The sequence below is a fragment of the Oncorhynchus kisutch genome, linkage group LG30 (assembly GCF_002021735.2).
Source record: "Oncorhynchus kisutch isolate 150728-3 linkage group LG30, Okis_V2, whole genome shotgun sequence".
NCBI lineage: Eukaryota > Metazoa > Chordata > Actinopteri > Salmoniformes > Salmonidae > Oncorhynchus > Oncorhynchus kisutch.
Window position 1 is genome coordinate 40,977,687 of NC_034203.2, and position 123,628 is coordinate 41,101,314.

At 43.9% G+C, this 123,628-nt stretch overlaps 4 protein-coding genes across 10 annotated transcripts; 3 read left to right on the top strand and 1 right to left on the bottom strand.

Annotated features, from left to right (window-relative positions):
- The first annotated feature begins 25,206 nt into the window (after positions 1-25,206).
- LOC109874791 (bone morphogenetic protein 2) lies at positions 25,207-27,895 on the top strand. Its single transcript, XM_074933804.1, is given in 5 exon segments — positions 25,207-25,739; positions 25,974-26,110; positions 26,231-26,353; positions 26,439-26,654; positions 26,878-27,895. Coding segments are annotated over 5 exon segments (1,239 nt in total). The 5' UTR covers positions 25,207-25,387; the 3' UTR covers positions 27,289-27,895.
- A 7,924-nt stretch (positions 27,896-35,819) lies between these two features.
- On the bottom strand, positions 35,820-39,481 carry ccl25a (chemokine (C-C motif) ligand 25a). Its single transcript, XM_020466361.2, has 5 exons — positions 39,351-39,481; positions 38,598-38,719; positions 37,605-37,722; positions 37,271-37,367; positions 35,820-37,183 (listed from the first exon to the last, which is right to left on the bottom strand). Exons 2-5 carry the CDS (start codon positions 38,656-38,658, stop codon positions 37,151-37,153), a joined length of 309 nt encoding a protein of 102 aa, XP_020321950.1. The 5' UTR covers positions 38,659-38,719; positions 39,351-39,481; the 3' UTR covers positions 35,820-37,150.
- Positions 39,482-53,356: 13,875 nt separating this feature from the next.
- On the top strand, positions 53,357-85,666 carry LOC109874595 (ran-binding protein 3). Of its 6 annotated transcripts, none has more exons than XM_020466577.2 (16): positions 53,360-53,451; positions 64,853-64,908; positions 65,065-65,101; positions 66,205-66,288; positions 66,400-66,477; positions 67,643-67,708; positions 68,049-68,251; positions 68,557-68,646; positions 68,823-68,914; positions 69,129-69,204; positions 69,646-69,745; positions 69,892-70,016; positions 74,904-75,024; positions 76,984-77,126; positions 79,978-80,158; positions 83,786-85,666. In XM_020466577.2, exons 1-16 carry the CDS (start codon positions 53,430-53,432, stop codon positions 83,827-83,829), a joined length of 1,518 nt encoding a protein of 505 aa, XP_020322166.1. In that variant the 5' UTR covers positions 53,360-53,429; the 3' UTR covers positions 83,830-85,666. The 6 variants fall into 6 exon arrangements, with proteins under 6 accessions (XP_020322170.1, XP_031666032.1, XP_031666031.1 ...); XM_020466579.2 differs by having other exon boundaries at positions 68,064-68,251; XM_020466578.2 differs by having other exon boundaries at positions 53,361-53,451; positions 68,052-68,251.
- A 6,061-nt stretch (positions 85,667-91,727) lies between these two features.
- On the top strand, positions 91,728-117,079 carry LOC109875199 (uncharacterized). 2 transcript variants are annotated; one of them, XM_031810248.1, is made up of 12 exons: positions 91,728-92,309; positions 97,865-98,002; positions 98,378-98,515; positions 102,451-102,588; positions 105,272-105,409; positions 105,748-105,828; positions 106,078-106,719; positions 110,199-110,426; positions 112,760-112,802; positions 113,691-113,736; positions 115,097-115,316; positions 115,420-117,079. In XM_031810248.1, the coding sequence occupies exons 1-12, from the start codon at positions 91,962-91,964 to the stop codon at positions 117,028-117,030; spliced, it is 3,771 nt and encodes a 1,256-aa protein (XP_031666108.1). In that variant the 5' UTR covers positions 91,728-91,961; the 3' UTR covers positions 117,031-117,079. The 2 variants fall into 2 exon arrangements, with proteins under 2 accessions (XP_031666108.1, XP_020323020.2); XM_020467431.2 differs by lacking the exons at positions 91,728-92,309; positions 97,865-98,002; positions 98,378-98,515; positions 102,451-102,588 and adding an exon at positions 102,634-102,878.
- The last annotated feature ends 6,549 nt before the right edge of the window (positions 117,080-123,628 follow it).

Here is a 123,628-nt window from a genome sequence, read left to right on the forward strand (position 1 = left end):
GTCCAGAGAGCTTATTCACCAGCCTTCAGCTGGCTCAGTAGTCACTCAATAGTCACTCAGTCATCACTCAGTAGTCACTCAGTCATCACTCAGTAGTCACTCAGTCATCACTCAGTCATCACTCAGTAGTCACTCAGTAGTCACTCAGTAGTCACTCAGTCATCACTCAGTAGTCACTCAGTAGTCACTCAGTCGTCACTCAGTAGTCACTCAGTCATCACTCAGTAGTCACTCACTAGTCACTCAATCATCACTAAATAGTCACTCGGTAGTCACTCAATCATCACTAAATAGTCACTCGGTAGTCACTCAGTCATCACTCAGTCATCACTCAGTGGTCACTCAGTCATCACTCAGTAGTCACTCAGTAGTCACTCAGTCATCACTCAGTAGTCACTCAGTAGACACTCAGTAGTCACTCAGTAGTCACTCAGTCATCACTCAGTAGTCACTCAGTAGTCACTCAGTAGACACTCAGTAGTTACTCAGTAGTCACTCAGTCATCTCTCAGTAGTCACTCAGTAGTCACTCAGTAATCACTCAGTAGTCACTCAGTCATCACTAAATAGTCACTCAGTCATCACTTGGTAGTCACTCAATAGTCATTAAGCTGTCACTCAGTAGTCTCTCAGTAGTCACTCAGTAGTCACTCAGTCATCACTCAGTAGTCACTCAGTAGTCACTCTGTAGTCACTCTGTCAACACTCGGTAGTCACTCTGTATTCACTCTGTCATCACTCGGTAGTCACTCTGTAGTCACTCTGTAGTCACTCTGTCATCACTCAGTAGTCACTCAGAGGACCACCATGTGGGTAGTGGACAAGTGCACACTTCAGGAAAAAGTGTAGAGTATTAAAAAGCATAGCCAGCAGGGGGGATCCCACCCTCCAAGAGCCCAAACATTTAGACAAAACATAGACCTCTAGTCTTCACTCAGCGGCCACTCAGTAGTCACATGCAGTAGATGAGCTTCATGGATTCATACTGTGCACTGCAGAGGCTCAGTGATAATCCTGAATATCTCAACAGAGTTAATCCCAGGGCCAGTGGTATACTGAGCCATCCAACACGTGCAGTAGAGTTATAGAGAAGCAGGCACGCATACAGGCCAGGCCAAATTCATCATCAGTGTAATCTCATTCTCGGACACAACACTCACTTGATGAATGACTAAGAGGCTTAATTAAATTGTGTTTAACAAGATGAACACCATATGTGGGATTATTTTGAGGTAAGGAGATCTTAACTGTGAATTTCTACGATAATAACTTCTTCTTTTTTAACTAACATGTAGTTTTTAACCAATAAAAATAAAGATGGGTATAAAGTGATCATTTAAATACCCTGCCCATCTGGGGACATGGAGGACTGGCCTGGAACAGAGTCAAACCCCTGGGACGACCCTGCCCATCTGGGGACATGGAGGACTGGCCTGGAACAGAGTCAAACCCCTGGGACGACCCTGCCCATCTGGGGACATGGAGGACTGGCCTGGGACAGAGTCAAACCCCTGGGAGGACCCTGCCCATCTGGGGACATGGAGGACTGGCCTGGGACAGAGTCAACCCCTGGGAGGACCCTGCCCATCTGGGGACATGGAGGACTGGCCTGGAACAGAGTCAAACCCCTGGGACGACCCTGCCCATCTGGGGACATGGAGGACTGGCCTGGAACAGAGTCAAACCCCTGGGAGGACCCTGCCCATCTGGGGACATGGAGGACTGGCCTGGGACAGAGTCAAACCCCTGGGAGGACCCTGCCCATCTGGGGACATGGAGGACTGGCCTGGGACAGAGTCAAACCGAGTCAAACCCTTGGGAGGTCCCAACCCATCTGGGGACATGGAGGGCTACCTACAGTAGTGGATCTACTGCAGCGGATCTACTGCAACGCTACCTACTGTAGTGGATCTACTGCAATGCTACCTACTGTAGTGGATCTACTGCAATGCTACCTACTGTAGTGGATCTGCTGCAGCGCTACCTACTGTAGTGGATCTACTGCAGCGCTACCTACTGTAGTGGATCTACTGCAGCGCTACCTACTGTAGTGGATCTACTGCAGCGCTACCTACTGTAGTGGATCTACTGCAGCGCTACCTACTGCAGCGCTACCTACTGTAGTGGATCTACTGCAGCGCTACCTACTGTAGTGGATCTACTGCAGCGCTACCTACTGCAGCACTACCTACTGTAGTGGATCTATTGTAGTGCTACCTACTGTAGTGGCTCTACTGCAGCGAATCTACTGCAGCGCTACCTACTGTAGTGGATCTACTGCAGCTCCACCTACTGTAGTGGATCTACTGCAGCGCTACCTACTGTAGTGGATCTACTGCAGCGCTACCTACTGTAGTGGATCTACTGCAGTGCTACCTACTGTAGTGGATCTACTGCAGCGCTACCTACTGTAGTGGATCTACTGTAGCGCTACCTACTGTAGTGGATCTACTGCAGCGTTACCTACTGTAGTGGATCTACTGCAGCGCTACCTACTGTAGTGGATCTACTGCAGCGCTACCTACTGTAGTGGATCTACTGCAGCGCTACCTACTGTAGTGGATCTACTGTAGCACTACCTACTGTAGTGGATCTATTGTAGTGCTACCTACTGTAGCGGATCTACTGTAGCACTACCTACTGTAGTGGATCTATTGTAGTGGTACCTACTGTAGTGCATCTACTGCAGCGCTACCTACTGTAGTGGATCTACTGCAGCACTACCTACTGTAGTGGATCTACTGCAGCGTTACCTACTGTAGTGGATCTACTGCAGCATTACCTACTGCAGCGCTACCTACTGTAGTGGATCTACTGCAGCGCTACGTACTGTAGTACTGTCTGACGTACTGTCAGACAAGATAGAACTGCCAAAGGGGGCGGTGTTGCAATCTACTGCAAAGATAGCCTGCAGAGTTCTGTCCTACTATCCAGGTCTGTACCCAAACAATTTGAACTTCTACTTTTAAAAATCCACCTCTCTAAAAACAAGTCTCTCACCGTTGCCGCCTGCTATAGACCACCCTCTGCCCCCAGCTGTGCTCTGGACACCATATGTGAACTGATTGCCCCCCATCTATCTTCAGAGTTCGTGCTGCTAGGCGACCTAAACTGGAACATGCTTAACACCCCAGCCATCCTACAATCTAAACTTGATGCCCTCAATCTCACACAAATAATCAATGAACCTACCAGGTACCTCCCCAAAACCTTAAACACGGGCACCCTCATAGATATCATCCTAACCAACTTCCCCTCTAAATACACCTCTGCTGTCTTCAACCAAGATCTCAGCGATCACTGCCTCATTGCCTGCATCCGTAATGGGTCAGCGGTCAAACGACCTCCACTCATCACTGTAAAACGCTCCCTGAAACACTTCTGCGAGCAGGCCTTTCTAATCGACCTGGCCGGGGTATCCTGGAAGGATATTGATCTCATCCCGTCAGTAGAGGATGCCTGGATATTTTTTTAAAATGCCTTCCTAACCATCTTAAATAAACATGCCCCATTCAAGAAATTTAGAACCAGGAACAGATATAGCCCTTGGTTCTCCCCAGACCTGACTGCCCTTAACCAACACAAAAACATCCTATGGCGTTCTGCATTAGCATCGAACAGCCCCCGTGATATGCAGCTGTTCAGGGAAGCTAGAAATCATTATACACAGGCAGTTAGAAAAGCCAAGGCTAGCTTTTTCAAGCAGAAATTTGCTTCCTGCAACACTAACTCAAAAAAGTTCTGGGACACTGTAAAGTCCATGGAGAATAAGAACACCTCCTCCCAGCTGCCCACTGCACTGAAGATAGGAAACACTGTCACCACTGATAAATCCACCATAATTGAGAATTTCAATAAGCATTTTTCTACGGCTGGCCATGCTTTCCACCTGGCTACTCCTACCCCGGACAACAGCACTGCACCCCCAACAGCAACTCGCCCAAGCCTTCCCCATTTCTCCTTCTCCCAAATCCATTCAGCTGATGTTCTGAAAGAGCTGCAAAATCTGGACCCCTACAAATCAGCCGGGCTAGACAATCTGGACCCTTTCTTTCTAAAATTATCTGCCGAAATTGTTGCCACCCCTATTACTAGCCTGTTCAACCTCTCTTTCGTGTCGTCTGAGATTCCCAAAGATTGGAAAGCAGCTGCGGTCATCCCCCTCTTCAAAGGGGGGGACACTCTTGACCCAAACTGCTACAGACCTATATCTATCCTACCGTGCCTTTCTAAGGTCTTCGAAAGCCAAGTCAACAAACAGATTACCGACCATTTCGAATCTCACCATACCTTCTCTGCTATGCAATCTGGTTTCAGAGCTGGTCATGGGTGCGCCTCAGCCACGCTCAAGGTCCTAAACGATATCTTAACCGCCATCGATAAGAAACATTACTGTGCAGCCGTATTCATTGATCTGGCCAAGGCTTTCGACTCTGTCAATCACCATATCCTCATCGGCAGACTCGACAGCCTTGGTTTCTCAAATGATTGCCTCGCCTGGTTCACCAACTACTTCTCTGATAGAGTTCAGTGTGTCAAGTCGGAGGGTCTGCTGTCCGGACCTCTGGCAGTCTCTATGGGGGTGCCACAGGGTTCAATTCTTGGACCGACTCTCTTCTCTGTATACATCAATGAGGTCGCTCTTGCTGCTGGTGAGTCCCTGATCCACCTCTACGCAGACGACACCATTCTGTATACTTCCGGCCCTTCTTTGGACACTGTGTTAACAACCCTCCAGGCAAGCTTCAATGCCATACAACTCTCCTTCCGTGGCCTCCAATTGCTCTTAAATACAAGTAAAACTAAATGCATGCTCTTCAACCGATCGCTACCTGCACCTACCCGCCTGTCCAACATCACTACTCTGGACGGCTCTGACTTAGAATACGTGGACAACTACAAATACTTAGGTGTCTGGTTAGACTGTAAACTCTCCTTCCAGACCCATATCAAACATCTCCAATCCAAAGTTAAATCTAGAATTGGCTTCCTATTTCGCAACAAAGCATCCTTCACTCATGCTGCCAAACATACCCTTGTAAAACTGACCATCCTACCAATCCTCGACTTTGGCGATGTCATTTACAAAATAGCCTCCAATACCCTACTCAACAAATTGGATGCAGTCTATCACAGTGCAATCCGTTTTATCACCAAAGCCCCATATACTACCCACCATTGCGACCTGTACGCTCTCGTTGGCTGGCCCTCGCTTCATACTCGTCGCCAATCCCACTGGCTCCATGTCATCTACAAGACCCTGCTAGGTAAAGTCCCCCCTTATCTCAGCTCGCTGGTCACCATAGCATCTCCCACCTGTAGCACACGCTCCAGCAGGTATATCTCTCTAGTCACCCCCAAGACCAATTCTTTCTTTGGCCGCCTCTCCTTCCAGTTCTCTGCTGCCAATGACTGGAACGAACTACAAAAATCTCTGAAACTGGAAACACTTATCTCCCTCACTAGCTTTAAGCACCAACTGTCAGAGCAGCTCACAGATTACTGCACCTGTACATAGCCCACCTAAAATTTAGCCCAAACAACTACCTCTTTCCCAACTGTATTTAATTTTTATTTATTTATTTATTTTGCTCCTTTGCACCCCATTATTTTTTTATTTCTACTTTGCACATTCTTCCATTGCAAAACTACCATTCCAGTATTTTACTTGCTATATTGTATTTACTTTGCCATCATGGCCTTTTTTTGCCTTTACCTCCCTTCTCACCTCATTTGCTCACATTGTATATAGACTTGTTTATACTGCATTATTGACTGTATGTTTGTTTTTACTCCATGTGTAACTCTGTGTCGTTTTATCTGTCGAACTGCTTTGCTTTATCTTGGCCAGGTCGCAATTGTAAATGAGAACTTGTTCTCAACTTGCCTACCTGGTTAAATAAAGGTAAAATAAAATAAATAAATAAAGTGGATCTACTGCAGCGCTACCTACTGTAGTGGATCTACTGCAGCGTTACCTACTGTAGTGGATCTACTGCAGCGTTACCTACTGTAGTGGATCTACTGCAGCACTACCTACTGTAGTGGATCTACTGCAGCGTTACCTACTGTAGTGGATCTACTGCAGCGTTACCTACTGTAGTGGATCTACTGCAGCCCTACCTACTGTAGTGGATCTACTGCAGCGTTACCTACTGTAGCACTACCTACTGTAGTGGATCTACTGCAGCGCTACCTACTGTAGTGGATCTACTGCAGCGTTACCTACTGTTCCAAGGTGTTGATATGTGTGTTTCTGTTTTCCAGCGGCAGCAGTGTTGGACAAACGTGTGGATCACAGGAACCTGTTTGCACTGAGAGCCTGCTGCAAGAGACAGAGTCACTTGGTTAACAACGGCCAGGGTAAAGTAACTGTAAAGGTATCCAAGAGATTAAGAGCGATGGGACAGTAAATAAAGGGTTGCTAGTTCGAATCCCTGAGCTGACGAGGTGAAAAATCTGTCTGTGACAAATTTCTCGTGGAAGTTGCTCTGGATAAGAGCGTCTGCTAAAGATTTCAAATGTAAAATGTAAAGCAGTAATGGGGACAGCAGTAATGGGGACAACAGTAACAGTAATGGGGACAGCAGTAATGGGGACAGCAGTAATGGGGACAACAGTAACAGTAATGGGGACAGCAGTAATGGGGACAACAGTAATGGGGACAGCAGTAATGGGGACAACAGTAATGGGGACAGCAGTAATGGGGACAGCAGTAATGGGGACAACAGTAATGGGGACAGCAGTAACAGTAATGGGGACAGCAGTAATGGGGACAACAGTAATGGGGACAGCAGTAATGGGGACAGCAGTAACAGTAATGGGGACAACAGTAATGGGGACAACAGTAATGGGGACAGCAGTAACAGTAATGGGGACAACAGTAATGGGGACAGCAGTAACAGTAAAGCAGTAATGTGGACAGCAGTAATGGGGACAGCAGTAATGGGGACAGCAGTAATGGAGACAGCAGTAATGGGGATAGCAGTAATGGGGACATCGGTAATGGAGACAGCGGTAATGGGGACAGCAGTAATGGGGACAGCAGTAATGGGGACAGGAGTAATGGGGACAGGAGTAATGGGGAGAGCAGTAATGGGGACAGCAGTAATGGGGACAGGAGTAATGGGGACAGGAGTAATGGGGACAGCAGTAATGGGGACAGGAGTAATGGGGACAGGAGTAATGGGGAGAGCAGTAATGGGGACAGCAGTAATGGGGACAGCAGTAATGGGGAGAGCAGTAACACTATAGCATCAGGTGAGGGCAGCAGTGTCCCTTGAATGCCATTACCCTTGTTTTACCATATCTATTATATTCAATATTAATATATATAATTATATAATAACTACATTTGTCAGTTGAATGGTAAATGAAACGCTATATAGAATGAAACACTATATAGAATGAAAAACTACATAGAATGAAACACTATATAGAATGAAACACTACGTAGAATGAAACACTATATAGAATGAAACACTGTTCAAATGAAACACTACATAGAATGAAAAACTATATAGAATGAAACACTATATAGAATGAAACACTCCATAGAATGAAAAACTACATAGAATGAAACACTATATAGAATGAAACACTACGTAGAATGAAACACTATATAGAATGAAACACTGTTCAAATGAAACACTACATAGAATGAAAAACTATATAGAATGAAACACTATATAGAATGAAACACTATATAGAATGAAACACTACATAGAATTAAACACGATATAGAATGAAACCCTACATAGAATGAAACACTATATAGAATGAAACACTATATAGAATGAAACACTACATAGAATGAAAAACTATATAGAATGAAACACTTTATAGAATGAAAAACTATATAGAATTAAACACGATATAGAATGAAACACTATATAGAATGAAACACTATATAGAATGAAACTCTGTATAGAATGAAACGCTGTTAAAATGTAACACTATATAGAATGAAACTCTGTATAGAATGAAACGCTGTTAAAATGTAACACTATATAGAATGAAACGCTGTATAGAATGAAACACTATAACTTTATGTGTTCCAGCAGGACATCACACGAGGCTGGAAGATCACAGCAGACCAAACACTCCTCCATGCTGGAATACCTCAGGAGTAAGAAGGTATGTGAGCAGTTCCTAAAACGACCACAAGAGAGCGCTCCAAATTCATCACTGTCAGTAAAGAATAAAGCCCTACTAATTTGGGAATTTTATGAATAAATAACAAATACATTTGCTATTACATTCGGAAACATACATATTCGTTCCAGATCTATATATAAATATCAAACTAGTCCCAGAATAACGACGTCGCTTGTCTTTGTTTCTTTTTTAAAAAGTGAGGGTGTGCGAAACCTTCCATTCCAACCAGTGCCGAGACTTCTGGCCAGTTTCCATCCTGCGGGGTGAACCATAACTGTGAGCCGACCGGGTTGAGGGGGGACAGGGTGCTGCTGTTCCAGGGTCCCCTGGGGGTGGAGGTCATAGAGGAATGTCATTGTTAAAACAGACGGACACAATGTGTCTGGGTTCGAGTGCTTAATTACGTACTTCTTTGAGACGCCATACGAGACGGTCATTGATGTGGGAAGCTGTTCCTGTTCGAAAGGTTCGCCAGGTGTGTATCCTTCTCAAAACATTTGAGAAGAGTGTACAAAAACATTCAATTTGTTTAAACATGCACTGATGTCAATGGGAGATTTGAGTAAAAAGGTTCAATTCGTAAAACATTTGTGCGCACAAAAGTGTCACAATTTTCATGCATTTACCTGTAGCCTGAAGCTGAACATTTTATTATCATTTATATATTATGTGTTATACATTTGTTATAAATTGCAATTTTATTTATGTCATATAACTTATTGCAGTCTCAACAATCGTTCATTGAGTTAATGTCAATCAATCATTATTCACATCTCGAATGAATGTGCACACTGATAATTAAATGGTAGCCACAGAGGCTAAATGGCCCAATAGAAAATATTGTCTTGTCATGTGAATGACCTCAAAGTGCACGAAACAGGCCAACTGAGTATCATGATACATTATCATGTTCAGAATGTCACATAAGCAGCCATAAAGTCACTGGTCATAAGCAACCTGTCACGACTTCCACCGAAGTTGGTCCCTCTCCTTGTTCGGGCGATCCACTTTTCATTTTCCATTTGTTTTGTCTTTGTCTTACACACCTAGTTTCAAACCCCCAATTACTTGTTCATTATTTAACCCTCTCTTCCCCCATGTTTGTTTGTGAGTAATTGTTTGTATGTAATATGGTTCGTTATGTGGGCTCGCTTTATTGTATTGTATGTAGTCTATTTTTGAGTAAATTACTTTTATTTACTCATATCTGCTGTCCTGCACCTGACTCCTCTACACAAGCTATACACAGACCTCCTTACACAACCATAATGTCACTGGTCATAAGCAGCCATAATGTCACTGGTTATAATCAGCCATAATAATGTAATAATTAATAACATCCTAATTGAATACATAATTCCCCAGCACCATCATACGTAAAATGTATGCATGCATGACAGCAAGTCGCTTTGGATAAAAGCGTCTGCCAAAAGTGCAGATATGATATACTGTTATATTATAATGTATCTTTCTCAGATGGGTTCTCCTGCATGCCCACAGAGCTTGACTCTGCCCTTAGTGGAGACCCCTAACAAGGTAGACCTGGTCCAGACAGTGGAGACTTGTGAGCTGAAGGAGAGGTCCTTCAGAGTTCCTTACATAGAGTTCTACTATAAAATAGTCTACGGTGACGACGGAGTCAAAGAGGAGAAACTCATGGTGAGCTCACATTGCAGACGGTGTCCTGTGTTTCTACCTCTCTGAATCTTGGATCATTTTAATAATGATCTCCAAAAATAGCAAAGAGAAAACCCAGTAAAACCGCCACTATTTTCTCTTATCTGTTGCCTCCCTGAGAACATATTTTTTTCTCTCTACTTTGCCCTAATTTGAACCATTTGGACCATGCCCCAGGACTACCTGACATGATGACTCCTTGCTGTCCCCAGTCCACCTGGCCATGCTGCTGTTCCAGTTTCAACTGACCTGAGCCCTAGGACCATGCCCCAGGACTACCTGACATGATGACTCCTTGCTGTCCCCAGTCTACCTGGCCATGCTGCTGCTCCAGTTTCAACTTCCACCTGACTGTGCTGCTGCTCTAGTTTCAACTGTTCTGCCTTATTATTATTCGACCATGCTGGTCATTTATGAACATTGAACATCTTGACCATGTTCTGTTATAATCTCCACCCGGCACAGCCAGAAGAGGACTGGCCACCCCACATAGCCTGGTTCCTCTCTAGGTTTCTTCCTAGGTATTGGCCTTTCTAGGGAGTTTTTCCTAGCCACCGTGCTTCTACACCTGCATTGCTTGCTGTTTGGGGTTTTAGGCTGGGTTTCTGTACAGCACTTTGAGATATCAGCTGATGTACGAAGGGCTATATAAATACATTTGATTTGATTTGAATAATAAACTTTAAAGAGCTGGGCTAAAGGACTATAATTAGCTCTAGGGCTGAATTGAATCAGTAGCTCAAAAGATCAGCATTACATGTAAAGACAATGTTTCCATGTTCGGGGAGGTTTGGGGAGGATCCGTTCGGGGAGGTTTGGGGAGGATCCATTCGTGGTAAACGCTGTCTATGTCAGCTCAATTGGAAATCACCTTTAAATTTCAAGCTCTCCACAATTGCAGATCTTCGGGCGCTACGGTTCATTCCAGCCCCTAGCCTGATCTAATTCATATGACTGATAAGAAAGAAGAGGAAGTTAGAGATTCCATCTGGAAGTCAAAGCTTATAGATCCATTTCCCCTGCACATCCAATCCAATCCACTCCCCACTGTTTGGCACCACACAGACAGAGAGATACAGCAGACGTGAAACGCTGTAGGTTGACGAGGTTGGGTGTTGTTTTATCTTTATACACATAAACCAACACAGGATGAACTGAATGTTGGAATGGCTTTATCACACAGTCTATTTGGCAGGGAGATACTGTATATACTGGCCATGACTTCAGTGAGTTTGGTTGATTATGGAAATTATTGTAATCACTGTCTTTATGATGTCCGACTGGAGGGATTTAAACAGACTATGTCTTGGTTTAGGAGAAAATGAAATAAAAACATTACTCATGGTTACACATATCGGCAAGCTTACGAAGGGATGAAAGAGAACAAGAGTGTTAAACCTACAACTTGTTGAAGTAAAATGTAATATTCCTTTCTATAGATTTTACGCTGGAGGGCCCTAAAAATGGTCAAAGACTCCAACCACCCTAGTCATGGACTGTTCTCTCTGCTACCGCACAGCAAGCAGGACCAGAACGCCAAGTCTAGGTCCAAGAGGCTTCTGAACAGCTTCTACCCCCCCAAGCCAGAAGACTCCTGAACAGCTAATCAAATAGAAACCTAGACTATTTGCATTGTCCCCACCCCCTCTTTTACGCTGCTGCTACTGTCTGTTTATTATCTATGCATAGTCACTTTACCTCTACCTACATGTACATATTACCTCAACTAACCTGTTTATTATCTATGCATAGTCACTTTACCTCTACCTGCATGTACATATTTCCTCAATTACCTCAACTAACCCTGTCCCACCTCACATTGACTCAGTACTGGTACCCCCTGTATTATTTTATTAAAAAGAATAAAATAAAAAATACCGGTACCCCCTGTACATAGCCTCCACATTGACTCTGTACCGGTACCCCTGTATATAGCCTCCACATTGACTCTGTACCAGTACCCCCTGTACATAGCCTCCACATTGACTCTGTACCGGTACCCCCTGTATATAGCCTCCACATTGACTCTGTACCGGTACCCCCTGTATATAGTCTCCACATTGACTCTGTACCGGTACCCCCTGTATATAGTCTCCACATTGACTCTGTACCGGTACCCCCTGTATATAGCCTCCACATTGACTCTGTACCGGTACCCCCTGTATATAGCCTCCACATTGACTCTGTACCGGTACCCCCTGTATATAGCCTCCACATTGACTCTGTACCGGTACCCCCCTGTACATAGCCTCCACATTGACTCTGTACCAGTACCCCCTGTATATAGCCTCCACATTGACTCTGTACCGGTACCCCCTGTATGTAGCCTCCACATTGACTCTCTACCGGTACCCCCCTGTATATAGCCTCCACATTGACTCTGTACCGGTACCCCCTGTATATAGCCTCCACATTGACTCTGTACAGGTACCCCCTGTATATAGCCTCCATATTGACTCTGTACCGGTACCCCCTGTATATAGCCTCCACATTGACTCTGTACAGGTACCCCCTGTATATAGCCTCCACATTGACTCTGTACCGGTACCCCCTGTATATAGCCTCCACATTGACTCTGTACAGGTACCCCCTGTATATAGCCTCCACATTGACTCTGTACCGGTACCCCCTGTATATAGCCTCCACATTGACTCTGTACAGGTACCCCCTGTATATAGCCTTCACATTGACTCTGTACCGGTACCACCTGTATATAGCCTTAACATTGACTCTGTACCGGTACCGCCTGTATATAGCCTCCACATTAACTCTCTACCGGTACCCCCTGTATATAGCCTTCACATTGACTCTGTACCGGGACCCCCTGTATATAGCCTCAACATTGACTCTGTACCGGTACCCCCCTACATATAGCCTCCACATTGACTCTGTACCGGTACCCGCTGTATATAGCCTCCACATTGACTCTGTACCGGTACCCCCCTGTATATAGCCTCCACATTGACTCTGTACTGTAATACCCTGTATATAGCCTCCACATTGACTCTGTACCGGTACCACCTATATATAGCCTCCAGTTTGACTCTGTAACGGTACCCCCTGTATATAGCCTCCACATTGACTCTGTTCCGGTACCCCATGTATATAGCCTCCACATTGACTCTGTACCGGTACCCCTGTATATAGCCTCCAGTTTGACTCTGTACCGGTACCCCCTGTATGTAGCCTCCACATTGACTCTGTACAGGTACCCCCTGTATATAGCCTCCATATTGACTCTGTACCGGTACCCCCTGTATATAGCCTCCACATTGACTCTGTACAGGTACCCCCTGTATATAGCCTCCACATTGACTCTGTACCGGTACCCCCTGTATATAGCCTCCACATTGACTCTGTACAGGTACCCCCTGTATATAGCCTCCACATTGACTCTGTACCGGTACCCCCTGTATATAGCCTCCACATTGACTCTGTACAGGTACCCCCTGTATATAGCCTTCACATTGACTCTGTACCGGTACCACCTGTATATAGCCTTAACATTGACTCTGTACCGGTACCCCCTGTATATAGCCTCCACATTAACTCTCTACCGGTACCCCCTGTATATAGCCTTCACATTGACTCTGTACCGGGACCCCCTGTATATAGCCTCAACATTGACTCTGTACCGGTACCCCCTACATATAGCCTCCACATTGACTCTGTACCGGTACCCGCTGTATATAGCCTCCACATTGACTCTGTACCGGTACCCCCCTGTATATAGCCTCCACATTGACTCTGTACTGTAATACCCTGTATATAGCCTCCACATTGACTCTGTACCGGTACCACCTATATATAGCCTCCAGTTTGACTCTGTAACGGTACCCCCTGTATATAGCCTCCACATTGACTCTGTTCCGGTACCCCATGTATATAGCCTCCACATTGACTCTGTACCGGTACCCCTGTATATAGCCTCCAGTTTGACTCTGTACCGGTACCCCCTGTATGTAGCCTCCACATTGACTCTGTACCGGTACCCCCTGTATATAGCCTTCACATTGACTCTGTACCGGTACCACCTGTATATAGCCTTAACATTGACTCTGTACCGGTACCCCCTGTATGTAGCCTCCACATTGACTCTCTACCGATACCCCCTGTATATAGCCTCCACATTGACTCTGTACCGGGACCCCCTGTATATAGCCTCCACATTGACTCTGTACCGGTACCCCCTACATATAGCCTCCACATTGACTCTGTACCGGTACCCACTGTATATAGCCTCCACATTGACTCTGTACCGGTACCCCCTGTATATAGCCTTCACATTGACTCTGTAACGGTACCCCCTGTATTTAGCCTCCACATTGACCCTGTACCGGTATCCCTTGTATATAGCCTCCACATTGACTCTGTACTGTAATACCCTGTATATAGCCTCCACATTGACTCTGTACCGGTACCACCTATATATAGCCTCCACATTGACTCTGTACCGGTACCCCTGTATATAGCCTCCTGTTTGACTCTGTAACGGTACCCCCTGTATATAGCCTCCACATTGACTCTGTACCGGTACCCCATGTATATAGCCTCCACATTGACTCTGTACCGGTACCCCCTGTATATAGCCTCCACATTGACTCTGTACAGGTACCCCCTGTATATAGCCTTCACATTGACTCTGTACCGGTACCACCTGTATATAGCCTTAACATTGACTCTGTACCGGTACCCCCTGTATATAGCCTCCACATTGACTCTCTACCGGTACCCCCTGTATATAGCCTTCACATTGACTCTGTACCGGTACCACCTGTATATAGCCTTAACATTGACTCTGTACCGGTACCCCTGTATGTAGCCTCCACATTGACTCTCTACCGGTACCCCCTGTATATAGCCTCCACATTGACTCTGTACCGGGACCCCCTGTATATAGCCTCAACATTGACTCTGTACCGGTACCCCCTACATATAGCCTCCACATTGACTCTGTACCGGTACCCCCTGTATATAGCCTCCACATTGACTCTGTACCGGTACCCCCTGTATATAGCCTCCACATTGACTCTGTACTGTAATACCCTGTATATAGCCTCCACATTGACTCTGTACCGGTACCACCTATATATAGCCTCCACATTGACTCTGTACCGGTACCCCTGTATATAGCCTCCAGTTTGACTCTGTAACGGTACCCCCTGTATATAGCCTTCACATTGACTCTGTACCGGTACCCCATGTATATAGCCTCCACATTGACTCTGTACCGGTACCCCTGTATATAGCCTCCAGTTTGACTCTGTAACGGTACCCCCTGTATATAGCCTCCACATTGACTCTGTACCGGTACCCCCTGTATGTAGCCTCCACATTGACTCTGTACCGGTACCCCATGTATATAGCCTCCACATTGACTCTGTACCAGTACCACGTGTATATAGCCTTCACATTGACTCTGTACCGGTACCACCTGTATATAGCCTTAACATTGACTCTGTACCGGTACCCCTTGTATATAGCCTCCACATTGACTCTCTACCGGTACCCCCTGTATATAGCCTTCACATTGACTCTGTACCGGTACCACCTGTATATAGCCTTAACATTGACTCTGTACCGGTACCCCCTGTATGTAGCCTCCACATTGACTCTCTACCGATACCCCCTGTATATAGCCTCCACATTGACTCTGTACCGGGACCCCCTGTATATAGCCTCCACATTGACTCTGTACCGGTACCCCCTACATATAGCCTCCACATTGACTCTGTACCGGTACCCCTGTATATAGCCTTCACATTGACTCTGTACCGGTACCCCCTGTATTTAGCCTCCACATTGACCCTGTACCGGTATCCCCTGTATATAGCCTCCACATTGACTCTGTACTGTAATACCCTGTATATAGCCTCCACATTTGACTCTGTACCGGTACCCCCTGTATATAGCCTCCATATTGACTCTGTACCGGTACCCCATGTATATAGCCTCCACATTGACTCTGTACCAGTACCACGTGTATATAGCCTTCACATTGACTCTGTACCGGTACCACCTGTATATAGCCTTAACATTGACTCTGTACCGGTACCCCCTGTATATAGCCTCCACATTGACTCTCTACCGGTACCCCCTGTATATAGCCTTCACATTGACTCTGTACCGGTACCACCTGTATATAGCCTTAACATTGACTCTGTACCGGTACCCCCTGTATGTAGCCTCCACATTGACTCTCTACCGATACCCCCTGTATATAGCCTCCACATTGACTCTGTACCGGGACCCCCTGTATATAGCCTCCACATTGACTCTGTACCGGTACCCCCTACATATAGCCTCCACATTGACTCTGTACCGGTACCCCTGTATATAGCCTTCACATTGACTCTGTACCGGTACCCCCTGTATTTAGCCTCCACATTGACCCTGTACCGGTATCCCCTGTATATAGCCTCCACATTGACTCTGTACTGTAATACCCTGTAAATAGCCTCCACATTGACTCTGTACCGGTACCCCCTGTATATAGCCTCCATATTGACTCTGTACCGGTACCCCCTGTATATAGCCTCCACATTGACTCTGTACAGGTACCCCCTGTATATAGCCTCCACATTGACTCTGTACCGGTACCCCCTGTATATAGCCTCCACATTGACTCTGTACAGGTACCCCCTGTATATAGCCTCCACATTGACTCTTTACCGGTACCCCCTGTATATAGCCTCCACATTGACTCTGTACAGGTACCCCCTGTATATAGCCTTCACATTGACTCTGTACCGGTACCACCTGTATATAGCCTTAACATTGACTCTGTACCGGTACCCCCTGTATATAGCCTCCACATTGACTCTCTACCGGTACCCCTTGTATATAGCCTTCACATTGACTCTGTACCGGTACCACCTGTATATAGCCTTAACATTGACTCTGTACCGGTACCCCTGTATGTAGCCTCCACATTGACTCTCTACCGGTACCCCCTGTATATAGCCTCCACATTGACTCTGTACCGGTACGCCCTGTATATAACCTTCACATTGACTCTGTACCGGTACCACCTATATATAGCCTCCACATTGACTCTGTACCGGTACCCCTGTATATAGCCTCCAGTTTGACTCTGTAACGGTACCCCATGTATATAGCCTCCACATTGACTCTGTACCGGTACCCCTGTATATAGCCTCCAGTTTGACTCTTTACCGGTACCCCCTGTATGTAGCCTCCACATTGACTCTGTACCGGTACCCCATGTATATAGCCTCCACATTGACTCTCTACCGGTACCCCCTGTATATAGCCTCCACATTGACTCTCTACCGGTACCCCCTGTATATAGCCTTCACATTGACTCTGTACCGGTACCGAAGGTATATAGCCTTAACATTGACTCTGTACCGGTACCCCCTGTATGTAGCCTCCACATTGACTCTCTACCGATACCCCCTGTATATAGCCTCCACATTGACTCTGTACCGGGACCCCCTGTATATAGCCTCCACATTGACTCTGTACCGGTACCCCCTACATATAGCCTCCACATTGACTCTGTACCGGTACCCCCTGTATATAGCCTCCACATTGACTCTGTACCGGTACCCCCTGTATATAGCCTTCACATTGACTCTGTAACGGTACCCCCTGTATTTAGCCTCCACATTGACCCTGTACCGGTATCCCCTGTATATAGCCTCCACATTGACTCTGTACTGTAATACCCTGTATATAGCCTCCACATTGACTCTGTACCGGTACCACCTATATATAGCCTCCACATTGACTCTGTACCGGTACCCCTGTATATAGCCTCCTTTTTGACTCTGTAACGGTACCCCCTGTATATAGCCTCCACATTGACTCTGTACCGGTACCCCATGTATATAGCCTCCACATTGACTCTGTACCGGTACCCCCTGTATATAGCCTCCACATTGACTCTGTACAGGTACCCCCTGTATATAGCCTTCACATTGACTCTGTACCGGTACCACCTGTATATAGCCTTAACATTGACTCTGTACCGGTACCCCCTATATATAGCCTCCACATTGACTCTCTACCGGTACCCCCTGTATATAGCCTTCACATTGACTCTGTACCGGTACCACCTGTATATAGCCTTAACATTGACTCTGTACCGGTACCCCTGTATGTAGCCTCCACATTGACTCTCTACCGGTACCCCCTGTATATAGCCTCCACATTGACTCTGTACCGGGACCCCCTGTATATAGCCTCAACATTGACTCTGTACCGGTACCCCCTACATATAGCCTCCACATTGACTCTGTACCGGTACCCCCTGTATATAGCCTCCACATTGACTCTGTACCGGTACCCCCTGTATATAGCCTCCACATTGACTCTGTACTGTAATACCCTGTATATAGCCTCCACATTGACTCTGTACCGGTACCACCTATATATAGCCTCCACATTGACTCTGTACCGGTACCCCTGTATATAGCCTCCAGTTTGACTCTGTAACGGTACCCCCTGTATATAGCCTCCACATTGACTCTGTACTGGTACCCCATGTATATAGCCTCCACATTGACTCTGTACCGGTACCCCTGTATATAGCCTCCAGTTTGACTCTGTAACGGTACCCCCTGTATATAGCCTCCACATTGACTCTGTACCGGTACCCCCTGTATGTAGCCTCCACATTGACTCTGTACCGGTACCCCATGTATATAGCCTCCACATTGACTCTGTACCAGTACCACGTGTATATAGCCTTCACATTGACTCTGTACCGGTACCACCTGTATATAGCCTCCACATTGACTCTGTACCGGTACCCCCTGTATATAGCCTCCACATTGACTCTGTACCGGTACCCCCTGTATATAGCCTTCACATTGACTCTGTACCGGTACCCCCTGTATTTATCCTCCACATTGACCCTGTACCGGTATCCCCTGTATATAGCCTCCACATTGACTCTGTACTGTAATACCCTGTATATAGCCTCCACATTGACTCTGTACCGGTACCACCTATATATAGCCTCCACATTGACTCTGTACCGGTACCCCTGTATATAGCCTCCTGTTTGACTCTGTAACGGTACCCCCTGTATATAGCCTCCACATTGACTCTGTACCGGTACCCCATGTATATAGCCTCCACATTGACTCTGTACCAGTACCACGTGTATATAGCCTCCACGATGACTCTGTACCAGTACCACATGTATATAGCCTCCACAATGACTCTGTACCGGTACCCCCTGTATATAGCCTCCACATTGACTCTGTACCGGTACCCCCTGTATATAGCCTCCACATTGACTCTGTACCGGTACCCCCTGTATATAGCCTCCACATTGACTCTGTACTGGTACCCCCTGTATATAGCCTCCACATTGACTCTGTACCGGTACCCCCTGTATATAACCTCCACATTGACTATGTACCGGTACCCCCTGTACATAGCCTCCACATTGACTCTGTACCGGTACCCCCTGTATATAACCTCCACATTGACTCTGTACCGGTACCCCCTGTATGTAGCCTCCACATTGACTCTGTACCGGTACCCCCTGTATATAACCTCCACATTGACTATGTACCGGTACCCCCTGTATATAGCCTCCACATTGACTCTGTACCGGTACCCCCTGTATATAACCTCCACATTGACTCTGTACCGGTACCCCCTGTATATAACCTCCACATTGACTCTGTACCGGTACCCCCTGTATATAACCTCCACATTGACTCTGTACCGGTACCCCCTGTATGTAGCCTCCACATTGACTCTGTACCGGTACCCCCTGTATATAACCTCCACATTGACTCTGTACCAGTACCCCCTGTATATAACCTCCACATTGACTCTGTACCGGTACCCCCTGTATATAGCCTCCACATTGACTCTGTACCGGTACCCCCTGTATATAGCCTCCACATTGACTCTGTACCGGTACCCCCTGTATATAGCCTCCACATTGACTCTGTACCGGTACCCCCTGTATATAACCTCCACATTGACTCTGTACCGGTACCCCCTGTATATAGCCTCCACATTGACTCTGTACCGGTACCCCCTTGTATATAACCTCCACATTGACTCTGTACCGGTACCCCCTGTATATAGCCTCCACATTGACTCTGTACCGGTACCCCCTGTATATAGCCTCCACATTGACTCTGTACCGGTACCCCCTGTATATAGCCTCCACATTGACTCTGTACCGGTACCCCCTGTATATAGCCTCCACATTGACTCTGTACCGGTACCCCCTTGTATATAACCTCGCTACTGTTATTTTACTGCTGCTCTTGAACTATTTCATATTTACATTTTTTATCTATTTTTTACCTAACACTTATTTTTCTTAACTGCATTGTTGGTTTTTGGTTTGTAAGTAAACATTTCACTGTCACGTGTTTTATTCTGCGCATGTGACAAATACAATTTGAGGGCTCCTGAGTGGCGCAGCAGTCTAAAGGCACTGCATCTCAGTGCAAGAGATGCACTACAGTCCCTGGTTTGAATCCAGGCTGAATCACATCTGGCCGTGATTGGAAGTCCCATAGGGCGGTGCAGAATTGGCCCAGCGTCGCCCGGGTTTGAACGGGGTAGGCCGCCATTGTAAATAAGAATTTGTTCTTAGTTCTTAACTGACTTGCCTAGTTAAATAAAGGTTAAAATAACTAAAATAAATATATATATTTTTGTTAAATGTGAATGTTGAAAGAGAAGAAAAACAGCCACGTGTCGTTAGAGTATTTAACTCATCTAACTCCTGTGTCTGTCTGAGTGTTTATGCATATAAAGCTGTCTGCCACCCACTCTCACAAAGGTGTGAGGAGAGCAAACACAAATGGACCCTGCAGGTGTCAAATCACGTTTAGTAGATCTCCCTGCTGGTGGGCCGGCCTGTGGTGAGCTGATTGCTGATGGACTTTTCAATTCAATTCAAGGGGCTTTATTGGCATGGGAAACATATGTTAACATTTCCAAAGCAAGTGAAGTAGATAATAGATGGCCTTTTCTCTGTGTTGCTAATGTCTCAACAGGAAATAGATGTGGGCAGATGTTTGGGAGGCTGCACCGCAGGATACCGCTGTCTTCTCAGGTCAACTAGAACACAGCTGCTCCCTCCCACCCTTCCTTCCTTACAGTACCCCTCTCCTCCTCCTCTTCCTCCCTGCAGCACCCCAGTTTTCCTCCTCCTCTTCCTCCCTGCAGCACCCCAGCTCTCCTCCTCCTCTTCCTCCCTGCAGCACCCTAGCTCTCCTCTCCTCCTCCTCCTCTTCCTCCCTTCAGTACCCCAGTTCTCCTCTCCTCCTCCTCTTCCTCCCTGCAGTTCCCCAGCTCTCCTCCTCCTCTTCCTCCCTGCAGTTCCCCAGCTCGCCTCCTCCAGCCTCGCATCTCCTCTCTCATAACAACTGCCTGCTAGCTGTTAGCTCTAACACTTTGCTACGCCCATAAAGTTAGGCTGTTGTTGTTTAAATACCACTTGTTTGGTTTGGTTTCTTCTTCACACTCTCTCCAAGTGTCCTCAGTTTGTGATTGTTGCATATATTGTAGTGATATTGCGTAGAAACCGATATTTTTTCTGGTGAACAGGTTTGATGTGAAAGTGTATGTTTGAGAAATGTGTTTACTCTTGGATATCGTGCCGCAAAACACAGACCTAGATGTCTCTGGGATATATTTGGTTATGGATTAAATGCATGGTTTTTCACAACAGCACTTCACCTTCTTATAACCTTGTTTCACTCTGTATTGCAGGAGCCCCTCTGATTCAGAAGTATGCCATCTGTGGGCTGAGAGACCCACTAAATCTTGTGTCCCTCTGGGCTACGACAGCCACATATTCCTCAACCAGCATGGCAAGATTAGCACAGTCTTCTCCAGCTCCTCCTGTCTCTGCCAGTCCTGAACCAGTCCTCTACTAGAGAATACACACACCACCTTCCCCAGTCCTCTACTAGAGAATACATCTCACCACCATCCCCAGTCCTCTACTAGAGAATACACTCACCACCATCCCCAGTCCTCTACTAGAGAATACATCTCACCACCATCCCCAGTACTCTATATTATGTCCTCTACTAGAGAATACACTCACCACCATCCCCAGTCCTCTACTAGAGAATATACACACCACCATCCCCAGTCCTCTACTAGAGAATACACACACCACCATCCCCAGTCCTCTACTAGAGAATACACACACCACCACCCCCAGTCCTCTACTAGAGAATACACACACCACCACCCCCAGTCCTCTACTAGAGAATACACACACCACCATCCCCAGTCCTCTACTAGAGAATACACACCACCATCCCCAGTCCTCTACTAGAGAATACACACACCACCATCCCCAGTCCTCTACTAGAGAATACACACACCACCACCCCCAGTCCTCTACTAGAGAATACACACACCACCACCCCCAGTCCTCTACTAGAGAATACACACCACCATCCCCAGTCCTCTACTAGAGAATACACACACCACCATCCCCAGTCCTCTACTAGAGAATACACACACCACCATCCCCAGTCCTCTACTAGAGAATACACACCACCATCCCCAGTCCTCTACTAGAGAATACACACACCACCATCCCCAGTCCTCTACTAGAGAATACACACACCACCATCCCCAGTCCTCTACTAGAGAATACACACACCACCATCCCCAGTCCTCTACTAGAGAATACACACACCACCACCCCCAGTCCTCTACTAGAGAATACACACACCACCACCCCCAGTCCTCTACTAGAGAATACACACACCACCATCCCCAGTCCTCTACTAGAGAATACACACACCACCACCCCCAGTCCTCTACTAGAGAATACACACACCACCACCCCCAGTCCTCTACTAGAGAATACACACACCACCATCCCCAGTCCTCTACTAGAGAATACACACACCACCACCCCCAGGCCTCTACTAGAGAATTCACTCACCACCACCCCCAGTCCTCTACTAGAGAATACACTCACCACCATCCCCAGTCCTCTACTAGAGAATACACACACCACCATCCCCAGTCCTCTACTAGAGAATACACACACCACCACCCCCAGTCCTCTACTAGAGAATACACTCACCACCATCCCCAGTCCTCTACTAGAGAATACACACACCACCACCCCCAGTCCTCTACTAGAGAATACACTCACCACCATCCCCAGTCCTCTACTAGAGAATACACACACCACCATCCCCAGTCCTCTACTAGAGAATACACACACCACCATCCCCAGTCCTCTACTAGAGAATACACACACCACCACCCCCAGTCCTCTACTAGAGAATACACACACCACCACCCCCAGTCCTCTACTAGAGAATACACTCACCACCATCCCCAGTCCTCTACTAGAGAATACACACACCACCACCCCCAGTCCTCTACTAGAGAATACACACACCACCACCCCCAGTCCTCTAGAGAATACACACACCACCATCCCCTATGACTGTCTTGCAGAAGTCTGTAACATCCGGTTCAGAAATGTATTTATATGGCTGCAGTGCCACTTTGATGAGCTAAATGGAGTTTTACCATCTGGACTTATACATATACCAGTCCTGTCTGATATACATGGAGTATCTTTGTGGTTAAGATCTTCGACTTGTTTTAGGACCTTCAGCTCTACCTGTTTCTAAGCTTCAGTCTAGGCCTATGTTGATGTCAATTGTTGTTACTATACTTCCACAGCTAGCAGATGTCTCTGAATGCAACACTTTGCTGATGCTATTCTTGTGTTATATGGCAAAAATTATTTTGTAGATAAAATGTATTCCAAAACCATGAATCAACTGGATATCAGGCATCAGTGTGTCGAACTGCTTTGCTTTATCTTGGCCAGGTCGCAGTTGTAAATGAGAACTTGTTCTCAACTGGCCTACCTGGTTAAATAAAGGTGATTTTTTAATTATTATTTTAAAACCCGGAAAATCAATGAAGAATCAATGACACAAACGACTTATCTCTTCAACAAATGCTTGACTGTACTAACTTACAATTCACATTGCTCATTGTCATGCCTATGGAATCCATATTGTGCAGCATGCCAAAATGCTAATTTATAACTTTTAAAATGACAATAGTTAGGGATTAAACATAATATAACAAAATTGTAATCGAGCCATTTAAATAGTGATCTGAAGGAAACATTCGGACAATATCTGTTTGAAGGGGCACACGTGTGTAAATAGTTGCGTAAAACAACGGTTTCAGTTTGTAACATGGGCTCTCTGTTTTTCCTCAAGAAATGTTATGGCTTTAGGGATTACGTGTCATATGTAGTAAATAAGCGATAGAACATATTTTTTGAATGGCTTCTCTTTAGAGAGTGCAAGGTACGAGTGTCTTGAAAGGTATTTTGTTGTTTGCTACCACCCAAGTGGTTACAAATTCTTCATCTTAAAAGGACTGTGAATTTCTCACAATTTACTAAAAAGCCACGCGTAATGAAATGAAAGACACCTAAAATGCACAAAAGTCGTTGATGCGTAAATATTCACATTGTAGCTTCTTATAACCTAACTCTCATTCGTGATAAATTATAAATACGTTACGTAGCATTGGCTACGGTGTCCCTAAACATTGATAATACTATGTATTAATTGTGCTGTTTGTATGAAGGTGTGTTGCGTAAATAGAGCATATGTATAAAAAAGAGAGGGTTTGAAAAGTTGATAAAGGCTGAACATGTGAGACTACATGATTGCAACACAACGCATTCGATTGCCACACAAGATTGGCAATCGAAAAAAAGTGAATTCAAGATATTTTACAAGAATGCTCCAGGCCGGATATAAAAACGCGTAATTGCATGTTAGAATGAAAACAGTCCACTGTAATGTATCCCTTAAATCCACGAGAGTACACCTAAGCCTCATTTTATCCACACCAATTAAATGACACATTTGTATATTTCGAGATGGGTTCAATGATTGTAACTGGAGTATAGGGACCATAACAGTTGGGGCTGTATTTGACCAGGTGTGATGAAGCCTAGATATGATTCAAATGGGAACATCCCCAACTAGGAAGACTTCCCTTTCTGTTCATAGAAGTAGGTGTCGTTGCCAAATTACCCATTTGTCGAAATTAATGGATCCATTATAAAGCGGTTAACCTCCTACGGTGAGCAAACATCCTTGGCTGTGCTGTCCTCAGAGAGGTTTGACAATTTTCTCGATATTTTCTATACGATTGAAAGCTTTAATTTGTCCCTAAATACCATGAAAATATTTTGTAGTGATATTATATATCTAATATATTAGTCACGAGTTATTATCCAAAGGAAAAGTTGTTCAATTGCAATTTTCTCGTTAGATGTTGAGAATACCGTTTCAATTAAATCTACAATCTGTTCACACCTTGTTAACCATACCATTAGCCTTGCTTTACATTCGCTGATTGTTGATTTACATTTGCGACTAAATAGCATCTTTTATGGCTGTTGTCCGAGGGTTTAGGGACACCGTAGCCAATGCTGTAGCATTTGATATAAAACCTGAAGCTTCCAAAGCTCTCCAGTCACTCCAACTTCGGACTTCTACTGCATGCTAGAGAACAAGACATAGATGCTCCAGGGACCCACAACAAGAAGCATGTACCATTACTTTAACTCTGAGATGTTACCTGTTGCTATGATCATTGCCATTGCCACGTTAGTGAGCATGGCTACTGCAAGATCATCACTAAATTATTTGGAAAGCCACTTTTCCATGGAGAACGAGTCTGAAGAAGTGCGTTCTGCAGCTATCAAGAGGCTGCTGGAGGTGTTTGGGATGGAGGATGCTCCTCTCCTCCGGGGCGACAAGCAGCCGCCTCAGTACATGGTCGACCTGTACAACACTGTCGCAGATGTGGACGGAGTTACCAAGGACCCCTACATTCTGGAGGGGAATACAGTACGCAGCTTCTTCGACAAACGTAATATTTAGATATTTTATCCTCGACCCTGTCGATAGATCAGTTATTTTAGGTTAGACCTATACCTGTATCGCTATTGCACCCGCCAGTCCTATGATTCACCTTATGCAATGTTTACAAATAATTAGTATTTTAAGCATGATATTACGCACGTATTAGGCTCACATTTTAAGTCTTATCGGGGCACTTTTGCGTACTTATTTTGACAATAAGTATTATCCTTCCCGCACACAGTGCACAGTGAACAAATTGAGTTCCTGTTCAACTTGTCCATGGTGGCCAGTAGTGAGAAGGTTCTAACCGCGGAACTCCATCTCTTCAAGCTGCGGCCTCAGGTTTCTGCAACATTCAATAGATATCACTTCTGTCAGGTATAAAACTCAATGTGACCCATTTATATATATAGGCAGACATGCAGAGTCTCAACTGTCTTTTAACTCCTCAAAAGTAAGCTACTCAAAGCTAATGATGAATCCATTCATTCCATATAGGTCAGTGTCTACCAGCTTCTGGATAGCAGCAAAATGAACATTACTCAGGGGAAGAAGCTGGTGTCTTCCAGACTGATCCCTGTCCCCTCCACTGGCTGGGAAGTGTTCACCATTACACAAGCTGTAAGTATGTCATCCATCCATTCATCCATAAATTCATTCATCCATCCATCCACCCCTAACCCAAAATAACTCTCTCCCTATAAAGGTGCGTTCCTGGATGGCTGTTGAGGGCAATAACCTGGGTCTTCTGGTCACAGTGCAGACCCTGGGAGGAAGCCAGATGGATGAGAAGGTGGTGCGTTTTTCTTCAGGCCGTAACCACCATAAAAGCAAGCAGCCCATGCTGGTGCTGTTCACTGACGATGGCCGCCGTGCAGCCGCTCTGGATAATACAGTCAAAGGTAGCCTAACACACAATTGAGTTATTATTCATGTGTTATTACTGTATTACTGGTGTATTAACACAACATGATGGTCTCTGTCATAATACATCATCGTTTATTTGTACTTTTATCAGTATTGGTACTCTATTTTTGTCCGTTGAACCTAATAGTAAATAATCTTAATTGAGCGTGTATTCAGTTCAAACGGAACCACATTTCCCAAACCGACTCTTACATTTTCCCTATCCAGATCCCAATGAGACCCCAGCTGTCCCTGGCCTGTCCAACCTCCCCAACACCCCAGGCTTCCACCGCAGCGCCCGCTCCCTGGACTATGACGAGGACGTAGAGAAGATGACGTGTCAGCGCCTGCCACTCTACGTGGACTTCGAGGAGATCGGCTGGTCCGGGTGGATCGTGTCGCCTCGGGGGTACAATGCCTACCACTGTAAGGGCTCCTGCCCCTTCCCCCTGGGCCAGAACATGAGACCCACTAACCACGCCACCGTCCAGTCTATCATCAACGCTCTGAAGCTGACTAAAGGCATTGAAACGCCGTGCTGCGCGCCAGACAAGCTCTTCTCCATCAACCTGCTGTATTTTGATGATGATGAGAATGTGGTGCTGAAGCAGTATGATGACATGGTGGCAGGAAGCTGCGGCTGCCATTGAGCTGGACGGACGGATGGACAGACGGGGGGGGGTGACTGCGCTAAACCAAGATGGCTGACACGGAGCAGCAGTGTATCTCATTCAGGAGGGCACAACGTTGCAAACCTCACAGATAGAATTGTCTTGTATAGAGCTCACACCATTCTACATGACAGAGAATGATGTTTGTTAGATGTGATATGCGCTAAACCAAGATGGCTGACACGGAGCAGCAGTGTATCTCATTCTGGAGGGCACAACGTTGCAAACCTCACAGATAGAATTGTCTTGTATAGAGCTCACACCCTTCTACATGACAGAGAATGATGTTTGTTTAGATGTGATATATTTCTATCTGATTGTTCTGTAATCTTGCGCCCAACTGTGCTCTGTGTGGATGGATGACTGCCACAGGGCTGGTGCTGTACAACGCTGACCAAGGTGTATTGTGTCAAAGCAAAGGAGGACAAATATTAAAATCTCATTTCAGTCTAGGTGTTGGTATAAAACCGCCTCTTACACTCAGCGATGAAGATGAAGATGAAGCAGTATGCAGGCAGAGTCCTACGTGTAACATATGTAAATAGGTAGAAATTATAATATATGACAGGGCATGACTTGGATTTCCTGTGACAGATGTAAATGTGTATATTAAATGATTGATGATTGTGAACTATTATAACATTTTAATAAATTGTGTGAAAAAATAAATAAATTGTTTGACAGAATGAGTATACTGAGAAACATTAACTACTAACCACTAATATCAAGAAGGGGGGCCTTCTATATTTAGAAAACCTTCCTAGCTATATCGATGGCTTGCCTGATGAAGACAGCATACTGTTGCGGACCTATCTATCCTACATGCCGGTGTAGTCGTACAGATGATGGCCTGGCACCTTGCTGGAGAACAGAAAGCAACACACGTCAACAGCTGTCTTCATTACAGGTTAGATGAAGCCTTGAATGGAGAAAAAACAGTGACCTAAACTGGGGCAGGTCTGCTCTGTTCTGAGTGTGAATGGGACATTCCTTTATACCAAAGTCACTGTCAGACTGATTCAGTGATTAGTAATTAAAGATGTCCATCAATATACAGGAATATATAATGCTATATGCTATAATTATATAATCTATGATATACACTATATACAAATGTATGTGGACACCCCTTCAAATTAGTGAATTTGGCTATTTCAGCCACACCCATTGCTGACAGGTGTATAAAATCGAGCACACAGCCATGCAATCTCCATAGACAAACACTGGCAATAGAATGGCCTTACTGAAGAGCTCAGTTACTTTCAACATGGCACCGTCATAGGCTGCCACCTTTCCAACAAGTCAGTTCATCAAATTTCTGCCCTGCTAGAGCTGTCCCAGTCAACTGTAAGTGCTGTTATTGTGAAGTGGAAACGTCTAGGAGCAACAACGGCTCAGCTGCGAAGTGGTAGGCCACACAAGCTCACAGAACATGACCGCCAAGTGCTGAAGCGTGTAAAAATCGTCTGTCCTCGGTTGCAACACTGACTACCGAGTTCCAAGGTCAGCACAATAACTCTTCGTCAGGAGCTTCATGAAATGTGTTTCAATGGCCGAGCAGCCACACTCAAGCCTAAGATCACCATGGGCAATGCCAAGCGTCGGCTGGAGTTGTGTGAAGCGTGGCCCCATTGGACTCTGGAGCAGTGGAAATGCATTCTCTGGATTGACAAATCACGCTTCACCATCTGGCAGTCCAACGGCCGAATCTGGGTTTGGTGAATGCCAGGAGAATGCTGCCTGCCCCAATGTATAGTGCCAACTGTAACGTTTGGTGGAGAAGGAATAATTGTCTGGTGGCTGTTTTTTGTCGTTCGATAAGCAGGTGTCTAGATAGTCCATCTGTAGATGCTCTACAAATGGTCACACTATCAAAAAACTATCTGTTGATAAGCAACTGATTGCTAAGGGTAGGTTTAGAATAACGGGTAAGGGTTAAGTTTAAGTTTAGGATAAGGGTTAGAGTTAGGGTTAGGGTTAGTAGATAGTTGAAATGTTACTGATAGTCTACAGACTATCCAAATAAAGTGTTACTGATATATATATATATATATATATATATATATATATATATTATACTGTATCAGTAACATATATATATATATATATATATATATATATATCACACATTATGCTACAATATTATGCAATATTATGCTATATATATTACACATTATGCTATAATACAATTCTTATAATTAGCATTATATGCTATAATGCATCTGTATAGGTGACCGTGTGTACTGTAGCAGTGTACACATACACATCTGACCATTAGCGAGTGCACAGGAAGAATTCACTTTTCACAGACTGACTGTCCTGCTTTTCAAACTGTATGTAAACCAATTAAATAGGCAGGTAAAAGACAATTAAATAGGCAGGTAAAAGACAAGTAAATAGGCAGGTAAAAGACAATTAAATAGGCAGGTAAAAGACAATTAAATAGGCAGGTAAAAGACAATTAAATAGGCAGGTAAAAGACAATTAAATAGGCAGGTAAAATACAATTAAATAGGCAGGTAAAACCAATTAAATAGGCAGGTAAAACCAATTAAATAGGCAGGTAAAAGACAATTAAATAGGCAGGTAAAAGACAATTAAATAGGCAGGTAAAACCAATTAAATAGGCAGGTAAAACGAATTAAATAGGCAGGTTAAAGACAATTAAATAGGCAGGTAAAACCAATTAAATAGGCAGGTAAAACCAATTAAATAGGCAGGTAAAACCAATTAAATAGGCAGGTAAAAGACAATTAAATAGGCAGGTAAAACCAATTAAATAGGCAGGTGACAACAAATATACTTTTTAATATTCACTGTCAAGTTTATCATCATTCACGGAAGTAGGGAATGAAGATGAGTTGCTTTTGTTCGTCTACAGATCGATATAGGGCATTAACCTACAGTACATTGTGTTTTGTCATTTGGGTGAACCATCCCATTAACTTACATTGTGTTATTGATTGGGTACTATTGCTTCTCTACATTCATATCATCATGTGATAATGTATGTCAACAATATACATGGATCACCTGGTACTACTTACCTGCCTACTTAATTTAGGAAATATTATAACCATGTCATAAATGATCATACCATAACCATCAATGACATCAACAAGTAGGCCTAACTCATGTGAGAGCAATATAAGCACCCCGCATCTTGGACCAATGCAGTCTCAGTCCAAAATGCATTATTTCTTAATCCGACAACTCAGGTCCGCATTTTAGCAGATGCTTTTATCCAGAGCGACTTACAGGAGCAAATATGGTCAAGTGCATTGCTCAAGGGCACATTGGCAGATTTTTACACATAGTCGACTCAGGGATTCTAACCAGCAACCTTACAGTTACTGGCCCAATGCTCTTAACCGCCAGGTTACCTGCTGCCCAGGAGTAAAGAGTTGAATTCACCTGAAGTTATTTCAGTCTTTGAGGCACGATTGGAAACAATCAATCATCGAGTCAGCCAGCCAGGTCCTAAACTATGACATGACTCACAGTTAGATGCTATCAGAAACACCATGACTGGCTCTTTCTGTTACACATCATGGAGGAAGACCAAGAACCCATGAAGATGGAAAAAGATCAAAAGCGCATCCTTAATGGTACCCTATTCCCTTTATAGGGCACTACTTTTCACCAGGACCGATAGAGTTCTGGTCAAAAGTAGTGCACTATATAGGGAATAGGTTGCCATTTTGGACGAATACCTGACTTTACACATCACCGCTGGTTACAGAATAAGAGATCACAACACAGGATGGGAATGGACATGCATCAGAACTGTGAGAAAACAATCTAGTATCTTTGAGTTAATGCCGCACCATACAAGTGATAAATCTCACTTGACTTGGTTAACTATGACATCGTAAATCACTCTCACGAGGCTTCAGTATTCACCAGTATTGCAACATACATGTGATTCAATCAGTCTTGCGACGAAAATCAAATCAAATCATTTTTGTCACATTGCGCCGAATACAACAGATGTAGACCTTACAGTGAAATTCTTTACTTACAAGACTTTAACCAACAATGCAGTTTTATGAAAAATACCTAAAATAAATAAGAAATAAAAGTAACAAATAATTAAAGAGCAGCAGTAAAATAACAATAGCAAGGCTAAATACAGGGGGTACCGGTACAGAGTCAATGTGCGGGGGCACCGATTAGTCAAGGTAATTGAGGTAACGTACATGTAGGTAAAGTTATTAAAGTGACTATGCATAGATAATAACAGAGAGTTGCAGCAGCGTAATGGACCGTGCAAAAAGTCTGAGTAGCCATTTGATTAGATGTTCAGGAGTCTTATGGCTTGGGGGTAGAAGCTGTTCAGAAGCCTCTGGGACCTAGACTTGGTAATCCGGTACTGCTTGCCGTGCGGTAGCAGAGAGAACAGTCTATGACTGGGGTGGCTGGAGTCGTTGACCATTTTTAGGGCCTTTCTCTGACACCGCTTGGTATAGAGGTCCTGGATGGCAGGAAGCTTGGCCCCAGTGATGAACTGGGCCATTTGCACAACCCTCTGTAGTGTCTCGCTGTCGGAGGCCAAGCAGTTGCCATACCAGGCAGTGATGCAACCCGTCAGGATGCTCTCGATGGTGCAGCTGTAGAATCTTTTGAGGATCTGAGGACCCATGCCAAAACTTTTCAGTCTCCTGAGGGGGAATAGGTTTTGTCGTGCCCTCTTCATGATTGTCTTGGTGTGCTTGGACAATGTTAGTTTGTAGGAGATGTGGACGCCAAGGAACTTGAAGCTCTCAACCTGCTCCACTGCAGCCCCGTCGATGAGAATGGGGGCATGCTCTGTCCTCTTTTTCCTACAGTCCACAATCATCTCCTTTGTCTTGATTACGTTGAGGGAGGGGTTGTTGTCCTTGCACCACACGGTCAGGTCTCTGACCTCCTCCCTACAGGTTGTCTCATCGTTGTCGGTGATCAGGCCTACCACTGTTGTGGCATCGGCAAACTTAATGATGGTGTTGGAGTCGTGCAGGGCCGTGCAGTCATGCACGGGGGGTAGAAGGAGTACAGGAGGGGGCTGAGCACGCACCCCTGAGGGGCCCCTGTGTTGAGGATCAGCCTGGCGGATGTGTTGTTACCTACCCTTACCACCTGTGGGAGGCCTGTCAGGAAGTCCAGGATCCAGTTGCAGAGGAAGGTGTTTAGAGCGTGATCACACAGTCTTCCAGAACAGCTGGTGATCTTATGCATGTTTTAGTGTTATTTGTGTCAAAGTGAGCATAGAAATAGTTTAGCTCTTCTGGTAGGCTTGTGTCAAGAGGATAGAATTATGGTCAGATTTGCCAAATGGAGGCTGAGGGAGAGCTATGTGTGTGGAGTAAAGGTGGTCCAGTGTTTTTTTCCCCCTCTGGTTGCACATTTAACATGCTGATAGAAATTTGGTAAAACGGATTTAAGTTTCCCTGCATTAAAGTCCCCGGCTACTAGGAGCGCCTCCTCAGGGTGAGCATTTTCTTGTTTGCTTATGGCGGAATACAGCTCATTCAGTGCTGTCTTAGTTCCATCTTCTGACTGTGGTGGAATGTAAACAGCTACGAAAAATACAGATGAAAACTCTTTAGGAAGATAGTGTGGTCTACAGCTTATCATGAGACACTCTACCTCCGGTGAGCAATAGCTTGAGACTTCCTTAGATATCGTGCACCAGCTGTTATTTACAAAAATACATAGTCCGCCGCCCCTTGTCTTACCAGACGCTGCTGTTCTATCCTGCCGGTACAGCGTATAACCAGCCAACTGTATGTTGATAGTGTCGTCGTTCAGCCACGACTCCATGAAGCATAAAATATTACAGTTTTTAATGTCACGTTGGTAGTTTCACCTTATTTTTCACCTTTTTTCTCCAAAGATTGCACGTTTGCTAGCAGAATGGAAGGAAGTGGGGTTTATTCGATCGCCTACAAATTCTCAGAAGGCAGCCTGCCCTTCGGTCCCTTTTTCTCCACCTCCTCTTCACGCAAATCACGGGGATCTGGGCCAGTTCCCAAGCAAGCAGTATATCCTTCGTGTCGGGCTCATCGGAATCGTGAAAGGAAAAAATTATTTTCTGCTAGTCCGTGGTGAGTAATCTCAGTCCTGATGTCTAGAAGTTATTTTTGGTTTTAAGATATGGTAGCGGCAACATTATGTACAAAATAATTTTAAAAATAAGTTACAAACAATGCAAATAAACGAACAAAAAACACAATCAGTTGGGGACACGTAAAACGTCTGCCTTCCTCTCCGGCGCCATTTTATCCCGCTTATCCCGTTGTCCAGAACAGCTGATGCTCTCATTCATGTTTCAGTGTTACTTGCCTCAAAGCGAGCATAGAAGTAATTTAGCTCATCTGGTAGGCTCGTGTCACTGGGTAGCTCTCAGCTGTGCTTTCCTTTGTAGTCTGTAATAGTTTGCAAGCCCTGCCACATCCGACAATGCGAAAAAAATAAAAGATAAATAGCACGGCTGGTTAAGAGCCAATAAAACAGCAGCCATCCTCTCCGGCAGCCATCCTCTCCGGCAGCCATCCTAAAATAACAAATTAGCCATATCACCTGGAAGCTTCAACAAAAACATCTGTGGTAATGCTATACTGAAAGGGTTATTTCTGTATCTGGTCTATTTCTTCTTTTCATTCAGTCCACATATCTTCCTTATAGCCTTTCCTACTTGGATATCCTGGCTAAAATAACAAATCAGCCATATCACCTGGAAGCTTCAACAAAAACATCTGTGGTAATGCTATACTGAAAGGGTTATTTCTGTATCTGGTCTATTTCTTCTTTTCATTCAGTCCACATATCTTCCTTATCGTATCAATTGTGTATTTGATACCACTAAGTCATGTGATAAATGCAACACCTTAGCCGGTATTAGAGTGTTGGACTAGTAACCACATGGTTGCAAGATCAAATCCACCAAGCTGACAAGTTTAGGTAAAAAAATCTGTCGTTCTGCCCCTGAACAAGGCTGTTAACCCACTGATCCTAGGCTGTCATTATAAATAAGAATTTGTTCTTAACTGACTTGCCTAGTTAAATAATGGTACAAATAAAAAGAAAATGACTATTTCAAAGGGTTGGTGAAAGAACAAAGTGTCCAATGTGTTTTCATTGTATTGTCCTTGAACCGCGTGACAATAAAGATGTCAAAGGTTATGCAACACAAAGGCTCTTGGGTTTGACAGTAAAAGTGAAAGTGTAAAGGTCTGTAGTGACGTCTATCGACCCAGAACCATAAAAGGGACAGAGAGAAATATTTAACAGCTGTAATAAACACATCTCGATGGGAATATTAGGGACATTACTGTGCATTGTCAGAAAAGCCCCTACATGTACTCTATGTACGTATATTGGTTGTTTTGTATGCCGATAGATTCTGTTAACCTCTTACTACTTCATTTATAAAGGAACGGTTCTCTTAGTGGTGCCATAACTCATCAACCATTAACATTTATCAAGGAACGGTTCTCTCAGTGGTGCCATAACTCATCAAGCATTAACCCACTACAGTCTAAGCCGGGGGGGGGGGGGGACAGGAAACAAATATATATTTAGCCATGTATTTAACCCTTTATGTTTTGTCACCAAACAATCTCTATATACACTTCCATTCATCTTTCTAACTGGTGCTGGAGACCTACAGCCTAGTGAGGCCCCTAGTCTAGTGAGGCCCCTAGGCTGTTTATTTGACCTTTATTTTACTAGGCAAGTCAGTTAAGAAAAAAAACATATTTTCAATGACAGCCTAGGAACAGTGGGTTAACTGCCTTGTTCAGGGGCAGAACAACAGATTTGTACCTTGTCAGCTCGGGGATATGAACTTGCAACCTTTCGGTTACTAGTCCAACACTCTAATCACTAGGCCGCTCCACTCTAGTGAGGCTAGTGAGGCCCCTAGTCAAGGCCCCTAGTCTAGTGAGGCCCCTAGTCTAGTGAGGCCCCTAGTCTAGTGAGGCCCCTAGTCTAGTGAGGCCTCTAGTCTAGTGATGCCCCTAGTCAAGGCCCCTAGTCTAGTGAGGCCCCTAGTCAAGGCCCCTAGTCTAGTGATGCCCCTAGTCTAGTGATGCCCCTAGTCTAGTGATGCCCCTAGTCTAGTGAGGCCCCTAGTCTAGTGATGCCCCTAGTCAAGTGAGGCCCCTAGTCAAGGCCCCTAGTCTAGTGAGGCCCCTAGTCAAGGCCCTTAGTCTAGTGAGGCACCTTTCCACAGATGGGTCACAAGAATTTCACCACACCCGTAGAGCAAAACAGAGAACACCATCCTGTTCATGAGAGTCTCATTTTCCATAGAAGGGGTTATAATAGTTTTGTAGGCCAAACTGTTCGGACGCTACATTTTCAAGATGTCTCATCGTCTGACGAACACCTCACGAGCTCTGTCACCTTTCGAGGGGGGGGGGGATTTTGTATTATGCTAATTAGACATAGATTCTAGGGGGTTAACATTTATAAAGGAACTGTTCACTTAGTTGTGTCGTACCTCATAAACCATAAACAAAACAGAGTGAAATGCAGTACACAACTTTATTAGTATTTGTTAGTGAAAACCGATATAACAAGCGAGAAAAATATACATTTGACAAAAAAATATACAGTCTCAAAACATAAATGCAAAGAGATTTCATTCAAAAAATTGTAGGCACTTTTACTTGGTGGCGCAATGGTTGGTTGTTGTTGTTCAATACAAATCAAATCCAATTGTATTTGTCACATGCGCCGAATACAACAGGTGTAGTACGCGTTACAGTGAAATGCAATACCAGATTTTATGCAGTGGTGTAAAAAAAATACTTAAGTAGAAATACATTTTTGAGTATCTTTACATTACTTTTCATATTTTTGACAGGTTTTACTTTAACTTCACTACATTCCTGAAAAAAAAGTACTTTTTACTCCTTACATTTTCCCTGACACCCAAAAGTACATTTGAAATGCTTATTAGCAGGACAGGGAAATTGTCTAATTCACGCCCTTATCAAGAGAACATCCCTGGTCATCCCTACTGCCTCTGATCTGATGGACTCACTAAACACACATGCGTTGCTTGTAAATGATGTCTGAGTGTTGGAGTGTGCCCCTGGCTATCCATATATAAAATAAATAATTAACCTGTGCCATCCGGGTTGCTTAATATAAGGATTTTTTAAATTATTTTACTTTTACTTTTGATACTTAAATATATTTTAGTAATGACATTTACTTTTGATACTTAAGTATATTTAAAACCAAATACTTTTAGATTTTTACTCAAGTAGTATTTTACTGGCTGACTTTCACTTTTACTTGAGTCATTTTCTATTAAGGTATCTTTACTTTTACTCAACTATGGCAATTGGGTACTTTTAACATCACTGGTTTTATGCTACACACAAAAAACTGTACAAACACACACTCACACGCTCACACACACACACACACACACACACACACACACACACACACACACACACACACACACACACACACACACACACACACACACACACACACACACAAACACACACACACACACCCACACACACACACACGCACACACACACACAGGTTCCGACAGGATTGCTATACAGTAAAATGCAGCCATACAGAATGGCTGGGCTGACTTCAACAGGTACGGGTGTCTGTTAAAGGAATAGCAGAACTGCACAGTAGCAGAAAGTATGCAGCATTTCCAGTTAGATCTCTGTTAAAGCAGCAGATGTCTTCTGCAGTAGAAAAGCAAAAATGTCCCTCCAATGACCAGACATCATCGAAAATCGTACTGATTTTACAACAGGACTCGTCAGGCAGGATGGCAGAGTAAATGGTTATAGACGACACGGTCTCGAAGGCAGAGCTTCTAGCCTCCTCGCTTCTTTAGCCCCTTCATGTGCTGGAAAACAAATATATTAGTTTCAGGAAGATGAATGAAATCAATGAATAAATAAATAAATCCAGTTGTTATGTTAGAAATTCTCACCTTTTTACTCTTCTTGGTTTCAACCTTCAGCATCAGTTCATTCACCCACTTCTCTCTGGGGTCAGCACAGAACAACCTGCCTCTCTTCATGGTGAACCTGACGTGGACAGGAACAGAAATAAAAGCTCATGGTGACCTTCAAAACACGAACGCTGATGACGCTTATAGCCTTACAGTTTTGGAGTTGACCCTCATGAAGTGAGTGAACCTCCGCCGTGCATCACAGAGCTGAATGTCTCGTCCATTGAAGGTACTTTTTACCATGTTCTGTATTACTACAGTGATATAGCAGCCTTTCCACGGTTACACTCCTCTATTCTCAGTCAGGACTTACACTATAGCGTGGATGTTGCAGCCCCCGTCCGTCTCCTGCCTCCTGTAACTCGTCACCATCCTCACAGCGGTCTTCTTCACCCTCCGCACGTACTTCAGACAGCAGTCTTCATAGGAACCTGGGGGGGGGGGGGGGCATGGAGAGGATCGCAGCTCAACATCTGTACTTTATGATGAATTAAATAAGAGAAGGCCCCCAACTCTGCACAGAAATTAATCAGTGTATTCCATTGGTTCAAAATGGAATAAACTGACCCCCCCACCCTCCCCACCCCCCGCGCTCTCAACCTTAATTCTAAGAGTGAATAACTTATTTTTTGTCATTGACCGTTGCAGGTTGGAAGTGCACAGATTTGATTCAGCATCAATGAAGAAGAGCATGTAGATATGGCTTGACAGTCTTACGCTACTATCAGTAAAGCAAAGCTAGCAACACCACCGACTGAAACACTATCCGAAAATCAGTGATCAAATAAAAACAGAACAACACTCAGGGTGAGGCTGGCTTATCTCTCTGAGGACAAGGGGCCAGCTGGTAGTATCAAAGTTCTTGTGTCTGTATCTTTCCTGTATAACAGTGGATAATATGGATGTCAAATCCATGGATCCATGGATGTCCATGAACAACAACTCATACAGCCAGAAGAGGACTGGCCACCCCTCATAGCCTGGTTCCTCTCTAGGTTTCTTCCTAGGTTTTTGGCCTTTCTAGGGAGTTTTTCCTAGCCACCGTGCTTCTACACCTGCATTGCTTGCTGTTTGGGGGTTTTAGGCTAGGTTTCTGTACAGCACTTTGAGATATCAGCTGATGTACGAAGGGCTATATAAATAAATTTGATTTGATTTGATAAATTAAATTAAATCCATGAACAACAACTCATCAATTAATTCAAATATATTATACAAAAGCCCGTTTTACATCAGCAGTTGCCACATAGAGGCTTAATTAACCGACACCCAGCCCATGTTAAAATCCTATTTATACTAAACGTACCTTGGGCCAGCGTGACGCATAGACAGGCTAGGATTAGAATGAACACTACGTTGAACCGCATGGCTGGATGTGTGGTCGTGGCTCTGTGAAGAGTTCCCGGAGGTGCAGAGTGGAATCAAACCCTGCAGCAACACAGAAATAGCCATACACCTTTATCAATGTCTCTCTGCTTCCGGCAAGAAGCCTCAAGCTATCCACTTTCAAGTCGTTTTGTAGTTTTACCTAGGCTATATGACAACATTTGTATTCTATTGCTAATGGACATCAGCAATCACCTTAAGTGAACTAAATATGCACACTTTTCAGACCAGATGTATAATTCTATAGAAAATAGTAATATGTCCAAATGTATAGCGCCTATATTAACTCACAATATCTTGTTAAACTTTTTTGCAAGCTAAAAGGTGAATAATGCATATTTCACTGATGATAACGCACAAAATCTATAACATTCAAAACTATGCAAAACCATATGCTTTTCATATGACAGTGACACAAAAGGAGTAATCCTTGCATTCTAGAAGGCTATCCTGTACAAAGACAGCTATCAGTACTACTCACAGAACTATAAGGCCATCCTGTACAAAGACAGCTATCAGTACTACTCACAGAACTATAAGGCCATCCTGTACAAAGACAGCTATCAGTACTACTCACAGAACTATAAGGCCATCCTGTACAAAGACAGCTATCAGTACTACTCACAGAACTATAAGGCCATCCTGTACAAAGACAGCTATCAGTACTACTCACAGAACTCTGAAGGAGATAGGATGTCTTTAGTTTGCTGCTGTTTCCTTTGATTCTGCTGGGTGTGCAAGGGAACGTGCTCTTATGTAGTTAGCGTCACACAGACAGAGCTTAGAGATTGCATTACCTGTGACGTGTCACACCCCTGTGCATCTGAGGTACTCTGACTTTTACTTTTTTTTAAATTGAAGTTTGATTGTTATTGGGTAAGCAGAAAATTGATTGACACATGGAGCGTTGTTAAGAAAACTTGCCAAAATAGATATGGGTTCTTGATAAATCTGGGTAATCCCCATCGGAAGGACGGTTATACATTCGGTTTCACACAGTTTACTTTTCTTTAAATATCTTAGACATTGACACTGAAAGGCCCAATCGAATAGTACAGTTAATTCAGTTTCTCATGGTTGTGAAATCATTTTCATTTACCAATTGAGAGTTTGGAACTATATGGTTCTATCTGCATTATTGTCTATATGTAATTATTGACATAGACTTGTTCTGTTCAATGTTCTCTGCCTATGTAGTACACTAAATAACGACAATTCATGTTGTTAACATTGCTGTCACCGTTCAAACACGAAGAAGGTTCGGAACTTTAAAACCATTAATCTCAGAATTATCTTTTGGTCCCATGCTCTCGCAATGGCTTTAACGATTAGGGCTCACCTGTGATAAGTATCTGTTCTTATCTCTTACATAATGTGTTCTTGATTCATGGCCAAATGTGGAGGCATTATTTACTAAACGGATGAAATATTAGACTCAAACTTGGCTACTTCTTTTATTTATTTTATTATTGACGGGTCTACAAAATCTACCCAAAAGCCTCTGTTGAAACTTGCCATAAAACGAACCTGGCCCTTCGCTACTTAATTAGCTTTAGGCTAATTGTCATAGAAAAAGATGTGTGACACAGGGGAATGCTGTAGAATATGCATGTAACTCAGGGAGCAGATCAGCCATCATATTGTCTGGTGTAACCGCAGATAGTTTTTGTCAGTAACCTGGGAGACTCTTCTCTACTACTCTCTTCTATTAAATGGTAGCAACAGTGTCAAAGGTCATTGTTTTTTGCTTCTCCTTTAATTGGTTTTATTGTCAGCGGAAGTCCACGCTTTTTTTACTCCCAACAGATCATGGCTTCCTTTATCAAGCCAGGAACGCCCAGTAAAATTCCTATCTCGGGAATTGCCAAGATAGTGAGCCTGACCAAACGTCTCCATTGTAAAACAATGTTTTTTTCTGGGAAGACTGCTAGAGCCAGGCACTGGATGATTAGAACGGTCTGTAGACAGTGCTGAGACCATACAATCTGCAACCTCATACAACATGATCTCAAATCAATAATACAGACATTTTTTTCCCCACCTTTCCTTGTAAAAGAGACAAAGATCTATTTTACAAGGGAGCCCTGCATATATACAATTTACAAAACCAACATAATACAAATATATAAAATTACTATCCATAAGAACGTATAGGTTGCTATAACATGCTACACAGATTTTGGTGCATTTCCACTGAGGATTTACCCCAGTGTTTTACCCAAAATACTTTTCTGAGCCGGCACCCGAGTCTCACTGGGGTAGGGCTCTGGAGGACCTGCTCTGACTTGAAGCCAAGGCAAAGCCCTGGGTATTTTTCAGCTGTCATTTTCATAACAATGGCTTTACTGTGAACTTTAACACCTTCTCACAAAGCAACAGTTTTTAGTTTATAGTGTCACACTCCTGATGGAAACACAATACATTTGCTCTATGCAGAAATCGACTCTGCCCTTTCCTGGTTGCTAAAATTCTAATAGTTCACCTAATTTTCAGTTTATGTGACAAAACATAACAAGCAAGTATAGTGTAGAAAAAACCATTCAGAGGAGGCAGGTGGGAGGACCAATAGGAGGACGGGCTCATTGTAATAGCTGGAATGGAATAAATGGAACGGTTTCTAACATATCAAACAAATGAAAATCACCTTTGACTCCAATTACTCCATTCCAGCCTATATAAGGAGCCCCTCCTCTTGTTGCTCCTCCCACCAGCCTCCCCTGTAATCATTGTACATCTAAATGTCTGTGAAAAATATTTGTCCATAACCAAAAATGTAGTATTTCAACTGTTTGAAGCTGGTGTACAAAACCGAAAATAAAAGACCCCAAAAACAAAACTTAAGAATGGGAAGCATAGAAATAGAACAGACATACAACTGCTTAGACTTGTTTTCAATAAAAATAAAAATACAAATTTATTTAACTAGGCAAGTCAGTTTTAAGAACCAATTCTTATTTTCAATGACAGCCTAGGAACAGTGGGTTAACTGGTCTAGGAACAGTGGGTTAACTGGCCTAGGAACAGTGGGTTAACCCAAAAGCCACGTTGAGAAATAAGGTGATGAAAGAAATCAGACAGGCCAAGGCCAAGACTGTTTTATTAACATAATTGGTGAAGCAAAGGGAAATTCTAAATTGATCTGGGAGAATCTAAAAAAGTTAACAGGGAAAGACCATAGTAAAACTACAAAAAGACTAGAAATCATGGTGAATAACAATCTAACACAGGATGCAGTCGAAATAGCAATAGCCTTCAATTCCTACTTTATTGACTCTGTCAGGGTACTGACACAGAACCCCTGCACTGGTTTCTTGGGCTCAGTGCTAGTAAATGACGCTCAACCTGTCTTCATCGTAAGGGAGGTTTCTGAGTCAAAGGTGAACAAGGTGATTACCTCACTAAAGAACTCGAAAGCCAAAGATGTGTTTGGGCTGGACTCTTTCTTACAAAGAGTCACTTATTGGCCCCATTACTAAGGTCACCAACACATCTATGGGCCACGGGGTGTTTCCAAGGGTATGGAAGTGCGGCCAAAATAACGGCCATCTTTAAATCGGATGACCCTGCTGACGTGAGTAACTACAGGTCCATTAGTATACTACCTGTGGTGTCGAAGGTTGTTGAAAAGTGTGTAGCAGAACAACTGATTGCCCACCTCAAAATCAGCCCCTACACATTACACCCATGCAGTTTGGCTTCAGAGCGAAACACTCCACAGAAATGGCCAACTGCTTTCTTCTGGAAAATGTGAAGTCCAAGATGGACAAAGGGGGCGTTGTTAAGGCTGTGTTTATGGACCTAAGGAAGGCTTTTGATACTGTTAACCATGAGATTCTCATCACAAAATTGTCCAAGTTCAACTTTCCCCCAATGCCTTGAGATGGATGAAATCATACCTTGAAGGCAGAACTCAGTGTGTCAGAGTGAGCAATGAGCTGTCGCCCACTCTTAGCTATGATGTGGGCATGCCACAAGGGTTAATACTGGGGCCCCTCCTGTTCAGCCTGTACATTAATGATCTGCCTTCTGTCTGTACTGGGTCTGAAGTTCAAATGTATGCAGATGATATAGTGATATATGTGCATGCAAAGATCAAACAACAAGCCGCACAAGAACTTACTACTGTAATGGTCCAGGTTACAAAGTGGCTCAGTGACTCGTGTTTGCATCTCAATGTGAACAAAACTGTCTGCATGTTCTTCACAAAGAGGGCAACAGATGCTACTGAGCCAGATGCTTATGTGTCAGGGAAGAAGCTCCAGGTGGTATCTGATTTTAAGTACCTTGGCATCATACTTGATTCCAACCTCTCTTTTAAAAAGCAGGTGAAAAAGGTAATTAAAATAACCAAATTCAACCTAGTTAATTTCCAATTTATATGAAATTGTTTGACTACAGAGGTAGCAAAACTGTACTTCAAATCTATGATACTCCACCACTTAACGTACTGCTTGACTAGTTGGGCCCAAGCTTGCTATACAACATTAAAACCCATTCAGTCTGTCTACAAACAGGCTCTCAAAGTGCTTGATAGGAAGCCCAATAACCATCATCACTGTTACATCCTAAGAAAGCATGAGCTCCTGAGTTGGGAAAATCTTGTGCAATACACCGACACGTCTTGTATTCAAGATCCTAAATGGCCTGGCTCCCCCTCCACTCAGTATTTTTGTTAAACAGAAAACCCAAACATATGGCAGCAGATCCACAAGGTCTGCCATGAGGGGTGACTGTATAGTTCCCTTAAGGAAAAGCACCTTTAGTAAATCCGCTTTCTCTGTGAGAGCTTCCAATCCTGGAATACACTGCCATCAGACACACATAACCTATCACACTTTTACAAAATGCTTGAAGACATGTCTAAAGGTCAATCAGATTTGTGAACATAATCCCTAGCTGTGCATTGCTGTTTTCCATGTTGTCTGTAGTCTGTAGCTTGTGAGGTGTGGAAACACTTGGTTGCTTTTATGGATTTTGTCTTGTTGCTTTTTGTGCTATGTTGCTTTGTCTGCATGCTGTGTCTTGCTTGTCCTATGTTGCGCTGCGTGTGCTCACTGCTCAATGATTGTCTGTATTGTAATTGTTTTTAATAACCTGCCCAGGGACTGCTGTTGAAAATTACCCGGCACATTTACTGAAACGATGATTAATGTACATTGTCCCTGTAAAAATAAAATAAACTCACTCACTCACTCACTCACTCACTCACAGCCTTGTTCAGGGGCAGAACGACAGATTTTTACCTTGTCAGCTCACGGATTCAATCTTGCAACCTTTTGGTTACTAGTCCAACACTCTAACCACTAGGCTAGCTGCCGCCCTAATAACAATGACAGATCTATAACTCACATTTCTATGTGAATTTGTTTGTATATAAAACACTGGCGACACCCTGGTGTGGGGGTAAGTCGGGATGGAAAAGCAGGAATACACAGATATGCCAGAATGTACAAATATTGAATTACAATTTCTCTCTATAAACTCAACCTAATCTACTTTTAGAGTCATATAGGGATTTAGTGACAGGAATTACATATCGTTGTAAAGAGAGGTCTTGTGCTCACAAATAATTTTCCCTCTGAACATGTTCTGACAGTTGTGACCTTCTCATACGCTAAGCAAAGCTATAGGTAGTGCACTTCATAGTGTTTAGGTTGCCATTTGAGACACACTCAATGAGTCTAACTCTGACATTAAAGAGCCTCTGTCAGCATGGTCTTAAATCATATCTTCTTCCATGTTTGGCCTCTCATCTCCTCTTTCCAGCTGAAATACGATTCTATTGGGATTATAAACCTTTAAAAAAAACACACCGATTTATAGAAATTCGAACGTTAGACTATAAAAAAAAGGCTTTATTGTAAAGCGCTGTATAACACTCTAGGATTAATTTTGTTCGTTTAAAAAAAAAATCTGAACATAAAATAACATTTATAAATCAAACATTATCCCTCAGAAAGGATCTAGTGCAGCAAATACTTCAACAGTTTAAGCAAACTGTATGTTGCAGGGCAGTGATTACATATTATTTTCAGAATATTGCACAATTTAAAAAAAATCTTAAGCCACTTGGTGGAGTTGAATACAAATACTAAAAAAAAGACATATTTTTTCCTCAAACAATAGTTCTATACAAGTTCTATACAAACATTTGTAAAATATAGAAAATGATTCATTTGAAAATCTCCAATTAAAACAACCATTCTTTAAGATTTTTCAGCACACTTTCCATTAGACAAAAATCTGGCAGATTTGAGGTTTTGCGAAGTTGGCAAAAAATGTCATTTTTCTTATTCATTCAAGTGGTATACACAGTAGTAATTTTGTTTTCCCTCAGTTGCTTATGACTCTAAAACCTAATTAAAATAAACATATTTGAAACAAAATTAATATCCTGTCAGGGAGATGGAGTTGACAGTTTATGGATGTGACCAGGGTGATTTCAATATTGATTGTTTAAATCTATCAAAAGTTGTCACGACTTCTGCCGAAGTCGAAGCATCTCCTTGTTCGGGCGGTGCTCGGCGGTCGACGTCACCGGTCTTCTAGCCATTATTGATCCATTTTTCATTGGTTTTGTCTCGTCTTCCTACACACCTGGTTTCAATCCCATCAATTACCTGTTGTGTGTTTAACCCTCTGTTTCACCTCATGTCTTTGTCAGAGATTGTTATTCAGTGTTGTGTTGGTTTTTGTATTGGTGCGCGACGGGTCCTCGTACCCACTATTTATTGTTGCATTTAGTGTTTGGCGTATGTTTCGTTTATTTGTTATTAAATACTCCATTACACTCAGTTTGATTCTCCTGCGCCTGACTTCCCTGCCACCTATACACACGACTCTGACAAAAGTAGAGAACTTTTCAGACCATGAGTTGTCATAACACTACATGTTATGAGGACATTAATATTAATTTAAGATTTCAGACAAAACTGACGGAGTTCACCAAATTTACAGCCATTTTTTTTTATGGGAACCACAGTTTTGAGATAAATATTCTTTGAGTCAGCGAGGCCTATTGCAAGAAACTAAATAAGATCCCTTTTCAGTTAATATTAATTATTGCCAGGTTTTAGAATTATAAAACCTTTTGGGGAGAGTTTGAAATTGGGATCCTTTGCTCCAGACATTTCTGGGCATAAAGCCGACATGGAAATGAATAATGTTGAAAATATTTCACAAATTCCAAAAGAGGGGCAACACCCTTGTCTCGCTAAACGTAATTTTTAAGATCAAATATTTCAACCAAAAAAAATAAGTTTCCTTGCCAGACAAGGATTGTTTTGACTTTAATGAATCCCTGACCTATATTGATGGGAAAGTGTCAGCCCTGAGTGGACATGTCATCGGATAGCTCATGTTCAGTGATGCTCAAGTCACTTTCACAACCAACACTATCACAATCGTGTCCCAAATAAGGCACCCCATTCCATATGGGCCCTGGCCAAAGTAGTGAGCTACAAAAGGAATAGGGCGCATCCCATAACAGCCAAATGAGGCATGTCAACAGCCTGCCCTTTCTGTTTCCTTTGCCCTCAGGGTTATTTTTCTTGTCAGTGTTTTTTTGGTGTTATGGTCCTGCAAGTGAGGATACTATTACAACACTGTGGTCTCACTTTGTTGAACAAAACCTTCATACCAGAGTCAATGTGGAGGCTATATACAGGGGGTACCGGTACAGAGTCAATGTGGAGGCTATATACAGGCTATATTTCTGTTTCCACCCAGCATGGCAGGAGAGGAGATTGAGAGTGAGTTGTTCAAATGTCAAGGAGATGTTATAAACATTTTCTTGCAAAAACAATAGTTCACATAAAATAAGATAAATCTGATTTGTTGTTGATTTACTCACATTGTTTTGGTCATTTTCAAAAAGTTTGACGCGACCCTCGCTGTCTTTTCCTTGTGAAATACAACAGTTTGCTTGTTTCATAATCACCTGCCATAGTTAAAACAAAGTTGGCTAGAGTTGTCCCATTTCCTGGTAATGGTTTCATAGCTACTGAGCCTGACAGATTAATGGCACTGAACTCTGAACAATAGCTGAGAAATACCTTGTCATAAAGTCTTAGAAAAAGATAATGGCACCACTGCCAAGAGATCCTGGGCGTGCATCCCAAATAGCACCCTATACCCTATGTAGTGCACTACTACTATACTACACTATATAGGGAATAGGGTGCTATTTGGGACACAACCCAGGGATTCAGGTTGCATGAAAGAGACTATGTCTCTCTCCAACTTTGATAGTTTGTCATGTTGCATGCGTTTCGGGAAAAGCAATATCCAAAGCCATTAATCAGTGTTGCTGAATGAAAACTTTACTTTGGCACAAAGAGAAGCCTCGGTATAGGTTCACATACTGACCTGTATATTAAGGAACTGTCTAACACTCTTCCTGACATCAGTGAAGCATCAAGTATGGCCTTGAATTCACAAGAATGTCTTGATGGACACTCCAAAGACATTGTGCAAAACAGAGTGAAATATGGACAAGTCACTAATATGAAGCTATTATTAATTAGAGCTTTAACCAGCCATTTATAAATAAGATGTACCAAACATGGGAAAAACAAACATTTTGACGGTTATTGATGTACTATTTGGATTCTCCCACTGAAAATGTCAAGACAGGCATGACCGATAACAGGAATACTTCCCCATCTCTACAGAACGTTATTTTTCATGTTTGAGTCGTGCATCACACAATGTCAACAAACATTGTAAACCGCAACAACAAAAAAACAGGAAGGTAAGCCTACTGTTTCCTGTTAGAGTATTTTCACGATTTGACTAGAGTTAATGCTATATAACAGTATATAACAACCACTGTGTTTACTGTGTGAGTAAGATATATGTATATATCAAATCACATTTTTATTGTTCACATAAACATGTTTAGCAGATGTTATTGCGGGTGTAGCAAAATGCAAAGTTTCCTAAGAACTAGAAGCAAGGCAGCCCTCTCTGTCGGCACCATCTCAATGTTTCTATAGTATATATGAGTTGGGGGAGGGGCATGCATATGGCTCTTAGATGTGCGTCTCTTGTCAGGTTTAGACTTACCATTGTTTATGGAGCAGCACACTTGAAAAGCTTCCATCTTCCTCCTCTTCTGTCTGTGATGAATGTGGAGTAGGCCTAGAGCAGTTAAGCATGGGAGTGGGTGGGGGGACATGTATGGGCTTGGTAGTGCCTCAGGAAAATGTTGACCTCAGATTTTGTCTTGATGTGTGAAAGACAAGAGCTCTCATGTGGTTATCTATAGCAGGGTTTCCCTAACTCTGTCCTGGGGCTCCCCCTGGGTGCATGTTTTGGTTTTTGCCCACTAGCACTACACAGCTGATTCAAATAAACCAACTCAACATCAAGCTTTGATTACTTGAATCGCAAGATTCAGTTGCAAGATCAAATCCCCCGAGCTGACGAGGTAAAAATCTGTCGTCCTGCCCCTGAACAAGGCAGTTAACCTACTGTTCCTAGGCTGTCATTGAAAATAAGAATTTGTTCTTAACTAACTTGCCTAGTTAAATAAAGGTAAAATAAATGTAAAAATCTATATGACTAGAAATGTGGTTGTCTATATGACTAGAAATACTAGAGCTCTTATGTGGTTATCTATATGACTAGAAATACAAGAGCTCTTATGTGGTTGTCTATATGGCTAGAAATACAAGAGCTCTTATGTGGTTGTCTATATGACTAGAAATAAAAGAGCTCTTATGTGGTTGTCTATATGACTAGAAATACAAGAGCTCTTATGGGGTTATCTATAGCCAGATTAGGATGAGGTATTTCCTTCAAATACATTTTCAATTGTGTCATAGCATGTTGAATTCCCTTGTACGCTACCCCATCTAGTGGTGGATCTGCAAGCAAGTTACACCTCTTAACCCAGTGCGCAGATCGAATCAATCTTCCACCTACCTATTGAGTCTTGAAACTTCTCTCTTCAAGCCCTCTTGGGCCAAGTTAAGTTATTTTTTAGATGAAGGAGTTTTTTAGATGAAGGAGAGGAGAGGAAGTTAGACCATTGTGATCATGTTGCACCATGAGCACTGGAGTACCCCCCCCCCCCCCCTTAACCAACAATGCAGAAAAACTGAGTTAAGAAAATATTTACTCAATAAACTAAAGTAACACAATAAAATAACAATAAAGAGGCTACAGTATATACAGGTGATACAGGTACCGAATCAATGTTCTGGGGAACAGCTTAGTCGAGGTAATTGAGGTAATATGTACATGTAGGTAGGGGTAAAGGGGCGAAGCAGATGGCACCATTGTCTTGTTTTTAAAATGTATGGAGAGCCAGGGTCCACACTTCAACATTCAGACATTATTTACAAAAGATGCATTTGAATTTAGTGAGTCCGCCAGAGGCAGTAGGGATGCCCATCTGTTCTCTTGATAAGTGCATGAATTTGACCATTTTCATGCCCTGCTAAGCATTCAAAATGTAACGAGTACAATCGATTGTCAGAGAAAAAGTATGGAGTAAAAAGTACAATATTTTCTACATGAATTTAGTAAAATAAAAGTAAAAGTTGTCAAAAATATAAATAGTAAAGTAAAGTACAGATACGCCACAAATGACTTAAATAGTACTTTAATGTATTTTTACTTAAGTACTTCACACCACTGCCCCTAAGCGCAACCCAGATGGGATGGCGTATCGCTGCAGAATGCTGTGGTAGCCATGCTGGTTAAGTGTGCCTTAAATTCTAAATAATCACAATCAATATCACAACCAAAGCACCCCCACACCATCACACCTCCTCCTCCATGCTTCACGTTGGGAACCACACATGCGGAGAGTATCCTACTCTGTGTCTCACAAAGAAACGGCGGTTGGAACCAAAATTCTCAAATTTGGACTCATCAGACCAAAGGACAGAATTCTACTGGTCTAATGTCAATTGCTTATGTTTCTTGGCCCAAGCAACTATTCTTCTTATTGGTTTACTTTAGTAGTGGTTAATTTGCAGCAATTCAACCATGAAGGCCTGATTCACGCAGTCTCCTCTGAACAGTTGATGTTGAGATGTGTCTGTTACTTGAGCTCTGTGAAGCATTTATTTGACCAGATAACTCTAATGAACTTATCCTCTGCAGCAAGGCAACTCTGGGTCTTCCTTTCCTGTGGCGGTCTTCATGAGAGCCAGTTTCATCATAGCACTTGATGGTTTTTGCGACTGCACTTAAAGAAACTTTCAAAGTTCTTAAGATTTTATGGATTGACTGACCTTGTCTTATTTTTACCCTATTTGGTAAAATACCAAGTCCATAATAATGCAACAACAGCTCAAATAAGCAAAGAGAAATGTCAGTCCATCACTACTTTCAGACGTGAAGGTCAGTCAATCTGGAAAATTTCAAAAACTTTGAATGTCGCAAAAACCATCAAGCACTATGATGAAACTGGCTCTCATGAGGAAAGGAAAACCCAGAGATGCCCCTGCTGCAGAGGACAAAATCATTGGAATAACTGCACTTCAAATTGCATCCCAAATAAAGTAAAATGAGTCTGTTCAAGTAACAGACACATCTCAACATCAACTGTTCAGAGGAGACTGCGTGAATCAAGCCTTCCTGGTCGAATCGCTGCAAACGAACTACTACTAAAGGACACCAATAAGAAGAAGAGACTTTCTTGGGCCAAGAAACACAAGCAAAGGACATTAGACTGGTGGAAGTCTGTCCTTTGGTCTGATGAGTCCAAATTTGAGATTTTTGGTTCCAAATGCTGTGTCTTTGTGAGACGCAGAGTAGGCGAATTGATGATCTCTGCATGTGTGGTTCTTAACATGAAGCATAGAGGAGGTGTGGGGGTGTGGGGGTGCTTTGCTGGTGACACTGTCTGTGATATATTTAGAATTCAAGGCACACTTAAACAGCATGGCTACCACAGCATTCTGCAGCAATACACCATCCCATTTGGTTTGCACTTAGTGGGACTATCATTTGTTTTTCAACAGGTCAATTACCTAACACACCTCCCGGCTGTGTAAGGGCTATTTGACCAAGGAGAGTGATGGAGTGCTACATCAGATGTCCTGGCCTCCACAATCACCTGACCTCAACCCAATTGAAATGGTTTGGAGGAGTTGGACCGCAGAATGAAGAAAAAGCAGCCAACAAGTGTTCAGCATATGTGGGAACTCACTCAAGACTGTTGGAAAAGCATTCCAGGTGTAGCTGGTTGAGAGAATGCCAAGCATGTTCAAAGCTGTCATCAAGGCAAATGGTGGCTACTTTGAAGAATCTCAAATATAAAATACATTTTGATATGTTTAACACTTTTTTTTAGTTACTATGTGATTCCATGTGTTATTTCGTAGTTTTGATGTTGTTACTATTATTCCACAATAAAGAAAATAGTTCAAATAAAGAAAAACCCTTGAATGAGTAGGTGCCCAAACTGTTGACTGGTACTGCATGTATGTGTATATATACAGTTGAAGTCGGAAGTTTACATACACTTCGGTTGGAGTCATTAAAACTCATTTTTCAACCACTCCACAAATTTCTTATTAACAAACTATAGTTTTGGCAAGTCGGTTAGGACATCTACTTTGTGCATAACACAAGTCATTTTTCCAACAATTGTTTACAGACAGATTATTTCACTTTATAATTCACTGTATCACAATTCCAGTGGATCAGAAGTTTACATACACTAAGTTGACTCTGCCTTTAAACAGCTTGGAAAATTCCAGAAAATGCTTTAGAAGCTTCTGATAGGCGAATTGACATCATTTGAGTCAATTGGAGGTGTACCCGTGGATGTATTTCAAGACCTACCTTCAAACTCAGTGCCACTTTGCTTGACATCATGACAAAATCAAAAGAAATCAGCCAAGACCTCAGCATTTATTTGTAGACCTCCACAAGTCTGGTTCATCCTTGGGAGCAATTTCCAAACAACTGAAGGTACCACGTTCATCTGTACAAACAATAGTACGCAAGTATAAATACCATGGGACCACGCAGCCGTCATACCACTCAGAAAGGAGACATGCTCTGTCTCATAGAGATGAACATACTTTGGTGGCGAAATGTGCAAATCAGAACAACAGCAAAGGACCTTGTGAAGATGCTGGAGGAAACAGGTACAAAAGTATCTATATCCACAGTAAAACGAGTACTATATCAACATAACCTGAATGGACGATCAACAAGGAAGAAGCCACTGCACCAAAAACGCCATTAAAAAAAGCCAGACTAAGGTTTGCAACTGCACATGGGGACAAAGATCGTACTTTTTGGAGAAATGTCCTCTGGTCTGATGAATCAAAAATTTCACTTTTTGGCCATAATGACCATCGTTATGTTTGGAGGGGAGGCTTGCAAGCCGAAGAACACCATCCCAACCGTGAAGCACGGGGGTGGCAGCATTATGTTGTGGGGGTGATTTGCTGCAGGAGGGACTGGTGCACTTCACAAAATAGAGTGCATCATGAGGAGGAAAATTATGTGGATATATTGAAGCAACATCTTAAGACATCAGTCAGGAAGTTAAAGCTTGGTCGCAAATGGGTCTTCCAAATGGACAATGACCCCAAGCATATTTCCAAAGTTGTGTCAAAATGGCTTAAAGACAACAAAGTCAATATATTGGAGTGGTCATCACAAAGCCCTGACCTCAATCCTTTAGAAAATATGTGGGCAGAACTGAAAAAGCATGTGTGAGCAAAGAGGCCTACATACCTGACTCAGTTACACCAGCTCTGTCAGGATGAATGGGCCACAATTCACCCAATTTATTGTGGGAAGCTTGTGGAAGGCTACCCGAAACGTTTGACCCAAGTTACAGGCAATGCTACCTAATACTAATTGAGTGTATGTAAACTTCTGACCCACTGGGAATGTGATGAAATAAATAAAAGCTGAAATAAATCACGCTCTACTATTATTCTGACATTTCAGTGGTGATCCTAATTTACCTAAAACAGGGAACTTTTACTTGGATTAAATGTCAGGAATTGTGAAAAACTGATTTTAAATGTATTTGACTAAGGTGTATGTAAACTTCAGACTTCAACTGTGTGTGTGTATATAGATGTGTGTGTGTGTATGTTACTGCCTGACTACAACAATCTTTGGTTTACGAACAATCAACCAGTCTACTAATTGAGTTCAGCCCTAGTAGACTTCCAGAAAATTTGCTTTAAAAATTAAAAATTCTCTCAGCCTCATTGCAAAATGTGTACAATAGCATAAGTTTAGTTATAAAACTGCAAATGTTTCTCTCTGCCCCATAGCAATATGCGTAGAATAGCTGGAAATTAGCTTAAAAACAGCAACATTTTCTCTCATCCTACAATTCTACACATTTTGCTATTAGGCAATCTTTTATCCCCCCCCAAAAAAAGGTCCTTTGTCAGACCTTGAGGGGGCCCCGCGAAACCATGAGATTTCTGAATTGAAACCCAAAGTTTGTTTCACTCAGTTTCTCTCCTAGAGTTGATGGCCTTAGCCTATGGGTATATATCCTATTACCTTGGTCACAAATTGATTAAGCTACTTTGGATGGTGCTCTCTCTCTCTGAAAATAACACTTTTGAATTGCTGCTATGATAGACAAAGCATACGTTAATATTTGAAGATATTGATTATGTTCTACGTTTCCATTACAAATTCTACTGGTGATCGATATTGAGTGATTTTTTGTCTATTTCTGAGAGATTTGTTTCTGTCTGCCCACACGTATTTTGCGTGGTGGATTGTGGGTGTTGAGCAAAGAAGGAAAATGGCGGACTTGGCAAATGAAGGTGAGCAGTGGCCGTGTGAGGAAACGAAACCGTTGGATTATCTACATTATGTTTTAATTATAGTTAAATTACTGTGTGCTAAAAATAGTGCTTCGTAGCCTTTCAAGAGAACAGTTGAACGAAAAAAAAATAAAAAAGTCAACTCCGGTTGCATATATACAAAAGAAAACGTTAGCTTTCAGAGCAAGCGTCTCTTTTTAGGCGGGGATGGGACGCTGGCTAACGTTAGCTAGGTAATCAGAAATTATGGTACCATTAACTACGTGTTAGTAAGGTGTTTGTGTGTTTATTTATATATAATCAATTAGTAATGTACGTTAATGCATGTTTGCTTCCTACCTAGCTATGTGGGTTGCTTATTTGTGGTTGTCACATCTGACGTTACTGTAACTAGCTAACAATTTCATCAGCTAGCCAACGTTAGCCGGCGAAATGACTCGCTACTCCTTGGCGGGTGCTATGGCTAACTTTAGCAAGACTGTTATTTGTCAAGGACAGTTAACTAACCAGTAAAACCCCGAATTCTTGAAAGGTTAGCCAACTATCTGTCAACACCCCACTTGCCAGCAATTTTAATGAATGTTGCACATTCGGAACCGGAGAGGACTAGGTAGCTAGTACAATAACTAACAAGTCTGAGCCTTATTCTTACGCCAAATCCAGTTATCTAGTTAGAAACGCATTGTGGCTTGTAAATTCACTGAGTTGTCTGTAACTGTATTTATATTAGTAGCCTATATGATGTAACTAGCTTACTAAGTTGTTTTGCTGTATCTGATTGGGAGGTAGGCTAGTGGCTATGTCGTGGTAGGAACGTTAAGGCTGCTGCACAGACGCTATGAAGACTAGTTAAAGATGCACTATGCAGAAATCGCTCCGCCATTTCCCGGTTGCAGAAATTCTAATAGTTTAATTTAAGTTTGTGACCAAACAAGCAAGTGTAGAGAATCATTGTACCATCTAGACTGCTCATAATTATTTTACATAGACAAAAAATATAGTATTTTCAAATGTTTGAAGCTGGTGTAAACCGAAAAGTAAAATATACTTAAGAACTGGAAGCTAGAACTAGAAATAATGCACATTGAAGCTTTCAATTAAAATGATGGATCTATAGCATGCATTGCTATGTGAATTTGTCTGTCGCCCAAAAAGTTACATATTGTAGCTTTAACTGAAGTGTTTTGTTCACTTTTCCGTGATGGCAGTCTCCCGAAATCAACATCCGACATTCCAATAAAAAATTAATGATACAGTGCCTTTGGAAAGTATTCAGACCCCTTGACTTTTCCCACATTGTTAGGTTACAGCCGTATTCTAAAATGTATTACATTTGATTTTTTACTCAAGATGTTTAGACATTTTTGCAAATGTAGAGGTATTTTCTTTTATACAAGTTTGGCACACCTGTATTTGGTGCGTTTCTCCCATTCTTCTCTGCAGATCCTCTTAAGTTCTGTCAGGTTGAATGGGGAGCGTTGCTTCACAGCTATTTTCAAGTCTCTCCAGAGATGTTCGATCAGGTTCAAGTCTGGCCTCTGGCTGGGCCACTCAATGACATTCAAAGACCTGTCCCGAAGCCACTCCTGCGTTGTCTTGGCTGTGGGCATATGGGTTGTTGTCCTGTTGGAAGGTGAACCTTCGCTCCAGTCTGAGATCCTGGGCACTCTGGAGCAGGTTTTCATCAGTATTTTGCTCTGTTCATCTTTGCCTTGATCCAGACTAGTCTCCCATTCCCTGCTGCTGAAACACACCCACATCATTATGCTGCCACCACCATGCTTCGCCGTAAGGATGGTGCCATGCTTCCTCCAGAATGTGACAATTGGCATTCAGGCCAGAGAGTTAAATCTTGGATTCATCAGATCAGAGAATCTTGTTGAGTCTTTAGGGGCCTTTTGGTAAACTCCAAGCGGGCTGTCATGTGCTTTTTTAATGAAGAGTGGTGTCGGTCTGACCACTCTACGATAAAGGCCTGATTGGTGGAGTGCTGCAGAGATGGTTGTCCTTCTGGAAGGTACTCCCATCTCCACAGATGGACTGTAGAACTCTGTCCGGGTGACCGTCGGGTTTCTGGTCACCTCCATGACCAAGGTCCTTCTCCCCCGATTGCTCAATTTGGCCAGGCGGCCAGCTCTAGAAAGAGTCTTGGTGGTTCCAAACTTCTTCCATTTAAGAATGATTGAGGCCACTGTGTTCTTAAAGACCTTCAATGCTGCAGAAATGTTTTTTTACCCTTCCCCAGATCTGTGCCTTGACACAACCCTGTCTCGGAGCTCTACGGACAATTCCTTCGACCTCGTGGCTTGGTTTTTGCTCTGACATGCACTGTCAACTGTGGGACCTTTTTATATAGACAGGTATGTGCCTTTCCAAATCATGTCCAATCAATTGAATTTACCAAAGGTGGTCTCCAATCAAGTTGTAGTGACATCTCAAGGATGAACTTGAGCTCAATATCGAGTCTCATAGCAACAAAAAAAAATAGCATGGGGTCTGAATACTTACGCAAATAATATATTTCTGTTTTTTCTTGTTAATACTTTTGAAAACATTTCTAAAAACCTGCTTTCACTTTGTCATTATGGGGTTATTGTGTGTTGATTTGCTGATTTGTTACAGTCCTAATCCATTTAAGAATAGGGCTGTAAACATAACAAAAAGAGGTCTGAATACTTTCCGAAGGCACTGTTCTTTTTATTTTATTTCACCTTTATTTAACCAGGTAGGCTAGTTGAGAACAAGTTCTCATTTGCAACTGCGACCTGGCCAAGATAAAGCATAGCAGTGTGAACAGACAACACAGAGTTACACATGGAGTAAACAATTAACAAGTCAATAACACAGTAGAAAAAAAAGGGGAGTCTATATACATTGTGTGCAAAAGGCATGAAGTAGGCGAATAATTACAATTTTGCAGATTAACACTGGAGTGATAAATGATCAGATGGTCATGTACAGGTAGAGATATTGGTGTGCAAAAGAGTAGAAAAGTAAATGAATAAAAACAGTATGGGGATGAGGTAGGTAAAAATGGGTGGGCTATTTACCGATAGACTATGTACAGCTGCAGCGATCGGTTAGCTGCTCAGATAGCTGATGTTTGAAGTTGGTGAGGGAGATAAAAGTCTCCAACTTCAGCGATTTTTGCAATTCGTTCCAGTCACAGGCAGCAGAGAACTGGAACGAAAGGCGGCCGAATGAGGTGTTGGCTTTAGGGATGATCAGTGAGATACACCTGCTGGAGCGCGTGCTACGGATGGGTGGTTGCCATCGTGACCAGTGAACTGAGATAAGGCGGAGCTTTACCTAGCATGGACTTGTAGATGACCTGGAGCCAGTGGGTCTGGCGAAGAATATGTAGCGAGGGCCAGCCGACTAGAGCATACAAGTCGCAGTGGTGGGTGGTATAAGGTGCTTTAGTGACAAAACGGATGGCACTGTGATAAACTGCATCCAGTTTGCTGAGTAGAGTATTGGAAGCAATTTTGTAGATGACATCGCCGAAGTCGAGGATCGGTAGGATAGTCAGTTTTACTAGGGTAAGTTTGGCGGCGTGAGTGAAGGAGGCTTTGTTGCGGAATAGAAAGCCGACTCTTGATTAGATTTTTGATTGGAGATGTTTGATATGAGTCTGGAAGGAGAGTTTACAGTCTAGCCAGACACCTAGGTACTTATAGATGTCCACATATTCAAGGTCGGAACCATCCAGGGTGGTGATGCTGGTCAGGCGTGCGGGTGCAGGTAGCGAACAGTTGAAAAGCATGCATTTGGTTTTACTAGCGTTTAAGAGCAGTTGGAGGCCACAGAAGGAGTGTTGTATGGCATTGAAGCTCGTTTGGAGGTTAGATAGCACAGTGTCCAAGGACAGGCCGGAAGTATATAGAATGGTGTCGTCTGCGTAGAGGTGGATCGGGGAATCGCCCGCAGCAAGAGCAACATCATTGATATATACAGAGAAAAGAGTCGGCCCGAGGATTGAACCCTGTGGCACCCCCATAGAGACTGCCAGAGGACCGGACAACATGCCCTCCGATTTGACACACTGAACTCTGTCTGCAAAGTAGTTGGTGAACCAGGCAAGGCAGTCATTAGAAAAACCGAGGCTACTGAGTCTGCCGATAAGAATATGGTGATTGACAGAGTCGAAAGCCTTGGCAAGGTCGATGAAGACGGCTGCACAGTACTGTCTTTTATCGATGGCGGTTATGATATCGTTTAGTACCTTGAGCGTGGCTGAGGTGCACCCGTGACCGGCTCGGAAACCAGATTGCACAGCAGAGAAGGTACGGTGGGATTCGAGATGGTCAGTGACCTGTTTGTTGACTTGGCTGTGTATGCCTTCTACAAGTTCTCATCTAACCAACAATGTGTGAGTTATTTCAAATTTCAGTGTGGCCTTTGAATAGTGTTAGTTTTGGTTTGAACCTCTCTACACCCCAAATATTTCCCCCTCTGTTCTATTGATTTCACCGTGATATCCATGGAAGTGATTAACAAAAAAAAGTGTTTGCGGTACACTTAGTGCAGAACTCTTCAAGGTGTATCTGTCTAGCTGTCTTCTACAACTTGTCCTCTAACCAGGGATGTAAAGCCTACCTGTTATTCCTTTTTCCTGTGTTTTTTTTTTTTTGTGCTGTGTTAGTTTTAACAGGATGTCCATCTCATCTCCCCCTCTTGCACAATTGATTTCAACGTGATATTGATATGCGTGATTGACGAAAGTGTTGCATTTTCTTTCAGTTTGGTGACCCCCTTATCAAAATGCAACATTCCAAAATGTAGCTGCAGGTTGGCCTCTAACCAGTGAGGTAGCTGCAGGTTGGCCTCTAACCAGTGAGGTAGCTGCAGGTTGGCCTCTAACCAGTGAGGTAGCTGCAGGTTGGCCTCTAACCAGTGAGGTAGCTGCAGGTTGGCCTCTAACCAGTGAGGTAGCTGCAGGTTGGCCTCTAACCAGTGAGGTAGCTGCAGGTTGGCCTCTAACCAGTGAGGTAGCTGCAGGTTGGCCTCTAACCAGTGAGGTAGCTGCAGGTTGGCCTCTAACCAGTGAGGTAGCTGCAGGTTGGCCTCTAACCAGTGAGGTAGCTGCAGGTTGGCCTCTAACCAGTGAGGTAGCTGCAGGTTGGCCTCTAACCAGTGAGGTAGCTGCAGGTTGGCCTCTAACCAGTGAGGTAGCTGCAGGTTGGCCTCTAACCAGTGAGGTAGCTGCAGGTTGGCCTCTAACCAGTGAGGTAGCTGCAGGTTGGCCTCTAACCAGTGAGGTAGCTGCAGGTTGGCCTCTAACCAGTGAGGTAGCTGCAGGTTGGCCTCTAACCAGTGAGGTAGCTGCAGGTTGGCCTCTAACCAGTGAGGTAGCTGCAGGTTGGCCTCTAACCAGTGAGGTAGCTGCAGGTTGGCCTCTAACCAGTGAGGTAGCTGCAGGTTGGCCTCTAACCAGTGAGGTAGCTGCAGGTTGGCCTCTAACCAGTGAGGGAGCTGCAGGTTGGCCTCTAACCAGTGAGGGAGCGATACATCTCCAGTTTCCAAGTGGCTTTTGAGTTGTGGTAGTTTCAGCAGCACATATCTCCTTCTTAATTAATTGATGAGTGATTTATTTCCACATGTCAAAACAACAGGGTTTTTGGTGCCTGTGCAGTTTTGAGGTGCTTGTTTTAAAGAAAGTAGAATGATTACTATTGTTGCACATGTACAGTGTCTTCAAAGTGTTCATACCCCTTGACTTATTCCACATTTTGTTACAGCTTGAATTCAAAATGGATAGATCCCCCCCAGCCCATCACTAATGACAAAGTGTTTTTTTTAAATATATTTTTATATATATATATATATGTTTTGAAATATGGAAATCTAATTTACATAAGTATTCACTTCACACCCCCGAGTCAATATTTTATAGTAGCACTTTTGGCGGAAATTACAGCTTTGAGTCTTCTTGGGTAATGTCTATCAGCTTCACACATCTGGATTTGGGGATTTTCTCCCATTCTTCCTTGCAGATTTTCTCAAGCTCTGTTAAGTCAGATGGGGGGGAGCAGCAGTGAACAGAAATCTTAGTCTTTTGACAGATTTTCAATGGTATTCAAGTCTGGGCTTTGTTTGGGCCACTCAAAGACTTTCACATTCTTGTTCTGAAGCCATTCCGGCATTACTTTGGCTGTATGCTTGGGGTCTTTGTCCTGTTGGAACGTAAATCTTCGCCCCAGTCTAAAGTCGATTGCACTCTGAAACAGGTTCTCAAGGATTTTCCTGTATTTGGCTCCATTCATTGTTCCTTCTATCCTTACCAGTCTCCCAGTCCCTGTAGCTGAAAAGCATCCCTATAGCATGATGCTGCTGCCACCACGCTTCACTGTAGGGATTAGAGGTCGACCGATTTATGATTTTTCAACGCCGATACCGATTATTGGAGGACCAAAAAAGCTGATGCCGATTAATCGGATGATTTTGAAAAATATTTATTTATTTGTAATAATAACAATTATAACAATACTGAATGAACACTTATTTTAACTTAATATAATACATCAATAAAATCAATTTAGCCTCCAATAAATAATGAAACATGTTACATTTGGTTTAAATAATGCAAAAAGAAAGTGTTGGAGAAGAAAGTAAAAGTGCAATATGTGCTATGTAAGAAAGGTAACGTTTCAGTTCCTTGCTCAGAACATGAGAACATGAAAGCCGGTGGTTCCTTTTAACATGAGTCTTCAATATTCCCAGGTAAGTTTTATGTTGTAGTTATAGGAATTATAGGACTATTTCCCTCTATACCGTTTGTATTTCATTAACCTTTGACTATTGGATGTTCTTATAGGCACTTTAGTATCTCCAGTGTAACAGTATAGCTTCCGTCCCTCTCCTCGCTCCTCCCTGGGCTCGAACCAGGAACACAACAACAGCCACCCTCGAAGCAGCGTTACCCATCGCTCCACAAAAGCCACGGCCCTTGCAGAGCATGGGGAATAACTACTCCAAGGCTCAGAGCGAGTAACGTTTGAAACGCTATTAGCGCGCGCTAACTAGCTAGCCATTTCACTTCGGTCACACCAACCTCATCTCGTGAGTTGATAGGCTTGAAGTCATAAACAGTGCAATGCTTGACGCACATCAAGAGCTGCTGGCAAAACGCACAAGTGCTGTTTGAATGAATGTTTACGCGCCTGCTTCTGCCTACCACACCTCAGTCAGATACTTAGATGGTTGTATACTCAGTCAGATTATATATTTAACGCAGGACACGCTAGATAATATCTAGTAATATCATCAACCATGTGTAGTTAACTAGTGATTATGATTGATTGTTTTCTGTAAGATAAGTTTAATGCTAGCTAGCAACTTACCTTGGCTTACTACATTCGCGTAACTCCTTGTGGAGTGCAACGAGAGAGAGGCAGGTCATTATTGCGTTGGACTAGTTAACTGTACGGTTGCAAGATTAGATCCCAGAGCTAACAAGGTGAGAATCTGTCGTTCTGCCCCTGAACAAGGCAGTTAACCCACCGTTCCAAGGCCGTCATTGAAAATAAGAATGTGTTCTTAACTGACTTACCTAGTTAAATAAAGGTATACAAAAAATCGGCAAAATCAGTGTACAAAAATACAGATTTACGATTGTTATGAAAACTTGAAACCGGCCCTAATTAATCGGCCATTCCGATTAATCGGTCGACCTCTAGTAGGGATGGTGTTAGATGAGTGATGAGCTGTGCCTGTGTTTTCTCCAGACACAGGGCTTTGCATTCAGGCCAAAGAGTAAAATTTGTCTCATCAGACCAAATAATAATTTGCCTTATGCTCAGTCTTTCACGTGCCTTTTTGCAAACTCCAGACGTGCTTTTATGTGCCATTTTCTCAGGAGTGTCTTCCATTGGGCCACTCTACGATAAAGCCCACATTGAAGTCCTGTAAAGACTGTTGTCCTTCTGGCAGGTTCTCCCATCTCATCTAAAGAAGTCTGTAGATCTGTCAGTGGTTATTAGGTTCTTGGTCACCTCCCTGACAAGGTCCTTCTTGCCCGGTTGATCAGTTTGGTCGGCCGGCCAGCTCTAGGCAGAGGCTGGTTAGTTCTATTTATTTATTTATTTATTTTTCAATTTCCCAATGATGGAGACCACTGTGCTCTTGGCAACTTTCAACATTCTAGAACTTGTTTGATACCCTTCCCCAGATATATGCCTCATCACAACTCTTATCTCTGAGATCTATAGGCAGTTCCTTGGACTTCATTGGTATAGTTTCTGCTCTGACATGCACTGTCAACTGTGGGACCTTTTAGATAGACAGGTGTGTTTCTTCCTAAATAACGTCCAAACAATTGAATTGGCCACAGGTGGACCCCAATCAAGTTGTAGTGACGTCTCAAGGATGATCAAAGGAAATTGGATGTACCTGAGCTCAATTTAGTGTCATAGCAAAGGGGTGTGACTACTTATGTAAATGACATATTTCTGTATTTTATTTGAAAATACATTTGCAAAAATTTCTAGACGTGTTTTCACTTTGTCATTATGGGGTGTAATCAATTTAGAATTCTTGTTGTAATGCAACTATGGAATAAGTCAAGGGGTATGAATACTTTCTGAATGCACTGTATATGTAGATAGTATTTTTATGTTTTCAATATCACAAACTGTTTCTGCATATTGGTATTGATTTGGACACTTTTAAAAACTGTGTTTTGACATTGGGGATATTTATCAAAATGTCTGGTCAACAAGAAGCATCAGCGGTATTATTTAAGGTTTAAGAATAAACATTTAATCAGGTTAAAAACTGCTTAATGAGTCCAAAAACGTGATGTCAGATTTAATTTGAATGATCTCACCAAATCTGGTTTGCCCTGCCTGGTCATGTTGTGTGTGTTACTGTCGTACACCATGACTGTTTGTCACTTATGACAACCGTTGTTTCAGTCAAGCTAAAAAATATTGTGGGAGTTGAGCTGGATCATATGTTTATTTACAAAGCAGGACAGTCCTCTCTGTCCGACCCTGGCCTGTAGACGAGCTAGTTGTCTCGTCGGCTTCAGTTAGTTCATGAGTTTTGATGGTCCAAATCCAATGCTTTTGTCCATAAATGTAGACTACTTGAGCCACTCATAGGACAGATAAGACTACAAATAGCTAGCTAAAGGATATACACTGCCTTCGGAAAGTATTCAGACCCCTTGACTTTTTCGTTACAGCCTTATTCTAAAATGGATAGAATACACACTGTACCCCATAATGACAAAGTGAAAACAGGTTTTTAGAAAATTTTGCAAACTTATTAAACACAGACATAGCTTATTTACTGTAGTATTCAGACCCTTTGCTTTGAGACTCAAAATTGAGCTCAGGTGCATCCTGTTTCCATTGATTATCCTTGATGGTTCTACAACTGGATTGGAGTCCACCTGTGGTAAATTCAATTGATTGGACATGAGCTGGAAAGGCACACACCTGTCTATATAAGGTCCCAAAGTTGACAGTGCATGTCAGCGCAAAAACTAAGCCATGAGGTTGAAGGAATTGTCCGTAGAGTTCCGAGACAGGATTTTGTCGAGGCACAGATCTGGGGATGGGTAACAAAACATTTCTGCCGCGTTAAAGGTCTCCAAGAACACAGTGGCCTCCATCAGTCTTAAATGGATCAAGTTTGGAACTACCAGACTCTTCCTAGAGCTGGCCGCCCAGCCAAACTGAGCAATCGGGGGAGAAGGGCCTTAGTCAGGGAGGTGACCAAGAACCTGATGGTCACCAGAGTTCCTCTGTGGAGATGGGAGAAACTTCTAGAAGGACAATCATCTCTACAGCACTCCACCAATCAGGCCTTTATGTTAGAGTGGCTAGACGGAAGCCACTCTTTAGTAAAAAAGCACATGACAGCCCGCTTGGAGTTTGCTAAAAGTCCCCTAAAGACTCTCAGACCATGAGAAACAAGATTCTCTGGTCTGATGAAAACAAAATTGAAATCTTTGGCCTGAATGCCAAGAGTCAATTCTGAAGGAAACCAGGCAACATCCCTACGGTGATGCATGGTGGTGGCAGCCTCATGCTGTGGGGATGTTTTTTAGCAGCAGGGACTTGGTGCAGAGATAAAAGTACAGAGATATCATCGATGAAAACCTGCTCCGGAGTGCTCAGGACCTCAGAATGGGGTTAAGGTTCACCTTCCAACAGGACAACGACCCTAAGCGCACAGCCAAGACAACACAGGAGTGGGCAAAGTCTCTGCATGTCCTTGAGTGGACTTAAACACGATTTGAACATATCTGGAGAGACCTGAAAATAACTGCAGCAACGCTCCCCATCCAACCTGACAGAGCTTGAGAGTATCTGCAGTGAAAAATGGGAAAAACTCCCCAAATACAGGTGTTCCAAGCATGTAGCGTCATACCCAAGAAGACTTGAGGCTGTAATCGCTGAATCCTTACATTAATTTTTGTATATTTTTTAAATGTAATAATTTTGTAAATATATACATTTATATATACATGTCAATTTTTTTTCCAAATGTCTCATTATGGACTATTGTGTGCAGATTGATGAGGGGAAAACGTTTAAATGTTTAGAATTATGCTGTAACAAAATGTGGATAAAGTCCAAGGGTATGAATACGTTCCGAAGGCACTGTAAATAGCTTTCGTTTAATGCACCTTTTTTTTTGTCCTTTTGAAAAAAGAAATCTTGTTTTGCTTTAGATGCATGTTTTTAATATTTCATTCATGTCTCATCTCTTCTAGGCTGTGGTTGTCTCTGGTGACTGAACTAATCAGTGTTTTGTGTGCCACTTGTTTAAAATGGACTAAAGGATTTACAATGCAAGTTGTTTATTCTCAGATTTTGCATCATGAATGTTTGGCATCTATTCAGAAGTGTCTGAACTGTGAGCGTTGCTATGCTTTGTGGGTAGAACTTGTTTAGTGGAAAGTTGGAGGAAGGAGAAAATAATGTCTAAATCCATGTGTCGGGTTCTTTTTTTGGGGGGGGGGGGGGGCAGAAATAGTCACCAGGTTTATGGTTTAGCCTCGGCTTATCTAAATACAGTATTCCTGAGTTTCCATAAGTGTCACTGAGCATCTTTTGTAGAATTAGAAACATATTCCTGTGTTTTAAACAGAGAGAATCAAGTGTGCCAGACATGGGTTGCTCCGATCTAGGCCTTCTAGCTGTTTGCAAAAAAACAACATTATGGGAGTACTTGTCAACTCAAGACTGCTGCAGGGTGTTCTTTCACGACGCTTGTTTTTATTTTTTTGAATTATCACCATGACAAGTGTTTGTTGAAACAAACGACTGATTGACAGGCTGTGGTGTCTTTAAAAAAAAAAAATTTATTAGGCCTACACTTCACACAAGTCACTGAAGCATACTCTTCTTCTGTATGATAAAGGATGCTTTCTTTCCTTTTGAAACAGAGAAACCTGCCACAGTGCCACCAATGTTTGTGTTCCAAAAAGATAAAGCACCGAAGGTAAGTCACATCGTGTTGTTTCTACCGCCTGACATTCATTGACATGAGTGAACCTTCTTTATGGAAATTCACTGTAAAGCTTCCATCATTTGATTGGGTAGTTGTTGTTTTTTTGACTGAGAAACACAGTAGATTCAGTACTGCTTTCTATTACAGCGGGCAGCTGATGGATCCAGTGGAGAAGATGGAGAAGGTAAGACTACATCCGCATATCAGATTTGGTATTTTTTTTAAATATTTTTAAATACTTTTTCTAATATTTTCCATTTAATCTTAAAATTGATGTCCGTTTTATAAATCTTGTAATTTGTTTACCAGGAGGGGTATTGTATTTCCTAAACTGGAGCCCAGCTGGGGCTTTTTAAACTGGCATGTTCTTTGTCAACCCTGAATGCTGATTGGCTGAAATCTGTGTTATATCGGAACGAATACCACGCGTATGACACAATTATTTTTACTGTTCTAATTACGTTGGTAACCAGTTTATAATAGCAATAAGGCACATCGGGGAGGTTTGTGGTGTATGACCAATATACCATGGCTAAGGACTGCATCCAGGCACTCCTTGTTGTTTTGTGCCTAAGAAGAGCACTTAGCTGTGGTATATTGGCCATATACCACACCTTCTCTGGCCTTATTGCTTCATTAAAGTGCAACTGATTGCAATAAACAACTTCGCTGATAGAAAAGTTTCTCTATTTGGCATCGATATTAGTCAAACATTTATTCTAATGTCAAAATTGAGTACCAAGTGTAAATGTGAACATTTTGTTCATAACGTCAGTCTCGTCCTAAACTGAGTTTTGTAAGTGAGTTCGTCATGACTTACTCGAGGGTTGGGTTTGGATTTCGACAATGCTCACTTGTCTGCTAACACGGGATACACAGCTGCAGTGATTTGTGCTCTATCCAATCCTACCGCAGAACACAGACTGTGAGACAGACTGACCAGCAGAGCAGTCTTTGTTGTACATAAGACAACTTCACACATTTTTTTTCTTGAGAAATACTTCACCAAACATTTAAATTGCGTGACTAAAACCTCAGAAAAAACGTGCAGATTTCTTCAGTTCATTTTGACTTTTGAGGAGTGATACTGGCTTTGTTCATATGGCGTCTCACGGGGGACAAACATCAGTAACTGCCACATCCAACCACACCCAAAAGACTGAAATCTCTTTCTTTTTTCCTTCTTAATGAGCGACAGAGAAACAAATGCGGAATCAGTGTTCAATCGCTCTTTAATCATGTGAATTGACGGCTAAGTCTCTCATTTTTTTTATTTTTAAACTTCAGATTCAGACAGAGAAGATGGCTATTGTCCTCCGGTGAAAAGAGAGAGGACTTCATCTTCAACACAGTTCCCGTCTTCACATTCTGGTAGGAGAAAACAACATCAGAGAAGCTGACTGTGTTTCAGTTGATTAATGAAGAGTAGTACAGGAATCTTGCCGTGTGTGTGTGTGTAAGGTTTCTTCTTGCTCTCTGCAGTGGCTAGTAAGAACAATGTCTTCATGCCATCAAGTTTCTGGCAGTCTCCCACTGGGAATTCCGAGGACTCGGAGCCAGGTGAGGCATAGTGTTTACGTCCTATGGTTCCTCCTCATTATAAAGGCTTCCTCTCATTTAAGTCTCCAGTATGTAACATGCGTTTTGTATGCTTGTGAACTTTAGTCCAGGCCAAAGCACCCTTTTTTTAATGCACAAATAAGTTATAGTACAACTCAATGGCAAGGAAAGTTAACAAAAAGGTCTGACCTGGATTTTTTATTTATTTTTTGCTTTGGTTTATGTGCAGTCTCTCACAAATACCTTAATTCAAGATGGGTTCACATAGACAAGAAGCATACATTATAGAAAAAAACCAAAAGTACCATGGGCTAAATTTGACAGGGAAGAATATCAGAACAGAGAAATATAAACATTGTTTTAATGTATTGTGTTAATGTATTGTTTTAATGTAGACATTGAATGAGTCTTACTCACACTACTCCAAATGAGATGCTGAAGTAAACTTTCACAGATGGTTATTTTCCTCATAATAAAAAAAAAAAAAAACGTCTATGCCACAAAACATCAAGATATGAAAGAAATAACAAAACCACAAAAATACAGAATCTCAGCTCAAAAGCTCCCAAACATATGTAGAATTAGTTTGGAGATCAAGCAAATAAGACTTAATTTAGTCCATTCTGGGGGGAAAAGGGGAAACTAAACGCCAATGTGTGTCATCTCCAAGACCTTAGTGACACACTAGCTTTGAGGTGAGTAGGGAACTTCATTTATGTAGCTTTGAAAATGACCTTCATTCAAGCAAGTTAGTCAAATGTGTCTATCTATAAATGTGTAGTGCTTCTTTTTAAAGGGATACTAAGGGGATTTTTGTCAATGAAACCATTTATCTACTTCCCCAGATGAACCCGTGGATACCATTTGGTCCCTGCGTGCAGTTTGAATGACGTTGCTAACTAGCGTTAGCGCAATGACAGAGTCTATGATAACTGCTGGTAGATACCATTCACTGCGCTAACGCTAGTTAGGATTGGCTTGCGAAACTACCTCTAACTTCCATCAAAATGGATGCAGATACAAACGGTATCTCCATGGGTTCATCTGTGTTCCATTTTATGATGGTATTAATGTACCCTCCCCCACACGCTGAAAGTTGCCATTTTTGTTTATGGTCTTGTTAACAATTGTACCTCCCTGTTTTGTGTTTTTTCCCCCTTGCCAGAAGAGAAGCCAGTTGGGTTTCGTTTAAAACCACCAACTCTTATACATGGGAAGGCACCTAGTTCAGGTGGGTATTGGTGCCTGGGTATTGGTGCCTGGGTATTGGTGCCTGGGTATTGGTGCCTGGGTATTGGTGCCTGGGTATTGGTGCCTGGGTATTGGTGCCTGGGTATTGGTGCCTGGGTATTGGTGTGTGTTGATTACAGAAAGCAACTCTAGTCAGGTTAAATGGTCAGGAAAACTCTTAAAACGTAGATGGTGTTACAGCGTGTTAATATCATTGACCGTGCATGGTAGTAGTTTTGATATAGTCCCCGCGGTCATGCATGTTGTAATATAGTACATGGTAGGTGTGATATAGTTGTGAATGGACTAGTTCTGTAAGGCATTCAGATCCAATCCATTAGCAGGTTATGTTCCAGGCGTCCCCAGTCAGAAACCCAAGGAGCAACTGCGCAGTGTCCTCCGGCCAGCCATGCTCCAGGCCCCGCCAGCCAAGACCAACTCCGAGTCCACCAATGGGGTGAAGAAGTCAACAGACGGGACGTCAGAAGGGTCGACCATCTTCCATAACAACACTGAGCAGTCAGACGGCCTCGCCAGGTCACCGGTGAGGACAAGGCGTTGTGGTCCTGTTTTTAATACGCAGAAGCTTGTGTAAAGTGACAACGGTGCAGCAACGAAATAATTTAAAGTGGAACGATAATTTGAATGCGTCTCTATGGCAGTGACTTATTTTTCCTGTAGTTGCATGACGTTGTGACCACCAAGACCTTGGGATTTAGTTCATATTATTACTGTCAAAATCATTCAGATGTTAGATTTTTTTTGTTTTTCAAAAAATGCCTTTAAAAATTTTTTTTTTTAGCAACAACAACAAATTTTAAAGTTGAATTCCATATATGTTTCATCTAGAAATGTGACAAAGAGGAGGATGGGATGAGGGACGACTGTCCTGCAGAGTCCTCTTTCGTGTTTGGACAAAATATCAAAGACAGAGCAAAGGTTCATATTTTTGTAGGATGCTGATACTCTTATTTAATTCACTAAATAGGCTGTTTTCAATATTTTTTTTCAATATTTTTTTTTATCACTTTCTCAAATGAAGTGGATTATGATCTCAGTTTCTTTGGTAACCTCTCTCTATTCCTCTGTCTGTGTCTCTCTCTCTCCGTCTCTAGTTGGAAGAGAGCTCTAAAGACGGCAAGTTGTTACCCCTGGCCTCTCAGAAGGAGGGAACTAACTATTTCTTAGAGTACATTGCCACCCCCAGGTAATGCAGAGTCCTCGAGTAGAAATATTAATATTACTGGCTTTTCAGACCTCTTCACTATTTTGAAGGTTGAACTTATAATGCTCGTAATATTATGGTTTCAGCTACCTTAGTTTTTTTTAGAAGCGGTAATTGTAAGTTGCACTGGATAACTGTCTGCTAAATTACTTGACGTACTGATAATAACTTCCTGTTCTTCATTTCAACTTTCCAGTTCAAAGAACGCCGCAAACAATACGGACAAGGGGGCCAAATTTGTCTTCGGGCAGAACATGTCAGAGAGGGTTCTGGTGAGTGGAGACTGTTTTAGCGGGTGGTGTTGTCCTTCGGGCCATGACAAACAGTAGAGCTGGTGGGGGAGATCGAAACCCAAATCGATACAGCTCCATGAGAAATGGATCAACCTGGAACTCTTATGAAAGCTTGTAGCAAATCCAATCATGCAGGACAATGTGTTTTTTAATTGGGACTAGAAAATCACACGTATATTATGAGTGACCTTATCAGGGGTGGACTTTATTGCACTGTTGAGACACTGTGGTTGACTGGCTGCCTCCTGTGGTGTTGACTGGCTGCCTCCTGTGGGGTTGACTGGCTGCCTCCTGTGGGGTTGACTGGCCGCCTCCTGTGGGGTTGACTGGCCGCCTCCTGTGGGGTTGACTGGCCGCCTCCTGTGGGGTTGACTGGCCGCCTCCTGTGGGGTTGACTGGCTACGTACTGTGTGTTTTCAGAGTCCTCCTAGAGGAGGTGATGCATCAGAAGAGGACTGTAAAGACTTACCGGCTCCCCCTGTGTCTGAACCGTCCTCAAAGGAAAACACACCAGAGAAGGGTAAGAGAGACACACACACACACACACGTCTCGCAGTATAAATCTCGAGAGAGAGAGACTGGCTTTCTCTATCTTCACTACAGACTAGTGCTGGCCCCAGTGTGTTAATTAGTTAGGTGTGAGTCATTGTGTGTGTGTGTTCCCAGGTAACAACGTGACAGAGTCACTGGAGGAGTCTGCAGCAGCGTACACCAAAGCCACAGCCAAGAAGTGTATCTTAGAGAAAGTAGACGTCAAAACTGGAGAGGAATCAGAAAGTAACGTTTTACAGGTCGGTGGCTAGTCTCTATTGCTGACTATGTTGGAATACATCAAGGTGCATAGTCTTAGGTTCTAAATAAACAGAGTAAAACTATTGGACCACTAGGGAAAACTCAAACCAAGTTTTTTCACTCACAATGGGACAAACGGCTAAACAGACAGACATATTTAAATAAGCACTTAGCATAGGATGAAGGTTTATGTAAACCTAGGACCGTCTCTCCTCCTTACACATCTGGACAGCCAATAGATCTCTGCTGCTAGACAGGACTTTAATGATGCCCGTTCTCTCTTTCTTTATCTGACCTGACCGTGGCCCAAATTCCTCACTCCTCCCCAACTCACGGCTGTCCTGTTGACTTCTACCAGACTCTTCTCCTTTCCATAGGATACCTGATGTCTAACAATAACATGTTCTGACGGAATGTAAACGTGCTACATTCCCCTTTCTCCCTTAGTGACCTGAAATACGGATATTTCAAATTTTCAAGTTTAGTAGTCAGAACCCATCAATAGTCACTAGGATCAGTTTTCAGATCATAATGTATTAGATTAGATGGACAGGGAGGCGCTGATCTAGGATAATGTATTAGAGGAGCTGATCTAGGATAATGTATTAGATTACATGGACAGGGAGGAGCTGATCTAGGATAATGCATTAGATTACATGGACAGGGAGGCGCTGATCTAGGATAATGTATTAGAGGAGCTGATCTAGGATAATGTATTAGATTACATGGACAGGGAGGAGCTGATCTAGGATAATGCATTAGATTACACGGACAGGGAGGAGCTCATTTAGGATAATGTACTAGAGGAGCTGGTCTAGGATAATGCATTAGATTACATGGACAGGGAGGAGCTCATTTAGGATAATGTATTAGAGGAGCTGGTCTAGGATAATGTATTAGATTACATGGACAGGGAGGAGCTCATTTAGGATAATGTATTAGAGGAGCTGGTCTAGGATAATGCATTAGATTACATGGACAGGGAGGAGCTCATTTAGGATAATGTATTAGAGGAGCTGGTCTAGGATAATATATTAGATGGACAGGGAGGAGCTGGTCTAGGATAATGTATTAGATGGACAGGGAGGAGCTGATCTAGAGCGGTACTCACACTCTGAGACACTTGATACATACACCCCGCCGATCAGTAATGTGTGGAGACAAAATCAGCAAGCCCTTTTTTGAGGAGAAATCTTCATTTTCTTTATACAGCATTTCTGCTAAATATACATGTTACTTTTGTTATATAAAGCAGTCACATAACAATAATACATTACCAAACATAAACTCTTTAATCCCACCCCTCAGCCCACCCCACCTATCACCATAGACCTCAGCTCTTTAATCCCACCCCCTCAGCCCATCCCACCTATCACCATAGACCTCAGCTCTTTAATCCCACCCCCTCAGCTACTCTCAGCCCATCCCACCTATCACCATAGACCTCAGCTCTTTAATCCCACCCCTCAGCCACTCTCAGCCCATCCCACCTATCACCATAGACCTCAGCTCTTTAATCCCACCCCTCAGCCTCTCTCAGCCCATCCCACCTATCACCATAGACCTCAGCTCTCTAATCCCACCCCTCAGCCACTCTCAGCCCATCCCACCTATCACCATAGACCTCAGCTCTCTAATCCCACCCCTTAGCCACTCTCAGCCCATCCCACCTATCACCATAGACCTCAGCTCTTTAATCTCACCCCTCAGCCTCTCTCAGCCCACCCCACCTATCACCATAGACCTCAGCTCTTTAATCCCACCCCCTCAGCCACTCTCAGTCCATCCCACCTATCACCATAGACCACCCCTCAGCCTCTCTCAGCCCATCCCACCTATCACCATAGACCACCCTTGTCTAGTTTCCATGTGCCAATATTTTTAATATTCTTTACCATTTCTGAACCTGTGATCAGAAACGAGCTATATAGAAAAAATACCAGAATACATTTTCTAATGATTCTATATATTATATATATATATATATATATATATATTATATAATATATAGAATCATTAGAAAATGTATTCTGGTATTTTTTCTATATAGCTCGTTTCTGATCACAGGTTCAGAAATGGTAAAGAATATTAAAAATAAATAAAAATTCACTTAAAATGAACCTTACAAATAGCCGTTTTGGGCGATTTGGAAAGGCATAGTCAATAAATACTCGTACAAAAGGTTCATCTTTAGTTCACAATCTGTGGATACTATATGATTAGAAAGGTTCAAAATCCAAATAACTTCAGATCTTTGTTGTACAGGGTTTAAACACTGTTTCCCATGCTTGTTCAATGAACCATAAACAATGAACATGCATCTGTGGAACAGTCATTAAGACACTAACAGCTTACAGACAGTAGGCATTTAAGGTCAGTTATGAACACCTAGGACACTAAAGAGACCTTTCTACTGACTCTGAAAAACATCAAAAGAAAGATGCCCAGGGTCCCAGCTCATCTGCGTGATCGTGCCTTCGGCATGCTGCAAGGAGGCATGAGGACTACAGATGTAGCCTGGGCAATAAATTGCAATGTCTGTATGTGAGACTGTGAAAACAAGGCTACAGGGGGAGACGGGATGGACAGTTGATCCTCCTAACAGTGGCAGACCACGTGTAACAACACCTGCACAGAATCAGTACATCCGAACATCACACCTGCGGGACAGGTACAGGATGGCAACAACAACTGCCCGAGTTACACCAGGAATGCACAATCCCTCCATCAGTGCTCAGACTGTCCGCAATAGGCTAAGAGAGGCTGGACTGAGGGCTGGTAGGCCTGTTGTAAGGCAGGTCCTCACCACACATCACTGGCAACAACTTTGCCTATGGGCACAAACCCACCGTCGCTGGACCAGACAGGACTGGCAAAAAGTGCTCTTCACTGACGAGTCGAGGTTTTGTCTCACAGGGGTGATGTTCGGATTTGCGTTTATCGTCAAAGGAATGAGCGTTACACCGAGGCCTGTACTCTGGAGCGGGATTGATTTGGAGGTGGAGGGTCCGTCATGGTCTGGGGCGGTGTATCACAGCATCATCGGACTGAGCTTGTTATCATTGCAGGCAATCTCAACGCTGTGCATTACAGGGAAGACATCCTCCTCCCTCATGTGGTACCCTTCCTGCAGGCTCATCCTGACATGACTCTCTAGCATGACAATGCCACCAGCCATACTGCTCGTTCTGTGTGTGATTTCCTGCAAGACAGGAATGTCAGTGTTCTGCCATGGCCAGCGGAGAGCCCGGATCTCAATCCCATTGACCTGGATTGGAGGGTGAGGGCTAGGGCTATTCCCCCTTCAGAAATGTCCTGGAACTTGCAGGTGTCTTGGTGGAACAGTGGGGTAACATATCACAGCAAAATCTGGTGCAGTCCATGAGGAGGAGATGCAGCACTTAATGCAGCTGGTGGCCACTCCAGATACTGACTGTTACTTTTGATTTTGACCCCCCCCCCCCCCCCCCCTTTGTTCAGGGACACATTATTCAATTTCTGTTAGTCACATGTCTGTGGAACTTGTTCAGTTTGTGTCTCGGTTGTTGAATCTTGTTCAAATATTTGTATGAACATATGTTTGCTGAAGAGGACATTTATTTTTATATATATTTATATATATATAAGGTAAACAAGTTCCCTACCTTCTCCCTTTTCCACTTGCCGCCTCCATGTTTGTGGTAATGCTGCAATCAGTTGGTTGTTAGGTTATATTGAACAGATATTCCCATATATTTTCGATAGCTGCATATTTGACACAGCTCCACTGTTTCTATTGTTAGGGTCTTATTTTTGAGAGTAAATAACTCCCAGACATTAGAGAAGCTTAACCAAGTTTAATTAGTTTATTTCTGCCCAAAGGTTATTTTACAGCTGTAATTCAGACCGCCAAACATTTCTCACAATCATAGGTGTATATATATCCCACTTAAGACACTCCTCCTCTCCAATCCTTACGTCTTATGGTTCCACAGGAACCTTATAACTCCCTTCAGGGGATCTGACCTCAACCACCTGACCTCAACCCCTCCTTCGCCTAATCCACAGATGTCCATCTGCTTCCGCTATAGCAATCCTTTGATCTCCTCCCGTCCACCCAGCACATTCCACAGCCACTCTTGTCTTTCTACAGATCTCACTCCTTTATATACTATGCATCTCATCTATCATGTCTTTTAATATCTCAATGTTAAAAATGTTGAATCCAACACTTCATAATATCATTAGTAAATATAATAAAACATGTTTAAAAAAAATTAATGTTTTAATAAATCAGTATTTGAGTTTAACCATAACATTTGATGTAATATTTGTTCTATCATTTTTCTGGAGGATAACTGAAATTGTACCCAGCTTTGTACGGCTTGTTTAAGAAAGGGTGATACTTTAAACAACATTTCATTTTCAATTAGTTGGCAATGAGAAGTTGTAATCTGTATGAAGGTAAAGGCCATTTTTGAACAAAGGATGATTCTTCCTTAATAATCTACTGGAGAACCATTTTGGGTTTAAGTATAATTTATGTATTAGTGAGCGGTTTAAAGCTTTAATATTTAATCATTTTAGCCCTTAAACTCATATTTTTTATATATATATATATATATATTTTTTTTTTAAACTAGGCAAGTCAGTTAAGAACAAATTCTTATTTACAATGACAGCCTACCCCAGCAAAACTCGGGCGACACTGGGCCAATTGTGTGCCACACTATGGGACTCACCATCACATCCAGATGTGATACAGGCTGGATAAATAAGCACATTTTAATTTTGTCTAGCATTCCAAATAAAATGAAATCGTTTTTTTCCTCATATGATAAAAAAAAAAAAATGAGTCGTCTGGGGTATTTGTTGTTGATTTGTTGTTTTTGTTGTCCCTCTCTCAGGTCCAGTGCAAGTTGTTTGTGTTTGACATGACGGCCCAGTCGTGGATAGAGCGAGGACGAGGGCTGCTCAGGCTTAATGACATGGCATCTACAGATGACGGATCATTACAGTCACGCCTAGGTAGGTACACGAACGCACAAACCTGTACACATTCATGAATGGTTGTTTGTCTCTGTAACTTACAGGATAACTCACAATGTCTTCCTAACCGACCAGTTATTGGGATTGAACATTCCAAAAAGGATTGAAGGAATACAATGCCTTCCTAACCGACCGCAGTCATTGGGATTGAACATTCCAAAAAGGATTGAAGGAATACAATGCCTTCCTAACCGACCACAGTCATTGGGATTGAACATTCCAAAAAGGATTGAAGGAATACAATGCCTTCCTAACCGACCACAGTCATTGGGATTGAACATTCCAAAAAGAATTGAAGGAATACAATGCCTTCCTAACCGACCAGTTATTGGGATTGAACATTCCAAAAAGGATTGAAGGAATACAATGCCTTCCTAACCGACCACAGTCATTGGGATTGAACATTCCAAAAAGAATTGAAGGAATACAATGCCTTCCAAAAGTAATCATAAAACCATGACTTATTCCACATTTTGTTGTTACAGCCTAAATTCAAAATGGATTAAATGTATATTTTTTTCTCACCCAACTACACCCCATAATGACAAAGTGAAAACATGTTTTTAGAAATGCTTGGCAGTTTATTGAAAATGGAAAACAGAAATATCTCATTTACATACAGTACCGGTCAAAGGTTTGGACACCTACTCTTCCAGGGTTTTTATTAATTGTAAAATAATATTGAAGACAAATAACATACATGGAATCATGTAGTAACCAAAAAAGTGTTAAACAAATCAAAATATATTTGAGATTCTTTAAAGTAGCCACCCTTTGCCTTGATGAAAGCTTTGTACACTCTTGACATTCTCTCAACCAGCTTCATGAGGTAGTCACCTGGAATCATTTTCAAATAATAACAGGTGTGCCTTGAGTTAATTTGTGGAATTTCTTTCCTTAATGCATTTGAGCCAATCAGTTGTGTTGTGACAAGGTAGGGGTGGTATGCAGAAAATAGCCTGTAACCTAACGAAATGTGGAAAAGGTCAAGGGGTCTGAATACTTTCCGAATGTACTGTATATGTGTTCCTCAGTGATCCGTCTAATTACCCTGTGTATATATCAATCAATCAAATGTATTTATGAAGCCCTTTTTAAATCAGCAGATGTCACAAAGTGCTATACAGAAACCCAGCCTAAAACCCCAAACAGCAAGCAATGCAGATGTACAAGTGCGCTGGCTAGGGAAAACTCCCTAGAAAGGCATGGACCTAGAAAGAAACCTAGAGAGGAACCAGGCTCTGAGGGGTGGGCAGTCCTCTTCTGGCTGTGCCGGGTGGAGATTAGAAGAGTACATTGCCAATTTAAAGGCCAGATTGTTCTTCAAGATGTTCAAACGTTCATAGATGACCAGCAGGGTCAAATAATAATCAGTGGTTGTAGAGGGTGCAGCAGGTCAGTACCTCAGGAGTAAATGGCAGTTGGCTTTTCATATCCAAGCATTCAGAGGTCGAGACCGCTAGTGCGGTAGAGAGTCGAAAACAGTAGGTCTGGGACAGGTAGCACGTCCAGTGAACAGGTCAGGGTTCCATAGCCGCAGGCAGAACAGTTTAAACTGGAGCAGCAGCACGACTGGGTACAGCAAGGAGTCATCAGGCCAGGTAGTCCTGAGGCATGATCCTAGAGCTTAAGTCATCTGGGAGAGTGGGAAAGAATTAGAGGGTTCACACAGGAAACCAGATAATGCAGGAGAATTACACCAGATATAACAGACTGGGTTGGGGGACACTGTGGCCCTGTCCTGACGTTTCCCCCAGACAGGGCCAACCAGGCAGGATAGAACCCCACCCACTTTGCCAAAAACAGCCCCCACACCACTAGAGGGATATCAACAGTTACTACCCTGAGACCAGGCTGCGTATAGCCCACAAAGATGTCTTCCACACTGTGTTCCCCAGTGATCTGGCTGTAACTACCCTGTGTATTTGTGTTCCCCAGTGATGCGGACCCAGGGCAGTTTAAGGTTGATCCTGAACACCAAGCTGTGGCCCCAGATGCAGGTGGACAAGGCCAGCGAGAAGAGTGTCCGCGTCACCGCCATGGACACAGAGGACCAGGGGGTCAAAGTGTTCCTAATATCGGTACGACACCATTCCCTAGCCTGCATCACACATACAGCACCATCCCCTAGTCTGCATCACACATACAGCACCATCCCCTAGTCTGCATCACGCATACAGCACCATCCCCTAGCCTGTATCACACATATAGCACCATACCCTAGCCTGTATCACACATATAGCACCATACCCTAGCCTACAGCACCATTCCCTAGCCTGCATCACACATACAGCACCATCCCCTAGCCTGCATCACACATACAGCACCATCCCCTAGCCTGCATCACACATATAGCACGATCCCCTAGCCTGCATCACACATACAGCACCATCCCCTAGCCTGCATCACACATATAGCACCATACCCTAGCCTACAGCACCATCCCCTAGCCTGCATCACACATATAGCACCATACCCTAGCCTGCATCACACATACAGCACCATCCCACTAGCCTGCATCACACATACAGCACCATCCCCCTAGCCTGCATCACGCATACAGCACCATCCCCCAAGCCTGCATCACGCATACAGCACCATCCCCCTAGCCTGCATCACGCATACAGCACCATCCCCCTAGCCTGCATCACGCATACAGCACCATCCCCCTAGCCTGCATCACGCATACAGCACCATCCCCTAGCCTGCATCACGCATACAGCACCATCCCCCTAGCCTGCATCACGCATACAGCACCATCCCCCTAGCCTGCATCACGCATACAGCACCATCCCCCTAGCCTGCATCACGCATACAGCACCATCCCCCTAGCCTGCATCACGCATACAGCACCATCCCCCTAGCCTGCATCACGCATACAGCACCATCCCCCTAGCCTGCATCACGCATACAGCACCATCCCCCTAGCCTGCATCACGCATACAGCACCATCCCCCTAGCCTGCATCACGCATACAGCACCATCCCCCTAGCCTGCATCACGCATACAGCACCATCCCCCTAGCCTGCATCACGCATACAGCACCATCCCCCTAGCCTGCATCACGCATACAGCACCATCCCCCTAGCCTGCATCACGCATACAGCACCATCCCCCTAGCCTGCATCACGCATACAGCACCATCCCCCTAGCCTGCATCACGCATACAGCACCATCCCCCTAGCCTGCATCACGCATACAGCACCATCCCCCTAGCCTGCATCACGCATATAGCACCATCCCCCTAGCCTGCATAACGCATACAGCACCATCCCCCTAGCCTGCATCACGCATACAGCACCATCCCCCTAGCCTGCATCACGCATACAGCACCATCCTCCTAGCCTGCATCACGCATACAGCACCATCCCCCTAGCCTGCATCACGCATACAGCACCATCCCCCTAGCCTGCATCACGCATACAGCACCATCCCCCTAGCCTGCATCACGCATACAGCACCATCCCCCTAGCCTGCATCACGCATACAGCACCATCCCCCTAGCCTGCATCACGCATATAGCACCATCCCCCTAGCCTGCATCACGCATACAGCACCATCCCCCTAGCCTGCATCACGCATACAGCACCATCCCCCTAGCCTGCATCACGCATACAGCACCATCCTCCTAGCCTGCATCACGCATACAGCACCATCCCCCTAGCCTGCATCACGCATACAGCACCATCCCCCTAGCCTGCATCACGCATACAGCACCATCCCCCTATCTGCATCACGCATACAGCACCATCCCCCTAGCCTGCATCACGCATACAGCACCATCCCCCTAGCCTGCATCACGCATACAGCACCATCCCCCTAGCCTGCATCACGCATACAGCACCATCCCCCTAGCCTGCATCACGCATACAGCACCATCCCCCTAGCCTGCATCACGCATACAGCACCATCCCCCTAGCCTGCATCACGCATACAGCACCCATCCCCCTAGCCTGCATCACGCATACAGCACCCATCCCCCTAGCCTGCATCACGCATACAGCACCCATCCCCCTAGCCTGCATCACGCATACAGCACCCATCCCCCTAGCCTGCATCACGCATACAGCACCCATCCCCCTAGCCTGCATCACGCATACAGCACCCATCCCCCTAGCCTGCATCACGCATACAGCACCCATCCCCCTAGCCTGCATCACGCATACAGCACCCATCCCCCTAGCCTGCATCACGCATACAGCACCCATCCCCCTAGCCTGCATCACGCATACAGCACCCATCCCCCTAGCCTGCATCACGCATACAGCACCCATCCCCCTAGCCTGCATCACGCATACAGCACCCATCCCCCTAGCCTGCATCACGCATACAGCACCCATCTCCCTAGCCTGCATCACGCATACAGCACACATCCCCCTAGCCTGCATCACGCATACAGCACCATCTCCTGTAGTGGGTGTGGCCAATGGTGCAGTTTTAGGGGCCCTATTGGCTGCTGAGACGATATTGCTGTTTTTACAGCAAATTTCCTGCAATTCTACACGTTTTGCCATGGCTGCTGCAGTGTCTGAGTGACTCAAACATAACAAAGTCAATGGGAGATAAATAAAACAATTCGAAAATTAGAACTGCGTCACTGCTTAAATGCATATAGGGGAAACAATGGTGTCTGTCGAATGTTGTTTATCTCTTGTCTTTGTGGTCCCTTATGAATCTGGCCATAAATCTCCACCCAGCACAGCCGGAAGAGGACTGACTACCCCTCGGAGCCAGGTTCCTCTATAGGTTTCTTCTTAGGTTCCTGCCTTTTTCTAGGAAGTTCCTAGCCACTGTTCTTCTGCGTTGCTCACTCTTTGGTGTTTTTGGCTGGGTAATCAGTAAAGCACTTTGTGATGACTGCTAATGTAAAAAAGGGCTTTATAAAATAAATGATTTAAAAAAATATATATATATTCTTTTTTGGGTTTCCAGGCCAGTTCTAAGGACACAGGTCAGCTCGCTGCAGCGCTGCACCATCGTATCCTGGCCTTGAAGAGCCGTGCTGACCAGGAGCCCCATGAGGCCTCGGCTACAGACTGCGTCCCTGAGGCTGACCTGCCCCGCTCTGAGGGGGACAGCGATGAGGAAGACCAGGTCAACAACACAGCAGCAGGTTTGTACCTAGCTACCTTTCTAGTGGTATTAGTGGGTGGGTGTGTCATTCAATCACTTTTTGTGAGACTTCAAGGTTCTTCAACTGCCTTTGTGGTACTTTGTTTGTGTACTTTTAGTCAGTATGCCTACCCATATCTCTGCAGTTACTATTACTAGTGTGTCCAGTCATCAGACCTGCCGACGACAGGGTAGCCTAGTAGTTAGAGCGTTGGACTTGTAACCGAAAGGTTGCAAGATCAAATCCCTGAGCTGACAAGGTAAAAATCTGTTGTTCTGCAGACACAGCACCATTCCCAATCTGTTGTTCTGCCCCTGAACAAGGCAGTAAACCCACTAGGCCGTCATTGAAAATAAGCATTTGTTCTTAACTGACTTGCCTGGTTAAAGAACGAAAGAAAGAATAAAAACCTACACGTGTTCCGCGTACCATGCACTCAATCTGAGATCAAAGCATGCAGGTACAAAAAACTGGCACATTCTGGTGTTTGGCTCAGCTCACACTTCAGATCGTTGAGTCAATCAGAGGACTGGTTTCTTCCCTCCAGCGTGATGGCAGCTCTCTTGTTTGTTGACGTCAATGATGTGTGAGGGGGAAAAAAGGCGAACGAAATTGTATCTAAGTCAGTCGCACAACCACTTTCTTAATTGTCTACTTAGCTAAGGCGTCATTACGACGAAGGTAATTAGCTACAGCGTTTAGTCAACTAAAATAACACTTTCTTACCCGCGCATGCTTTGATCTCCGCAACGGTAGTAGGCGGGAGCACATTGACGAGCAAGGAAACGTGTGTGTGTGTGTGTGTGTGTGTGTGTGTGTGTGTGTGTGTGTGTGTGTGTGTGTTGCTGAGGTAGTTCAGTGCGAGTGGATGGAAACGGACAGGGCAGAGAGCTTTTCCGCTAAGACCGTCGTTAACGTAACGCTATGTTGGACTGTTAACGATTAGTAGGCCTATGTTAATTAAACAGTTCTTGATCTGTAGGCTGCTAAGTAGTGATAATAGTCAGTTCACCAATGACGACAAGGCATATTGAATAGTAGGTAGCCTAGTAGTCAGACCTAACTTGGAGGATTATGTCAGGGATGGAGATCAGCAACAAGCTCCTAATAGGTCTAGTTCACTTGTTTCATATTACCAAATAGCCTACATTAAACTAGACTACTACATTGCATCCAGTAATTGAATTATTCTGAATTTTCTCCCCAAACAAAATGAAAGAAAGTCAGTTTACATTTTCACTAGACTATCCACATCGACACCTATTCATTAGAAAAATCATTACTCCTAAATTGACCACCTCCATTTCATTTAGGATAAAACACAAGACTTCTGTGTTAGCTACATTGTTTGATATCATTTAAGATCTAGGTTTCAGGAAATGGCATTTACTGGTTAAAAAAATAATATCTAAATGCATCTAAATGCTCGGACTTCCTGAGGGGGAAGTTAACTTTGGGAAAGACGTGCCGCTAGCGGGACACCTCGACAACATCCGGTGAAATTGCAGAGCGCGAAATTCAAACTACAGAATTATAAATATTTAACTTTCATAACACACGTGTAATACATCAAAATAAAGCTTAACTTCTTGTTAATCCAGCCGCTGTGTCAGATTTCAAAAAGGCTTTACGGCGAAAGCAAAAAATGCAATTATCTGAGAACAGCGACCCGCATACAAAACCATTGAAAACTAAAGTCAGAAATAGCGATATAATAAAAGCCTTACCTTTGATCTTCTGTTGGCACTCCAAAAGGTCCGTTACATCACAAAATGGTCATTTTGTTCGATAATGTCTTTCTTTATATCCATAAAAACTCAGTTTAGCTGGCACGCTTCAGTCAATAATTCACCCAGTTTTCCTCCATCAAAATGCATACAAAATAAATCCCAAACGTTACTAATAAACTTCTCCAAACAAGTCAAACAACATTTATAATCAAACCTTGGGCACCCTAATACGTAAATGTATAATAAAATTTAAAACAGAATTGTTATTGTCTTTACCGGAGAAAAATACCAAAATGCGCTCTCTTCCACGCACTTGGAAACACTACAGACAAAATGGGAGCCACCTAGAAAAACTAGAATTTCTGGGTAATTTTTTCCCAAAAACCAGTCAAACTCTTTCTAAATACTGACGTCTAGTGGAAGCCCTAGGAACTGCAATCTGGGAGGACTTTGCCTTATAATAAAAGTGATACCCATTGAAAATAGTGGTAAGCTGAAGTATTTTTTTGGGGGGGGGTGATTTGTCCTCGGGGTTTCGTCTGCCATATCAGTTCTGTTATACTCAGACATTATTTTAACAGTTTTAGAAACTTTAGAGTGTTTTCTATCCAAATCCAATATATGCATATCCTAGCTTCTGAGACTGAGTAACAGGCAGTTTACTTTGGGCTTTTCATCCGGACGTCAAAATACTGCCCCCTATCCCGTTCTGGACCTGCCCAACCCAAGGCCTACATCAGCACCACCTTGTCAGAGAATACTAGGGAGAGCCCTGGGGTGTATTCAGTCGTCCATCTGTTGCAAAAAAAAATCTTAAACGTAGCAAACGGAATGAAACTGGAAGGGACTTACCTGAATTTGGGATCCAATAGATCCCCCGTTCATCATTTTTCATTATGATGCTTACTGGTAGTCCCTAGTCATGTGATGTTAACCTGCACATGGCGACGAGATACTGGAGCCTTGAGTCACTGAGTGTTTTGCAGTACAGCACACGCCAGGTGATGTAGTTACAGTATGGAATTCACAACTAAATGTTTGCCAGCTAGATGTCTTTGTACTGATTAACTGTCAAATGTGCTAAATGCACTGCAGTTGCTTTGCTAATTTAGTAGCTACATTCAAAATCAAGCTTTACTTGGTAATAGCAGAGAATCCCCTCCTGGATCAAGAGCCTTGCTGTGCAATATTTGTTTTGTGCATGCAGCAAACTGTGAGTAGCATTTTTGAGTTACTTGTATGACTTTATTTGCTGGGATGTCTGTTCTGCAAATACTTTAGGTTCAGAGACTGTATAAAATGTTTGCAATGCGCTCGTTAGCATTTATTTAGCATTCTCAATGGGATTTTACATGTACTTGTTAGCATTGCTAACCTTTGGATTACAGAGGATCATTGGGGTTTGAAAAATAGAGCTCCTTGTGTTCAGTGCCGGTATAAAGTTATGACAACCAGGATACCGCCCAAGCCTAGAATTCTAGTTTGTCTAGTCACTGTTCGGCTGCTCTGCAATTTTGCTGTTTTAAAGCTAATTTCCTGCAATTCTACACATTTTGCCATGGCTTATGCCTTGTTCTTATGCTAGCAAAATGACTCAAACATTACAAAATCAATGGGGACTCCCATTACATTTTTGGAATTTCCGAATTCTCTCCGACGGTCTAGTTTTTATTTTCGTCATTGTGAGAGCTCAAATATCTTATTTAAAAAATAAAAAAATATGTATAAAATAATATTGCTCCATTCTATTTTCTACATTCTTAATATCTTGTTTTAGTCCTTTTTAAGTTACACAGAAAACAATTTACCATCCAGAAAATGATTCCTGTGTGCCAATGCTAAATGCATATAGGGCAAACCCTTGATTGTATTATATTAACAGTGTTCTTTCCTGCAGGTAACTCCGAGGGAGGGGAGACCCAGGCTGCTGGGAACACATAGCGTTGGTCACCCTAAAGGACTGCCTGTCGGGATACTGCTGCTGTTTAAGGGGCATTTTACTGCAGGCATCCCCACGGACACCCCACCCTGACCAACATGGGTCCTTCAGACCAGTACTTTTGGATATTTAGAATTCTAGCTCCAGGATTAAAAATAAAAAAAAAACCTGTGCTGGAGTCTCTCACCCTAACTCGTGCAGTTCATTTTTTCCCTTTGCATTCAAAAAAAGTTAACATCTGGAGTTGTTTTTTTTTTCTTTTTTTTTTCTCGGCTGCAATAAGAAACCACAGCTTTTTGGGGGAGGTTTGTGACTTGGCTTCTCATCATATTGATGAGTGTGAGGGTGTTTTCCCCTCTGACATTTTAAGGTATGACACATGTTTTATGAATGCAGTTTCTACTATGGGACCTTTCTACTCACCCACACGTCTTGGACCCACCCAACCAGCCCCGGCTCCAGAGGAACTCATGGCTGTCACCGTGTACTGCTCTGTCTTATGGTCAGTCATTTGACTGGTCCTTCATTGGCTCACCATCCCCATCCATCCAGCTCTCACATGTCGAATAGTTTCCGGATATGTCATTCATTTGTGGTCATCAATTTTCGTGAGCTATCTAACACATAATATGCACTGTGTTTCTAGTGTTCACGGCTAGTCCGCATCACTCAGTCTTCAAATGATAGCAGTTTCTTATATTTCCTATTTAGTAAATAAATGACTAAAACCAATACAACTCTTGTGGGTTAATGCTCCAAGGATAACCAACGGAGCAGGCAACAAGGGGCATGTCCCAATAATATCTTGTTTCTCCTGAAAGTGTGTACTCATTCAGTCTGAGCAGGTTCGACCAGAGCCTAGTGAGATACGATACTTCTCACACATCTAAAAGCATTGGATTGGTGGCGTCCATTTTAACCACATTACCAATCAGTGAGGGAAAGTGAACAACTGCACACTTTTTTTGGAGCAAAGAGAGTTGGGACAAAACCAAGGATTCACCTGGAAAATGTCTCTAAAATGGATGACTTTGCATCATCTAGTCATTGACCCTGTTATGCATCTCAAGAAAGTAACTCAATCTTATCTACATTCTGTATGTCATGGTTTTCATTTCTGACATTTGAGAGTTTATTGTGTTGATACAGTATTATTTGTTGTTTGATAATATAAACATTTTATCCATTTTCAATTCATTTGGAGAGAAAAAAAACAGCTGGATTTAAGATTTATTTTGTCTGTGGAAAAAAAAAAGTTTGTTCAAACAACCGTACCACCCTTGAATGTCATCGACATTTGAATATAGGCGTGGCTGCGGAGTAGACTTTTTTGGGGATCTAAAGATCCCGAAGCGTCTGTGTAATGTGCGGATGACTTTCTACTATGCTACTATGTTCTGTTATTTTAAAATATAATTAAATGATCTTGCAGACATTCATTCATCTCTTAATCTAATTTTATTAAACGAGCACCATTCGTCTGAATAGGTCTGTTCTCTACGACGAGCAGAGAATATACACATGTGCAGAACGTGATCCGCACAGAAGCAGATCCTAAGAAAGGAGGATCCGCAACCACGCCATTGAATATATTAATTATCATTTAGTTAGCGATCCGTAACCACGCCGTTGAATATATGAATTATCCTTTAGTTAGCGATCCGTAACCACGCCGTTGAATATATGAATTATCCTTTAGTTAGCGATCCGTAACCACGCCGTTGAATATATGAATTATCCTTTAGTTAGCGATCCGCAGCCACGCCGTTGAATATATTATTCTTTAGTAATCGTTCTCAACTCCTCTCCCTCTTTACAAAATAAAACATTTTGGACTGACTTATGTATTTTTCATTATGAAATCTTCATCAAACACATCAATAATTTCTCCCATATCGCAAAGAGCTGAAATAGGGACTGCAGATTAATGTACCTACAAAAGCAATGACATTCACTCATTCACAATGGACAGTGGGAAGGAAGCTTGAGAACTTTCCAATTTTTAGTGACATAATGGGTTCACAGTATGTTATGTGATAAGGCAGTGTTGCCAGGTCGAGCTCAAATTTGTAGCACAATGACCACTCAACCCACCCACAAGACCTGAATACTAGCCCACATTTTTGTTCCAGCAGCAAGAGAGGAGTTTGTACATTTATCCAGTAGTTGTCTCCACAATGACAATCTAAATATTTATGGTCAAATTGTTTCTCTGCATTTATCACTTTATTACTGGTTCATCACACCAATTGATTTAATCTGAATTTTAAACTGGGTGGTTAGAGCCCTGAATGCTGATTGGCTGACAGCCGTGGTGTATCAGACAGTATACCATGGGTATGACACATTTTTTTTACTGCTCTAATTATGTTGATAACCAGTTTATAATAGCAATAAGGCACCTCGGGGGTTAGTGGTATATTTGTTAATATACCACGGCTAAGGGCTGTATCCAGGCACTCCGTGAGGTATATTAGCCATATACCCCCCCCCCCCCCCCCCCCCCCGCCTTAATGCTTAACTATAGAAGTGATTGATAGTGAATGGTTAAGCCATATATTTTTTTCAAGAAAATATTGTGAAATAGTGTTGAGTCACATTGCTCTAAAATAATCGTATTCCTTTAAACTGTAGGCCGTCATTGTAATTAAGAATTTGTTCTTAACTGACTTGCCTAGTTAAATAAATAAATAATCATTAAAAAAAAATGTGAGTATAAAAATCTAAAAGCCCCAACATTTTTATTTTTTTTGGCTTCTTTTATTTCATAATAAATGTCAATGTGTAGAGATAAGTACTCACCAAAACAGTAGTGCTGGTTTACTAGTAGCTCTCCATCTAAAGCAGGCCTGTGCAATTATTTTCCATGGAGGGCCACATTATCATATTTTTTTCCTATCGCGGTCCAGAATCATATTACAGGATCATACATCATGTGTATGCCTGTGTTGACAGATAAATCTACAGTAAATCTCATCCAGATATGCTACTTTATTTTACTTTTTTTAACATGCACAGAAATAAACCACATCCATGTTCTCCTTTTAGTAGGTATTTTCATTATTATACATGACATGAACTACACGGAGGGAAAAGTCTATTCTGCATTCAGCACCACGGACAGAACTCTTGTTAACGGGGATGCACAAAAACAAAGAGCTCAACATTACATTTAAACTACTCAATCAGTGTGCGGAGTGACGTCTGATGGGAATTGACTAGAGCAGTGAAGTCATGTATAGTTTCTGACGTCGCTATGCGCAGGATTGCTGAGAGGTGAGAGTCAGTAAGAGATGATGTGTGCCTTGACTTGTTATATTTCATCACAAAAAATGTCTCTTCACATAGGTTGACCCAAACACTACAAACATCTTCTGAGCATGACTCCTAATCTTTGGAAAGTTTTGTTCATCGAGAGATGCATAGAACCTTGTCAGTGACATTGTTTTGAATAGTTCTCCAATCACTGCATCAGACAGACTGAAGATCGATAAACTCAAGTTGCAGGTCTGTGGGAGCGTTATCCCCATTGAAGGTGAAAGGAGAGGAAACCAACAGCATGTCATTTTCCAACACTTTGAAATCCTCAAAACGACGAGAAAACTTACCGTTAAAAGCACACAGCAGCGAAGTATACTTCTCCCTCTGGTCATATGATAGGGAACAGACTAGTAGTATCGGAAGGTGGGTGAGATTGTTGGCTTCTATTTAGCGGGTCAGGAGAAGTAATTTTTCTTTGACAAGGATATACATCTGATGTGCAAAAAGGCCCTTCCCTTGTAGTTTGGAATTCAGTTCCTTCATGAGGGCCACGGTGAAGGCCAAATCAGCCAACCATTCTTTATCTTGCAGTTGAGGGAAATCCACATATTTTCCTTTCATTTGAAAAAACTCAGCGATCTCCGACTTCAGGTCCCACACGCTTTTAAACACCTTCCCCAAACTCAGCCATCTCACGTTTGTGTGTTAGGGGAGATCTGAACGACCCGACTCTGTCTCTTCCAACAGTGAGAAAAACTGCCTGTGGTTTAAAGATTTTGCTCTTATGAAGTTTACCACTTTAGTGACTGTATCCACAACATGGCTCATTTTCAGAACACATTTACAGAGCACCTCCTGATGAATAATGCAATGCAAAATGATAATGATGCAAAAATTCTGATCTGGGTTCCGCTCAGCTACATGATCTTGTATCCTTTTCAAAAGGCCAACGTTTTTTTCTGTCAGGTTTGGGCACCCATCAGTGGTCACACTGGATACCTTTTCAAAACTCAGTCCCAGCTTTTGCCACACAGTTATTAACCTCCTCCAATAAATCTTTCCCTGTGGTTGTGCTCTTCATTGACTTCACTGAAGCAAGCTCATCTGTAATTTCAAAGTCTGCAGTTATATCATGAATATATAGTAAGAATATCAACAACTGCGACGTGTCACATGCATCACTACTACACTACTCATCTAGGGCCAATGAGAAATATGTGAAATCCTTTACCTTGTCTTTCAACTGTTGTTCCATATTCTCTGCGATGTCCTCAACACTGTTAGTCTGATAGGGAAACAACAGCTCTTTCTTGTGTTGGATCCTGTGTTTTACATTATAACCATTACCATATATATGATTGAATATGATCTGCTGTTGGCTTGTGTGGATGTATGTATGTGTTATGCAACATAGCTGACTTGAAACATTGTTAAAAGCTTCAGGGCCATGGGCCTTTCTCATGATGGAAAAAAGCCAGGTGCGAGATAACGGTATGGAGCATGAGCGCATGGATGTTCTTCACAGCAACAGTTACATCTATCAACAGAAGCACCAAGAGGCGGGGACCCGCCTGAGCGCCTGCAATAGGCTGAGCAAGTTTAAACCACGCCCAGCCTCTACTGTGATAGGCCAACAGACAGGTTGGAACTGTCTATCACAGTATAAAGAATACTGTTTACATACATCTAGTCAGTTATCTGTTCTGCCCTGGGTGGTATTACAGTGAGCCCGTATATACGAAAGTTGCATTTGCCATTTATTACTTAGCTAATAAAAAATACATAGTATACAATCAGTGACTCATTGTTATATTTATCCTGATACCAGATTCGAATTTACGCAACTCTAACACTTGTCGGGGCAAAGTATTGCTGAATAGTCAATTAAACATTCTTTAATTCATTCGCCCTCTGCGAATTGCTTGCTATGTTTAGTAATTTTGTGGTACATAGATAGCTCTCACAATTCCGTTGTTTGCTGAATGCAGTTTTGTTTAAAAAAAAGTCCTTGCTGCTTTTGCAACTGAGAAAGCAACTCTTTCGATGCACATGCCTTGTGCTCCGAAGACTTATTCCAATATTTCTCTGCATGCTTCGTCTGGAAGTGTCGGGACAAGTCTTTCAAGACAGGGATGCTCTCTTTGCACACTAAGCACACAGCTTTCCGTGATACCTCAATAAATACATATTTAGATGTCCGCTCTTTCTGGAACACTGTCAGTGTCTACTTTCCTTTTCTTTGAAAAACTAATTTTCCCGTAATTTCTAGCTAGCTACTATTTGTAACTGTGACGTGTGTGTCAGCCTGTCAGTCACTCTCTGTCCTCGTGCAGTTGTTATTTATACGTGCCTTCAAAATAAATCAGTTAAATCATTATACAAAGGCGAGTATATATTGAGCTTTTAATTTGAATAACAAAGAAGTTTTTCAAAACTTTACTATCGCAAATTCTTTACGTGATCTGAGCATGATGCCACATATGGCCCCGGGCTGGCCCTTACCCAGGCCTGATCTAGAGGATGAGGTGACCCCAGCACAAGTTGATGCTGCTACTGCCATTCCCCATATGTTGCTCTACAGAGAGTAGAGGAACAGAGTTATAATGAGCGATGAGTTAGATACACAGGGGGAATGAGACTTTACAGACAGATGATTGAAGGAAGCGTCTGTGTGTTCTGCTCCCCCCAAAGTGCTGGGTTAGGCCAACCAGGAGCCCCACTAGCAGGTTGAAGTGCTGGGTTAGGCCAACCAGGAGCCCCACTAGCAGGTTGAAGTGCTGGGTTAGGCCAACCAGGAGCCCCACTAGCAGGTTGAAGTGCTGGGTTAGGCCAACCAGGAGCCCCACTAGCAGGTTGAAGTGCTGGGTTAGGCCAACCAGGAGCCCCACTAGCAGGTTGAAGTGCTGGGTTAGACCAACAAGGAGCCCCACTAGCAGGTTGAAGTACTGGATTAGACCAACCAGGAGCCCCACTAGCAGGTTGAAGTGCTGGGTTAGGCCAACCAGGAGCCCCACTAGCAGGTTGAAGTGCTGGGTTAGGCCAACCAGGAGCCCCACTAGCAGGTTGAAGTGCTGGATTAGACCAACCAGGAGCCCCACTAGCAGGTTGAAGTGCTGGGTTAGACCAACCAGGAGCCACTCTAGCAGGTTGAAGTGCTGGATTAGACCAACCAGGAGCCCCACTAGCAGGTTGAAGTGCTGGGTTAGGCCAACCAGGAGCCCCACTAGCAGGTTGAAGTGCTGGGTTAGACCAACCAGGAGCCCCACTAGCAGGTTGAAGTGCTGGGTTAGACCAACAAGGAGCCCCACTAGCAGGTTGAAGTGCTGGGTTAGGCCAACCAGGAGCCCCACTAGCAGGGGGGACCTTAGGGGACACTAGGAAACAAGGGTTCCAGCCATGGAGAGGCCAAAGGAGGTACATGCTAGTGATCCCCATACAAGTTGGTACTGCTGCCACTTCCTTCTGTCATTTGTCTGTAAAGTTTAACTCCTCATTTACTCACCCTGATTTTTTTCTTGTGTTTGTGTGAATTGAGAGTTTCTTCTTCACACAGTTGCTTCTTGGTAGTGACATCAGTACTTTCAACAATAATCAATGAGTAAGACTCATTCCCAATATCATTTGTTTCCTCATGCACTGCAGGCCCTATAACTGCATTTATGAGCGCTGTGCATTTTGTTCTGTAGATAATTGATTCCTTTTCATCTGTGTAAGTCTGATTGTTCTCCTGTGATGCTTTTTATCCATTTCAATTTACCCTGTTCTCTTTCCCGGTATTTGCAATATTTTCCCCCATATTCTGTCCATTTCTGACAGTAGAACCGTGTCTAGCCAGTAAACTCACTCACTCACTCAGCAACAGCTGCTTGACAGTCAGCAGCAGGTCACAGTGAAATTAATAGATAATGACAATTTAGAAGATGAGCAATATAATTTTCACCCAAGACATCTTTTTGAAAGTAGCCCAATTTGACTGGAAATTGACAACCCTGTGATAAGACTACTACTACTACACACACACACACACACACACACACACACACACACACACACACACACACACACACACACATGTTGGCCGGTGTTCGAGAGCATCAAAACCGTGCTGTATCGGGTACATTTATGACGCGACTGACTGATCTACAAATAATATTGAGGAGTTTTTTTTATGATGCAAGGTGATTGGTAGATTAGTCAATCTCCCCTTCAAAGGGCGCTGCAATGTCGAACGCGCCCATTGTGTCCGGTGGGGACGTTTACACCTGGGGTGTATTCATTACGTCTTGCAACGGAAACGAACGAACGAAACGGGGCGGGACCTGTCTGTATTTGTCCAATAGACACTCTTGTTTTCTTTGCAAAACGTTTTCCGTTTGGAGTAAATGCTAAGGCACTGCAAACTCAGTGTTAGAGGCGTCACTACAGACCCTGGTTCGATTCCAGGCTGTATCACAACCGGCCGTGAATGGGAGCCCCATAGGGCGGCGCACAATTGGCCTAGCGTCGTCCGGGTTAGGCCGTCATTGTAAGTAAGAATTTGTTCTTAACTGACTTGCCTAGTTCAAAATAATACAATTTTAAACGTCAGAAATAGCGTGTGTACGTCCCAATGATCCAATATAGCAATCTACGAAGTAACACAGCGGATATCCTGCGCGCACAGTTCCGTCTCTGAGTATACCAAACGGATGTTTGCGTTCAGATATTTATATCCCTTATAATATCGTTTTGTTGTATCTGTGCAGACATATGCTGAAATATTGTTAATGTGAGAGGCCTCACGTCTACAGAGGGAGACTACCCGAAAGGTCGGCTCGTTAACGTTAGTTTACCAAAGAGAGTCGACTGAAACTGACTTGATAGCACAGTGATAATGGTGGGTTGGTGTGCTGTACCGGGTTGTAACACACAGGAAGACGAAGATATTCTTTATCATTGCTTGCCGGCGAATGATGTGCAAAGATGCAGACGATGGTTAGCAGCCATACAAAAGGATGTAAATTTACCAATGGAAAGGCATAAATATTTCTTAGTGTGTGAACACCACTTCAGACCAGAGGAATATGAAAAGGATTTGATGGCAGAGACGATGGGCGCCAAACATAAGAAAAAGCTTAAATCCACCGCGATTCCCACCATATTTCCATGGAATGATTACATTTGGAAGAGAATTCAGCCACACAGAAAACATTTGAATGCGGCCGGAAGTGAAATGTTTCTGGTAGGTTTGCGAAATCCCCTGAGAAACCCTTCCACCAAAACGGGACGTTAGTGCTCCCATTGCGGAAAATTCGGATTGCTAAACATACAGTTTTTGTTTCTTTTTTCCCCAAAGACTTAATTTCCCAGTATTTTGGTCCAATGAAAATGTATCATCTGTGTCATAGTTTTCATAATCAAACATGCCAGGGCTGTTTATCAACTACAACACTTGCAATGTAGTACTTGCAAATATACTAGTGCAGTGTTGTGATGTAGGTCTGATACATATGCTTAAACTTTTAGCATCATAGAATTAGGAATTAGAATACCAGAATGGACAAACTACATTACATTGTCAAAAGTATGTGGACACCTGTTTGTTTAACATCTCATTCCAAAATCATGGCGCTTAATATAGAGTTGATTTTCCCCGCTATAACAGCCTCCACTCTTCTGGGAAGACTTTCCACTAGATGTTGGAACATTGCTGCGGGGACTTGCTTCCATTCAGCCACAAGAGCATTAGTGAGGTTGATCATTGATGTTGGGCGATTAGACCTGGCTCGCAGCCGGCGTTCCAGTTCATCCCAAAGGTGTTCAATGGAGTTGAGGTCAGGGCTCTGTGAAGGCCAGTCAAGTTCTTCCACACCGATCTCGACAAACCATTTCTGTATGGACCTCCCTTCATGTTCTTGTCATGCTGAAACAGGAAAGGGCCTTTCCCAAACTGTTGCCACAAAGTTGGAAACACAGAATAGTCTATAATGTAATTGTATGCTGTAGCCTTAAGATTTAGCCTGCCAGTTTCAATGGAATCATTCCACACATCTTTTCAAATTAATTGCCAAATGTGCCAACAATGCAGTCAATCCACAACTATACCAGAGAGGAAGTGGCGAAACGAGAGGTTTCACTCGCCCTCAATCTGCCCAGAATGCATGTAAACCCAATGCCTATGGGCTTATTTTTTAACCTAAGCTTGTTGCTTTTGGGACAACAACTCCCATTGTTAGGGCGGAGACATGAGCATTTGGTTACCAATGTCATTATATACAGATTTCAGACTATACACACTGGCTGAAATCAGTTGATGTTAGGGTTTAGACAAGTTTTAAATGCAACCAGTTCTGATATTGTATCAAATTATAAACTGGATGGTTCGAGCCCTGAATGTTGATTTGGCTGACAGCTGTCAGCTGTCAAATCAAATCAAATTTTATTTGTCACATACACATGGTTAGCAGATGTTAATGCGAGTGTAGCGAAATGCTTGTGCTTCTAGTTCCGACAATGCAGTAATAACGAACAAGTAATCTAACTAACAATTCCCAAAAAACTACTGTCTTATACACAGTGTAAGGGGATAAGGAATATGTACATAAGGATATATGAATGAGTGATGGTACAAAGCAGCATAGGCAAGATACAGTAGATGATATCGAGTACAGTATAACATATGAGATGAGTATGTAAACAAAGTGGCATAGTTAAAGTGGCTAGTGATACATGTATTACATAAGGATGCAGTCGATGATATAGAGTACAGTATATACATATGCATATGAGATGAATAATGTAGGGTAAGTAACATTATATAAGGTAGCATTGTTTAAAGTGGCTAGTGATATATTTACATAATTTCCCATCAATTCCCATTATTAAAGTGGCTGGAGTTGAGTCAGTGTCATTGACAGTGTGTTGGCAGCAGCCACTCAATGTTAGTGGTGGCTGTTTAACAGTCTGATGGCCTTGAGATAGAAGCTGTTTTTCAGTCTCTCGGTCCCAGCTTTGATGCACCTGTACTGACCTCGCCTTCTGGATGACAGCGGGGTGAACAGGCAGTGGCTCGGGTGGTTGATGTCCTTGATGATCTTTATGGCCTTCCTGTAGCATCGGGTGGTGTAGGTGTCCTGGAGGGCAGGTAGTTTGCCCCCGGTGATGCGTTGTGCAGACCTCACTACCCTCTGGATAGCCTTACGGTTGAGGGCGGTGCAGTTGCCATACCAGGCGGTGATACACCCCGCCAGGATGCTCTCGATTGTGCATCTGTAGAAGTTTGTGAGTGCTTTTGGTGACAAGCCGAATTTCTTCAGCCTCCTGAGGTTGAAGAGGCGCTGCTGCGCCTTCTTCACGATGCTGTCTGTGTGAGTGGACCAATTCAGTTTGTCTGTGATGTGTATGCCAAGGAACTTAAAACTTGCTACCCTCTCCACTACTGTTCCATCGATGTGGATAGGGGGGTGTTCCCTCTGCTGTTTCCTGAAGTCCACAATCATCTCCTTAGTTTTGTTGACGTTGAGTGTGAGGTTATTTTCCTGACACCACACTCCGAGGGCCCTCACCTCCTCCCTGTAGGCCGTCTCGTCGTTGTTGGTAATCAAGCCTACCACTGTTGTGTCGTCCGCAAACTTGATGATTGAGTTGGAGGCGTGCGTGGCCACGCAGTCGTGGGTAAACAGGGAGTACAGGAGAGGGCTCAGAACGCACCCTTGTGGGGCCCCAGTGTTGAGGATCAGAGGGGTGGAGATGTTGTTGCCTACCCTCACCACCTGGGGGCGGCCCGTCAGGAAGTCCAGTACCCAGTTGCACAGGGCGGGGTCGAGACCCAGGGTCTCGAGCTTGATGACGAGCTTGGAAGGTACTATGGTGTTGAATGCCGAGCTGTAGTCGATGAACAGCATTCTCACATAGGTATTCCTCTTGTCCAGATGGGTTAGGGCAGTGTGCAGTGTGGTTGAGATTGCATCGTCTGTGGACCTATTTGGGCGGTAAGCAAATTGGAGTGGGTCTAGGGTGTCAGGTAGGGTGGAGGTGATATGGTCCTTGACTAGTCTCTCAAAGCACTTCATGATGACGGATGTGAGTGCTACGGGGCGGTAGTCGTTTAGCTCAGTTACCTTAGCTTTCTTGGGAACAGGAACAATGGTGGCCCTCTTGAAGCATGTGGGAACAGCAGACTGGTATAGGGATTGATTGAATATGTCCGTAAACACACCGGCCAGCTGGTCTGCGCATGCTCTGAGGGCGCGGCTGGGGATGCCGTCTGGGCCTGCAGCCTTGCGAGGGTTAACACGTTTAAATGTCTTACTCACCTCGGCTGCAGTGAAGGAGAGACCGCATGTTTTCGTTGCAGGCCGTGTCAGTGGCACAGTATTGTCCTCAAAGCGGGCAAAAAAGTTATTTAGTCTGCCTGGGAGCAAGACATCCTGGTCCGTGACTGGGCTGGATTTCTTCCTGTAGTCCGTGATTGACTGTAGACCCTGCCACATGCCTCTTGTGTCTGAGCCGTTGAATTGAGATTCTACTTTGTCTCTGTACTGGCGCTTAGCTTGTTTGATAGCCTTGCGGAGGGAATAGCTGCACTGTTTGTATTCAGTCATGTTACCAGACACCTTGCCCTGATTAAAAGCAGTGGTTCGCGCTTTCAGTTTCACACGAATGCTGCCATCAATCCACGGTTTCTGGTTAGGGAATGTTTTAATCGTTGCTATGGGAACGACATCTTCAACGCACGTTCTAATGAACTCGCACACCGAATCAGCGTATTCGTCAATGTTGTTATCTGACGCAATACGAAACATCTCCCAGTCCACGTGATGGAAGCAGTCTTGGAGTGTGGAGTCAGCTTGGTCGGACCAGCGTTGGACAGACCTCAGCGTGGGAGCCTCTTGTTTTAGTTTCTGTCTGTAGGCAGGGATCAACAAAATGGAGTCGTGGTCAGCTTTTCCGAAAGGGGGGCGGGGCAGGGCCTTATATGCGTTGCGGAAGTTAGAGTAACAATGATCCAAGGTCTTTCCACCCCTGGTTGTGCAATCGATATGCTGATAAAATTTAGGGAGTCTTGTTTTCAGATTAGCCTTGTTAAAATCCCCAGCTACAATGAATGCAGCCTCCGGATAAATTGTTTCCAGTTTGCAGAGAGTTAAATAAAGTTCGTTCAGAGCCATAAATGTGTCTGCTTGGGGGGGGATATATACGGCTGTGATTATAATCGAAGAGAATTCTCTTGGCAGATAATGCGGTCTACATTTGATTGTGAGGAATTCTAAATCAGGTGAACAGAAGGATTTGAGTTCCTGTATGTTTCTTTCATCACACCATGTCACGTTGGCCATAAGGCATACGCCCCCACCCCTCTTCTTACCAGAAAGATGTTTGTTTCTGTCAGCGCGATGCGTGGAGAAACCCGTTGGCTGCACCACTTCGGATAGCGTCTCTCCGGTGAGCCACGTTTCCGTGAAGCAAAGAACATTACAGTCTCTGATGTCCCTCTGGAATGCTACCCTTGCTCGGATTTCATCAACCTTGTTGTCAAGAGACTGGACATTGGCAAGAAGAATGCTAGGGAGTGGTGCACGGTGTGCCCGTCTCCGGAGTCTGACCAGAAGACCGCCTCGTTTCCCTCTCTTTCGGAGTCGTTTTTTTGGGTCGCTGCATAGGATCCGCTCCGTTGTACTGTTAGTAAGGCAGAACACAGGATCCGCGTCGCGAAAAACATATTCACACCCATGAGACCATGGGTGTGACAACATTTATATTTACTGATCTAATTATGTGTGTAACCAGTTTATAGCAATAAGGCACCTCAGAGGGTTGTGGTATAAAACCAATATACCATGGTTAAGGGCTGTGTCCAGGCACTCCCTCATGGCCTTATTGCTTAATATACCACGGTTAAGGGCTGTGTCCAGGCACTCCCTCATGGCCTTATTGCTTAATATACCACGGTTAAGGGCTGTGTCCAGGCACTCCCTCATGGCCTTATTGCTTAATATACCACGGTTAAGGGCTGTGTCCAGGCACTCCCTCATGGCCTTATTGCTTAATATACCACGGTTAAGGGCTGTGTCCAGGCACTCCCTCATGGCCTTATTGCTTAATATACCACGGTTAAGGGCTGTGTCCAGGCACTCCCTCATGGCCTTATTGCTTAATATACCACGGTTAAGGGCTGTGTCCAGGCACTCCCTCATGGCCTTATTGCTTAATATACCACGGTTAAGGGCTGTGTCCAGGCACTCCCTCATGGCCTTATTGCTTAATCTCACACCTTTCCAAGAAACCCAACATTGATACTGTTTACATACTGTATATTTTAGAGGAATTGTATTAAGAAAATTGGTATAAAACCTGTATAAACTGTATTTATACTTATATGACAATATTTTAAGGTGACAAAGGTTCTGTAATATCACATGCCTAACTTTTATTTTCCTGCATAAATAGAAAGCATGAAATGCATCACCTAGGCCTTTACGGTCAGTGCTATCCAGCATCCTTGGGACATCCCTATCCTAAACCCTAACCTTATCCCTTACCCTTACTTAACCGTAACCCCATTTTAATATGTCAACTTCAGTGGGGTAGGGACGTCCCAAGTATTCCACATAGCACGGCCTTTACTGCGTTCATTCCTATTAGACTGGTTTGGATTTCTCCCCAAAATGGCTTCTATTATCATACCATTCTGGAACGTTGAAGGTTTATGACACAGCCCCTCTAGCAATTTAATATACGATCTCTATGGGTTGCACACATGGACTCTCCCTTCTTTTTCTCTTGTCCCCATTGTAGAGTGCAGTTGGCAGACTTGGTGCCAAACCAAAATGTGAGCCTGGTACAACAACAACAGGAGCAGCATCCCAGATGTCAACATCGGTGGTCCAACAACCTGCTGTAGTTCCTGTTGCTTTTTCAACACAGACTGTGAAGGTCAGACTACAGCCTCTTGCTCATATGCATTTGCAATAAGTCCCCCAATAATATGCTTAAAATGAACAGTGTTGTTGCAGGTCTGATATCCTTAAAGCATGGTAGTGTAGCATATGGGGAACTGCGAAACTCACTCCTAATCCTGTAGTGTCACCCCTTGCACCATTGAAGAAGGCCTTTTTTGGTGGCGCATGGATTGTAATGCATCACAAAGATGGTCACGTGTTTGTGAGGAAGAGGTCCTGACTTCCCCCTGAATTAGGGGGAAGCGGTACTCACTAAGCAAGCAGCGTGGTATTTTTTACAGTAGCATGCATGGAGAATGTCCACTGTGTTACGACAACTCTCTCTCCTTTTCTCTTGTCCCCATTGTAGAGTGCAGTTGGCAGACTTGGTGCCAAACCAAAATGTGAGCCTGGTACAACAACAACAGGAGCAGCATCCCAGATGTCAACATCAGTGGTCCAACAACCTGCTGTAGTTCCTGTTGCTTTTTCAACACAGACTGTGAAGGTCAGACTGCAGCGTCTTGTGTATATGCATTTGCAACGAGTTGCCTAAAAATATGCTTAGAATGCACAGTGAAAAACTGAAATAAGGGCAATAGGAAACATCAAAAATAACTCACAATCCACAGCAATCCTTTAAGTGGAGCACCTTTTTTTAAAAATTTTTAAAATACTTAGGATGCTTAATAAGTGACAACCAATATATTAAGGTAACTTTATTCCATTACTCAACAATATGAAAGCAGATCTAATTAAATGTAATAATCTTACAGGTAAAATTCAACCTCTTCATAATGGCATGGCTGACAGTTTTAGTATTTATTTGAGGTATTGGCATGGCTGACAGTTTTAGTATTTATTTGAGGTATTGGCATGGCTGACAGTTTTAGTATTTATTTGAGGTATTGGCATGGCTGACAGTTTTAGTATTTATTTGAGGTATTGGCATGGCTGACAGTTTTAGTATTTATTTGAGGTATTGGCATGGCTGACAGTTTTAGTATTTATTTGAGGTATTGGCATGGCTGACAGTTTTAGTATTTATTTGAGGTATTGGCATGGCTGACAGTTTTAGTATTTATTTGAGGTATTGGCATGGCTGACAGTTTTAGTATTTATTTGAGGTATTGGCATGGCTGACAGTTTTAGTATTTATTTGAGGTATTGGCATGGCTGACAGTTTTAGTATTTATTTGAGGTATTGGCATGGCTGACAGTTTTAGTATTTATTTGAGGTATTGGCATGGCTGACAGTTTTAGTATTTATTTGAGGTATTGGCATGGCTGACAGTTTTAGTATTTATTTGAGGTATTGGCATGGCTGACAGTTTTAGTATTTATTTGAGGTATTGGCATGGCTGACAGTTTTAGTATTTATTTGAGGTATTGGCATGGCTGACAGTTAGTATTTATTTGAGGTATTGGCATGGCTGACAGTTAGTATTTATTTGAGGTATTGGCATGGCTGACAGTTTTAGTATTTATTTGAGGTATTGGCATGGCTGACAGTTTTAGTATTTATTTGAGGTATTGGCATGGCTGACAGTTTTAGTATTTATTTGAGGTATTGGCATGGCTGACAGTTTTAGTATTTATTTGAGGTATTGGCATGGCTGACAGTTTTAGTATTTATTTGAGGTATTGGCATGGCTGACAGTTTTAGTATTTATTTGAGGTATTGGCATGGCTGACAGTTTTAGTATTTATTTGAGGTATTGGCATGGCTGACAGTTTTAGTATTTATTTGAGGTATTGGCATGGCTGACAGTTTTAGTATTTATTTGAGGTATTGCCAACTACCCCATCAAAGACATTCTTTAAAAAGTATACTTGGTCATATTTATATGGGCCAATCAAATGCATAGAATAAATTTTTTTTTTTAAAGGACATTTTTAGATGGTTTTAACCTCCCAGAATTGTATCAGCTCTCCACCCAGGGCTTTTACTTGCTACATACAGTATAGTTAAAGGCACTAATGTGGAACAATGGGTACATATTGAAGATGGTTTTAACCTCCCAGACTTGTATCAGCTCTCCACCCAGGGCTTTTACTTGCTACATACAGTATAGTTAAAGGCACTAATGTGGAACTATGGGTACATATTGAAGATGGTTTTAACCTCCCAGACTTGTAGGAAGAAGATACTCATTCTCACCCCCAGAATCTTTTCACGTGTCTGTTTTCAAAGGATAAAGCTAAGAACATGAACGACTTCATAGTTAAGAACACTATAACAATATGGAAGAAAATGAAACGGATTCTACATGAACCAATAACACTCCTTAAAACACAATGCTATGGAACAGTCCTTGGATTCTACATGAACCAATAACACTCCTTAAAACACAACGCTATGGAACAGTCCTTGGATTCTACATGAACCAATAACACTCCTTAAAACACAACCTTATGGAACAGTCCTTGGATTCTACATGAACCAATAACACTCCTTAAAAACACAACGCTATGGAACAGTCCTTGGATAGCTTTTCAGAATTTCAAAGATAAATTGGTCCACATAGAAAACTAAAGGCATAGAAAGCGGAAATGCCTTGGGAACAGGAAATACATTTATTTCCATGACAAAACTAATAAGAAATTTTGGACTGACTAATGTAGATAGTTTAAACTTAAAAGTGACACATTACAACATTTTGATTTGACATTTTTTGGACATCAGAGCAACCTTGAGGGAATCTTATTTGAGTCAGAAAATGATGTTCAGATGATAGGTCATATTTACAAAACCTTGCAGAGAGCATATCTAACAGACAATCTCTTAGGAGAAAAAAAAACGGCACGAGGGAGGGATGGGGGGGTGTGGCCAGGCACGAGGGAGGGATGGGGGGGTGTGGCCAGGCACGAGGGAGGGATGGGGGGGTGTGGCCAGGCACGAGGGAGGGATGGGGGGGGTGTGGCCAGGCACGAGGGAGGGGGGGTGTGGCCAGGCACGAGGGAGGGGGGTGTGTGGCCAGGCACGAGGGAGGGGGGGTGTGTGGCCAGGCACGAGGGAGGGATGGGGGGGTGTGGCCAGGCACGAGGGAGGGATGGGGGGGTGTGGCCAGGCACGAGGGAGGGATGGGGGGGTGTGGCCAGGCACGAGGGAGGGATGGGGGGTGTGTGGCCAGGCACGAGGGAGGGGGGGTGTGGCCAGGCACGAGGGAGGGGGGTGTGTGGCCAGGCACGAGGGAGGGGGGGTGTGTGGCCAGGCACGAGGGAGGGATGAGGGGGGGTGTGTGGCCAGGCACGAGGGAGGGATGGGGGGGGGGGGTGTGGCCAGGCACGAGGGAGGGGGGGGTGTGGCCAGGCACGAGGGAGGGGGGGGTGTGGCCAGGCACGAGGGAGGGGGGGGTGTGGCCAGGCACGAGGGAGGGGGGGGTGTGGCCAGGCACGAGGGAGGGGGGGGGTGTGGCCAGGCACGAGGGAGGGGGGGGTGTGGCCAGGCACGAGGGAGGGGGGGGTGTGGCCAGGCACGAGGGGGGGGGGGGTGTGGCCAGGCACGAGGGAGGGGGGGGTGTGGCCAGGCACGAGGGAGGGGTGGGGTGTGGCCAGGCACGAGGGAGGGGGGGGGGGTGGCCAGGCACGGGGGATGGGGGGGGTGTGGCCAGGCACGGGGGAGGGTGGGGCCAGGCACGGGGGAGGGTGGGGGGTGTGGTCAGGCACGGGGGAGGGTGGGGGGTGTGGCCAGGCACGGGGGAGGGGGTGGCCAGGCACAAGGGAGGGGGGGGGGTGGCCAGGCACAAGGGAGGGGGGGGGGGTGGCCAGGCACGAGGGAGGGGGGGTGGCCAGGCACGAGGGAGGGGGGGTGGGCAGGCAGGCACGAGGGATGGGGGGGTGTGGCCAGGCACGAGGGATTGGGGGGTGTGAGCATGCAGGTCTGGGCAGAGGAGATGTAGTCGTTGTTCACATGTGTGTATGTTTTGTCTTTGGTGTAAAAAATAAAACAAACAAATGAAAAATATAAACCAATCAAAAGAAGAAGAATGCACAGCGTTGTGTTGCAGGTCTGATATCCTTAAAGCAATGGGAGTGTAGCAGATGAGGAGCTGTGAAAGTCCCTCCTCAGCCTTGAAGTGTTTCCCCCTGTGCAATAGAAGGCCTTTTCCAAAAGCACGATGGGTTGGAAGGCTTCACCAGGGAGGTCATGTATGTTTGCAAAGCAGAGGACCGGAGTTTGAATCTTGGTATCAAGGGGGAGCTGGACTCGCTACTAGCAAGCAGTGCGACGTCCTTTATAATGTTGCCGTTGGACTCGGATCTGCAGTTGTGCTTAACTCAACCACTTGGTCGCTGTGGAGTGAGTGTGGGGGGGAAACTCACTCCACAGTCTTGAAGTGTCACCCCTTTACGCCACTGAAGAAGGCCTTTTTTCGGCGGTGCAATGAGTTATGTGTGTTATGACATCTCTCCCTCCTTTTCCTCTTGTCCCCATTGTAGAGTGCAGTTGGCAGACTTGGTGCCAAACCAAAATGTGAGCCTGGTACAACAACAACAGGAGCAGCATCCCAGATGTCAACATCAGTGGTCCAACAACCTGCTGTAGTTCCTGTTGCTTTTTCAACACAGACTGTGAAGGTCAGACAGCAACCTCTTGTGTATATGCATTTGCAATGAGTTGCCTAAAAATATGCTTCGAATGTACAGTGAAAAACTGAAATAAGGGCAATAGGAAACATCAAAAATAACTCACAATCTACAGCAATCCTTTTAAGTGGAGCACAATTTTTTATACTTAGGATGTTTAATAAGTGACAACAAATATATAGCCTGGTACAACAACAACAGGAGCAGCATCCCGGATGTCAACATCGGTGGTCCAACAACCTGCTGTAGTTCCTGTTGCTTTTTCAACACAGACTGTGAAGGTCAGACAGCAACCTCTTGTGGTATCCAGGGGCAAGTTTCCCCTAGGTACAGATCCAGGATCAGCTTTAAGCTTGGGCGGTATACCATATAAACCGTATACCGGGTATATGGAAATAGCCACGGGATGGTTTTTCAATACATGTGATTGGCGGGGTAGTTCCCCCAGAACAGTTGAGCCAGTCACGTTATTTTACATTATGAAGCTTACCGTAGTTCCCCCAGAACAGTTGAGCCAGTCACATTATGAAGCTTACCGTAGTTCCCCCAGAACAGTTGAGCCAGTCACATTATTTTACATTATGAAGCTTACCGTAGTTCCCCCAGAACAGTTGAGCCAGTCACATTATTTTACATTATGAAGCTTACCGTAGTTCCCCCAGAACAGTTGAGCCAGTCACATTATTTTACATTATGAAGCTTACCGTAGTTCCCCCAGAACAGTTGAGCCAGTCACATTATTTTACATTATGAAGCTTACCGTAGTTCCCCCAGAACAGTTGAGCCAGTCACATTATTTTACATTATGAAGCTTACCGTAGTTCCCCCAGAACAGTTGAGCCAGTCACATTATTTCACATTATGAAGCTTACCGTAGTTCCCCCAGAACAGTTGAGCCAGTCACATTATTTTACATTATGAAGCTTACCGTAGCTCCCCCAGAACAGTTGAGCCAGTCACGTTATTTCACATTATGAAGCTTACCGTAGTTCCCCCAGAACAGTTGAGCCAGTCACGTTATTTCACATTATGAAGCTTACCGTAGTTCCCCCAGAACAGTTGAGCCAGTCACATTATTTTACATTATGAAGCTTACCGTAGTTCCCCCAGAACAGTTGAGCCAGTCACGTTATTTCACATTATGAAGCTTACCGTAGTTCCCCCAGAACAGTTGAGCCAGTCACATTATTTTACATTATGAAGCTTACCGTAGTTCCCCCAGAACAGTTGAGCCAGTCACGTGTGTTTTGTAAATAGCACAACAGGAGAAAGCTGTGTATTGACGGGGTCGCGTTTTATATTGAAAGTGTTTTTTTTTGTTTCAATAGAGTTTATTTGACCTTTATTTAACTAGGCAAGTCAGTTAAGAACAAATTCTTATTTTCAATGACGGCCTAGGAACAGTGGGTTAACTGCCTGTTCAGGGGCAGAACGACTGATTTGTACCTTGTCAGCTCGGGGATTTGAACTTGCAACCTTTCGGTTACTAGTCCAACACTCTAACCACTAGGCTACCCTGCCGCCTCTACACTCTAACCACTAGGCTACCCTGCCGCCTCTACACTCTAACCACTAGGCTACACTGCAGCCTCTACACTCTAACCACTAGGCTACACTGCCACCTCTACACTCTAACCACTAGGCTACACTGCCACCTCTACACTCTAACCACTAGGCTACCCTTCCGCCCCTAGTGATCAGGGATGTGCAACTATAGTTTACCTTCACAGAAAATACATTAGTGCAACGTATTCGGTGGAAAATAGCTTAATTTTCATCAGATGACAACAGAAGTGCAATGCTATTTGACTTGCAGCCACACAGGTAAATTGCCAACAAAGGGTATATAACAAAGTATTGAGAAACTTCTGTTATTGACCAAATACTTATTTTCCACCATAATTTGCATTTAAATTAATAAAAAAATCCTACAATGTGATTTTCTGGATTTGTTCTCTCTCATTTTGTCTGTCATAGTTGAAGTGTACCTATGATGAAAATTACAGGCCTCTCTCATCTTTTTAAGTGGGAGAACTTGCACAGTTGGTGGCTGACTAAATACTTTTTTGCCCCACTGTATATGAACTGTAACTCAGTAAAATCTTTTAAATTGTTAAATGTTGCATTAATATTCTTGTTCATTGTACAATAAGAAGAATTTTAGATTTGTGTTTACAAAACGCAGTAAGATATTTATTATGTTCTTTTATTTTTCCTGCATGTGTACTAAGCCGGTAAAACCGTAAATCCCGGGATGAGAGAAAGACGGTTAGATGATCTGTATACTGCCCAACCCTAATCAGCTTCCCCAATCTTAACCTTAACCATAATTGTGGAAAATGTATAACTTAGGAAATATCAGCTTCCAGGGACAACTTTAACCCTATACCTTCTTGCTCAAATGCATTTGCCACCATTCCTCTAAAAATGTGCTTAGAATACAGTGTTAAAATAATAAACAATAATTTAACCTTTATTTAACTAGGCAAGTCAGTTAAGAACAAATTCTTATTTATAATGAGGGCCTACACCGGCCAAACCCAGATGACGCAGGGCCAATTGTGCTGGATTTGCAGTGTTGCAGGTGTGATCTGAGTAAACCATGGTAGCATGCATGGAGAATGTCCACTGTGTTATCACAACTCTCCCTCCTTTTCTCTTGTCCCCATTGTAGAGTGCAGTTGGCAGACTTGGTGCCAAACCAAAATGTGAGCCTGGTACAACAACAACAGGAGCAGCATCCCAGATGTCAACATCAGTGGTCCAACAACCTGCTGTAGTTCCTGTTGCTTTTTCAACACAGACTGTGAAGGTCAGACAGCAACCTCTTGTGTATATGCATTTGCAATAAGTCCCCCAATAATATGCTAAGAATTATGGTAGAAAATTCCCAGGTTTTCCAGAAATCCCGGTATGAGGTTTCCAGGATTTTCTGCTTCTTCTTCCATCTTGATTCTGTAAATCTTCCACCTTCTGGAATTCTGATTTTCTGGAAACCCAGAGAATTGGGGGACGTTCCCAGAAATTTGCAGCCCTTAGAATATACAGTGTGTTGCAGGTCTAATATTGTTGACACATGGTAGCATGCATGGAAAATGACAGCTGTGTTGTTGTGAAAATTCCCCCCTCCCTTTGTTCCTCTCATTGTAGAGTGCAGTTGGCAGACTTGCTCGTTGGCAGACAACAACATTATCAGGATCCCAACGGTATCAAACTTATAAAGAAGCAAAAGTAAGTAACAGTAACAATGTAACAGTATAAGTTTAGACCGTCCCCTCGCCCCATTACCCGGGCGCGAACCAGGGACCCTCTGCACACATCAACAACAGTCTCCCACGAAGCATCGTTACCCATCGCTCCACAAAAAGTCTATTAAATGACAAATTCCAGCCACAATCCTTTTTTACCTTTTGTCTGTTCTGTGTGGATGGAAAATGCGCAACTACATATTTTCTTATGGCTCTTTTTATTCTAATGTAGGTCAGTCTTCGTGTCGGCCTATCGCTACGAACTAGAGTACTTACCGGACCTTGGGAGACAGTTGCAGATAATTTAGCGCGGGGTCGTTTCAAAGCTATCCCTAAAAACCTAATGGCAATCCCTGGCCTGGGCCACGCCATGTTGGAGGAAGTGCTGAAGCTGGTAACTAAAGAATGTGTCACTTTAGTTTCTATGCGTTTCAACTCCGTACTACGCCAGACTAGTCCCCTTTCAATTAAAACTTTCAACTGGACCACTGTGACCGATGAGTGGAGGAACTCAGCTCCGACCTTCTTCCAGTTTCTGTCCACTAGCTCAGCTACAGCCGGCTTGAATCCAAACACAACCAAATCAGCAAAAAGCTCTATGGTGGCCATGGCTGGTGCCTTATTACTCAGGGCTCGTTCAAAGAATATGTGTGCAGCCATGTACAGGACCTCCATGTTGCTACGGCAACGACGAACCAGGACGAGATGCCAAAACAAGCTTGCAAAAATGGGAGTTTGTGCTTCAAGTCACAGTAGCTTAACAAAGAGGAGAGACATTACACTATCTTATGATGAAGACTTAGCTGCCTGCCATACCCAAACCGCTGTTGAAGACCAACCAATAAGCCTACTGACCAGCCCAGCTCATTCAATGGTGAGTAGAGATTAACATTCGGTATGTTTTCCTAAATGTGACTACATACAGTGTCTGAAGAAAGTATTCACACCCCTTGAATTGTTTTTGTCTCTACATTTTGTTGTGTTACAGCCTGAATTTAAAATGGATTCAATTAAGATTGTGTGTCATAAGCCTACACACGATACCTCATAATGTCAAGGTGGAATTATGTTTTTGATTTTTTTCCAAATGAATTCTTGAGTATTCAACCCATTTGTTATGGAAAGCCTAAATAATTTCAAGAGTAAAAATGTGCTTTTAACAAGTCACATAATAAGTTGCATGGACTCACCCTGTGTCCAATAGTAGTGTTTAACATGATTTTTGAATGACTACCTCATCTCTGTACCCCACACATACTGTAAGGTCCTTCATCTCTGTACCCCACACATACTGTAAGGTCCTTCATCTCTGTACCCCACACATACTGTAAGGTCCTTCATCTCTGTACCCCACACATACTGTAAGGTCCTTCATCTCTGTACCCCACACATACTGTAAGGTCCCTCATCTCTGTACCCCACACATACCGTAAGGTCCTTCATCTCTGTACCCCACACATACTGTAAGGTCCCTCATCTCTGTACCCCACACATACTGTAAGGTCCTTCATCTCTGTACCCCACACATACTGTAAGGTCCCTCATCTCTGTAACTCACACATACTGTAAGGTCCCTCATCTCTGTACCCCACACATACTGTAAGGTCCTTCATCTCTGTACCCCACACATACTGTAAGGTCCTTCATCTCTGTACCCCACACATACTGTAAGGTCCCTCATCTCTGTACCCCACACATACTGTAAGGTCCTTCATCTCTGTACCCCACACATACTGTAAGGTCCCTCATCTCTGTAACTCACACATACTGTAAGGTCCTTCATCTCTGTACCCCACACATACTGTAAGGTCCTTTATCTCTGTACCCCACACATACTGTAAGGTCCCTCATCTCTGTACCCCACACATACTGTAAGGTCCCTCATCTCTGTACCCCACACATACTGTAAGGTCCCTCATCTCTGTAACTCACACATACTGTAAGGTCCCTCATCTCTGTAACTCACACATACTGTAAGGTCCCTCATCTCTGTACCCCACACATACTGTAAGGTCCTTCATCTCTGTACCCCACACATACTGTAAGGTCCTTCATCTCTGTACCCCACACATACTGTAAGGTCCCTCATCTCTGTACCCCACACATACTGTAAGGTCCTTCATCTCTGTACCCCACACATACTGTAAGGTCCCTCATCTCTGTAACTCACACATACTGTAAGGTCCTTCATCTCTGTACCCCACACATACTGTAAGGTCCTTTATCTCTGTACCCCACACATACTGTAAGGTCCCTCATCTCTGTACCCCACACATACTGTAAGGTCCCTCATCTCTGTACCCCACACATACTGTAAGGTCCCTCATCTCTGTACCCCACACATACTGTAAGGTCCCTCATCTCTGTACCCCACACATACTGTAAGGTCCCTCATCTCTGTACCCCACACATACTGTAAGGTCCTTCATCTCTGTACCCCACACATACAATTATCTGTAAGGTCCCTCAGTTGAACAGTGAATTTCAAACACAGATTCAACCACAAAGACCAGGGAGGTTTTCCAATGCCTCGCTAAGAAGGGCACCTATTGGTAGATGGGTAAAAAATACAAATAAATTGACATTGAATATCCCTTTGAGCATGGTGACGTTATTAATTACACTTTGGATTGTGGGATTTCACCATGAGGCCAATGGGGACTTTAAAGCAGTTAGAGTTTAATGGCTGTAATAGGAGAAACCTGAGGATGCATCAACAACATTGTAGTTACTCCACAATACGAACCTAAATGACAGAGTGAAAAAGGAAGCCTGTCAGAATAAAATTTTCTAAAACATGCATCCTATTTGCAATAAGGCACTAAGTAAAACTGCCAAAAATATTGCAATGAAAATAACTTTATGTCCTGAATACAAATGTTATGTTTGGGGCAAATCTAATACAACATATTACTGAGTACCACTCTTCATATTTTCAAGAATAGTGGTGGCTGCATCATGTTATGGGAATGCTTGTCATCGTCAAGGACAAGGGAGTTTTTTAGGATAAAAGTGAAACGGAATAGAGCTAAGCACAGGCAAAATCCTAGAGGAAACATGGTTTGCTTTCCAACAGACACTGGGAGATGAATTCACCTTTCAGCAGGACAATAACGTAAAACACAAGGCCAGTTGCTTACCAAGACAACATTGAATGTTCCTGTGTGGCCTAGTTACAGTTTTTACTTAAATCGGCTTGAAAATCTATGGCAAGACTTGAAAATGGCTTTCTAGCAATTATCAACAACCAATTTGAAAGAGTTTGAAGAATGAAAAATAACACAATGTACAAATATTGTACAATCAAGGTGTCCAAAGCTCATAGAGCCCAGTGTCCAACTCAATCCACAGAGGGCTGAGTGTCTGTGGGTTTTCACTCCTCCCTTGTACTTACTTGATGAATTATGGTCACTGATTACATAGGAACTATATAGGTCTTAATTGGACACATTAAAAGGAGAAACCAAAAACCAGAAGACACTCAGCCTTCCATGGAAGGAGTTTGCCGTCCCTGTCTTAGAGACTTACCCAGAAAGACTCACAGCTGTAATTGTTGCCAAAAGTGAATCTAACATTGACTCAGAGGTGTGTACAAGTGTAAATTAGATTTCTTTATTTTATTTTCACTAAATTTGCAAACATTTCTAAAAACACATTTTCAATTAGTCTTTGAGTGATTGTGTGTAGATGAGTGAGAGAAAATCAATTGAATCCATTTTGAAATCAGGCTGTAACACAACAAAATGTAGAATAAGTCATCGGGTATGAATGCTTTCTGAAGGCACTGTACATAGTTGTAGCATTATTCCACAGTGTATTCTTCCCCAGTTGTTTCAGCAGTCAGACCCTTCCATCATGACTATACTTTATGTCAGGTCTTGGTGGAAAATTCCTGTTACTGTGTGGCTTAACCCACCAACTAAAATGGTGGTTTTAGGGTTGTGGCGATATCGAGATACTTGATTTGTTAATTATTTTTTTTCCCGAAAGAAAACACGAAGCATGCCAAACTCTTTGGTCCTTTTAAAACCTGCTTTATATCAAAATGTGGGCTATAGCTTGGAAAATAAACATCTGACTCTTAGTGACAACATATTAATATTTCCAACATTAGGACTGATTTCCTCAGGAAAATTAAAACTGCTTCATCTTTTGTTTCCTTGCCACGATACCTCGGAGTATCGCGATACTGGTATCGTCACAACCCAAGTAGCTACGGTTAGACCCGTTGATAGTGACTGAGAAGTGCTCCATTTTTAGTTTGCACTTTTCAGTTTGCACTTTTGGGACTATTCCATTGGTTCTTTCCATTGCACTGGTTAATAACTGCACATATGTTCTACATGTATACAGATGTCACCTTTGCCACTGGAGGATGGAGATCCCGGTTGGTCTGGAGAGAGTGTAGCAGAGACTACTGTTGTGTTGCCGGGCAGTGACGATGAAGATGCTGCTGCGCTGACGGACGAGGAGTTCTGGCAGTTCTCCAGGGAGCAGGATGAGGATGATGATGATGATGATGATGAAAAGGAGAACAAGACTGCGTACAAGAAGTCAGTCCAGCGGAAACAGGGAAAACGGGTGAGATTTTTTGATGGAATGAATATCTGGAATGCAACCAAATCGGTAGACAGTTGTAACTGGTCATTACTATACAGAGGGAGAGGGGGGGTATCAGGGAGGGAGGGAGGGAAGGAAGGAGGGGGTATCAGGGAGGGAAGGAAGGAGAAGCGGGGGTATCAGGGAGGAGGGGAAGGAAGGAGAGGAAGGAGAGAGGGGGTATCAGGAGGGAAGGAAGGAGAGAGGGGGTATCAGGAGGGAAGGACAGAGAGAGGGGGTATCAGGAGGGAAGGAAGGAGAAGAGGGAGTATCAGGGAGGGAAGGAAGGAGAGAGGGAGTATCAGGGAGGGAAGGAAGGAGAGCGGGGGTATCAGGGCGGGAAGGAAGGAGGAGAGGGGTATCAGGGAGGGAAGGAAGGAGAGAGGGGGGTATCAGGGAGGGAAGGAAGGAGAGAGGGGGTATCAGGGAGGGAAGGAAGGAGGGGGTATCAGGGAGGGAAGGAGAGAGGGGGTATCAGGGAGGGAAGGAGAGAGGGGGTATCAGGGAGGGAAGGAAGGAGGGGTATCATGGGAGGGAAGGAAGGAGAGAGGGGGTATCAGGGAGGGAAGGAAGGAGAGAGGAGGGTATCAGGGAGGAAGGAAGGAGAGAGGGGGTATCAGGGAGGGAAGGAAGGAGAGAGGGGGTAATCAGGGAGGGAAGGAAGGAGAGAGGGAGTATCAGGGAGGGAAGGAAGGAGAGAGGGAGTATCAGGGAGGGAAGGAAGGAGAGCGGGGGTATCAGGGAGGGAAGGAAGGAGAGAGGGGGTATCAGGGAGGGAAGGAAGGAGAGAGGGGGTATCAGGGAGGGAAGGAAGGAGGGGGTATCAGGAGGGAAGGAGAGAGGGGGTATCAGGGAGGGAAGGAGAGAGGGGGTATCAGGGAGGGAAGGAAGGAGGGGTATCAGGGAGGGGAAGGAAGGAGGGGGTAATCAGGGAGGGAAGGAAGGAGGGGGTATCAGGGAGGGAAGGAAGGAGGGGGTATCAGGGAGGGAAGGAAGGAGGGGGTATCAGGGAGGGAAGGAAGGAGGGGGTATCAGGGAGGGAAGGAAGGAAGGAGGGAGTATCAGGGAGGGAAGGAAGGAGAGAGGGAGTATCAGGGAGGGAAGGAAGGAGAGAGGGGGTATCAGGGAGGGAGGGAGAGCGGGGGTATCAGGGAGGGAAGGAAGGAGAGAGGGGGTATCAGGGAGGGAAGGAAGGAGAGAGGGAGTATCAGGGAGGGAAGGAAGGAGAGTGGGGGTATCAGGGAGGGAAGGAAGGAAGGAAGGAGGGGGTATCAGGGAGGGAAGGAAGGAGAGAGGGAGTATCAGGGAGGGAAGGAAGGAGAGAGGGGGTATCAGGGAGGGAGGGAGAGCGGGGGTATCAGGGAGGGAAGGAAGGAGAGAGGGGGTATCAGGGAGGGAAGGAAGGAGAGAGGGAGTATCAGGGAGGGAAGGAAGAGAGCGGGGGGATCAGGGAGGGAAGGAAGGAAGGAGGGGGTATCAGGGAGGGAAGGAAGGAGAGAGGGGGTATCAGGGAGGGAAGGAAGGAGAGAGGGGGTATCAGGGAGGGAAGGAAGGAGGGGGTATCAGGGAGGGAAGGAGAGAGGGGGTATCAGGGAGGGAAGGAGGAAGGAGAAGGAGGGGGTATCAGGGAGGGAAGGAGAGAGGGGGTATCAGGGAGGGAAGGAAGGAGGGGGTATCAAGGAGGGAGGGGAGGGAGGGGGATCAGGAGGGGGGGATCAGGAGAGAGAGGGTGGGGTATCGGAGGGAAGGAGAGGAGGGGGTATCCGGGAGGGAAGGAGGGAGATGGGTATCAGGGAGGGAGGAAGGGGGGGGGGTATAGGGAGGGAAGGGAGAGAGGGGGTATCAGGGAGGGAGGGAAGGAGAGAGGGGGTATCAGGGGGAGGAAGGAGGAGGGAGGGGGTATCAGGGAGGGAGGGAGAAGGTTTCAGGGTGGGAGGGAAGAGGGAGCGGTATCAGGGGGGGGAAGGGGAAGGAGGGGAGAGGGGGTATCAGGGAGGGAAAGGGGAGAGGGGGTATCGGGAGGGAAGAGGGGAGGGGGTATCAGGGAGGGAAGGAAGGGAGGGGGTATCATGGGAGGAAGGAAGGAGGGGTATCAGGGAATGGACGGAAGGAGGGAGGGGTATCAGAGGGAGGACGGAGAGAGAGGGTTCAGGGAGGGAGGGGAGGGGGTATCAAGTAGGGAGGGAGAGGGTTTCAGGGAGGGTGGGAGAGGGTTTCAGGAGGGTGGGGAGGGTATATCAAGGGGGTTTGGTTGAGGACTAACTATTTTATGATGTTCAGAATGATTGAAATTGACTCCAGATCTGTCCACACAGCTCTCTGCGAAGAAGTTCTTCAAAGTGCAAAGGAAAAATAAAGGTTTGTGAAACAATTGAGCTAATGATATTCGTTAGTAGTGTTGTCACGATAGCAACATTTTACTCATGATACGATAACAGGCCAAGTATCACAGGGGGAGAAGTTCAGAGTGGCAAAGACTCCTGTTCGCCCTGTCCCTCGGACGCTTGTTCCCGTTTCCTAAACGTTACGCGCACGTGCTAAATAAAAAATATGTCACTGATATTCACACTTCTATTGAATACAACACGTTTCAAATGTGACTTCACACTGTATGATAGAATACTGCATGGAAGGGCTAATTTGTTCATATTTGCAAAGGCCTACCTGTGATTTGGCTGGAGGAATGGGAAGGAATATATACTGCATAATGATCTGTATGTCATTGTGTCAGTCAGGGGACAACGCTACATAATGATCTGTATGTCAGTCAGGGGACAACGCTACATAATGATCTGTATGTCAGTCAGGGGACAACACTACATAATGATCTGTATTGACCTGAGAGTCTATAGGTACCTTTTGGTAAACTCCAAGCGGGCTGTCATGTGCATTTTACTGAGGAGTGGCTTCGTCTGAGCACTCTACCATAAAGGCCTGATTGGTGAAGTGCTGCAGAGATGGTTGTCCTTTTGGAAGGTTCTCCCATCTCCACAGAGGAACTCTAGAGCTCTGTCAGAGTGACCATCAGGTTCTTGGTCATCTCCCTGACTGAGGCCATTCTCCCCCGATTGCTCTGTTTGGCCGGGCGGCCAGCTCTCTTGCTTTGTCATTATTAAAGTTATTTATTTAAATCATTAAAGGCATTGTACTTTACACCTTTTGAATAATATAATTGTTTATTAATGTGTTGACAGTGAACCAAAATATCAGCGTGACATATGAAACGATGTATCTCATTTTCCACAGCTGTGCAAACACGTCCTCATGGAACCCGCGTCGATGTTTCTCCTGAGTAAGTCCACATTCACTTCACTGATGATTCCACATACAGGAAATACATCCAAATATCAACATGTCTAAAGGGGATCGGAACATAACCGGGAACTAACTACCTTTTGAGACATCCATCTTTTCTTAAAAACTATTCTGAACAAAAATATAAAACATGTAAAATGTTGGTCCCGTGTTTCATGTGCTGAAATAAAATATCCCAGAAATGTTCCATACGCACAAAAAAGTATCTTTCTCTCTAATTTTGTGCCCAAATGTGTTTACATCCCTGTTAGTGAGCATTTCTCCTTTTGCCAAGATAATCCATCCACCTGACAGGTGTGGCATATGAAGAAGCTGATTAAACAGCATGATCATTACACAGGTGTACCTTGTGCTGGGGACAATAAAAGGCCACGTTAAAGTGTGCAGTTTTGTCACACAACACAATGCCACAGATGTCTCAAGTTGAGGGAGCGTTGCAATAGCCATGCTGACTGCAGGAATGTCCACCAGTGCTGTTGCCAGAGAATGTAATGTTCATTTCTCTACCATAAGCCACCTCCGTCGTTTTAGAGAATTTGGCAGGACGTCCAACAAGTGCATAAATGAAAAGGTGAAAATAAAACACAAATATTTCGGCCTCAGGCCATCATCAGTGTAAATCGTTGGAACACACACCTGGCTTTTACTTCAATAATAATTGCATATGTCACATGATCATCTTTATTTCGCATTCAAGCGCCATTTTTGGATTTATTCCTTTTTTTTGACACTGTTGCGGGTCTCCATCTCTTCCAACCATACTCACCAGCAGTCACCCATTGAGCATGTTTGGGATGCTCTGGATTGATGTGTATGACGGCATGTTCCAGTTCCCGCTAATATAATAATGCACGGCCTGCATGTCGCTATGATCTATACACAATTCCTAGAAGCTGAAAATGTCCCAGTTATTCCATGGCCTGCATACTCACCAGACATGTCACCCATTGAGCATGTTTGGAATGCTCTGGATCTACGTGTACAACAGCGTGCTCCCGTTCTCACCAATATCAAGCAACTTCGCACAGCCATTGAAGAGGAGTGGGACAACATTCCACAGGCCACAATCAACAGCCTGATCAACTCTGCCCCTACTTTTTTTTTTTTTTGCTGTCTGTGACCAACAGATGCATATCTGTATTCCCAGTCATGTAAAATCCATAGATTAAGGCCTAATTTATTTATTTAAATTGACTGATTTCCTTATATGAACTTTAACTCAGTAAAAAAAAATGTTTGTTGCGTTTTGTTTTTATTTAGTCTTAAGTGGCTTTTACATTAACAGCACTTTGTGATGAGCACCATTTTGTTAATTGTCACTTCACCTCCATCCACAGGAGTGGTGACCTGTGTGTGAACAGAGACTGTCTCCTGCAGCTCTTCCGGTTGTGTAGGAGGTGTGGATTTGAGTGCAAGGTCAGCTTGCAGGGTCAACAGAGGAGCTTCTCTGTCATTCAGATGTGCCCAATATGCAGTCACACCAGGAAGTGGATGAGCCAGCCTTTTGTTGCTGAGGAAACCTCTGGAGAAAGAGAGACAGAGCTACTGGATGGAGAGGTGGGTATTTAGTTATTTACCTCAGTGACATCATCACAGAACCTTTTTAGAGAATGATGCAGACATGCTGATAGTAAAATGTGTTTTTGTTTCTTTTCGTGAGGAACCATGTAAGGACAGAGACCAGGATGACAGTTGTTCGTTGACGATGGAAATCACTGAGGAGATGTGTGACTATGACGAAGAAGTCTGTCCTCGGAGGAAAAGGGGAAAGCAGAGATCAGATGAGACCGAGTGGGAGCCGTCTGACGAGGAAGACATTGTAATGGACTCTGATTCTTCTGAGGATTTGGAAACGGCAGGTTCCTCTGGTCTAACAGAAAAGGCCAACGTTGATAATTCTCAGAGCGGAATAGAGAAAGAAGAGAGACTTGTGGAGTGGTGCACTGACTGTGAAGCCGAGCCTGTACTCGCCTGCACCACACAGTGCCATAAGAAGCTGTACGCCTGTGGTGTGTGTGTGAGTGAGGTCCAACAAGCTGTTGGATTTGACCAATTCTACATGCAGTTCGAGGACCTCGCCAGCTTCAAGGAACATGTACGACGTGAACACAACACAAAACCTCATAGGTTTCTCTGTACAGACTGCGCCAAGCGTCACATCAAGAAGGATAATTTGTGTGTGTACAAGATTAAGAAGCTCCGCTGTCGAGATTGTGGTAAACGCGGTCTGAGTGAGCAGGGTCTGTGGAGTCACAGACGTCTCCATCAGAAAGGCCGTGTTTACCCATGTAAGTTCTGTCTCAAGCCATTCAGGACCAAACAGGACAAGTTTACCCACGAGGAGAACCATCGGCATCCTTATCAGTGCTCAGAATGCTCTGAAAGATTCAAGAACATTAGACTACGGAACAGACACCTTCAGAGCCACAGAGGTCCAACGACAGCCGTCCACAGTGGCCAGAAGCCCCACAAGTGCCAGCTGTGCCGACGCTCGTATTCCCAGCCGAGCCACCTCAAGTCACACATGCGCCTCCACACAGGGGAGAAGCCCTTCAAGTGCCATCAGTGTGAGAAGTTTTTCAATTACAGCGTCAGTATGAAGAACCACATCCAACTCTATCATGGCCCCCAGGAGCAGGAGAGTCGGGGGACAAACTGTGGGGCGGCGCAGGAGAAAGAGGAGGAGAGAGAGCGCAAGCGTCACTTTAAGGAGGATAATTTGTGTGCGTACAAGATCAAGAAGCTCTGCTGTCTAGACTGTGGTAAACGCTGTCTGAGTGAACAGGGTCTGAAGTGTCACAGACATCTCCACCAGAAAGGCAGCGTTTACCCATGTAAGTTCTGCCTCGTGCCATTCAGGACCAAAGAGGACAAGCTTATCCACGAGGAGAACCATCGGCATCCTTATCAGTGCTCAGAATGCTCAGAAATATTCAAGAACATTAATCTACGGGACAGACACCTTCAGAGCCACAGAGGTCCAAAGAGATATATTTGTGACATCTGCGACAAACATTTCTTCCAGTTTAAACACCTACAGAAACATACAGTCGTCCACAGTTGGCAGAGACCCCACACGTGCCAGCTGTGCCAACGCTCGTTCACTGAAAAGAAACACCTCAGGGCCCACATGCGCTCCACATGCCAGCAGTGTGAGAAGTGTTTCAATCGCATAGTCCATCTGAAGATCCACATCCAACGGCATCATGGCACCGGCTCTCAGAAGCAGGGAGAGAGAGTAGGAGGGGGAGAGTCAGGAACCAAACTCTAGTACTGAGCAGGAGAGAGAGTAGGAGGGGGAGAGTCAGGAACCAAACTCTAGTACTGAGCAGGAGAGAGAGTAGGAGGGGGAGAGTCAGGAACCAAACTCTAGTACTGAGCAGGAGAGAGAGTAGGAGGGGGAGAGTCAGGAACCAAACTCTAGTACTGAGCAGGAGAGAGAGTAGGAGGGGGAGAGTCAGGAACCAAACTCTAGTACTGAGCAGGAGAGAGAGTAGGAGGGGGAGAGTCAGGAACCAAACTCTAGTACTGAGCAGGAGAGAGAGTAGGAGGGGGAGAGTCAGGAACCAAACTCTAGTACTGAGCAGGAAAGAGAGTAGGAGGGGGAGAGTCAGGAACCAAACTCTAGTACTGAGCAGGAGAGAGAGTAGGAGGGGGAGAGTCAGGAACCAAACTCTAGTACTGAGCAGGAGAGAGAGTAGGAGGGGGAGAGTCAGGAACCAAACTCTAGTACTGAGCAGGAGAGAGAGTAGGAGGGGGAGAGTCAGGAACCAAACTCTAGTACTGAGCAGGAGAGAGAGTAGGAGGGGGAGAGTCAGGAACCAAACTCTAGTACTGAGCAGGAGAGAGAGTAGGAGGGGGAGAGTCAGGAACCAAACTCTAGTACTGAGCAGGAGAGAGAGTAGGAGGGGGAGAGTCAGGAACCAAACTCTAGTACTGAGCAGGAGAGAGAGTAGGAGGGGGAGAGTCAGGAACCAAACTCTAGTACTGAGCAGGAGAGAGAGTAGGAGGGGGAGAGTCAGGAACCAAACTCTAGTACTGAGCAGGAAAGAGAGTAGGAGGGGGAGAGTCAGGAACCAAACTCTAGTACTGAGCAGGAGAGAGAGTAGGAGGGGGAGAGTCAGGAACCAAACTCTAGTACTGAGCAGGAGAGAGAGTAGGAGGGGGAGAGTCAGGAACCAAACTCTAGTACTGAGCAGGAGAGAGAGTAGGAGGGGGAGAGTCAGGAACCAAACTCTAGTACTGAGCAGGAGAGAGAGTAGGAGGGGGAGAGTCAGGAACCAAACTCTAGTACTGAGCAGGAGAGAGAGTAGGAGGGGGAGAGTCAGGAACCAAACTCTAGTACTGAGCAGGAGAGAGAGTAGGAGGGGGAGAGTCAGGAACCAAACTCTAGTACTGAGCAGGAAAGAGAGTAGGAGGGGGAGAGTCAGGAACCAAACTCTAGTACTGAGCAGGAGAGAGAGTAGGAGGGGGAGAGTCAGGAACCAAACTCTAGTACTGAGCAGGAGAGAGAGTAGGAGGATCAGGAACCAAACTCTAGTACTGAGCAGGAGAGAGAGTAGGAGGGGGAGAGTCAGGAACCAAACTCTAGTACTGAGCAGGAGAGAGAGTAGGAGGGGGAGAGTCAGGAACCAAACTCTAGTACTGAGCAGGAGAGAGAGTAGGAGGGGGAGAGTCAGGAACCAAACTCTAGTACTGAGCAGGAGAGGGAGAGTCAGGAACCAAACTCTAGTACTGAGCAGGAGAGAGAGTAGGAGGGGGAGTGTCAGGAACCAAACTCTAGTACTGAGCAGGAGAGAGAGTAGGAGGGGGAGTATCAGGAACCAAACTCTAGTACTGAGCAGGAGAGAGAGTAGGAGGGGGAGAGTCAGGAACCAAACTCTAGTACTGAGCAGGAGAGAGAGTAGGAGGGGGAGAGTCAGGAACCAAACTCTAGTACTGAGCAGGAGAGAGAGTAGGAGGGGGAGAGTCAGGAACCAAACTCTAGTACTGAGCAGGAGAGAGAGTAGGAGGGGGAGAGTCAGGAACCAAACTCTAGTACTGAGCAGGAGAGAGAGTAGGAGGGGGAGAGTCAGGAACCAAACTCTAGTACTGAGCAGGAGAGAGAGTAGGAGGGGGAGAGTCAGGAACCAAACTCTAGTACTGAGCAGGAGAGAGAGTAGGAGGGGGAGAGTCAGGAACCAAACTCTAGTACTGAGCAGGAGAGAGAGTAGGAGGGGGAGAGTCAGGAACCAAACTCTAGTACTGAGCAGGAGAGAGAGTAGGAGGGGGAGAGTCAGGAACCAAACTCTAGTACTGAGCAGGAGAGAGAGTAGGAGGGGGAGAGTCAGGAACCAAACTCTAGTACTGAGCAGGAAAGAGAGTAGGAGGGGGAGAGTCAGGAACCAAACTCTAGTACTGAGCAGGAGAGAGAGTAGGAGGGGGAGAGTCAGGAACCAAACTCTAGTACTGAGCAGGAGAGAGAGTAGGAGGATCAGGAACCAAACTCTAGTACTGAGCAGGAGAGAGAGTAGGAGGGGGAGAGTCAGGAACCAAACTCTAGTACTGAGCAGGAGAGAGAGTAGGAGGGGGAGAGTCAGGAACCAAACTCTAGTACTGAGCAGGAGAGAGAGTAGGAGGGGGAGAGTCAGGAACCAAACTCTAGTACTGAGCAGGAGAGGGAGAGTCAGGAACCAAACTCTAGTACTGAGCAGGAGAGAGAGTAGGAGGGGGAGTGTCAGGAACCAAACTCTAGTACTGAGCAGGAGAGAGAGTAGGAGGGGGAGTATCAGGAACCAAACTCTAGTACTGAGCAGGAGAGAGAGTAGGAGGGGGAGAGTCAGGAACCAAACTCTAGTACTGAGCAGGAGAGAGAGTAGGAGGGGGAGAGTCAGGAACCAAACTCTAGTACTGAGCAGGAGAGAGAGTAGGAGGGGGAGAGTCAGGAACCAAACTCTAGTACTGAGCAGGAGAGAGAGTAGGAGGGGGAGAGTCAGGAACCAAACTCTAGTACTGAGCAGGAGAGAGAGTAGGAGGGGGAGAGTCAGGAACCAAACTCTAGTACTGAGCAGGAGAGAGAGTAGGAGGGGGAGTGTCAGGAACCAAACTCTAGTACTGAGCAGGAGAGAGAGTAGGAGGGGGAGAGTCAGGAACCAAACTCTAGTACTGAGCAGGAGAGAGAGTAGGAGGGGGAGAGTCAGGAACCAAACTCTAGTACTGAGCAGGAGAGAGAGTAGGAGGGGGAGAGTCAGGAACCAAACTCTAGTACTGAGCAGGAGAGAGAGTAGGAGGGGGAGAGTCAGGAACCAAACTCTAGTACTGAGCAGGAGAGAGAGTAGGAGGGGGAGAGTCAGGAACCAAACTCTAGTACTGAGCAGGAGAGAGAGTAGGAGGGGGAGAGTCAGGAACCAAACTCTAGTACTGAGCAGGAGAGAGAGTAGGAGGGGGAGAGTCAGGAACCAAACTCTAGTACTGAGCAGGAGAGAGAGTAGGAGGGGGAGAGTCAGGAGAGATTGGAACTGTATAGCATCATTATAATGATGTAAAAAGTCTGTCGTTCTGGCCCTGAACAAGGCAGTTAAGACACTGTTCCAAGGCCGCCATTGAAAATTAAAATGTGTTCTTAACTGACTTGCCTAGTTAAATAAAGGTACAATAAAAAAGATATAATGGGGAAATAAACGATGATGATCAACTCAAAGTTTGCTGGAGTTTGTTAAACACTGCTCAAAAAAATAAAGGGAATACTAAAATAACTGAATGAATCTGAATGATCTGAATGAAATATTCTTATTAAATACTTTTTTCTTTACATAGTTGAATGTGCTGACAACAAAATCACACAAATTATCAATGGAAATCAAATTTATCAACCCATGGAGGTCTGGATTTGGAGTCACACTCAAAATTAAAGTGGAAAACCACACTATAGGCTGATCCAACTTTGATGTAATGTCCTTAAAACAAGTCAAAATGAGGCTCAGTAGTGTGTGTGGCCTCCACGTGCCTGTATGACCTCCCTACATCGCCTGGGCATGCTCCTGATGATGGTCTCCTGAGGGATCTCCTCCCAGACCTGGACTAAAGCATCCGCCAACTCCTGGACAGTCTGTGGTGCAACGTGGCGTTGGTGGATAGAGCGAGACATGATGTCCCAGATGTGCTCAATTGGATTCAGGTCTGGGGAACGGGCGGGCCAGTCCATAGCATCAATGCCTTCCTCTTGCAGGAACTGCTGACACACTCCAGCCACATGAGATCTAGCATTGTCTTGCATTAGGAGGAACCCAGGGCCAACCGCACCAGCATATTGTCTCACAAGGGGTCTGAGGATCTCATCTCGGTACCTAATGGCAGTCAGGCTACCTCTGGCGAGCACATGGTGGGCTGTGCAGCCCCCCAAAGAAATGCCACACCATGACTGACCCACCGCCAAACCGGTCATGCTGGAGGATGTTGCAGGCAGCAGAACGTTCTCCACGGCGTCTCCAGACTCTGTCACGTGCTCAGTGTGAACCTGCTTTCATCTGTGAAGAGCACATTGCACCAGTAGCGAATTTGCCAGTCTTGGTGTTCTCTGGCAAATGCCAAACGTCCTGCGCGGTGTTGGGCTGTAAGCACAACCCCCACCTGTGGACGTCGGGCCCTCATACCACCCTCATGGAGTCTGTTTCTGACCGTTTGAGCAGACACATGCACATTTGTGGCCTGCTGGAGGTCATTTTGCAGGGCTCTGGCAGTGCTCCTCCTTGCACAAAGGCAGAGGTAGCGGTCCTGCTGCTGGGTTGTTGCCCTCCTATGGCCTCCTCCACGTCTCCTGATGTACTGGCCTGTCTACTGGTAGCGCCTCCATGCTCTGGACACTACGCTGACAGACACAGCAAACCTTGCCACAGCTCGCATTGATGTGCCATCCTGGATGAGCTGCACTACCTGAGCCACTTGTGTGGGTTGTAGACTCTGTCTCATGCTACCACTAGAGTGAAAGCACCGCCAGCATTCAGAAGTGACCAAAACATCAGCCAGGAAGCATAGGAACTGAGAAGTGATCTGTGGTCACCACCTGCAGAACCACTCCTTTATTGGGGGTGTCTTGCTAATTGCCTATAATTTCCACCTGTTGTCTATTCCATTTGCACAACAGCATGTGAAATTTGTCAATCAGTGTTGCTTCCTAAGTGGACAGTTTGATTTCACAGAAGTGTGATTGACTTGGAGTTACATTGTGTTGTTTAAGTGTTCCCTTTATTTTTTTGAGCAGTGTATATTCCATCTTCTCTGCTACAGTGCTGTGAAATCAGCGAGATTTTACCGGGGATCCAAATCTCACAAAAAAAACAAAAAAAACGTAAAAATAAAAATACCTCAATTTATTGGACCCAATAATCACAAATCGTAGTTTATATTTCAAGATGTTTCTCCGACCCTCCCCTTTTCATGCTATTTTAGGAGATATTGAGGCTTATTGTTGAGTAGTGGTTATTTGTAAGTAGGTACTCTTGTCAAGGTGTGTAAATGAAATAAATATGCAATCCATTTAAAAACAAATCGTTATGAACATTGTGTTACTAAGGGGACATCGAAACAACAACGCTAACTATTAACGAGTTGAAAATTTATATTTGAAAGTTCAATATTATACATAAAATAATCTGGAATACTGGTTTAATTCCCATTCCACTATATGGCACTGTTCCACATGCTGCTCCCATTCAGGGGTCTGAGGATTCAGAAACAAAATAGTTGATGCTCTTGACACACATCCGTGCATTGGTAGATGTGCTGTACATTGTTATAAATAGTTCTGTTCTAAGTCTATAGCAGGGTTAGTACTGTTGATAGCTGTGTAGTGCTGTCATAGAGGCCAACATTTGTCAGCGGAGGAAGTAGATTTTTGCTGGGGAAAAAAAGGCTCTACTTGGTGGTATGACACTGCATCTTATTAGTAGTCTGAGGATTCCAAATCACCCCCATTTTTTTGTAGGAAATACCTTTTTATAGTTCCTACAGTACCGTTGTATAGTGTTTTCATGGAGACCTTCAATGATAGTCACAAGTTTCGACAGCGGTGGCCGTAGCTTTCTGCCTTAAAAATGGGGGGGTGGATTTGTCTGTAATGAAGCCCTTTTGTAGGGAATAACTCATTCTGATTGGCTGGGCCTGGCTTCCCACTCACTGGGTAGCCAATGTGAATCCATCGATTAGAGCCTACTGAATGTATTTAAATTGACTGATTTCCTTATATGCACTGTAACTCATCAAAATCGTTAATTGTTACATGTTGCGTTTTTATATTGTTCTTCTGTATGTAAATGTGAAGCATCATGTTGGCGTTTCCACTCACTACCAAATATGGTGAAGCCCTCGGGCCGGCAGTGGGAGATGATGGAGCGAGATGGATTTTTCTCATCGATGCAACATTTGATCTCAATATAGTTTTCTATTTCCAAAACTGGAATCTGTTACGAACAGAGTGGACTAAATTTGGTAGACTTTGCCTTTTGTTCTTTAGAAGGAATGCAAGGTCGAATTTAAGTATTGCACCAGCACTTCACAGAGTAGGTGTTCCCTAACAGAAATATGCAAATACATGCTGGAACGTGCCTATAGGATCTCGCTAGCTCGTGTTTGGCTCTGCCCACATCCTTGCTTGTTTTTCCCACTATGATTCATTTGCTCCCATTGGAAATCACAGGCTGTGGTCTATCTTGGGTTACATATAAAAAATCTTTGGTATGACACGGGGTCCTATTAGAAGAGTGTCTGAGGATTCCAAATCACACCCCTTTTATTGGAGACAACTTCTATAGAATGAACAGTACAGTAGCAAATAGCTGTATAGTGATATAACTTCAGTTTAAAATGGTACAGAAGCAAACAAGTAGATCAAC

Coding starts and splice junctions, on each gene's coding strand:
- ccl25a (XM_020466361.2), bottom strand. CDS start 38,658: ATGCGGTTCAACGTAGTGTTCATTCTAATCCTAGCCTGTCTATGCGTC. Junction 37,368..37,604: donor TGCAACATCCACGCTATAGT/GTAAGTCCTGAC, acceptor TGTCCACGTCAG/GTTCACCATGAAGAGAGGCA. Junction 37,184..37,270: donor AAACCAAGAAGAGTAAAAAG/GTGAGAATTTCT, acceptor TTTGTTTTCCAG/CACATGAAGGGGCTAAAGAA.
- LOC109874595 (XM_020466577.2), top strand. CDS start 53,430: ATGGCGGACTTGGCAAATGAAG. Junction 65,102..66,204: donor CAGTGGAGAAGATGGAGAAG/GTAAGACTACAT, acceptor TTTAAACTTCAG/ATTCAGACAGAGAAGATGGC. Junction 70,017..74,903: donor CAGAAAGTAACGTTTTACAG/GTCGGTGGCTAG, acceptor TCCCTCTCTCAG/GTCCAGTGCAAGTTGTTTGT.
- LOC109875199 (XM_031810248.1), top strand. CDS start 91,962: ATGGTGGGTTGGTGTGCTGTACCGGGTTGTAACACACAGGAAGACGAA. Junction 98,003..98,377: donor TTTCAACACAGACTGTGAAG/GTCAGACTACAG, acceptor TCCCCATTGTAG/AGTGCAGTTGGCAGACTTGG. Junction 105,829..106,077: donor AAACTTATAAAGAAGCAAAA/GTAAGTAACAGT, acceptor ATTCTAATGTAG/GTCAGTCTTCGTGTCGGCCT.